General features: G+C 43.2%; 1 protein-coding gene across 1 annotated transcript; it reads left to right on the top strand.

The window, feature by feature from the left end:
• Positions 1–28,508: 28,508 nt before the first annotated feature.
• Positions 28,509–94,071, top strand: LOC126234777 (chymotrypsin-like elastase family member 1). Its single transcript, XM_049943526.1, has 7 exons — positions 28,509–28,583; positions 28,673–28,771; positions 46,527–46,657; positions 60,464–60,555; positions 73,578–73,693; positions 80,837–81,036; positions 93,694–94,071. The coding sequence occupies exons 1-7, from the start codon at positions 28,523–28,525 to the stop codon at positions 93,835–93,837; spliced, it is 843 nt and encodes a 280-aa protein (XP_049799483.1). The 5' UTR covers positions 28,509–28,522; the 3' UTR covers positions 93,838–94,071.
• Positions 94,072–143,707: the final 49,636 nt, after the last annotated feature.

The raw sequence follows: 143,707 nt of genomic DNA, 5'->3' as shown, positions 1-143,707 counted from the left end.
CGAGGTTTGGTGCACAATTATCAGCCACTTAACACGACGCAAGGTCAATGTACGTAAAGAGATCTTAACTGACAGGGACAGGAGGTGACAACCACATTCAATAACGACAGGAACTGCTCCTCGCAGTAAATGCAGGTTCATCTCATCCAGCTCCCTACTGAACTTTGAGAAGGGAACAGGATACAAGGTTGGAGTGTGGTACACTGCAAAATATCGACTGGTTATAACTACAGTGCAGGTATTCATGGGGGTACTGTGTGGGCTGCTTTTATCATATGACACTTCAGCTTGGTAGATATTGTTATGTGTTAATGTGAGACCCATTTACGCTGGAAAAATAATTAGTTCCAGTTGTGGCAACCACGTACAAATGTCTGTTGATTCATCGTGGATATGCAACAGCGGCCGGTCACATATTTACCAGCGAAAAATACCCAATCAGTCGTATGATTTCAGAAGTTATTCTACACCCCTGGAAATTGAAATAAGAACACCGTGAATTCATTGTCCCAGGAAGGGGAAACTTTATTGACACATTCCTGGGGTCAGATACATCACATGATCACACTGACAGAACCACAGGCACATAGACACAGGCAACAGAGCATGCACATGTCGGCACTAGTACAGTGTATATCCACCTTTCGCAGGAATGCAGGCTGATATTTTCCCATGGAGACGATCGTAGAGATGCTGGATGTAGTCCTGTGGAACGGCTTGCCATGCCATTTCCACCTGGCGCCTCAGTTGGACCAGCGTTCGTGCTGGACGTGCAGACCGCGTGAGACGACGCTTCATCCAGTCCCAAACATGCTCAATGGGGCACAGATCCGGAGATCTTGCTGGCCAGGGTAGTTGACTTATACCTTCTAGAGCACGTTGGGTGGCACGGGATACATGCGGACGTGCATTGTCCTGTTGGAACAGCAAGTTCCCTTGCCGGTCTAGGAATGGTAGAACGATGGGTTCGATGACGGTTTGGATGTACCGAGCACTATTCAGTGTCCCCTCGACGATCACCAGTGGTGTACGGCCAGTGTAGGAGATCGCTCCCCACACCATGATGCCAGGTGTTGGCCCTGTGTGCCTCGGTCGTATGCAGTCCTGATTGTGGCGCTCACCTGCACGGCGCCAAACACGCATACGACCATCATTGGCACCAAGGCAGAAGCGACTCTCATCGCTGAAGACGACACGTCTCCATTCGTCCCTCCATTCACGCCTGTCACGACACCACTGGAGGCGATGTTGGGGCGTGAGCGGAAGACGGCCTAACGGTGTGCGGGACCGTAGCCCAGCTTCATGGAGACGGTTGCGAATGGTCCTCGCCGATACCCCAGGAGCAACAGCGTTCCTAATTTGCTGGGAAGTGGCGGTGCGATCCCCTACGGCACTGCGTAGGATCTACGGTCTTGGCGTGCATCCGTGCGTCGCTGCGGTCCGGTCCCAGGTCGACGGGCACGTGCACCTTCCGCCGACCACTGGCGACAACATCGATGTACTGTGGAGACCTCACGCCCCACGTGTTGAGCAATTCGGCGGTACGTCCACCCGGCCTCCCGCATGCCCACTATACGCCCTCGCTCAAAGTCCGTCAACTGCACATACGGTTCACGTCCAAACTGTCGCGGAATGCTACCAGTGTTAAAGACTGCGATGGAGCTCCGTATGCCACGGCAAACTGGCTGACACTGACGGCGGCGGTGCACAAATGATGCGCAGCTAGCGCCATTCGACGGCCAACACCGCGGTTCCTGGTGTGTCCGCTGTGCCGTGCGTGTGATCATTGCTTGTACAGCCCTCTCGCAGTGTCCGGAGCAAGTATGGTGGGTCTGACACACCGGTATCAATGTGTTCTTTTTTCCATTTCCAGGAGTGTATTTAGACGACCAGTTTCGCATCTGAATAAAGTAACTTCTTAAAACGAACGGCCATTTGAGGATTTTTCTTTGGTAAAAGGTGTAAATGTGGTGCAGTAAACTGTTTGTATGACAATTTAATATCCATGCCGTCATTTGACAATCCATAACCTGAGTGAACAATATGACTATCGAGAAACGAGGCCGTGCGCTGTTAGTGAATCTGTTTTACACTCAAGCGCCAAAGAAATTCGTATAGCCATGCGTATTCAAATACAGAGATACAGTATGTAAACAGGCAGAATACAGCGCTGCGGTCGGCAACATCTATATAAGGCTACAAGTGTCTGGCACAGTTGTTAGACTGTTTACTGCTGCTACGATGGCTGGTTTCAAGATTTAAGTGAGTTTAAACGTGGTTTTATAGTCGGCGCACGAGCGATGGGACCCAGAATCTCCGAGTTAGCGATGAAGTTGTAGTTTTCCCCATACGACCATTTCACGAGTGTACCATCGGTGTCAGGAATCCCGTAAAACATAAAGTCTCCGGTAACACTGCGGCCGGAAAGAGATCCTGCAAGAACTAAACCAATGACGATTGTTGAGAATCGTTCAAGGTGACAGAAGTACAACACTTCCGCAAAATGCTACAGATCTCAGTGCTGGGCCATCAACAAGTGTCAGCGTGCGAACCATTCAATAAACATCATCGATATGGGCTTTCGGAGCCAAAGGCCCACTCATGCATCCTTTATGATTGTGCGACACAAAGCTTTACACCTCGCCTGGGCCCGTCAAAACCGACATTGGATTGTAGACTGGAAACGTGTTTCCTACTCGGACGAATCTCATTTCAAATTCTATCTAGCGGATGGCCGTGTACGGGTACGGAGACCACCTCATTAATCCATGTACTGTGCATGTCAGCAGGGAACTGGAGGGTCTTAAAGCGGCGCGTGGTGTGTGCAGTTGTAGTGCTATGTGGACTCCTGATCCGTCAAGATACGGCTCTGACAGATGACACGTACTAAGCATCCTGTCTGACCACCTGCATCCATTCATGCCCATTGTGCATTCCGACGGACTTTGGCAATTCCAGTAGGACAACGCGACACCCTAGACTTCTAGAATTGCTACAGCGTGGCTCCAGGAACACTTCTGATTTTAAACACCTCTGCTGATCAGCAAACTCCTCAGACATGAACATTATTGAGCATATCTGGGATGCCTTGCAACGTTCTGTTCAGGAGAGATCTCCAACGCCTCGTACTCTTACGGATTTATGGACAGCCCTGCAGGTTTCATGATGACAGTTCCCTCTAGCACTACTTTTGACATTAGTCGAGAACATGCTACGTCATGTTGCGGCACTTCTGCGTGCTCTCGGGGGTCCTACACGATGTTAGGCAGGTGTACCAGTTTCTTTGGCTCTTCAGTGCACGTGAACGGCAATAATTACACTGATGCATTGAGAGGGAGGACCGCTGACTAAAAGGTTTGAGGAAAGGCCCGATCTCATTAAGTGGCTTAAAGAAGACGACAATGAAATTCTAAAAAGTGGGTGAGTTTGGTGTTGCGCCTGAAAGAGGAACGCGTCCTTTCTCAGTGGATGTTACTGAAGAGAATGTTGTTGCTGTAACATGTAGCACGTGCACCGGGCAGTGTTTAGCGCTTGTGCAGTGTCACGACAATTGTCCGTCCCATGGTCAACAGCACAGAAAGTTTTGGGTTCTATTTAATACTGATACCTGTACAAAATCCAAACTCTTCAGCAACTGATATCTCATGATCACAAGTTCTGAATTTGTTCTTCGATTTCTGGTACGCATCGACGTTGATTTTACACTACAGGGTGCTGTGAATACACAGACCTGACGAATTTATGGCACTGTTAAACTGCCTGCTGGCATGAAGAGCCATTTCCGTCGCCGTAATCGTCTGTGTGGTGTCGATTGACAAACACCTCTGTCCTCGTTTCTTTCTTGTTTGAAGAGGATAGGCCGAGAGGGCCATGACCTGTCAGGTGCACCGTATAGAACTCCTTGTACAGCATGCGATTCGTGTTTATTAAGAGCGCAGCTGTGTGGAAACCAATGTTTCCATGCAACATGGGGCTCGTCCAATCAAAGATCTGCTTATTGCATCCTTCCAGTAACTTGTTACCGGCAGATGTTTTACAGTTGCATGGCCTGCAAGATCACCTGAGCCGAGTCGATGTGATTTTTGGCTCGTGGTATATAAAAGGACACTTTTACCGGGGACACAGTCGCTCTCTACCTGATCGGAAAGCCAATGTACAGGAACGCGTTGCTCAGGTTCCACCGGACTGGCTGCAAGCATCTGTTGATTAAGTCGTTTTACGGATGCAGCACGTCACCGATGTCTCCGGTGCTCTTATTCAACAAATTGTATAAGCATCTGTTAATGACAAAATCAGATTTTCTCACTTCACCGTTTGTATGAACGTTCATTTCTAATCCATTACAGGTGGAAACATTTATATACGTCTCTCTTGCATTCAAAACGCCGGATTTGCACCTGCTGGACAAACCTGGACACATTTTTTCCAGTGTATGATTGGCTCAACGTTAATAAATTATATAATCTACCAGGTTTCACTGACATACGATAATTACAGCCCACACTAGAGCTTTATGACTAACTACACATTAATTATAACCACCTGGTACCATTTCTCACAGCAGCAAGTAAAACAGCACTGAAAATGGACAGTATTTGAATGGAGGCAAGTAGTGTGGTACAATGGGCGTGATTTTGCCTCTTTTCAAAATAAACGGGGCGTGGAGCGCCCCGACACTCTACGAGGTGCTTAATATATTTCATGTTGAATGCGTAGTTGCGTCCAGAGGTGCTTCCCTTATGTTCTGGGAATATTTTTCGTACTGTGACTTGGGGCCACTCATTAGCGTTACCCAAATTACGAGCCTGGACTCTTATTCCAACATTCTCAGTGACCAAGTGTTGTACTTTCCCTCCATGATGAGCATTAGATGGACACTACAGACTTCCGTGATGTCGGCAACCGCGTTCACAGGCCTGCGCGCCTATGCCCTTTGTTGGACGAACGCTTCGGCGCCATACTGCACCTCAAATGGCCTGCTAAATCAGCGTCACCCGTCTTCTGACTGGTTGTGTGCGGTCCATGACGAATTCCTCTCCGTGTCAAGCTCTTCATGCGACAAGGTAAACGTATGATCTTCCATACACCGATTTGATTGTTGTTAACCTGGTGTTAAGTGCATGACTAGGACTTATACGTATGTGAACAGAAAGGTGTAATTCTCAACCGTTTTCGAGAAAATAAAGTTCAAAAACTTTTAGGAGTGCTTATAAACTCTGTCTGATCTCTAGTACTCAAGGGGTTCGTAGCGGAGGGTGTAAGAGCTTACTTTCATAAGCGCCAGGTCTCTGGGCCGAATCTCGCTGCAAATTTTTTTTTAAATTCCCACGTAATTCTAAAGATTTGTTATCAGTGAGAAAATTATTAGTATTTTAAGATTGATACTCTTCATCCTGAACAATAGGAGAAGTGTTTTTTAAGGATGTTGTAAATAAAAGGAAAAGATACAAGAGAACTTTCAATCAAATCAGTACGGTCTATTTACATTATTCCCTACAAGCGTAATGTGTAACCTATGAAGGACATTCAGTTTACAACATAGCTGACTTGCAGGAACCGTATGTAAATCTCGACAGCGAAGTAACACAACCAGCCGATCGCAAATAATTGTTTAGTTGACTGACCTGGGTTTCGACACCTTTAAGGATGTCTACATCACAAAGAAATTCTAAAAATCCTGCAAAAGCACACAGAAAAATACGTTTGACAGAAACGTTAACAAAAATGAAAAAAATCGTAACATAGCAAGGTTACTTAATCGTACGTAAAGTTACATTGCGAAAGGCACTAGTCAAAGTTTAGAGAAGACGTGGTCAAGTCACAATTTAAAACGTTCCAGCCCTTGGTACGTATGCCTTGCAAGCAACAGCATCAAACTGATCGGCCCATTGGGTTACATGGCTGCTACAAAATCAAGACACAAGTTACGCCTTCTATCGGGGGCGGACGGTGATAATGCTGCATATTACAACGAAAAAAACGAACTAACTAACAGTTAATTATAACCACAGAATTAAAAATATGAGATCTTAATTTATTTTTGAAAAAAATACAAAGTAGTCAAATGAAGTTCAATTAACAGCCATCTATTATGCTTCACAGAAATGCCCATTACGCACAGTACAAAATATTCTAGAGTACTTACACAAACAGCTGAAACAGTCAAAAAAATATAACCACGAAGGAAACTTTACTAGTACACATCTGTATGAAATTTTAAGAAAAAGATGTTTCGGAACAAGAGGTAGGAAAAACGTAGTAAAAATAAAGGAATTAAAATACAATTAGTAGTGGATTAAAATCATTGAAAAAATTTTTGTTACGTAATTGCAATTGTTCGCTGAGGCTGCTGCCACTGTTATCAGAAACCTGCTTAGAAATCACCAGCTTTTCGAGCACGTCTAGCCTGTAACATTTCTTTTCCCTGCATAATGTGGATATTTCTTCAATACTTTTAGATTTGTGGCCGGAAATTAACAGATGATCACGAGAAGTGGAATTATGTACATTAGAGCCACTTTCTCCCAATAAACGTTCGTTGTAGCTGATGCTGACAGTTACTCCTATGTTATAAATAGAACATGTATCACAAGTGACTTTATAAACTCCTGAACTGTGTAATGGAGCAACTGCAGATTGTGAATAAGATATTTTTGCACGTTATTGTTTGTAAAAAAAGGCAAGTTTGCACCTATATTTTGTAACTAGAAGACGACGAATTCTATAGCAAACAGGCCCTAAATATTCAGTCAAAAAACTCTTTTACACTCGTTACGTTACTGCCAGAAACAGCACTGATACCTGAAGTAGTCATTTTAGCGCCAGTTTTAAATTTGAAGACGTTTTCAACTAACGAGGGATCATAAACGTTATTAACTGCAATATGGAGTTCTGCACGAATCAGTGCGATACTGATCATAGAAAAACAGAAAAAAATTATTGCAATATTGCACGTGTAATTACGGTTATAATGGGAATATACTTCCAAACATTTATAGACAAATCCGATTTTTCAGGGTAAAGATTACGAAAATAATAAATGATACATTTGTAGGTCTTAACTGTTTGCACAGTCGTAATATACTGCTGTTAGAATTACACGAACATGTGCACCTAAAATTTCAAAATACCATTTTCTCGAAAACGCTTGAGTTACATTTTCGAGTTTACATATATTTAAGTCTTACACACCGTGTCTCAATGAATCAAATAGGCGAGGGTACGTTCCTACGATCTCCTTGCCAGAGTAGCACTTCACCTAACGCTCTCAATTATTTATTGGATGTATACCAATATCTGTCTTACATTACAGTTTGTGCCCTCTGGTGCCGCGGAAGATATTTGCAGATGCCTTAATAAATGTGCCTTCAGAACCACTGCGCGATCTATAGCTCGCGCCATGTCTCCGGCAACACGATCTTTGGCGTGATGGGGGTGTGCGCTAATGTCGTTGAGGCCGTTTTTCCTTGAGAGGCAGTGAGTGAAGCGGTACGGACAGAGCGGGTCTGCGGGCCAACGTGCTGGCTGTCTGTTCCGCAACCCGAGTGTCTTCTAAGTCTGTCTGGCTGAACATCTTCCGTACACGAGGAATGTGCACCGGAAACGGAATTGGACACATTATTCTTTTGGCCAACCAGATTTGGAAGCGGACGTTGGGTCGTCGTCACCCACGCATCTCCTGGAGGCTCCAAGTTTTTCCATTGTTTGCAGAACACAGTGGCTTTGTATGCTCGGTGAGCTACTTTTAGTTCGGCACTTCGGTGTCGAGACCACGCGGTATTCATAAAGACTGATCTTGTTCCCCGCTGTGGGCTGATAATTGTGACTGGTTCGGTTCCTGGTCGTCTTTGAGTCTTGCTGTTCCTCTATCGGATTCGGTTCATCTCTTGTTGTTCCCTACTCCTGTGTCTGGCCAAGCGATTTGAGGGGCGTGTCGCTCGTTTCAGAACGTAATACTTTCCATTTGGTAAGTGTCATAGAGATGTGATTTGATTGTTAGTTTTAAATTATTGACACTGTAATTACTTTTTATGTTCAGTGTCATAAATTTTGACGTCCAAAACATTTTTCTAGCCTAGAATTTTGGGTACTAAATCGCCAAGTCTGTTTGTTTAATTAGGACCTGCAAGCTTTTGCGCCTCACCAGGGCGAATCTTGTTCCTTGTGTTTTGTCGGGTTACACTCCCAAGCCAACCTGCGTTTACGTAGGTAAGGTTCATCAGCCGATCGTCCGCATTTTTTTTCACGTCTATACTTTCCGTCCCACGTGACGGTCAAATACTTATCTGTTTCCGCCTCGTGGTGTGATATGAAGCTTAATATCGGCTGGCCGCTGAGGTTCTTTACAGTCAGGTGTAAGTGGGGATGGTTGCCTTGGCCAGTTACCTCATTATCTTTTACCTACTTAAAACAACTGTTTTGTCTACTCTGCCAGAATGTAATATGATGACTTAAGTTTTCACTCGCAACAGGACCTATTCCTCCGGGCATGCACGCATGTCCAAGAGAGCATTGCATCGTAATTCGGAACAACACAGGCACTGTAATATTGTTTTTATACGCCTACACTGGGCTAGTAACTTTCAAGTGAAATGAAACTTCCTGGCGGATTAAAACTCTGTGCCGGACCGAGACTCGAAGTCGGGATCTTGCTTTTCGTGGGCAAGTGCTCTACCAACTGAGCTACCCATGCACGACTCACGCCCCGTCCTCACAGCTTTACTTCTACCAGTATCTCGTCTCCTATGTTCCAAACTTTACAGAAGCTCTCCTGCGAACCTTGCAGAACTAGCACTCCTGAAAGAAAGGATATTGCGGAGACATGGCTTAGCCACAGCGTGGGGGATGTTTCCAGAATGAGATTTTCACCCTGCAGCGGAGTGTGCGCTGATGTGAAACTTCCTGGCAGATTCAAACTGTGTGCCGGACCGAGACTCGAACTAGGGACCTTTGCCTTTTGCATACAAAATCTCATACTGGAAACATCCCCCAGGTTGTGGCTAAGCCATATCTCCGCAGTATCCGTTCTTTCAGGAGTGCTAGTTCTGCAAGGTTCGCAGGAAAGCTTCTGTAAAGCGTGGAAGGTAGGAGACGAGGTACTGGCAGAAGTAAAGCTGTGAGGACGGGGCCTACGTCGTACTTCGGTAACTCAGTTGGTAGAGCACTTGCCCGGGAAAGGCAAAGGTCCCGAGTTCGAGCCTCGGTCCGACACACAGCTCTAATTTGCTAGGAAGTTTCATATCAGCGCACACTTCGCTGCATGTGAAAATCTCATTCTGGTTTCAAGTGAAATGTCCGTTGATCCGTACTTTTGATACTACCATAAAGGAGATGTTACTTTTTGTCACCCTCAACTGTTTATAAGTGCAGAGGGAAACTATGTGACGCTATGAGAGGAGAACGAGGAGAACACTGAAACACTGATAATAATTAGTGACAAGAACAAACACATTAACTAACGAATACTCAATTTTGTACAAATACGCTGAGGCAGCAGTTGAACCACTACTCCAGCTAAGGCTGGATAGTAGATAGTCTTTGTAACGCGGCAAGCTATTACGAGATGACATTCGTTGCAGTACGGCACGCAGCTGTCTAGTATTGTGGCTGCAGGATGCCTTTTTTTTTTCGCGTTCCTTACAGCACAGCTGTTGCTGCCTGCCTTGAAAACTGCATAGTGTAATATTCAATAGATACGAACATTCATACCCTCTACGAATCTAAGTAATCGATACTAGTTATTATCCGATTTTGTTCAAATGTAGTACACATCCTTCTGTTATTACTGGAATGATGCTGTCAAAAGGGCCGGCCGAAGTGGCCGTGCGGTTAAAGGCGCTGCAGTCTGGAACCGCAAGACCGCTACGGTCGCAGGTTCGAATCCTGCCTCGGGCATGGATGTTTGTGATGTCCTTAGGTTAGTTAGGTTTAACTAGTTCTAAGTTCTAGGGGACTAATGACCTCAGCAGTTGAGTCCCATAGTGCTCAGAGCCATTTGAACCATTTTTTGCTGTCAAAATTTCAGATTTGTATCTATTACAGTTCGGGAGATAAAGAGAATTACCTAAAAGTCCTAAAACCCAAGATTGTTTTTTTAAAACCAAGATAGGAACAATAATAGATTGACTTTCATTACCGTTTGAAGTCATTCCAAAGTTATCAGTGCATAAAAACCAATTAATTTTTTCTTTTTGAAACTTTAGTCACTGTGCATTACGTGATGCAAAAATTGGTCAAAATTCTTATTGGGTTATATTTTGCCGTGTGAGTGCATGAGAATGATTGAGAGTGTGTTTGTGGGACATACGTTAAAATTTAATGTTTCATTTTGCGTAAAACCTTGTACAAACGAACCGTGGGAAAGTTATGTTCCAACCACGATTCAGGTGACGTATGTCGGTGTGACCTTGCTTTTGAATAAAAGTAGCCAGAATGGAAGTTAGAGGCGGAATAAGTTTATTTATCAGTTTGAAGAATATTTCGCACTTCGTTTATTTTGATTAAACAAAATACAAGAATTTGAAGTTTTGCTGACAATAATTACTATCAAATTAGTATTGGATAAGGCAAGATTCGCCGCGAGACTGATCTGGAAGGAACGTTCTGATTGGTCGTCTAGATCAACAGCCAATGAGAATTAAGCTGTTCCCGCACGAGAAGAGGAGCGGGCATATAGGAGAGTACCTCGAGAGGAGTACCTTGCTAGCCGGTCTACGGATAGCACGATGTCAGATCATTCCATAAAAATACTCTGTAAGATGAGGAAATAGTGAGCTAATTTCGGTTAGAACCTATCCTGAGCGAAGCGACTGGAGTTACGAACATTTTAATGAAAGTTTGGTGTTTCTAAATTAAATAGCTTGAGAGACATGAGCGTGTGAACTTTCTGCTAGTAGTAACAAATCCGCGTGGCGTGTTTCGTGCTCTGTACGGAATATTTTGGCGAGGACCTCTTTTGAAGAAGACCACTGAAACGATGCAATGTTTAACTCGCGAATTGTTGTGGGTCTACGACTGGTAGAACGTGAAAATTAGTCGGGTAGGACTTACAAAAATTCTGGCTGTTTTTCGAGTGAATATTTGTTATGCACTATGTGATTTTTGAATAATAACGTTTTACCATATTAAATACGGACTGCCGGCCGGGGTGGCCGAGCGGTTCTAGGCGCTACAGTCAGGAACCGCGCGACCGCTACGGTCGCAGGTTCGAATCCTGCCTCGGGCATGGATGTGTGTGATGTCCTTAGGTTAGTTAGGTTTAAGTTCTAGGGGACTCATGACGTCAGAAGTTAAGTCCCATAGTGCTCAGAGCCATTTGAACCAAATACGGACTTGATAGCCATTCCATGTGTTTAAGTACGAATAAACAGCAGAGTTAATCTAATTATAATCGCTTTTCTGCAATTAGACGGACGATCCCGAACGCCCGATTTTTTTATCATGAACTTTCAGTAACTGATTTTCAACTAGAGATACGCGGCCTCTGTGTGCTAGGTATCAGATGACGGTTTCCATCAACGCTGCTTTGCACTGCCTAGCACGTGTCTGCTGCCACAGAGTGAAGGGACTTCGTCAAGAATCCTATCGAGGTTGATGGACTGAATAATAGCGTGAACTAAAACGCAGACGACCGACCCCGTCCGGCTGCATCTTGTCCCAGTACAGTGTACACTGAAGATGGGATCGTCTGTACTCGCTAGAAGCAAACGATCCGGCCGCGAAGTACACAACTAGAAGGCTGTCTGCTCGATATCCGAGCTGACTTGCAACTGCTCGCTCTGTTGTCGCGTCGGCGTATGTCATTTCTTTGGAGGCACAACCGCTGCGACTTATTATTCCGGCAACCGCTGGGCTATAGGCCTTCTCTGAAGGGCTTATCGACCTATAGACGCCTGTGGTGTTGCCTGAATGTGCGTGCGGTGATAACGACACCGCTCTCCTCCCCCCCTCCCCTCACCCAAAATTTCCTGGTCGTGGTCGCCTATGGTTGTGGTGCGAACCGATGGCGGGGGGAAGGGGGGGGGGAGGTCTGGGTTCAGGCGCAGCGGATGGGATTGGGAACTGGGACTGAAGAAGGCAACAGGCTTCCGTCCACGAACCGAAATTTGCCCAGAGACGCCACAGGAACGCCTCACAAACCACAGGAAGGGGGCACGGACACATCCAGGGCTGGAGTCTCGAACGCTGGAGGACCTTCATCGGAGAAGAAGGCGGCAGGCGCAGAGGCGTCGTCCACGGCGAGAGAGGCTGTTGTGATGGTGGCATCGGGGATGAGGGAGCGTCCAGCTCACAGGAAGCGCCTAGCACCGTGACCCTGGATGTTGCCTGCGTGCTGAATCTACAAAACGAAACGCAGCCGCAGGATCATCGAATGTCAGGAAGGAAGCTGGTTCTGGTGTCTTTTGAGAAGTAGCCTTGTAGGGGAAGAAACCAAGAATACGCGAAACGATCGCCTGTTGCCATTGCTGTCCAGGCTTCAATGGCCTGAAGAGTATTGTGTCCTGGATGTGAAGATGAGAACTGACCAGTACTTCCCGTTGGTGGGCAGCAGATGATGCAGGGCGTAATGCCGGCGGCAGTGAGGGAATTCGGCGGGGAAGGCGTATCTCGATACATCGCACGGTAGGTGCAAGGCCTACTACCGTGAATGAGTTCCACGGAATTTGACCCATCTGCACCTTGCATGTTCGCACGTAACGCTCGGCTTCACCATTTTATTGCGGGTGGAACGGCGCTGTGGTCACACGTTCAGTACCTTCGGCCGTACAAAATTGTTCAAATTCCTATGAGGAGAACACTTCTGGCAAGCTCTCGATGAATAAAGATTGAAATAAGTTTCTGACAGCACTGGAGGATGTTTTAGAGTTCATTGGAAACACAAAGGGAAACGACTGAAGACATGCATTACAATAAGCCATAGTATGTTCCCGAAAGGTCTAGCAAAATCACTGTGGATGCGTTTCCACAGACTGCTGGGGCCTGGCCAGTCAGAAAAGTGTTGAGATGGGGCCCCTGTTGCTGCATGCAAGCAGTCAAGCGTGGCGTCAGGTCTTCAATCTGGTCATCCATCCCTGTCCAAGAACAATGGCGTCTAGCAAGCTCCTTTGTCTTCACCATACCTCAGTGTCCCTGATGCAACAGCATTAGAACATTCTGCTGAAGGGTGCATGCGGTGATGACCTGGTCCTGGTCATTCTCAGTGTGTAACAGTGAAAGACCATGCCCTACTGACAAGGCTTAACGATGAGAGAAGAATCGACGTACTTCCGGCCGAACAATGTCTTTCACTCTCCCCGGCCACCCTTTGCGCATGTAATTCAATACAATGCTTAAATCTGATCATCCTTGCTCACCGGTAACCTTCACAACATATCGGCGTTGGAATGTTGAGCTGCAAGGCGGTACAAGATTTCGTTGTTGTTGTTCGACAGCAATAGAGCCCATTGTTGCAATTTCTGCGTCGTGTGTGGCAGAACAGGCCTGGTTGGATGGAAGAGTGAAGTGAGTGGCTTATGATCCTTCACCAAGTGGAACTTCCTTCCATAGAGGTGCTGATGAAACTTCATTACACCATAAATGATGTTCAATGCTTCATTTTCAATATGACGTTAATTTGCCTGAGTCTTCGTCAGAAGTTCAGAGGCAAACGCTATTGGCCGATCCGCTGATCCAACGCGATATGACAGAGCGGCGCCATGGCCAACAGAACAAACAACAACTGCTAGTACCCCTGGTTTAGCTGGAAAAAAATGCATGAGGCACATGTTACTAAGTAGCTCAAGTTTCAGTTGATCAAATGCCAAGTGAAATTTCTTAGTCCATGCAAACGGAATACCCTTACGCAGTAACTTGTGAAGCAGAGCTACAACTGCTTACAGTTCCTTTAGATTTTCCGGAGCCGGCAAATCTTTAATGGTTCGCAAGTGAGTCTGTGTGCAAAACATACCCTGCACGTTAATGACGTGTGCCAGATATTCTCTTACCGTCTGGAAAAAAATAACACCCCTCTTTGCGACACTTGAAGCCTGCCGATAACAACACTTGAGAAAGGCACTCCAGATTGGCTAAATGTTCTTCTGCAGAACGTCCAGACAGAACAATGTCATCCAGATAATTTGAGCAAGAAGGCACCGTGGCAGCTACTTGTTCTAAAAAGGGTTGAGAGATTGCCGGTGCTGAGGCACTACCGAAGGGCAGGCATTGAAATTCAAATAACTCTAGATGAGTGTTAATAACCAGAAATTTCTTTGAATAGTCATCCAAACGCAACTGGAAGTAAGCATCTGCCAAATCTATCTTCGAAAAATAGCGACCGTCTCCTCTTGACGGGGCAAAGGGTATATGCCGGTCACTGTCTGAGACTTAAAATAAACAGTGTAAGGCGTCCTGAACATTTGCGAAAGATGACTAACGTGGAAACCACTGACTTGTACTGATATGCTTGATGATCCAATAACGTGCCAATCCCGTAAATGTTACGCTATCCGTTCCCTAATGGCAACGAGTACTTGCCTAGTTCGACAAAACTTTGGTTGTGCAATCTCTTTTAGTGACACACGAGCTAAAATTGTTATCACAACCAAAGCCGTCGCTAAACAGTTCACTACATTTGTCACACAGAGCTTGAAGCTTGTCTGTAGGCAAATCTGTCGAAATTTCCAACCTGACTTGTGATTTGGCAATCCGAAAATTTCAAAAGAATCTAAGCCAAACATATTCTTTCAAGGTTTGGCAGAAAGCGCCATGAATACAACTGTCTTCATTATACCTTGGAAACTAGCTGGCGTACTGAAAGTTACTAAAACTGGAAGTTCCTGTGCGCTATACGTTGACAACAGATACGTAGCAGGACTCATTATAGGTGAACCTAACGGTTCATGAGTAAGTTTGTTCAGAGTGTAACTAAAGCACCAGTGTCCAGTTGCAATTTGCCATCTTTCTTAGCTACTGACAAAGTAACAGACACCTTGTCCCGACTACGGGAGACTACGTACCACATCTGAGAGAGAACTATCACTTTTTGCCTCTTGCTGTGAGCTACTACAATGCGTGACAGGTGAAGTGGTCCACGATTTAGTACTGCACTTGGGTTTGGGTCGGCGTGACTTGTTTGTCTCATCAAAACCACCCGACTAGTGTTTTTAAGTTTTGTACTAGAGCGACGTTCCACATTTGCTACAGCTAACGTGACGCACTGTTCCGCGGCTGGCTGTGCCGTGACAACAGTAACGATTTGAACTGGTTAAGTGACATGTTGCTTGGCAGTTTGCTGTACACCCAGCTTTTTCATGCACGCTGAGTGAACATGACCTTTTGTGTTTCAAAAATAACAAAAAGTGTCGCGACTTGGCATTTAACACGCTTATGGCGATTAAATCACTTTGGGCAGGACTTTGCTTTTTTTTCTGTCTACCGGCACTCCGCCTACGCGGCATGACATTGTTTGTCACTTTACATGACGTCACACGCTGTGTTACACGGTCCTTGCGGGCACGGAACTGTTTTCGTACTACAGCACTACCAACACTGTCATTATGCAAATCGTTATTATTTGACACTTACCTCTCAGCTAAATCATAAGTGACTTGAGCCTTAACCCGCGCCCGGCCATTTTCATTTAGAATTTACGTGATTTCTCTAAAACGGTTCAGGCAAATGGCGGGATGGTTCCTTTGAAAGGTCACCGCCGATTTCCTTCCCCATCCATCCTTAACCCGAAGGGACCGCTGACCTCACTTTTTGGTCTCCTCCCGCTAAACAACCAATTAACTGTAACACTATCTGAAAAAGATTCAGCTTGTTTCAAAATAACAGCACGAAAACTATCGTCAAAATTAAGTTGAGCTATAGCGTCACGCAGGGTGACATCACAGTATGATTGTCCACGACGACACAAAAATTTGCAGTGCCTAGTTAAACCTTGAAATTCAGTGAGCCACTGTTTATGAGTTTGACCTGCTACCCGCTGAAGGCGGAAAAATTTGAACCTTCCAGCAGCCAGCAGTATTTGTTCATTAAATGAAGAGGTTGACTTGCTAACTAAAACCTCAAACTGTAACTGTTCTGGTTGTTTGGCGGGAAACAATTTCACTATGAGCCTGTAAACTTTCGTGGCCACTACGAAAAGGAAAAATGCTTTGCTCTTCGTACCTTAAAATTAATGTGCCTCCATATGATACATCAATGAGTAAGTATTCCGACCAGTCCTCATACTGTATGCAGATTGGTGGAATACCTGATGGAGGCTGCAGGAGGGTGCTGTGCTGCTCTGCTGTTGTTGTGTTAGCTGCGTCATGCCTTGTAGGAACTCCTGGATTTGCTCGCCCTGTAACTGAATAAGATGTATTAGAAGACCGTCTTGTGACGCAGAAGCCACACCTGTAAGGAATTTGGCGAGCCACTGCACACAAAATAACACACTCGTCTCTGTATTAGTGCCAAAAGTCCACACAATAACGCAGTAGACATATAAAAAGAAAAAAGCGGGAAATAAATAACAAGTAACGTGGGTTGGTGGGCAGGAACAAAAATTAATCCTATAACTTGCACAGGTCCTATCCTTCCCCGGCTTCGGCTGTTGCATCGAACTTTTGAAACAACCACAAAAGGAGATAGACATATTACTCGTCGCCACCCTCAACTACTTACAGTGAATAACCTTAATATTCGGACACTAAGAGATTTTTACTTTGCTGCATCGTAACTGTATTCTGAATAAAAGAAAAATATATCGACGTATTATACGAAGGTAGATGGCTAGTAAATAACAGTATGAATGATGTTTATACAACGTATACCACTTGTTAAATAACACAGTTGAAATAAAGCACTCTTCGATGGTCATGTTACTTTAATACCCGGACAGATGGCAGTGCCGCACTTGTTATCACCGTTCACACCGGGGTAAAAACTTCGAGTCAGAAGGCAAGTGTGTATTTACAGGCGCGGTCGATTGTCCAGACTGTACGATGCCACGCAAAACTAATACTAGTTTTGAGATACGACAGCTTCTGATTTTTCACAGCGTGAAAGGTAAATGATATTGACAAATTGCTGCCACCTTCAAGATAAGTAAGAGTACTGTGGCAGATATCGTCAGACGATTCAGAAATCAGGACCGTATCGAATCTATACCGCAAAAGGGCCAGCCACAGAAGCTGGGTGCTACACTCAGTGCACCGAGATTAGCACGTGAGCTGCTATACGAGACTGGCAAGAAGGTACGTCCTGAAACGATTCGCAGAGCACTGAATGTAAGTGGCTACATTGGAAGAGTGGCCAGGAAGAAACCATATGTGAAAGAACAGAATCGAAAGAGGAGATTGTACTTTTCTAGGGAGTTTATTGTAAAGAATGAAATATGGTGGAACAACGTCATTTTTTCCTACGATAGTAAATTTAACTTTTTGGATCGGATGGACGAAGAAGCATGGTGTGGCGGAAGAAGAACGAAGAATTTACAGTGACAAATATTAAACCGACTGTAAAGCATGGGCGTGGCATCGTTATTGTCTGGGGCTATATATCGATATTAGGACCGGGCGAATTGGTATTCATCGACAGTATTATGGACAAATATGTCTATTTGAACATATCAAAGAACAATTCACGGAAAAGTCCGGAAACCATGGGGATATCAAACGCGTTCAAGTTTTACAAGGAGAATGACCCGAAACATTATGCTCGTATTGTGCAGTAATATTTGTGGTACAACTACCCCAAAGTCTTACAGCCACCAACTCAATCACCAGATCTCAACCCCATTGAGAACGTGTGGGGAGAGCTGGAGCGACGTATTAGGACACCACCGTCCAAGGAAAGTCTGAAGCGTCGATTGAAAGAAGGACATTCTACATGCGGACTATTCAATAAAGATCATCTGCAGTATGCCGAAGCGTTTGAAAGAAGGGATAAAACAGAATGGCTACCCGACAAGATATTGAAACATTTATATTGAAACATTTAATGTTCCACAAAATCTTCTCTTGAAGTAATTAGTTTTGCAAAGTGTTCGAATATTTAAGTAACGTGAATATAGGACTGAGTTGTATTTGAATAGTATTATAAAAGAACTTATGTGCGTTATCTTAATATGGTTTATGCTATTATTTACGAGACACATCACGGAATATAATACTTGGTTATATGTTTTGTTACGAATAAAGTAATGATGCTACAAGGTTAACGTATTATACAATCCGAATATTAAAGCGATTCACTGTATATGCGCGGAGGGAAACATTGTGGGAGGAGAACTAGGAGAACACTGAAACACTGATAATGATTAATGACAAGAACATACACATTAATTGACGAATACTCGACTTCGTACACATCGGCTCATGCAGTACTTCAGATACTATTGCTGGATATTAAACAATTCTTGTCCCACTAGAATGTTCACTGAAGACGGGCTGGTGGAGACTCGCTATATGCAGACGGTGCAACGCGAAGCACCCAAGTAGAGAGCGGTCTCCTCCACAGACGAGCTGACTTGGAACTGGCCGAGCTGCTGTAGCGCCAGCGCGTATCACTTCTCTAGCGGCACCACTGCTGCGATATCTTGGTGCGGCAATCTATGGTCTATATGCCATCACTGGAGAGGGTTGCCGACCTGTCGACGACTCAGGTGCTGTCTGGTGGGGCGTGCTAGGGTTACGACCCAAGCATGTCTCCCCTGTACGGGAATATAGGTACGTAATGGATGTACGAGTGCAGCCTGTAGACACATGGTTGATGACATATTGAAGTTTGGGCCTGGCCGTGTGCCGTACTCGAGTAGCCAGATAGTAAGGTGACCCCTCGCGATAACCGGGAAATCTGGTTTCGAGTCCCGGTCCGGCGAAAATTTTCATTGTCTTCATTCCCGCTGATGGTTGACATATTCCCAAGTGCGAGGACGTTCCACAACGTTTTCAGGATGTTTATTGCTTGCCTGTTTCAAAGACTGTTTTCCTAATATGCTATACTTGTAATAAAACACTGCTATTTGGACCATTCTTCTAACAAAGCAAAGGAAACTTTTAAGAGACTGTTTTACAGATCCTCATTATTTGTTCTTAAATCGTTTTATCTAATAGGATGGTTTTGTCTTAGTATGTCGAGGTCCTGTTGATATAATTTGTAAAGTTACTTCTCCTGAGGAATGTTGATAAAAATCTTGACATTAATGACGTTAGAACCTTATTTTGCTTTGTCTTTCCACTCCTAGACAACATCAACCAGTAGAGCGTACCACTTTATTGTCAGTGTTTTCCCGGATGGCTGGTTCAAATGGCTCTGAGCACTATGGGACTCAACTGCTGAGGTCATTAGTCCCCTAGAACTTAGAACTAGTTAAACCTAACTAACCTAAGGACATCACAAACATCCATGCCCGAGGCAGGATTCGAACCTGCGACCGTAGCGGTCTTGCGGTTCCAGACTGCAGCGCCTTTAACCGCACGGCCACTTCAGCCGGCTTTTCCCGGATGTTCCTTTCTTCACTGCTTCTACGAAGTTGCTCCACACTCCCTCCCTTATCAGTCCACCTAAGTTTCAACATTCTGTAGCAACACATTCGAAATGGTTAGATTCTCATCTAGTCTGATTTTCCCACAATCCTAGATTCGGTACGATCCCACATATGAGACTACTTGGTACTGCGGGTGAAACGTACCCACATCCCGCAGTCCGGTAGTTGTGCGGGATATAAAAAGCAATGAATGGTCCCAAATGGATATGGTACATCTCAAGAAGCTCAAGGAACTTCTTCCCCACTAATTGAGGCCGTTATCATAGAGACCGCGGGTCAGTAATTCTAGTTCAGTGTGCTTTGTTTCACTTTAGTCTGTAGCTACAAACTTTATTACATGATTTCAAAAACTAAAAAATAAGGAAATATTCCATTGAAATGAGTATTTGCTAAGAGTTTGTAAGAAAGCATGTAAATGGGATTCAGTAATTAGCCGTTTTGCTACTTTCTAGGTCAAACATCTTATCGTTTCGTCGCTCTAAATATGGTAGTTCCTGATTCGAATCTTTTCCATCGGAGAAGAATCTGATATGGAAGCCGTGTAAACACAGCCTTAACTTTGGCTTAATTGCTACGATTGAAAGAGCGCGTGCCTATGTCTTTGAAGTAGGGCATCCGATTTTAGACAGACCTCTGCTCTCTTTTCCCAGCAATTGTATGCAGCATAAAAACATGAGATTTTCATTTACACTAACTGAAAAGTTTGCACACTGAAAGCTAGTCGTTGTTTTGTATTTTACTTAAATGCTCATTTGAAATTACGAAATAGCTCTAAACAGACGCTATAGCTTTTTTCAGGCAAAGCCATATGATAAAGCTATTTGACTCAAAATACTTAGCGATAAAAGGTTAAAGTTTAGCAAGTGCAGCGCATTTGCGAATATTGGTAAAGAGCTCTCCATAACTAATGAATGCTTCTTGTATTGAGTCCTGTCTTACAGAACAAGTTCAATGCCAATGTATTTGCCATTCGTACTGAAACTGAGTATCCAACAGTATGAAGTTTTAAATCCTGAATGATTATTATGTACCAAATTACATACAAGACAGATAAGAGGTCGTTGCTGCCGGTGGAAAAAGGAATTCAAGGAGATATTGCAACACCAGGACTTACCGTGTTGCTGAAAATATTACATAAGACAAAAGAATAATCTTCGGAGATGTAGAGAGTGTGCATTTCTTGCAGCGAAACAGCCGTTAAATAGGAAAAGCGTCATGAAAATTTTAATATAATGTGAAGACGAATGCTGATATTTCAAGAGAAAGAACTGGGTGACATTGTTGCCTGGGAAACCTGAGAAACCGTGAAGGACCGGTTTAGCCGTAAAACTGGAAAGGTTTCTCGATTCCTTTCTCGATTGCTTTGCGCACACTGGCACTTCCTTCTCGAATTGTGGGAGCCTTGCATTTTAATTGTACCAGATAAACGTAGCTGACTGTAAGACCTGTTTCACACGTGTGCGGTTCCATTCGGTTCGGTTCAATCCGATTCGTCTTCAGTTGCAACCGAAAACGAATGAAACGCTTCCACACAAACTCTGTTCTCACACGGTTCATATTGGGTTTTGTGTTTTCTTCCTACACAGTCTCAGTAGTGATCATGGAGAGAAGCCAAGCTGTTGCCATGTTGTTTGTCTATGAAAAAATAAAGAAACGAAGGAGGAATGGTAGAATTCATTGGGAGGACCCTCTCATTACTTTATAGCAGGAATTTGGAGCATTGTACACCATTTTCCTGAAGCTGCGAGAGCCTGAAGACAAATTTTTTAATTCCTTCAGGATGTCAATGAAATCATTTGATGAATTACATGTGAAAGTAAAGGACCGTCTTCAACACCAAGATAAATTTATGAGGGAATGTATTCAACCGATTCAGATGCTGGCCATAACTTTGAGGTAAGACAGTATATTTAACACATTTTTTTGAAAGAGTATCTTTTTTTATTTAGGTTTTAATATAAAACTGAAATAACATAAGTTTACAAATAATACATCAGAGTAAATACAAGGAAAAGCGAAGTTAAATGACGATTTACAAATTGTGAAACGCATATTCTGAGCTGTCATCGAAAGAAGAACGGTGACGACAGTTCAGGCCAAGGTTGTGTGAGTCCTCGTAGAACTGAACAGCGGACACTCGTGAATGAATTGGCTATAGGTAGGCTGACGTATTGTGCTGCGGGTTTGGCTGGCTCTGTATATACTGATTGGGGACCATCTGTGGGGTAGCAGATGAAGAGGCCATCGGTAGAGTACTACACTCCTGGAAATTGAAATAAGAACACCGTGAATTCATTGTCCCAGGAAGGGGAAACTTTATTGACACATTCCTGGGGTCAGATACATCACATGATCACACTGACAGATCCACAGGCACATAGACACAGGCAACAGAGCATGCACAATGTCGGCACTAGTACAGTGTATATCCACCTTTCGCAGCAATGCAGGCTGCTATTCTCCCATGGAGACGATCGTAGAGATGCTGGATGTAGTCCTGTGGAACGGCTTGCCATGCCATTTCCACCTGGCGCCTCAGTTGGACCAGCGTTCGTGCTGGACGTGCAGACCGCGTGAGACGACGCTTCATCCAGTCCCAAACATGCTCAATGGGGGACAGATCCGGAGATCTTGCTGGCCAGGGTAGTTGACTTACACCTTCTAGAGCACGTTGGGTGGCACGGGATACATGCGGACGTGCATTGTCCTGTTGGAACAGCAAGTTCCCTTGCCGGTCTAGGAATTGTAGAACGATGGGTTCGATGACGGTTTGGATGTACCGTGCACTATTCAGTGTCCCCTCGACGATCACCAGTGGTGTACGGCCAGTGTAGGAGATCGCTCCCCACACCATGATGCCGGGTGTTGGCCCTGTGTGCCTCGGTCGTATGCAGTCCTGATTGTGGCGCTCACCTGCACGGCGCCAAACACGCATACGACCATCATTGGCACCAAGGCAGAAGCGACTCTCATCGCTGAAGACGACACGTCTCCATTCGTCCCTCCATTCACGCCTGTCGCGACACCACTGGAGGCGGGCTGCCCGATGTTGGGGCGTGAGCGGAAGACGGCCTAACGGTGTGCGGCACCGTAGCCCAGCTTCATGGAGACGGTTGCGAATGGTCCTCGCCGATACCCCAGGAGCAACAGTATCCCTAATTTGCTGGGAAGTGGCGGTGCGGTCCCCTACGGCACTGCGTAGGATCCTACGGTCTTGGCGTGCATCCGTGCGTCGCTGCGGTCCGGTCCCAGGTCGACGGGCACGTGCACCTTCCGCCGACCACTGACGACAACATCGATGTACTGTGGAGACCCCACGCCCCACGTGTTGAGCAATTCGGCGGTACGTCCACCCGGCCTCCCGCATGCCCACTATACGCTCTCGCTCAAAGTCCGTCAACTGCACATACGGTTCACGTCCACGCTGTCGCGGCATGCTACCAGTGTTAAAGACTGCGATGGAGCTCCGTATGCCACGGCAAACTGGCTGACACTGACGGCGGCGGTGCACAAATCCTGCGCAGCTAGTGCCATTCGACGGCCAACACCGCGGTTCCTGGTGTGTCCGCTGTGCCGTGCGTGTGATCATTGCTTGTACAGCCCTCTCGCAGTGTCCGGAGCAAGTATGGTGGGTCTGACACACCGGTGTCAATGTGTTCTTTTTTCCATTTCCAGGAGTGTAGATGGAGAGGCAAGTGGTGTACCGCATATACACAGGAGAGGATGTTTCCGCTGCCTGATTTTCTTTACTAGTTGCAGCACCTCCATTTGAAAATCTGGAGTATCGAATTCATCGAAGTCATCAAGAGAAACGAGTAATCCTTTAAAAAAGAAAGGTACCGATTTGTACCGATTTGGTGTTTTCTTCAGGGCTGCAATCATTTCCGATTCAACAGAATCCATTTTCCGTTTTCTTTTTATGCAGGTTTTTTTTGAAAGACGATTCAGGTTTTACAGCTGCTGCAGCACAACGTGGTACGCTTGGAACTCACTATAAAGGATTCTCATCATTTTCAACAGTTATATCCGCAACACCACCATCATTATCATCAATATTTTGTGAGAGAGTGTCCTCTGTTTCCCTTTCTTTAAATATTTTGTACAGGAACTGCGGCTGAGATGCATAAATGTACGCTTTTGCATTTGACGCCCGTGCTCCTGATTTGTCCTTAGTTTTGCTAACTGATTTTCGGTGCGGATCTCTCTGTTGCGTCCACTTCTTCAGAACGTGTTTACCTGAAAAAAATTTATTTCATTAATCACAAGACCTGTCAATCTCCCGTTCGTGGTTTCATATATCAACTTGCCTTACAATATTTTAAATAATTTTAATCTAATGGTTTTTCTTTTGTTTTAGGTATTTGGCGAGTGGTTGCACTTCCTCAGATTTGCTTTACACCTATCTCCTGGAGATTTCGTCTATAAGCAAGATCGTCAGTTACGTTTGTTGTGCAATCTGGACGGTATTACGATTGGAATGCATTACTGCTCTAGATAAGAAGAAATGGGAATCAATTGCCCAGAAATTTGAAACTATCGCTACTTTCCCGAACTGGGAAACATATAAGGATCGTCCACCCTCTCAACTCGATGCGTATCAACTATAAAGGATATTCGTCTACAGTTCTGAAGGCAGTAGCTGATGCAGAATACAGATTTGTTTACGCTAATGTTTGAGCACATGGAAAGGACTGCGACTCTAACATCTTTCAAAACTGTCAACTGTGGAGATCTATCATTAACGGCACCATAGACCTACCTGAGGACAAATGTCTTCCAGGCACAAATAACCGAAAAATTCCTCACTAACTCATTGGAGATGATGCTTTTGGCTTACATAATCATCTCCTCAAACCGTACTGTGGAAATAGTTTGACGGTAGAGAAAAAGATCTACAACTATCGTGTGTGCTGAGTTCGCAGGTACATGGAATGCACTTTTGGAATACTTAGCAACAAATGGAGGATCTTCCATCGCGCACTTAACTTGGATCTTGACTATGCTACAGACATAGTGAAAGCTTGTGTAGCTCTGCACAATTTCGTACGAGACCGAGGTGGTTTTCAAATGGAAAACACGTTGTCCATCTCGGGTTTTGAAGATGTCCTCTCGGGTGAAATAACGAGAAATCAGGCAACTACGTTGGCAAAAAATGTTAGAGATGTGTTGAAAGATCATTACCGAAGTGGGTTCAGTGAGTTGGCGATTTTCTAAAATCTGATTTACCTAGATACTTATGACAAAAATGGTGTTCTGTATTATAGTATGATATGTGTTTTAAATAAATGTCACTGATTATTTTCTTAGTTTTCAAATCATTTCCTTTTAAATGTTCTCAGATTCGCCGTGAGTTTACCAACTGCCATATTGTACTATGTGTCTTATTCGACAAAAATGAATTCCTTTCTTACCCAATTCTATATTTTTAGAGACGTCAGATTCCTCAAAATCTTTAAAAAATTTAACACAAATATCTTTCCATGCTTCCTGCGTCTTAAATTTGTCCTTATATTTTTAACAAGTTTTGTCCCAAAGCACTGGTTTAGATTGCACTGCAGAAATCATCCGATCCACATCAACATCTGGTAAATCGCTCATTTTATCAGAAAAACTGCGACAACAAATAATGGTAACAAGAGATAATGTTTAAAGACATCCACTCGCTATCAGGTTAAAACAGAAACTGAACCGTGCGTGTGTGAACGCCTTGATTGTTTTCTGTTCCTTGGACGTGAGTTCTAACCTTATAGAAACCTAATGAAACCTATTCGGGTGCAGCAACTATTCGGTCCTATACTGTTTCTATTAGGTACCGAATAGAAACCGAAGCACCGTTTCACACTTGCCGGTAGCGACCCAAAAGGAACCGAAAACTAACCGAACAGAATGGAATTGCGTACGTGTGAAACAGGCCTAACGCATGTGTGTAATGTGGCGTCATCTTTGTATTCGTTGATGATGAGAGAAGGGATAGGGTGAATCCTGGTGTACTCCTCTTGAACGAGGCACCAAGAGGGCCATCGAGTTTAACGCCCCCATCTGGTGGACGTCTTGCCATTGACGGTGTCACATGTCCTCACTTAATGAGGATACCGGAGAGACTTTTGTAATTGAATCTATGACACTGGCGCAAAGATTACGCCACCACCCCTCCTGACCTTTGCCACAAAGACAGCCGCTGACGTACCCATCCAATTACTGGCCACGCTCAACGTTGCTTATCTTCGGTGATCTTACAAGCCAAGAATGTTGGCATACTTTTAGTAAATGTATTATAAGATTTAAGTATTTTAATTACAGAACTTGCAGACCTATAGTTATGACTAAAAATCGCCTCAAACACTGCATAAAAACCTTTAAATCCCTAGATTTACAACAACAGTATAAAGAAAAGAAGACCAAAACATCCAGAAGCATTTCGGAGCTCATATTGTAGCAGACACGAGGATCCGCTGAGTCCCTGGTAAGAATCCAGCAAGTGCGTACGTTTTGAACAGATGATGGCTCAGAGCGCTATGGGACTTAACTTCTGAGGTCATCAGTCCCCTAGAACTTAAAACTACTTAAACCTAACTAACCTAAGGACATCACACACATCCATGCCCCAGGCAGGATTCGAACCTGCGACCTTAGCGGTTGCGCGGCTCCAGACTGCAGCGCCTAGAACCGCTCGGCCACTCGGCCGGCTTACGTTTTGAACACAAAATGATCAGTAATGCTAACCGGAGACCTCTGGTGTGAGGAATCACACTATTTTTGCTAACAGCGTTGTCAGGATGGACGAGCGGATAGAGTTTCAGGAAAACATCTGGTTTTGGGTGTAATCTGTACCTGAAAGTCAAAAGCATCTGTAGTGTTCAACGTCATGAGATTATAGAGGGCAATGCAAGACACTCCATAGAGCCACATAATTTATACCTACAGGACATGTGCGTTGTCCTGGTGACGTCTCCATTGGCAACATAACACGGGTTAGCAGCTGAAAACGGTATAAAGGCAGCAGGATTCGTTACGAATAGGAGGGAAGCGTATAGAATCTGTTAGTGTGAACGGTTCAGCTGTGTAGCTGGTCTCATCAGTTGGGACAACAAACCAACGCCAACAAGAATATTTCAAGTATACATGCCGACGTCACAAGCAGAAAATACAGAAGAAGACATAGAACTAAGTGGAAAATTCAGTATGAGAAAAGAAAAGACTCACGGCCGACTGGAACCACGAAATAGGGGAAGGGATAGAAATTTTGTGCTTGGTAGCAGTAATGAGAGAGGAGATAGGCTAATTGAATGCTCCATTACCTTTCAGCTGTTAACAAAAAATACACCGTTCAGAAGTCACAAATGGAGGAGGTGTTTAGGGAGAAGGTCCCGAGACACAGGAATACTCTAGGTGAATTACGTCATGGCCAAATAGCGATTCGAAAATGAGATATGGGACCGCAAGGCGCACTGAGTAGCGGATGTAGACACAAAACACAATATAAAGGTCATGAAGCGTAGACTGAAAGAGTCAGTATGGAAATAATTAGGTTACTGAAGTGCTGAGCAATGATGAAATGCGTTCGAAGTTTGTCGATATTGTGATAAGGAATAACACAGTAAGCAGTTCACTTAAAAATGAGTGTACACAGGCAACGAAGGAATTCTTGGCCAAAAGAAGTTTACTCATTCCAACATAGACCTTAATCTGAGAAAGAACTTTCCGAAAGTGAAGTCTTGAAGCGGAGCATTGTACGGTAGTGAATCATGGACTGTGGTGAAACCGGAGTCCGCAGCTCGTGGTCGTGCGGTAGCGTTCTCGCTTCCCACGCCCGGGTTCCCGGGTTCGATTCCCGGCGGGGCCAGGGATTTTCTCTGCCTCGTGATGACTGGGTGTTGTGTGCTGTCCTTAGGTTAGTTAGGTTTAAGTAGTTCTAAGTTCTAGGGGACTGATGACCATAGATGTTAAGTTCCATAGTGCTCAGAGCCATTTGAACCATTTTTTTGAAACCGGAAATGTAGATAATGGAAGCGTTTAGGGTACACCACTGTAGGAGGATGCTGAAAATTAGGTGGACTGATAAGGAATGAGGAGGCTCCCCTCACAATCAGTGCAGAAAGAAACGTACGGAAAACACTAGAGAATGGAACAGGGTGATAGAACATGAGTTAAGGCGTCAGAGGATAACGTTTAGTGCACTAGGGAATGGTAAAAGCTGCAAGGGAAGGCAGGGAGTTGAATACATCCATAATTACGGACGTTAAAGTTCAAGTTCTACGCTGAATGAGAAGGTTGGCGCAAGAGAGGAATTCATAGCCAAACAAGTTACCAGACCTATACCTAACAAAGGAAGGTAACGGTCACTAGTTCTCCGATGATTAGAATATGACAGACTTCCCTTTACAGCAACTCTACTAGTAATTATTTCACGTAACAGTATTTAAAATGTGATTCGAGTATTTTCTTTATTGCCAATCGAAAGTAAGCTCCTAATTGCCCCTACAGTGTGGTACTGAATAGACTTACATCCCTTTTGTGCCCATAATTTAACACAGCGTGCAGCCATTCAAGCAATACGTTGAGTACATCCAGCGATACGCGAAAACAGATCTCTCGAAAGTGTCTCTGTCTTCTGTAGCCTGCGAGAACTCGCCTTATATCGCCTCAAAATCGAAGATTTCATATCCGTCAATAAGACACTTAGCTTCAAGATTAGACGTAATGATTCTAAATGGTGAAATAAATGGCGAATTCATGTAGTTCCACGCATCATTGCAAATATTTGCTTATCACAATCACATTAAGTGGTCAACAGTCACATTCTAACGTCCCAGAATTGAGCCACATTGAAAACAGCTCATTAAAATCTTAACTGAAATAACAATAACATCTGGCATTTAATAAGACATCATTTTACACTTCTTTACCCACTTTCAAAGAGCGAAGATTGGTATCTGAACTGTTGATAACATTAGCTAATGCCACTTGACGTTCTATATAAACTGGAGCACACACTTTGACGTCATCACGATGCCGGTCAGTATGCTACGAGATACGTTAGCGCTATTAGCTCTCGCTGCGTGTGTGCTTGGTGGGTTTGTTGCAAATGTACTTCAGCTACTTTGCATTCCCGACAGCTTTAGTGGTACTTTCGTCACACTCAGACGTTTCCGTTTCCAGGGGCAACGCTATTCCCAAGTCGCAAGCTGGATGAAGATCTTTTTAGCGGCAAGGAGTTATACAGCGAGCGTATCTATGGGGGAGAGGACGCCGTCCCAGGCGAGTATCATTGGCGTCGACGACTGATGTCAGATACGACTAAACCCAACCGTATAACATGAAAATAACAGTCGATAGGGTGATATTCATTGGGATATTCGCGGAGAATGGTACCGATTATATTTGTTTCGGAATACTTTTGTACTATTTCTCTTTATCAGAAACACGGCTAAGAGAAGAGAAAGACACAATGTTCAACACAAAAGCATTAGTAGTGTTGGTTTTTTTGCAGTTCTCGGTGTTGTATAAAAATAATTTTCTTCAAACTCTTCTACGAACATAGGAGTGAACATAGGAGAGAAGGTGTTTTCTGGATGTTTGATTCTTCTACGGATTTGTTTACATTAAAGTAGAAGACGCTGAATCAAAATGGCTCTGAGCACTATGGGACTCAACTGCTGTGGTTATTAGTCCCCTAGAACTTAGAACTACTTAAACCTAACTAACCTAAGGACATCACACACATCCATGCCCGAGGCAGAATTCGAACCTGCGACCGTAGCAGTCGCACGGTTCCGGACTGCGCGCCTAGAACCGCGAGACCACCGAGGCCGGCAGACGCTGAAACAGTCCGACTGAAAATAACGAAATTAACGCTCTTGAAATTCACAGAATGTAGAGGAGCCCTGTAAGATACAGCATTAGCAATGACCTTCACAATAAATATAGAGAAATTAAGTACCTTGGCTAATGCAATAACGTGATGTGAAATGGGAAAGGAAGAAGTGCTGCAGATACGTAATATACTTCGCTACCGTGCGTTGCTGTGTATTTCTATGAATCGTTCTATTTTAGACGTCGGTCCGATGTGTTTCGGAGGACTGCAGTGGTGGAGATTTTGACTGACCAGGAAAGTACTTGGGCTCGAACAAAGAGATCTGTATGAACTTTTGGTTACAGGACCATTATGTACCTCTGAATGTGCTGATGGGTGCCGTTTTTCTGCAAAACTCTGCAGTCATGCTCTACATATCACTGTAGATGTAATTGTAGACGCCATACGCAATACAGCAATCTTAGCTATAAATGTAAATGCGGAATGTCAATAAAATGCTCCGAGCAATACGAATTACTGCAAAACGCACAGTGAAGAAATGCAAGTTGATCGTATGGCGTATTTGCACATTCTACAATATCAGTGTCGAACGCCACGTCAGTGACACTTTTGAAGTTGTTCTCTGGTTCACCAATATCGTAGCCAGCGTTCTGCCACGCGTAGCGAAGCATTGGTCTGTATACTCCCGCAGATAACTGATTGTAAACGACAGAATGCATATTCATGGTAAAAAATCTGTCGTGCAATTTCGGCTGCATATTACTGGAACGTAGTTTAATGAAGTCTGTTATTCTCTTGGCATGTATTTTATATTGCCTGAAGAAATACACATCCAGAGGTTGTGCATATTTTGTACTCGTAGTTTTAGGCGGAATGATTTTTAAATCTACATGTTTTCCGCCAGATGCTTCCAGTAGTACTCGTTCATCCTTATGTCCAGACCAGAAGTCACAAAGTACTAATGACTTTCTCGACAAATGTGGATTCGAAATTGACAGAAAAAACGTCTTCAGATGTTGTTTCGTCATCTTCCCACTCACACTTGCATCGACGACGACATTTGGAGGGCACCGCGTTTCTATTTCCCTTGACACGCGGGGTCCAAACTTTCCACTGGATTCTTTGAAGCAAATATAGAGTTTGTCTGCCAATCGTCCGTCCATTGATATAGTAACATCGATCGTGTAAGTATGTGTTGCACAGTTAACTGATTTGCAACATCGCGATACTTTCATGGATAGTGTTCTGTCACAAGAAAGTTCATAGTTGAACTGACTCTGATCACAGTTCCATACAGAACTAATATCGATGTTTTCTCTCGTGATATGCTCATTGACGTCAGCGACAAACGTTTGAGCTCTTTCAGTCAGCTCTTCTTCGTCATCCTTATCTTTTCGTGCTTGGAGCATAGTGATACGGCGTGATGTTATCCTAAACTCCTTTAAAAATTAGTAATAAATCCTAGCGAAGCTGTAAAGTTAGTACACCCGAGATTTCTGGCTACGTCCATTGCCCAATGTTGTAAATTCCAATAATGAACGGCGGAACCGCATTCTCGCGCTTCATCGAATTTCGCCATTACACGCTCCTTGATGGTCTTGAACAGCAGTGTACGATTTCCTTTTAAAACTGCATTTCCTTCTCTTTTCTTTGCCACGCAATCCAGTATGTTTTTAATATTGCTTTTAGACTTCAGTTTAGGGTATCTTTTCAGAAGCTTGCCGTATGTGTCGAAACCTCTTATGTAATAATCATCGTACATGTTCTCCAGTGTGTTGTCATCAAACGCCGTGGTGATACTTCTTGGTTGGTGTTCACTATTACTGCTTCCATCGCCTCTTCCCGCACTTGCCGTAGCACTAGCGTTTGCAATTAGTTGTTCGTCATTATCATACCTATCATCATCATTAAGTGTTAGTGTTACAACAGTATCTGTTTCTAACGTATGATCATTTTTCTGCACTATAATAGATACCAGAAAATATGCGAATGATTCGTCTTCTACACCGATACCATCTTCACGAAGAGGGGTTCTTCGTAACCTCATCTCAACCAATCGCAATACATTTGCAGGACTGAGTACCAATCGCCGAGCCATCTGACGCTTCAATACACAAATAATGTCACAAAACGCAACTTCAGAGGCACACTGCACCGTCCCTACTGGTCCCGACTGGCGTACCGGCAGGTCAGTGTGCAATGCGGCATGGCATAGGCAGAGGCCTCTAACGGACGACTGCAAAGTTTTGCAGATGCGGGAGTATCACTAGTGCAATAAGAGACCTTTACATTATTTCTCAAACGATTTTGGTGTATTTGTGTTTGTTCGAGCACAAGTACTTTCCTGGTGAGATCTTTCCAACTACTTTTGATGTGAAGGTCACCAGGTAGCGTGCTTGTGATTTCAGTCGCGTCACGTAAATATTTGAATGAACATTTTGTAATCAGAGCAGAACTTGCAGTGTCTTGTAACGTACTGTGATATTTATGCGCGTGGCGTCACAAAGATTCAGCTCGCCCGTTTTCGTAAACTAGAAACTAATTTTTGGGATCGAGTTTATGTGTTCAATCCATTGTCTTCTGTTTCCAATCCTACCAGCCTCTTCTGCATTATGAGTAGTTTATTGCCCTTCTCGAAAACGTGCCTATGGAAGTTGTAACTTTTACTAGAACTTCAAATTACGTCTACTGATAAAGTTTTTGTTATCTATTTGCACAGTCTGAGTACAATATACTAACTGTATTTAGTAGTCCTGTTTATTGCTTTGTTCTTCCTTATCCATTAATTTATTCTCTGATACAAGATAGCTTCACGCCGACGTGCCGCCATGTTGTCGACACCTGTTGCTAAAATCTTTGTCTCATAAATGGTAAGTCAGTTTGCGAGTATTCAGATTTTTCATTCGTACACAACTATTTCGGTTCATTAATAATAAATAATAAGTAATACACAGATACATTAACGTGAATTTAGACGCTATTCCGGAATGCCGGCCAGGGTGGCCGAGCGGTTCTAGGCGCTACAGTCTGGAACCGCGCGACCGCTACGGTCGCAGGTTCGAATTCTGCATCGGGCATGGATGTGTGTGATGTCATTAGGTTAGTTAGGTTTAAGTAGTTCTAAGTTCTAGGCGACTGATGACCTCAGAAGTTAAGTCTCATAGTGCTCAGAGCCATTTGAACCATCTTCCGGTATTGAGACCCCTGTGAGAAACTAAATAGTTTGTTTCTTCGTATAGCAGTGAAGCATTTTGTAGAGTACATGGTATTAACGCGTATCCCATTTTCAATAATGTGTGCAGGACTTGCTTTCGAATTACGTCATGTTCAAACTGACTTGCCGAAGTATTTCAGTGATAAACGTTTTTGAGTCAATGTTCAGTAATTACAGTCACGAGGAAACATATTCAGAGCACTACTTTTGGCTGTAAGCCGGAAGTATCCACATTATATGATTTTTGGGTAGGACTTTATCAGCATTTGCCAAATTCGTTTACCATTGCGCACTGCGGAAGTGTATGTGTTGCTCTTACGATTTCTTTGATTTCTTGTGATCAGATCCCGTTTTTAATTGAATACAAGGGCATTATAATTGATATTTTAGATCATAGCTTTATAGATCAGAGCTTTGTCTATCTACTGAAGACTGTAGTTCAGTTTCATAACACAACTCACAAATCTGCCACTTTGCAATAAGGAGCTGCCGTATTCGAACAAAAACAATGTAATAAAAGACTGTTTTTTAATAAACCACTTTCTGAGACTAGATAATTTGCTCTTGAGATGTAATTTTTAGCAGAGTCCTACGCTCGAAGAAGTAGGTTACCAGTCATCCAGAATATAAGAGGCTGCAGAGCTATTAAAATTAAAACGTCTAATTTCCTCGAAGCAGTTACCACTAAAAATTCAGCTACTGCTCAGTATACTCACCAATAGAACTGAGGTGCTTGAACCGATAGAACCACTTTATATTCCTGTGTAACAGAAATGTGCCTATTGTAATCGGAACCAATATGTGACACCCGTCTGAGAGCATTCGTCAGTACGGAAACGTTAGAAGTGACGATAGATGAAAGGAAAAATATAAAGTAGTCGGGTGGATGTCTGCACTGTATGAAGGAAGGTCAAAACACTATACAGCGGAACTGTGTCACAAAATATGATGCCTTTGTGTGTGACCATTGTCGAAGATTAGTACAACTACGCTGATTGACGCGGAAGCCCCCGTCGGAGGTTCGAGTCCTCCCTTTGGTCATGGGTGTGTGTGCCGTCCTTAGCGTAAGTTACTTTAAGTTAGATTAAATAGCGTGTAAGCTGAGGTACCGACGACCTCAGCAGTTTGGTCCCATAAGACCTTACTAAATTTTTACGCTGATTGTAAAGCACATTTAGTTCGAAACACTTCGTCACAATTTCAAGAGGTGTGCCAAATGATTGTTGTGTTTAAAATAATCCAGAAGTGACGGTTCTCGACAATGGAATGCTGCACCTACTCAATAAGGTCGACAGACGGCCTTGCCGCCCTTTCTTTTCGGTACAGAAGTTTGCAAGACTTTGGCAAACTACATGCACCAACAACATATCATCATGAAGTCCAGTCCGTACACAAGTCAGAGCAGAATGCAAACATTTCGACCGCCTCTAATTCGTGTGTGATCGGAAGCTTCCGTGTTGGCCAGAATAAAACTAAATGTTGTGGATTGGCAGGAGAGCCAACCCACGAAGTTTAGAGGAAGCCGAAAGGCACGCGTTTAAGCTAACGCAGGCTGGAGTGAGGTCTGGAACAGGACAAGAAAATTAGAACTTAGAAAAACGGAAGCAGATGGTGGAATACTTAACTTTAATCCATAATGTTGAACGTAGCTCTTGTCTGTACATTATTTACAATATCAATAGCAACTGATAATGGCGCCTTGCTAGGTCGTAGCAAATGACATAGCTGAAGGCTATTCTAAATATTGTCTCGGCAAATGAGAGCGTATTTTGTCAGTGAACCATCGCTAGCAAAGTCGGCTGTACAACTGGGGCGAGTGCTAGGAAGACTCTCTAGACCTGCCGTGTGGCGGCGCTCGGTCTGCAATCACTGATAGTGGCGACACGCGGGTCCGACGTATACTAACGGACCGCGGCCGATTTAAAGACTACCACCTAGAAAGTGTGGTGTCTGGCGGTGACACCACACTAAAAGCCCCACTTATCATCCGCTGAAACGGTGATATTGTGAGCAATTGGGAAGCACAGTTTGTAGCACAGCTACATGTTGGATGTTTCACACATTCTCTTCATTAGCATCGCACGGCATACTATAATACGCCTGCGTAAGGAACTTACTGTAAGAACTGCTGTTGACAAGTGTCCATATCGGAAAATTGAAATATTTTTAAGATGACGTCCTTAAATTACTGTAATACCTTGCCCGAAACTACTTGCACTCTGACAGCATTACTAATATAAATCCTTTAACTATGATTTCCAGAGCATCGTAATTTGCTTCCTATACCTAGCAACACCTCATCGAAGTTATTTAAATTATTTTTCAACAGTCGTCACATTTCAGAATAATTAGATACTCGTTTACAGCACTGACCGTCGGTTTGCAGTATTTCATTCTCGAAAACAGAAACAATGACGCACAGAGCCCGCTGAATGTGTGATCTGTAAGTAGGTCTCAGGTACCTTTCTTTCACATTGCCACTTTTCCCTATGACAGATTAGCTAGGGCATGTATCAGCAAGACGTCCTTTCTTCCGAAACTGGTATTGCTTCAATTCTTTCCCTTCGTTTAAATGCTGAGACATCATTTGCCTGCAGTTTACTTATTCAATAAACGCTGCAAACTGTAACCGCTGGGACAATATCGGATTTTATAAACATACTGTTCCATGTTCCTAGGCTGTAAGACAAACTTTAAGAGCAGCGAATTTCGTTCCCTGAGAAAAGATATACTGTTTTCCCTATGTTCCTTTTCACACATTTCTATTTTAGACTGTCCCATGTTGTCTTATTCGTGGAATTCTTCTGATTTTATTAGGCAGTAGTGATGCGAAGAAAAATAGCAACCGCGGTCGCAGTCTCTGATAAATCGTCTCAGTTGTGTTACTTTTCTGCCGTTGTTTTCAATTCTTTATTGGGTAATCACCGTCAGACAAGTGAGAAATGCCCCTTAATGTCGCGAATGGGGATTCGATGACAGTTTTCGGGAGGTGTATGTTCTTCATTGCTGTGCTGTTTATACGTAGTTAACGAATAACAAATACAAACGTTTTCGTCTGTTAAAGTCCGCAAGTTGTCACGATTCCCGTCACGATGCACTGTACATATTTTGCTTCTTGAATTTTTATTGTAGGTAGTATTGGCTGAGGCAACGGGTTTGCCGCAGTGGATACACCGGTTCCCGTCAGATCACCGAAGTTAAGCGCTGTCGGGCGTGGCCGGCACTTGGATGGGTGACTATCCGTGCGGCAATGTGCTGCTGCCATTTTTCGGGGTGCACTCAGATTCGTGATGCCAAGTGAGGAGCTACTCGACCGAATTGTAGCGGCTCCGGTCAAACATCGTAACGACCGGGAGAGCGGTGTGCTGACCACACGCCCCTCCTATCCGCATCCTCAGTGAGGATGACACGGCGGTCGGATGGTCCCGATGGGCCACTTGTGGCCTAATGACGGAGTGCTATAGTATTGGCTGAGAAGTGGATTGTAAAGTATGAGTGCTATACTCCGTACATCACAAGAATAAACCTCATGTAAAGATTACTGTACGTATTCTTCCGCGTCAGCTGAAACCTAATAGGATGTCGTTCCACGTGGAGTGGAAATCAAGCTTTCTCTAGTACAGTCAAGTACGATAATGAGGATACATATTATGCTGTGCGTTATCGCGTACATCGACTCAGTGACAATACGGGGCAACAGCCTTACTGGCGCATTTACGTGGACAGTACTGGCCAGGCAAGCGATATAGGTAAGCTGCAGTGATGTGAATAGTTGCAGTAAAGTAAGAAGAAAAGAGACGAGGGAAGAACAATTTAGCTTTGAATACCTTTTAATTTTGAAACAGAAGGAAATTATGTATGGCAAAACTCAGGACATAAACTACGTATGTGACCTGATGGAAAACATAACATACCCTCGACCTTAGCCAACGTAGGTTTGCAATTAAAAACAAGACTGATGAAAATTTCTGACTTTAACGAGGGTAATTTTTCTGCATGAGCTACGCGTGGCGTAATAACGCACTGCTGATTTCCCATGTAGTTAAATATTTAAGACACAGAGCGTGTTACAATCAGTCGTGTGGTAATCTCCGAACTCCACCCATGTCGGACTCCGAGGAATACATTTCAGTACTGCTATGTAGATAACGGATAGCAGTGTTACGGTGGGTGACAACTGTAAAAATTTAGCATTTCTACAGTGTGCTCGACGCCGTGAAAATTGTTTTCCAGGTCATCATTCTGGCTCGCAAGAGGCCACATCTGTCCTAGAAAACAATGGACATAATCAAATAAAAATTGTTTGATTTTTCATTTTATCTCCAAAAAATTGTTTGTATAACGTTTTCTTAACTTCAGCAATCTTTAACAATCTTTTATAAAATATCGATACTTAAGAATTTATATTTGCAACGAAAACCTGAGTTCTGCGAGCGATATGTAATTTAGAAGACATGAGTTTTCTTGAAAAATGATGTTTATGTATAAGTTAATTAACATATATTTGATGAATTTCATATTTAAATGGTCTACGAATTCAAACCGAAAAAAATTGTATACTTCAACAAGCTTCGAACTGCCGCCCCAAAGCATAAATGAGGAATATGCTACGACGCTAACGATTACGCCACGCATATAATTTACTCAGCAAACATTATTTAACACATAGTGTTTCTCGGAAAACGCTAGAGCTGATTTTTCCCTGAAAGCTTGTGATAAACATTAAGAACAACTTGAAGCTCGTCATTAACGGTCTTCCGCACGCATGTTTCACTACGAAGCAGGAGGTAGTGTCATTCATTTTCACAATATATTTTAACAGCGATTCAATCAGAGCACTAGTAGCGTTAAGGAGACTATGACCGTACAGATTTTCAGATTTTTTAAATAGGAATTACGTAGCTCAAGCATGATTTAAAAAAACATTGATAACTGTTAATATATCAGAATGTCCAAAGGTTTCATTTACAATGACATAGTAATAAGACATCTAATACATGGACTATGTGATCAAAAATATCCTAACATCCCCAAACACATATGTTTTTCATAATAAGTGCATTACTGGTAGGTACTCGATATCAGCAACCTCAGGAGTCATTAGACATCGTGAGACCAGAATGGGGCGCTCCGCGGAACTCACGGACTTCGAACGTGGTCAGGTGATTGTGTGTCACTTGTGCGATACGTCTGTACGCGAGGTTTCCACACTCCTAAACATCCTTAGGTCCACTGTTTCCGACGTGATAGTGAAGTGTAAACTTGAAGGGGCACATAAAGGACAAAAGCGTACAGGCTGACCCCGTCTGTTGACTGACAGAGACCGCCGACAGTCGAAGAGGGTCGTAATGTGTAATAGGCAGACATCTATCCAGACCATCATACAAGAAATCCAGACTGCATCAGGATCCACTGCAATAACTATGACAGTTAGGTGGGAGGTCAGCAATCTTGGATATCTAGTCGAGCGGTTGCTCCTAAGTCACACATCACGCCGGTAAATGGCAAACGACGCCTCGCTTGGTGTAAGGAGGGTAAACATTGGTCGACTGAACAGAGGAAAAACGTTGTTTGGAGTGACGAATCACAGTGCTCCATGTGGAGATCCGATAGCAGAGGGTGGGTATGGCGAATGCCCGGTGATCGTCATTTGCCAGCGTGTGTAGTGTAAAATTCGGAGGCGGTGGTGTTATGGTATGGTCGTGTTTTTCAAGAAGGGGGCCTGCACAGAGTCCTGACCTGAATCCTATAAAACACGCTTGGGATGTTTAGGAACGCAGACTTCGTGTCAGGCCTCACCGTCCGACATCGATACCTCCTCAGTACAGCACTCCGTGAAGAATGGTCTGTCATTCCCCAAGAAACCTTCCACCACCTGATTGAACGTATGCCTGCGAAGCGGAAGCTATCATCAAGGCTAAGAGTGCACAAATCCCATACTGAATTCCAGCATTGCCGGTGGATGGCGTCACGAATTTGTAAGTCATTTTTAGCCAGGTGTCCAGTACAGATACGTTCGATCATATAGGGTAAGTTGAACCTACTTCCAATAGCGGAACGACACCAGTATACGAGAGTTACGGATGCTGACCAATCATAGAACTTGTGTTTTTGTACATCAGGTGTATTTTTATAATGAACGAAATACAGGGGATTTAAGCCAGGCGTCAGTTAAGGGACACTGGCCAGATGTTTTCAAAGGCAGGAGAACACAGGCGTCATGTGTTGCAACAGATGGGCCTGTAAAGGAGAGCTGTGAAATGAGGATTAGTCAATTTCATGTGGAGGACTTATGAAGCTATAGTCCAAATAAAATTGATTAACGGTTAACATTTGTCACTTGCCTCTGCAGTGTTGCCACATCAGCTGCCGATTACCGGTCGATTATAGGCGGCACACCGTAAGAGGGTGAGTCACATTACAAATTATTTTAATGTTTAACGCGGAGCAATGTTGCAAGCGGCGGCCGCGGAGTGTGTTGGAAATACGAGCTCTGTTGACAGCTGCTTTTTGGTGACCAATGACTGAACTGCGGCTGATAACGCTTTTTGTAGCCCTGAATTTTAAACTCATGTCCTAACTTAACTGCAACCTCGTGATATTCAATGTATGCAAGATAACGGTGGTCAGCAATATGTGGCAGAAATAAAATCACTATCACTTTCAAGGCTATTAAAACAAACCTTTATGAGAAAACTGAAGACATAAAAATTTCTGTTTCAGCGCTAAAAGCAAACTGTAATTTCTCGCTGTCATTGTTTACCTGAAAGTATCCATATAGTGGTTTCACTTGCTGCTGGGTTACCAATGTTACCAACCAATGAGCAATCATGGTTGGCACTTGGTTGACGATTATAGGCGGCACAGTCACATTCATAGGTGACAGGAGAAAAATAAGAGCAAACAAAAAAGTAAATGATGCCAACCAATGAGCAATCATGGTTGGCACTTGGTTGACGATTATAGGCGGCACAGTCACATTCATAGGTGACAGGAGAAAAATAAGAGCAAACAAAAAAGTAAATGATGCGGCAAAGTATTAGAAATAAAAAACACACCTAACAAATTCATTGAATAAAAATACCCGTAATAATCAAACTATTTTCAGTAGATTCAGAATTAAAAAGTTTATGTACATTTGATGATATTCAGACTTATGACCTTCTACACCTCGTATTTATACGCTACCACTGCACTACATCACTAAATGTACATCTACATCATTAAACTACAATTCACAATTAAATACCTGACAGAGGTTTTATCGAACCTCGTATTTATACGCCAACCACTGCACTACATCACTAGATATACATCTACATGATTAATCTACATTTCACAATTAAGTTCCTGGCAGAGGGTTTACCGACCGATCATCAAGCTGTTTCTCTGTTGTTCTCCTCCCGGATAGCACGGGAGAAACGATCAATTAAATCTTTCTGTGTGAACTCTGATTTCTCTTTCTTATTATAATGGTCATTTCTCATTATTTAGGTGAGCGCAAACAAATTATTTTCACTGTCGGAGAAGATTCTGCGGCAACAGAAAACATCTGTGCTTTAATGACTACCACCATAGTTCTCGTATTATCCATGGTGCTCTCACCCGTATTTCGCGACAATACAAAGCGAGCTGCCCTTATTTTTCCTATGTATCCCGCCAGTACCGTCTGATGAGGATTCCATACCGTACAGCAGTACTCCAGAAGAGGATGGACAAGCAATTTCTGTGTGATCTTCCAATAAACTGCAGTCTTTGCTTTTCTTTACCCATAACATTATCTATGAGATCGTTCCAGTTTAAGTTATTCGTAACTGTTATCACTAAGAATCTAGTTGAATTTATGTCCTTCAGATTTGTGTGATCAATCGTGTAACCTAAACGTAGCGAATTTTTCGTATTACTCATATGTATGACTCCACACTGTTCATTTTTTATAGTGAACTGTCGCGTTTCGCACCACACAGGTATCTTGTCTGAATCACTTTGCGAATGATTTTGATTATTTGGTGACTTCACAAGACGGTAAATGTCAGCATCATCTGCTAACATACTAAGAGTGCCGTTAACATTGTCTGGTTATGTAGATTAGGAACAGCAGAGGGCAAACCAGACATCTTTGGGGTACTTCTGTTTCACTCGATGACTTTCCGCCAACTATTACAACCTGTGATCTTTCTGAAGGAAATCACGAATCCAGTCGCTCAAGTGAGTCAATAGTCCATAAGCACGCAGTCTGATTAGAATTAGCTTGAGAGGAGCAGTATCGAAAATCTTCTGGAAATCTAAAAACATGGAATCAGTCTGACATTCCCTGTACATTGCATTAATTACTTCGAGAGAATAAACAGCTAGTAGTGTTACACAGGAATGGTATTTTCTAAATCCGTGTTTCTCAATAAATCGTTTTCTTAGAGATAATTCATAATGATTATCACAATACTTATTTCAAAATTCTACCGCAAATCGAAGTTAGTTATATGGGTCAGTAAATCAGTGGATTACCGCTATTAACATTTCTTGAGTATTGGCGTGAACTTTGGAGCCTTCCAGTCTTTAGATATGTATCTTTCGACGTGCGATGGCTGTATATGACTGTTAAGTATGGAGCTATGGTATCAGCATAATCTGAAAGGAATCTGACTGGTACACGATTTGAACCGGAGGCCTTGCCTTTCTTAAGTGATTTAGACTTTTGCCCTACGCCTAGGAAAGCTACTGAGTTATTGATGTTTACTTCGTTTTCTTTGTTAAATGAACTCCGGAGAACCATGTTCAGTAGCTCTGCTTTGTGACGCTGTCATTAGTAACATCACTATTGTTATCGCGCACTGAAGGTATTGATTGTCTCTTACCGCTGATGCTATTTACATACGACCAGAATCTCTCTGGGTTTTCTGTAAGATTTCGAGACACGATTTCCATGTGTAAACTATTAAAAGCGTCTCGAATTGAAGTTCGCGCTAATTTCGAGCTTCTGTAAAGCTTTGCCGATCTTGTGACTTTTGTGTTCCTTCAAATTTGGCACGCTTCATTTGTTGATTCTGCAACGGTGTTCGGGACTGTGTTGTGTACCATGGGGGATCAGTACCATCTCTTGTTAATTTAGATGGTACATATCTCCAAATTGCCTTCGATACTATTCCTTTGAATTTAACGCACGGCTGGTCTACGCTTACATAGATTCGAAGGAGTGGAGAATGTTTTTAGGTGTCATGCGAATTTTTACCAGCTTTTTTAAATAGAAGAATTTTATTTTAATTTTGATGGGTCTAGATGTTAAGGTTTTCAGTCTCACTATAACAATCTCGTAGTCACTAATGCTTCCTGTTGCTTCCTATTTGCTCAGGATTATTTGTCGCTAAGAGGTCAAGTATGTTTCCGCAACCATTTACACCTCGAGTGCACTCCTGGATTAATAGCTCAAAATAAGTTTCCGAGAAAGCATTCAGTACCATTTCGGATTAAGTATTATGTCTATGATGGGCTTTGAACATGTACACTGCGTAACGCTGTAATATTTATGACTCTGGTGACCCACTCGAAACGGTGAATTGCAGTCTTCTGAAATTCGGCTTCACGCAATGTCGTGCGAATCTTTCTGATGTAAGCCGATCTCTGTGATTACAATAACTGTATACGTGACGCTCACTTGTGCGGTGCTGTGTGGTTAGTGCTGTGTATGAAACGCTTGTAAATCATCAGCACCATAGTGTGTGTGTGTGTGTGTGTGTGTGTGTGTGTGTGTGTGTGAGTGTGTGTGTGTGTGTGTGTGCGCGCGCGCGCTTGTGTGTGTGGGGGGGGGGGGGAGGGGGAAGTGGTGGGTGAGTGTTGTTTTTGGTGTGGTTATCATGTGCGATGAAATAAGAAATAAAAGTGCTAGCCTCAGGATTCTGGATCCAAACACATTGCAAAAGAAGGAGGGCAAGGAGAAGTGAACTGACCAATTATTATGGCAGCTTGGCAACGGCGAACGGTCACGGCATTCACATTGAGCGCTCTGATTACAGCTGCGATGTTCCGCTTTTTCCAGGTCGACAACACATTACCAAGTAATTTATTAACTTTTACTTTTAAGGTAATTTACAGCAATAGAAATTAATAAGAAGACTAATCGCCGTCCGAAACCTGAACCGGGAATTCGACAGTCTGCAACGCATAACTTGAGGAGCATGTCGCAAGACTCGATTTAGTGCGTCGCTAGGCCGGTTCGCGCTAGAGTTAGAGAATAGCAACATTGACATTGTATCACATCACGACTAATTTTTGTACAATACACACTGCCTGACAAAAAAAATGTTAAGCACCCAGATGCGAAAGAGGAAATTACTGAAACTTTACAGGTTGAAGGGATATGTGATTTTATTTGTTATTATAAAAGCGAGTCAGATTTACAAACGACATGGCAGTATGGACCCCCGTTTCAGAAAGATATTGCATTCCTCTGGAATGTATGCATGCACTGATTCGGTTGCGAATGGTGTCATGTAGGCATTGTATCCTTTGCTGAGACAGATGGCCCCCGACTGTTGTCAGTGGTCTTTGATATCGTGGATGCTGGCACTAGAAGGGACCTTATGTCCGAGCCGGTTCCACAAATGTTCTGTTGGCGACAGTTCTGGAGCTCTTGCTGATCACGAGGGTATCGCAACATAACGGACACAGTTCAGAGAGACTCGTGCCATGTGCCATGTGCCCCACTTGAAAATGGCACCGCGATAATGTGGCATGAGGTGACACCTGAGGAAGCAGGATGTCGGTGACGTACCTTTGAGTCGTCAGAGTTCCCTCAATCACAACCAGACGTCTCTACACCATGTCACCTCTCTAATACAGGGTGTTTCAAAACTAATGATCTGATTTTGGATGAGAATAATTACGAAATATGTGATGTGACACCAAAATAATGAGTGCTGTCGAAACAGGCGTGGCCTAGAGCTTTAGAAAATCGCCGTTATATGTCAGTCAATGCGTCTCCTCAGTTAGCAGTCAGTTAGAAGCAAGACGGTGTCCGCTCAACCGTAGGCGTTTTGTGTACTGCAGCTTGCAAAGAGTGAGTCAGTGATTTCGGTCCGGAGTGTTTTCCGTCGGTGTTTTGCCGCTGATCCGCCTGTATCCAAAAACATCCGTCGTTGGTATCACCAATTTGAATAGACAGGATGCTTGTAGAAGCTAAGAGTCTAAGTCGATCTTGCACTTATGATGACATGGTGGAAGGAATTCGGCGAAGGTTTGAGCGGAGTCCACGAAAGTCTACTCGACGTGCAAGCAGCGAACTGCCAATGCCTCATATGACTTTTTGGCAAGTATTAAGGCGTCGTCTGGTTTATAAATCATAGAGACTAAAACTTTCTGTCGGCGATTAAAGGAAAGGGGTTGACTTCAGCAATACTCTATTAGATGGCATGAAATTCAACACGTTTGTATCATATTTAATTTTCAGTGATGAAGCAGCATTTCATGTTGGCCGTAAAATAAATGAACATAATGTGCACATATGGGGATTCCACAGCTCTCATGACATTATTGAGCACGAAAGAGACACAGCTAAAGCGAACATTTTGGTGACATTTCTCGTGAAAAAGTGTATGGTCCCTTCTGTTTTGAAGCAAATGCAGTGACTGGAATGATCTGTCTTCAAAGGCTGCAGAATTGGCTTTTTCTGAAACTTCAGGAAGACTCCAATGACTTAATTTTCCGTTCTGAAGCGCCTTGTCACTGTTGGCGCGGCTCCCCACGTCGGGTGTCCGAGTCCTCCCTCGGCTGTGGGTGTGTGTGTTGTCCTTAGCGTGAGTTAGTTTAAGTTACATTAAGTAGTGAGTAAGCCTAGGGACCGATGACCTCAGCAGTTTGGTCCAATAGGAACTTACCACCAACACCAAACTTAATCGTCCAACATAATGGAGCTCCACCACACTGCCACAACGACGTACGTCAGTTTCTCAACGACATTCTACCTCAGCAGCACGGGACCCGAGACACTGCCCTGCATTCGTGGTCTACAAGATCGCCATGCAATTTTTTCGCCCGGGGATATGAGAAGGAAAGTGTATTCATCTCCCATTTACCTGTTGGCAGGGTGAAGAGCAGAGTAGCAGCTGCCATAACTTTTATAAAAGTATATACCTATAGTGTGTAAAGTTTATGACAGATTTAGGTATCGTCTAGATGTTGTTCGTGCTGCTGCTGGTGGACACATAGGGCATTTGTAATAGCTTATATATAACCTTAAGAATTTTCGAGTATTTTACAATTCACTCCACGTCTGTACAATGTTTTTATCAATAAATATGTAGCTTTGAAATCGACTCGTTGTTTTTAAACACCCTGTATATTATTAGACTGTTGCCCATCCCTAGATTCCAGCAATGCTCTCCGACCGCGATTCTGTGCCCTGAAAGCAATGCTGCACCATTCAACAGCAGTCCACGCTTCCCAGCCATGGCATCACTCCATACTCAGCCGTCTGTGTTGTGGTATTAACGGCAGTGTAGGTTCAAATGGCTCTGAGGACTATGGGACTTAACTTCTGTCATCAGTCCCCTAGAACTTAGAACTACTTAAACCTAACTGACCTAAGGACATCACGCACACCAATGCCCGAGGCAGGATTCGAACCTGCGACCGTAGCGGTCACGCGGTTTCAGACTGAAGCGCCCAGAACCGCACGGCCACCCCGGCCGGTCCCAGTGTAGGCATGGGACGTTAATCCAAAGTGTGGCTGCTGATGGTCTCTGACCAATAGTTGAGGATGACACAGAATGTATAAAACATTCTCGGAATTCTCGCCATGTCAGTTCAAGATAAAGCATCGAGCTTTCGACGATTTCCACCATCGTCATCGACAGGAGCAACTGACTGTCAAAATCGCTGTTGTGCTGGCCTTATATAGTCCAAAGAGGACGTGATTGGTCGGCAGTTACGTCATACTGTCACAGATGGTACCACAGACGTTGACACCATCTGCGACAGTATGACGTAACTACTGATCAATCAGAGGCCCTGTTTGCGCTATAGAGGGCCACCACAGCAGCGGTTTTGACAGTTGCCTCACAAATCTGAATACTGCATAATAGGACCAGGATGGAAAAAAAGGTGCAAACAGGCCTTGAAGGCCCAACGGTACAGACTGGAGGCCGTGACATCCTCAGCTTGAGGTATCACAGTATACGGATACAGAGGGGCGTGGTCGTTTTCAGTTTTAGTAACCAGTGCTACTACTTCTCAATCAAGTAGCTCCTGAGCTGGCATCACAAGGGCTGGGTGCACCCCGCTTGCCAACAGCACTCGGCAGACCTGGATGGGGTCCCATCCAAGTGCTAGCCAAGCCCGATACCACTTAACTTCGGTAATCTGACAGGAAACGGTGTTACCACTGCGGTAGCACCGTTGGCTGGCAAAATGAATACACACAATGAAATCCCTTTCAAACTCTTTCAGAAACTGGCCAGCACTGTTTCACACGAGTATGTGGCATCTCTATGTACTTCCCAGTGATCATCCAACGTCTGACTATACTCGTACCTCTTATATGCTTTACCAGGCCTGGTAACAACATTAAGTAAAAACAACACTAATGTACTCTGGCGGCTGCTCGACTTGTCACGTAGAATTGTAACTCTCACAATTTCCATAGCCGCCGATGGTGTGTACGTGTACTAAGCTACACTGACAACCGACCATGTCGTCTGGGTGCTTCACTTTCTTTGTCAGGCAATGGATACAACAGGCGCGATGATCACCGTCGGAAAAGGAGAGCTTCGTACATGTTTCCCAGTTCAGTAGTTGGCTGGCTAAAATGGTTAAAAATTAATGGCATCCCATTTCATTATTTAAGACGGTAAAGTCATAAACCCCAGCCAGTCAACACGTCCATGATGGGTACGTTCCTGCTGTAGCCTCCAAATTTGGGCAGCACCTCTAAATGACACTGTAACTACTTGCTTCTGTAAACAATGAGAATTAAAAATTCTTATAAATTTCAGGGGAGGCTCCATTCATCGTGTCGCTGCAGCTACTGCTGGGCGAACGCCTCTACCACAACTGCGGCGGCAGCATCATCACAACCACAGCCGTGCTCACGGCCGCCCACTGCACCTCCGACCTGCAGGTTGTGGTATGTCACGTGTCACGTGATTGTCTTAAGTGTACCAGATCAAAACGCGAGACTAGCGGGACTGCTCGCCTGCATACTGCAGGGGACATTTTCTTTGGATACAAAAATGAATGATTACATGAGACACAGTTGTCGATAAAGCATGTGGCAGATTTTGGTTCATTTCTTTGACGCTGGGAAAATGGAGTCTAGAAAGGAGATTCCGTATAGTAACCTCACGTAACCCATACTAAAACAGTACTCAGGTATACCAATATCTATTAATACAAACGGGAAGTAGTGAAAGAACACCGTCTGAACTCAAGTATCTGGAAGCCCCTATGTAACTTGCCACTTTACATCACAAGAGGCGGACCCGCCGATGTAAGAAGACACGGCAAATATTGTTAGCAGATTGGGTCAAGTCAGGAGACCTCAGTGACTGAACGTAGGCTAGGCATTGTGTGTCACCTGAGCCACAAATCTATTAGTAACATACCAATCCTTCTGAAGCTCCTCAAGGTGACTGTTAGTCGTGTGATTTTGCAACGGAAATGCGAAAGTGAAGCCGTAGCTAAATGAAGATCAGGCGGTAAACGTCGTCTACTGACAGGTAGGAACCGTCGAGCGTTAGAGAGGGTGCATTAGAGAGGGCTGTTGGAAAATATCGCATCAAATCAGCGGAAGGGGTTATTCACTAGTTTCAAAGTCCTGCGAGCAAGTCAGCTAGCAGAAACACTGTGCGTAAGGAGAAAAAAATAGTGGGTTACAATAGTCGAGCAGTTCCATGAAAGCAACACATGTCTAGAGTCAGTGCTAAGCGACGTTTGGATTGGTCTAAATAGTCACGCCACTGGACAGTGATTGAAAAAGAATGGTTTGGTGTCATTTTTCATGCTGTACTGTGTGTTAATCCGATGGAAGAGTTTTGCTGCATAGTGTAACCGCGCGGTTTGAGGCTCCATGTCACGGTCTGCGCGGCTCCTCCCGCCGGAGATTCGAGTCGTCCGTCGGTCATGGGTGTGTGTGTTGTCCTTAGCATAAGTTAGTTTAAGTTACATTAAGTAGTATGTAAGCATAGGGACCGATGACCTCAGATGTTTGGTCCCTTAGGAATTCACACGCATATGAACATTTGAAGAGTTTGGGTTTGGCGTATGTCTGACAAAAAGTTACCTGCCATTCTATGTAGTGCGAAGAGTTACATACACAACTAAATCTACATGGATACTCTGCACATCGCACTTAAGTGCCTGGCAGAGGGTTCATCGAACCACTTTCACAATAACTCTCTATTGTCCCAGACTCGAACAGTTCGCGGAAAGAAGGGGCACTTATATCTTTCCGTGCAAGCTCTGATCTCCGATTTTTTTTATTATGATTACGTTTCTCCCTCTGTAGGTCGATGTCAACAAAATATTTACGTATTAGGAGGAGAAAGTTGGAAATTCAAATTTCGTGAGAAGATTCCGCCGTAACGAAGAACGCCTTTCTTTTAAAGATATCCACCCCAAATCCCGTATCATGTCAGTGATACTCTCTCCCCTATATCTCGATAATATGAAAGTGCTGCTCTTCTTTGAACTTTCTCTATGTACTGCGTTAATCCTATCTCATTATGATCCCATATAGCGCAGTAGTACTCCAAACGAGGACGGACAAGTGTAATGCAGGCAGTCTCTTTAGCAGGTCTGTTGCCTCTTCTGAGTGCTTTGCCAATGAAATGCAGTATTTGGTTCGCCTTCCCCACAACGTTTTCTACGTGTTCCTTCCAATTCCTAGGTATTTAGTTGCTCTTACGGCTTGCAAAAAATGGTTCAAATGGCTCTGAGCACTATGGGACTCAACTTCTGAGGTCATTAGTCCCCTAGGACTTAGAACTAGTTAAACCTAACTAACCTAAGGACATCACAAACATCCATGCCCGAGGCAGGATTCGAACCTGCGACCGTAGCGGTCTTGCGGTTCCAGACTGCAGCGCAGCGCCTTTACGGCTTGCACTTACAGCCGTTAGATTTAACTTATTTATCATGTAACAGAAGTTTAAAGGATACCTTTTAGCGCTCTTGTGGCTGACCTCAAACTTTTAATTTTTAGGTTCAACTGTCAGTTTTCAGACGATACAGCTACAGTTTCTAAACCGTTTCGTAATTTGTTTTGAGCTTCTGATGAATTTACTAGGCGATACAAAACAGCACCATTTGCAAACAACCTAAGACGTCTCCTTACATTGTCACCTACATCGTTTATACAGTTAGTAACAACAGAGGGCCTATGTAAATAGCTTGGGGAATGCCATAAATCACCTTTAATTTACTCAACGTTTCCGGTCACACAACTGAGACGATATTCCATTAGCAAGCAATTTGCTACAAGCCGCTTGTGAGATACAGTGTAAAAAGTCTTCTGAAAATCTAGAAATACGGAAACAATTTGAAATCCCTTGTCAACAGCACTAATACATGGTGCGAGTGAAGAGCTAGTTGTGTTTCACAAGAACGATGTTTTCTAAATCCGTGTTGAGTGTTTGTCAATGGACCGTTCTCTTCGCGGTAATTCTTAATGTTCTAACACAATACATGTTCCAAAATTCTGCTGCATATTGTCGTTCTTCCGTGGATTAGTTACACTTTCTTAAGATTTTTTCCTATGAATCACAGTCCAGCACGTGATTTTCCTACCATTTGTTTTATGTGGTCGTTCTACTTAATGTGTCTCAGGATAGTTACTCCTAGATATCTTACGGTAGACAATGTTTTTGGTAGTATGTTATCACCGCTGTAGGTGTACAGTAGTGAATTTCTTCTCCCATGTAAGCGCACCGTGTTACATATTATATTTACGTTCAGGGTCAACTGCAAGTCCGTGGACCAATTGTCAATCGTCTGAAGGGCATCACAGTCCCCTTGTGTTTCTACCTTCCTGCAGACAACTGCCTAATCTGTGAGTACCCTTACGGGCCTTCGGAATCCAACGCTAGTTTGCTGCATAATGAGCTTTGCTTTCATTAGAAAGTTTGCTTTACCACTGCAATTTTCCACTCGCCCGGATGTCATCATGCTCACCAAATATCTAAACTGTGCAACCTGTTCACTTTCACTTTCATTCGGTTTCATTTTCATATCTTCTTTGCCACATAATCTCATCATCTTAGTTTTCTTTGTGTTTATTTTCATTCCGCACTCTTTCAGTCCTTCTTCAAGTATGGACAATATTCACTAAAGAGATTTTGCTAAGTCCAAAAGTAAGCTTGAGGACGGATTTCAGCTAAATAATGAAAGTCAATTTACAAATTTTGCAACCCCCCCAATTCGTACCAAACCTCCACAAAATCATTGTTTAGCCGGTGAATCCGTAGACGGTGGCATAAGTGGCGTACAGTATAACTGCCTACGCTTTCCCAAGCAAGTTTTGCGATTATTAAGCCAGCACGTCCTTCAACTGACTTAGTCAGCCACCGCTTAGGAATTGTTCCTACCTGTAGTGTGGAAACGCTCTTCGAAGTTTTATGTCTCCTTGTAAACCCGTAGCAGCGCCGTTGGATTATGAAAGAGCAATAGTACTGTGAATGTTTTACGTAATAAAGCGGGAAGAAGTTTATTTTTTGTGAAAATAGTTTCAACACTTGATGACGTTACGGTGCGTTTGTTTAACAAACGCCGTAAAATGAACTTGTTCACACTGATCAGAAACCAACTATTAACGGAACGAAACCATGGTCTACCGCATGACAAGATCAAATGGCATCGCATTGACGGGTCAGGACTATGGCGTCCAGTGCATAACTTGAGCGTACAGACTGTGTAGTTCGTATAAGATCGTACATCCTCGGTTGTGCCGAAGTTATTAGTTTCTTTATTAATATTAGCGTTTCCTGGCATTGTAAAATAACTTAAAGATAGTATTTATGGCTCGTAGCCTCCTCCTAACGCCTGAGTGACGAAAGACAACTTTTGTTAGCAAACATTTCTTAATAATCACAATCAGTGTCAGTGACGGCTAGTGAGTATGCATTTTCAGTGTTGACAAATTTTTAGATTCAGATAGATTTGAGAGCCGGCCGCGGTGGTCTAGCGGTTCTAGGCGCTCAGTCCGGAACCGCGCAACTGCTACGGTCGCAGGTTCGAATCCTGCCTCGGACATGGATGTGTGTGATGTCCTTAGGTTAGTTAGGTTTAAGTAGTTCTAAGTTCTAGGGGACTGATGACCTAAGATGTTAAGTCCCATAGTGCTCAGAGCCATTTTTTATGAGATTTGAGAGTGTGAAATTAATAGCATCTGCGTATAACAGTTATACTTATCAACAATCTTATACAACTACAGCGACTGCGAATAATACTAACATTAATGGTGATAATAATAATAATAATAAGATGCATAACTTATCTGTCAAAACAAACAATAGTTTTTATGGAATTTTGTTGCTTTGTGCATAACTAAGTACAGTTAAGGGTTGGTTGGTTGTTTTGGGGAAGGAGACCAGACAGTGAGGTCATCGGTCTCATCGGATTAGGGAAGAACGGGGAAGGAAGTCGGCAGTGCCCTTTGAAAAGACCCATCCCGGCATTTGCCTGGAGCGATTTAGGGAAATCAAGGAGAACCTAAATCAGGATGGCCGGACGCGAGATTGAACCGTCGTCCTCCCGAATGCGAGTCCAGTGTCTAACCACTGCGCCACCTCGCTCGGTCTACAGTTTAGGGCAATAGCGAAATAATGTGTAGGCTTTCGCAACTCCCCATTTCGCATTTTTGTGTAAGTGAAAGTTTTGGTGTTTTTCCATTTTTTTCAGACGAATGTACACGATCCCGAAGAGATATTAGTCCACTAATTTACTTCGGGGATGAAAATCAAATATTCTTACGCCGCACCCACACAGCAAGTTGTGCCGTCTGTAGACTTTTTTTGTTAAATGCTCGCTTGTGGTCACGCTTATTTGATTTCGTCAGTGTCTCAATCAAAGGAACTATTTTTGCGGCTAACTTTCCCTTGTGAGCTAATTTTCTGTTCCCAGAATGAAATTTTCACTCTTCAGTGGAGTGTGCGCTAGTATGAAACTTCCTGGCAAATTAAAACTGTGTGCCGGACCGAGATTCGAACTCCGGACCTTTGTCGTTCGCGGGTAAGTTCTCTGGCGACTGTTTAGTACAATTTATTCCTGTTTTCATGCGTGAACAGCGTTCAGTTTTTGACGGGCAAGCACGACTCGCGATCTGTCCTCAGAGGTTTACTTTCCTGTTAGCATTTAAAATAGACTCAACGTAGGAACAATGAGAGGTCCAAGATTAACAAGTGCAATATATAGCGAATGTGAACAGCCGTGCTGTCGTGGGTAAGTGGTCACTGTGACATCAACAAATAAGCGGGTGTGAACTATGTTACAACAAAGGAATTCGAGAGTCGGAACTTCCAAAACGGAACGCAACTTCAAAAACGTTAGAAACATTTATTTTGACTGAGTACAGAGAAACTGTGTGATTGAGAAACTGTTGTGTTCATTTGTTGCAGCTTTTGTGACCAACTATTATGTTTCCATCATTTTCTTGTGAATGATTGCATTCACATTCATACGAACACCCAAATCGGGCAAGGAGGCATGTCTCACTCACTTACCAGGTGTGTCGGTAACAGATTGGTATCACAGGATAGACGTATTGTCACTAATGCCATGTATGACGCACCAGACGTGTTTCCCGGTGGAGGATACGATTGACTTGTCGCCTTGTTATCAATCGTTTGCGGTTCCCATTTGAAATCCACTTAATTTCTGCTGCTAATAGAGTAGTTGTGCAGAATCAGCGGTCATTATGTCTTACACCCTGCCGTTGCAGACGGACGTTACATCACCGCACAGAAACAAATTTCATTACAGTGAAAAACAAAAATGGGTCAATGCAGTTTCGAACTCGGCTTGCAGCCATGGAAGTTCAACGTCATAATCACTGAACTACGATGATATTCGCCTGTGAGGTTGCTCTATACTGCACACGTTGTTGGACTGTTCACTGTTCCTTATTATTCTTCATTTTTCATAGTTCAGTACACCTTCTTCCTATTTTCATGCTTCATTTGACCTGTGTTCCTGTGTTCCGTTTCAGGAGGGCTGTTCTCTAGGGCTATTCACTGGGTTGTTCACTGGACCCTTTTACCACTAAATCTGGAAATCTGGAAATCTGGGGGGGGGGGGGGGGGGCAGAGGTGTCATGGGAGTTCACCTTGTCAGCGCCTCAAGTGGATTACTGTATGATGAAAAGCATAACTTACTATACTACAGCTCATTCAGAAACCTACAAAATAACTTTACTATGAGTAGAACTTGAACATGTACTGACATCCTATCTAATTTTACTACAGTATATAGTGATTAAATTAGCATGTCTGAGGAGTGCGCTATCATGTAGCAGTATTTATGTCTAGCGAACAGGGATGAAATTCTGACGCAGTGTGCTACCATCTGGTGTCACTGATGTAAACTTCTAGTTGTGTGTCAAGGTCTAACTGTGCACAACGTGGACCGCGTACGTTTTTGATCAAATTCGTATGCATTTGGCCCATAAGGCGATTACGTCAAGCGAGTTGCGAATGCACAAAAGCTCCTTAAAACGTAAGTAACTGAAGGTGTGCTCAAGTCCCTGTTGCCACGTTTCACGTAGTCTAGAGGAGCAGTAGCGCGGTAGTGAGGTATCTTTCACATTGTGGCATGTATGTTACGTTTAACAGAGGTTTTTTTCTTACACAGCAGACACCACTGATCAATGTACTTTCCCTACGTATCTCTTCGCTGACGTCACGAGTGATTTTCGCTGTGGCATCTCATCCCACTGTCTCGGAAAACAACAGGTGGCCAACCACCTCTGCTAGCCAGCGTGGGAACTTGCTGCTCAATCCTTGATACGTACATACTGCAGTGCTGATACGCCCACTTCACATATTATGTGAAATAACAAAACTGGAAATAAAATGCGCTCTTACGTGCAGATAAGGGATTCCTTACAAGTTCGTAGAACCGCAACCAACCACGGATCTTAGGAATCGCAAAAACTATATCAGACTATGTACAGAGCGCATAGCGGAATGTAAGTTCTTTTGTAGCATTCGATTCGCGAATGGAGTGGGAAGAAACACTAACATGTGATACAATGAAAAATACTCTGCGTCATAGTCTTCATAATGGTTTCTAGATCAGAACAGAATCGATACATTATATATCTTATTGAAAGGATAGTTTTAATTTGATAGGGACGCTAAGATTGGGTAGCGTACATAGGAAACCAACCCAACATCGGCATACTTCAGTGGTTTGTAGAGATAGTCTAGAGGAACAGACTGAGGATAGGAACGTCGTCCAAAGACTGAACAGAGGCCAACGCCTCCCGTTGCGACTCCCTGCCGTCAGGAAACCCTTACGGCAATAAAGTTTAGTTTTTTTACGGTGGCGGACCATACGCTTAACCTCCAGCAATGGACCAGACAGTATTCTGAGCGCTGGACGGCGTCGAACGCGTCTGCACCAGTCACAACAACATTTTATAGGCTGGTAAGCGCAATGGCAACAGTTTTCAACGTAACAGATGGCATTTGCCGCAGCAAGAATAGAATCTTGGCAAGGGTTTCCCTCAACCCTCTCTAGGTTCGCAGGATGAAGTTTCTCAACAGGTGTAACTATGCTCAGTTTTTTCCTCGAGATGCCTTTCACAACTCCTTGACGTTCGTCGTTTACATTTTTTTATTCCCCGAGTAGTTTGAAAGCCATACAATACAATCTTCAGTATAAGTCTTGATTCATTGATGGTTACCTTTTACTGTGACGCATCTGGAGTAATATGACGTTCTTCCTGGCAAACAAAACGGATTCCACAAAGAGGAACCGCTCTTCACACAGGAAACGCTCTTCACACAGGAACTTCTAAGCATCAAAGGTAGCAAACCTGAATCATTTTTCCACCCCCTTCAATCCCAAAGCCCTTAGATTCTGAACCATCCTGACGCCCACTAAAATAAGTAATGGGATATGGTAAAACCAAGCCTATCTTGTGACACTATTCTAACCTTCTTGATCGGCGAACACAGTACATCACTGTGCATAGAGAGTCATCCGCAGATGCACGGATAATTTTCATTGTCTCTCGCGGAAGTATAACGTTAGTCATTTATAACGTTTTGCAGGTAATGTATCAAAGTGTTGTTGTAATGTATTAAAGTGTTCTTCAACAATAACTGTAATAATCTTAAGTCGAAATTTGAGAAAAAGAAATCAACAACAAAATGGAAACGTAGATTTATATGACGCTCTGTACTTCACAAAATGTAAAAATGTATTAGTCAGTAATTACATGATCAGAGATTCGCAATTGAATATATAATGATCCGCAAAGTAGACAGGTAGTTACTTAATTAGTTAGTTAGTTACATGTTCCATACATCATTTCAATGATTCTATTATCCAGATGAAAGGAGTCAATTTACAGGATGTGTATTTGAGATTAGTCATAACATTGCCGAACACATTATTTTTAAAAGAATTAATCACTCTTGATCGCAAAATATATTTTTTTAAATATTTTATTTTAATGGTTATCAGTTTCAATCTCCAAGTTGATCATCAGACCTTTACATGTCTCAGTAGGCGGTGCGCTAGCAAACCGAGCGGTGCACGAACGTATATCAAGAGACTCACTCATCGAATGTCCCTCCGATCAACTTCTCTATATACAACCGAGGGAGACATATAATGGTCTAACGATCGTCGAGATTGAAACAGATAACCATTAAAATACAGTATTTAAAAATATTTTTTTGCGATCAAGACTGATTGTTTCTTTTGAATTTCAATACTGGTCGCTGGGTTTCCAATAACGTCATTAAAAATCGTATTTTATTAGAGCAACTGTTAGACGTTTTATGTTATTGGGGAAATGATCCAAAATTTTTGTTGCTTTATACTGAACTCCTTTTTGAGCCACTGACACCTCTAATAATGGGTAATAAAGGTAACTTTCCTCTAGTGTTGTAGGTAGGAACATCAATATTCATTTAAAATTGTGATGGATTACTTATTACGAATTTGTTAGTGACTATAGAACAGCGTGCTGAAAATTAATGTCACCGAATGTTTTACGTGAAACCTATTAACGCTTTTTAATAAAACAAACGTGATTAACATTCTACATGCTTATTATTCCTATTTATATATTTATTTCTCAATATAGTTACCATGGCGACGAACACGAGATACCAATTTGTTCATACCGTCACTCCTGGATGCCTGACTTTGTTGACGAATCCACACTATCACTTATGCTTGCATCGCATTATCAGCCTCAAATTGAAGTAGTGGAAGGTGTTCTTTAAGTTCTGGGAACAGATGAAAATTAGATGAGGGCATGTCGGAGCTGTACGGAGGGTGATCGGTGACAGTTAACCCAAAGCATCGGATTGTTGCAGCTGTCGCAGCCTTTGTATGTGACCTGGAGTTGTCATGTCGAGGGAGAGAGCGCTCCATATGTGGACGAACTCTTCTAATTGGAAATCAGCTTACAGCACGCTGTTTCTCACGCAACGTCATTGTAAGGTTGCACCCCAGCAAGTTACACGCTACTGTTCGAACTCCTCTAGCGGCAGCAGGCTGTAATTATGCGGAAATGAAGAATAAAGATGTAGAACGCTAGTTTGTTTAAAAATTTCGGATGTAAATTTAGCTATCCCTTCTGCTTTATATGCTCTTGTCTTCCAAAGCTCTTTTACATTCCAGTTCCAATATTGGAGTCTATCTCTTCCCTATCGACTCTTGTTTCTTCTCGCACGTCATGAGAGACGTCCTCCCCTCACAGAGGCCTTCAGCCTACTCTTTCCACCTATCCGCTCTCTATATTTAACAGTGGAATTCCCACTGCAGTCTTAACGTTATCGCCCATGCTTTTAATTTCACCGAGCGTTTTTTCGACTTTTCTACACACTAAACCAGTCCTTCCTACGATCATTTCTTTTCCGATTTCGTCAAATATTTTATGGAGCCATTTCGCCTTAGGTTCGTTGGATTTCCTATTTTTTTCATTCCTGACTTGTATTCCTGCATCTTCCTGAAATTTTTTTTGTGCGTCCTTCATTTGTCCCTCAGCTGAAATATTTCTTCGGTTACCAACGGTTTCCTCATAGTTACCTGGCTAGTACCTACGTTTTCGTTTCCGGCTTCTGTGATTGCTCTTTTCAGAGATGTCCATTCCCCTTGAACTGATCTGCCTACGGTGCTATTCATTATCGCAATATCTGCAACCTCAGAGAACTTCACAGATATTCACTCATTCCTTACTATTTCAGTATTCCACTTATTTATGGATTCATTTTTCCTCACTAGCACTTTTTTACTTCAGCCTACTCTTCAAATTACTAAATTGTGACTTGAGTCAGCCTCTGCTCCTGGGTACGCCTTACAATCCATTATCTCATTTCGAAATCTCTGTCTGACCATGATGTAATCTAACTGAAACCTTCTGTATTTCCGGCCCTTTTGCAAGTATATCTCCTCATGTTGCGATTCTTGAACAGAGTATTCGCTAATATTAGCTGAAATTTTTTGCAGAATACAATTAGTCTTTCTCCTTTTCCTTTCCTACTGTAAACCCACAATCTCTCGTAACCGTTTCCTCTGCTCCTTCCTCAACAACTGCGTTCCAGTGACCTATAACTATTAGATTTTCGTCTCATTTTTCGTACTGTATTATCCTTTCAATATCCTCATACACTTTCTCTGTCTCTTCATCTTCAGCTTGCGACGTCGGCATGCATACCTGAACTATCCTCAGCGGTGTTGGTTTGCTGTCGATTCTGATAAGAACAAGCCTATCACTGAACTGTCCAAATTAACATACTCTCTGCCCTACCTTTCACTCATAACGACTCGTACCACTGTTAGATACACCATTTTCTGCTGCTGTTGATATTGCCCCTTAGTCATCGGACCAGAAATCCTTGTCTTCTTTCCATTTCATTTCGCTGACCTCTGCTGTATCCAGGTTGAGCCTTACCATTTCCCTTTTCAGATTTCCTAGCTTCCCTACCACTTCAAGCTTCTGACATTCCACGCCCCGACACGTAGAAGGTTATCCTTTCGTTGGTTGTTCCATCTTTTTCTCATGGTTCCTTCGCCTTGGCAGTCCCCTCCCCGAGATCCGAGTGAGGGACTATTTCGGAATCTGTTCCCAGTGGAGAGATCATCGTGGCACTTTTTCAATTACATCCTACATGTCATGCGGATACACATCATGTGTCTTTTACGCTCTGGTATCTATTGCCTCCTGCATCCTCATGCCGTTGACCATTGCTGATTCTTCTGCCTTTCAGGGGCAGTTCCCCGACACAAGGGTAAGACAGTGCCCTGAAACTCTGCCCGCTCCTTCATCCGAGACCGAAGACGTTTTAATTTCTACTCAAAGACGTTATTCTTAGACCATGGTAGCGATATAAGCGTTGAAATGTCACTGATAGATCTGTACTCCGATGACTTCGAATGAGTAATACACGTTAGGAGTCAATGGGCTCTGCTGACCGACCCGTTCACCTGTTACTGCTTTAATGCAGACAGCACAATACTCTTTTCTATTCATGTGGGTCGCCTCTCGTGAAGTTTAGTGTTCAGTTGTACATTACACAGGTGTGTCAGCTACTTTTGATAAGACGCCGATGGGTCCCTGTGTCTATCCACCACCTATCGCCAACACAAAGCAGTGAGTTCCCCGGTGCAACTACTCTTTTCGGCTACTTTCTCCTACCTTTTCTGACCCTGAACGGATTCCAGTTCTCTGTCCTAGTAACAAATTCTTCGACGTTGATTACTGCCTAAAGCTAACGCTAAACAACAAGTAAATGAATTTTCGTTTAAAAACTATTTCTAGTTATTGCAAACAATATTTCCGTGCGCATCAAAATGTCGCTTCGTACATGTAATGAAAAAGGAAGTCCTCCGTTATGTGTGGAAAACTATCGTGAACGCCGCAACTGAAGAACAGAAATCGAGAATCGTGGCAACGAGATTAAACATATATTGTGACAGCTCCAACGGCATTCGAACGCAAGCATCGGTGACCTTTAGCAAACTATACGAGTTTCTCCAAGTTCACGAAATATTAAACACAATCAAGTCATCGACTGAATACCTTCGGCAGCAGCCTGTGGCTGAAGAAGTCGGGTTGAGGGGTACACTTAGCATGCGAGGTAAAGGCCCCTATAATGTCACTCCTTAAAAACAACAACTACCAAAACAAAAAATTTACAATTTATTCAAGACAACATTCATAAAACAGCTAAGAGAGAATCAACACGTGGCCATATTTAAGACAATACCAAAATCACACATAGCTTGCTTCTTAAGCAAGGCGTCACATTATAATCACCAAGACTGACTTAAAGAGATGAGCCACAAAGAGATCACAATAGCGACAAAGATCCTAGTACACCCGGGTAGTCGATAGTATCGTGCCAAGGAGCTGGTGTCCAGAAAAGGTGCACCGCGGCTCACAGTCAGTTTACTGAAGAAAGCACACAGTGCATAGAAGAAAGCTCTGTTTACATAATGTGTGTCGACAACAAGTGTAATTTATGTTTGTTGGAAAACCAAATAAAGAACATGAAACACAAATAGATAATTTTGATACTGAACCTGTTAACTGATTGCGGCCAGAGTATGTAATTATAAGATGAAGGAGAACTTAGCCAAAAGCTTACGGGTGTTTAACAGGGCAACACGGTCACCTAGTTACCACATACAGCCTGCTGATCTACAATGTATTCTAAATAAAATAACTTAGCTGCCCCGCCTTCGCTCTCCCTCCGTCTGTTGCGTCTCGAGAAAGCACTATCGCTTACCTAAAGTCTATTTACGTGACAAGACATCTACTATGGAATAACCTCTCCCGTTACATAACAGAATAATTACTTGGAGAAGAAAGTTGCTGCTTCCTTTATATACAAAATTTCATAAAAACACGGTGCCTTAATCCCTACTCAGTCTCCTGTAACTACCGTCGTAATATATTACTTTACTTCAAGACAAATTTTCCGATACTTTCCTGTCTCAATTTCACTTTTCGCAGGATTATATACTTTAATGTAATATTTTTAAAGTACACTTTTTTCGTTAGACGATGACAATTATTAAAATAGCTTATAGTTCCGTCCACAATCACATTCTGCATTTGTTTTTAGGATTAGTGGTTTGGACCATATCAGTCATCTTCAGGGCAAAGTATGGTCTTCTTCTCTAAAATTTTTTCTGAAGAGGATAAGAACTGTAAATTTATGAACTTTAATGTCACAGTGTTTGGAAGTACAAATTATTATTCTTTTCACCTTACAACTATTGTATAAACTCCTATTCTTTTTTGGATGCAAAGTACATGTTGATCTTACAAAGCAGTGTACAAATTACCCTTAAAATTCTTATGTGGGAACCATAAATTCTCCACTCTCACTGAATATTTATTTACAATTTTGACGTTACTATTTCCACTGTTGACTTTCAACTTTTGTACATATTGAACAGCAATGTCTAAAAAGCAAAACCATTGTCCTGCAGTTTTGTCATTATTCAACTATTCCAAATTTTTCAATATTTATTATGAAGAGATATTTCGAAAGTAAGACAAGTTTGTCAGACTGTGAAAGCAGTTCATACGTCTGAAACACTTCCGTACAAATTCTTCAGAAATGAGATGACAGTGTCATGATTTCCTATAAGAAATATTTTCTAACCATGTCTGTGAATACTCTACGATATTTTTGTAGGTGGCTGTAAGATTCGCAATACTAATCTCATGTACCTGTTGTGTTGACAGGCAGTGGCTGGAGCATACAACATCAGCAGTAATTCAAGCACAGAGCAATACGTTCCGGTAATAGAACAGATCCCATATCCTGAGTACAATGAGTAAGTATATTCCACTGCAAGTCTCTGCATTAGAAGTATATGTCATCATTCCACAAAATAATTTAGCTGAACTACGACTTCACCATTGCAACACGTCCTTGCTGACTAAGGTCTTTCCTTTTATTTTATTAAAAAAAAGAAACCACTAAATCTGGATCCCTCAACGCAAACTGAACATGGTGCCAGGTAAGACAATCTCATGAAGAAACGATGGTGACGTGCTGAAAAACTATACTTTGTCTTAATGGAAAATGTTTTAAAGTCATTATACAGTGCATACTGGAATACTTGTAGTGCGTACTTGTGTGTGTGTGTGTGTGTGTGTGTGTGTGTGTGTGTGTGTGTGTGTGTGTGTGTGTGTGTGTGTACATGGATACCTCATACTACGTCTTTTCAAACGTATATACAGCTCTGTTCGTCCTCTGTACCTCCTTGGTAATAATATACTGACACTGTTCCAATGTACTCTTTACTTCCCATTTGAACATTCATAAAACTTTTCTCATGTCTATTTATTCGATATACTGCTATCTTAAAACCTCTGTTACTTCTCTTTCTCTCCCTTTACGCATTGACAGTGCCAGTATGAACATACACAATCACAAATTCATGCCATACAACAAAACATAAATATATAATAATTGCAAGTTGTCGTAATTTGCCAGCTTCTGTTCTCTCTTACTCTCGAGCAACATACGCTTTGAACGAAACATTTTGCTGAACGACCTTTTGCACGTCGTCAACATTTATCCATCGTGACATTCTTTCCTCTGCAGTGTTCAGTCCATGTTACAGCTCGCTGTGAAAACATAAACTCTCCAGGTGTACAGAGCAAGGAGACTTTAGGACGATACGTCTTGTTTTGTTTATCATTCTGGTACGGACAGTTTCTTTAGTTTCTAAGTCAGTCCAAATTTCTTGAAGTAGTTGATAATGTCATCCCATGTGAGCTGAGTTGGTGATACTTTGCTGTCAGCTCCTGGCTTTGTTGTCTTCGGTTACACAACTTGAGGCCGCAGTGAATGGGCCGACCTTAGGGATCCAACGGATGTCCAGCACGACCCAGCAAGTCCGCTGACCAGTCTAGTTATCGCTCGCATTGAGGTTGACCCATCACCCGTGGTGGCGTGAAAGGTCACCTCGGTGCGTGACAGGGTGCGAGAGAATTGCCTCAGTGGGGGAGGGAGGGGGTGGGGCGGCGAACGTAAAGCCTCCCTAGTTAGTCTCACAAACAGATTCCAGGTGCTACCTGTGGCTGACAATGTTCCACAGTTAGATGCAGTCACTTGTCCAGTTGGCAGATGAGAGATCCAATGTTAGGCCCATTATGGATGCTGTTGGGGCTATGTCTGCCAAAGAGGTGAAGAAACCAGTGTGCATTGCGTATGCATACTGGCTGGAGTGATTCCAGATTAGAACGATTCGTTCCGGATGAACAGCACTTCGTGCAGCATACTGCGGGTGGTGGCTTACGTCGGTAGCAGTTATGTATATTGCTTTGGATCAGAAGAGCTTCTCTCTAGTTTCGACTGGTTATCTGAAGCGTTAAAAAGTGTCATTTTCGATTGCAACATAAAAGCAGAGCTTACCATTTGCAGCATATCGACAGGACCGATTGGGAACCTGTGGTACAGAGGCGACTGGAGAGTTTGAATCAGAAGGTCAGACGGTTTTACGACCGTGAAACTGTAGCTTCATCGACTTGCGCCATATGGTGGTGGGACTAAATAGATCAGACCGTTACACGCAGTAGTCCGCTTCACAGGTAGCGGGGACGATGTGGCGTGGACTGTGCGGTTATTTAGGTTAGAAGGTTTCAGAGAAACACAAAGAGGGCATCAGTCACAAAGCGTGCAATTCAAACACAGGAACAACATAGATCTACAAACAGTCACTATAGCACCTGTAGAATGTCGTAATTGTGTCAGAAAAATACCAGAGCTCCAAGTGGTAATGGAAAGCACTGAGGTCCAAATCGTTTTAGACACCGAAAGTTGGCTGAAGCTGGATATAAACTCAGGTGAAATATTTTCGGAGGAATTAACGGTGTTGGGAAAAGAAAGGGTAAATACAGTTGGAAGTGGCGTATTTGTGCCTGTTACAATTAGTTTATCATGTGGGGAAATTTAAGTAGATAGATCCTGTCAGTCAGTATGGTTAGAGATCATTCTTGGCAACCGGCATAAAATAATAACTGGATCATTTTACCGACACCGACACCACCTCCCCCCCCCCCCCCCCCCACACACACCCCATTCGCCCAACTCAGGTGATACTATAGCCGATAGGTCTAAAGAAAACTTGAGTCCAATTTCAAACACGCTTCATACCGACACAATTATAGTTGGTGGTGTCTTCAATTTACCCTCGATATGTTGGCGAAAATACACGTTTAAATCCGGAGGTACGCATAAAACATCATACTAAATGCCTGCACTACACTTTTCCGTCCTGTTGTGGAGTACTGCAGCGCGGTGTGGGATCCTTACCAGACAGGATTAGCGGAGTATATTAAGAAAGTTCAAACAAGGGAAGCGCGTTTTGTATTATCGAGTAACAGGGGAGACAGTGTCACGGACGTGTTACAGGATTTGGGGTGAACATCACTGAAACAAAGGCGTTTCTCGTTGCGGTGGAATCTTATCGCGAAAATTCAGTCACAAACTTTCTCCTCCGAATGCGCAAATATTTCTTTGACGCCGACCTACATATGAATAAACGATTACCATAATAAAATAGGGCAAATCAGAGCTCACTCTGAAAGATATAGGTGTTCATTTTTCCGCTCGCTGTTCGAGATTGGAATAATAGAGAAACAGTGTGAAGATGGTTCGATGAACCCTCTGCCAGGCGCTTAAGCATGATTTATAGAACAGTCATTTAGATGTAGATGTTCATTTAGACGATGCAGATGTTGATGTATCGTAATGCCGTCATCTCAAAACATGTTTTCACTCAGCTAACTTCCGTCATTTACTGAACATAAATAATTATGAAGATCTAACAGACACATTAATCGATTATGGTGAAACGTCCCCTTTTGAACAATTATACACGACTGTCCTTAACCTGACACACAATATTTTTTTTGCGCAACGCAATCTGACTTTCAAAAATCCCTACAAAACAATGGCCCTGACTAACATTGAACTATACGTTTCACAAATCACTTACCTCACAAAAATCTTGGTTTCTCCCACTACTGCAATACAGCCAGCGCCACTACTGCCAGCTAAATAAAAGATTCAGACTATGGAAGGCTCTAACTACTGATAGGGATAGTTAGCAAATGAAAGATATTAATAGAGAACAAACAATGTATTTACCTTGATATCATATATATATATATATATATATATATATATATATATATATATATATATATATATATAGAGGAGTTCATGACGAATTTCAAAACTCCGCCATCTCTCTCCCCACATCCACCACTGCTGGCGGCTCACCTCCAACTGCGCAACGCTACGCGCTGTTAACAGCCAGCTGCCTAACACTACAATGGCGAGTATTACAACAATGCAAAGCAGCCACAGACTGCACACAGCACAGCCAGTGATTTTCATACAGAGGTGGCGTTACCAAAAAAAAAAAAAACCTAAACAGCCTACTTACATAGCCCCCATGCTCCCCACAAAAAATTTTGCAAATTGGTTTGGGCAGTGGCCAATACAGATTTGAAAACATTTTTCATAAGTACAATAACAAAGAAATCAAATGCACACACTTATTGATACAATGTTGGTCAAAAGCTAAAATTTTCTCACAGTCCATAAAGACAGTCCTGATCATTCATCACATTGCAGTGTTTTTCTCAAAGTCTGAGCAGTAAAAGAAAATGCACACGGAAGTATTGGATTTCCATGCCATCTTGAAGAAGTAGCGTTGTCCTTCCAATGGAAAGACAGTACTGACTCTCGACATGCAGACAGGTCATGTGCCACAACAGAGCAAACCCACAGCAGAGTCAATCGAAGTTTTGAAGAATATCGTTTGGTAGGTCATCACAGAGCAGACCCACTGTAGTCCTGTTAGAGATTGTGGTATTGGTGGGCCACCAGTGGTGCAGACCCAGTGCAGTCCTTGTAGAAATAATGGTATTGATGGATCATCAAAGATGTAGACCCACTGTAGTCCTTGTAGAGATGGCCAGCAGCCATCTGTTGTGACTGTGCAGGTGCACAATCACCATTGAAGAGTTTTGCGGCTAATATAGCAAGTCCGTAACCACCACTTGTGCACTCACAAAGTTTTTCAAATTGTCCTTAGAACCAGCAATGCTGTTATCCAGTCCCTTGCTGAATTATTAACACACGTGAAAACACTAACAGTCCCTACTTCTCACATATTGTCCATATACTATGACCAACAGAAATGTGTGCAGTGAAATGAATGCTTACAAGTTACTTAGTTTGATAAACTGGTGTCAATTACAATTTTATAACATGAGAACACAATAACAAAGGTACAAAACACATCAGTAAAGAACATAACAATACAGATAACATTTGTGGTAATAGGGGCTTTACAAAAGAATAGAAATAGACATGCATCAGTGTTACAAAAATAATGACATAAGTACATACATAAAGATCAGAATAAATTTTGAAACGTCAACTTCACACATGAGCATTAAAACAAAACAGAATAAATAATGTCTAAACATCTTTACAAAGAAAATAACATATTATTAATGCAAATTATATTTGAGGATAACAGTATTCCTCATCATAGTGAATGTAGCTTAGTATTAGAAGAGAAAAAAAATTCTATGAAACAGTACACAGAGACAGGAAGAAAACAAATACACGTGGGTACACAAACACATAGTGGGATAACACAAGGAAAGGACAGGGTTTCTTTTACTGCAGTGTTTTCAAGTTCGACCGTGTCGTTTTTGCGATGCTCTCTACAAAAGAACGTCAATAGCGAGGATAATGGCCTCCCTTTTTTTTTCTACCTGTGCCGCTGAAAAGGGCTCGCAATAATGGCTTTTTCTCCAGGCGTCTGACACACCTGGCCGCTCACAACGAATTATTTCACGGTCACTTACCTTTCTTAACGAAATATTTACGACAGCAGTTTTCGCTACAGCGACAGTCTCATATAAAAATTTCATAGGTCAAGAATTTGCGATACAAATCTGTAGAAACAAAATCGTATGAATATAACAGTGTCCAAATAAATTTTCGCCGGCATTGTGATACATTCACGCATTTACACACTTTTCATAACTCTTAAAGTACGATTCTCGGTTTACAACATCCTTTTTCACCAGTCAGAGTCCCTACCTTCTATTCATTATTCATATACATATAAACACATAATCACATTCCTTATATAGCATCATCTTATTGATCATAAACATATCTCAACAGCATAGTACACATCGTCATCGTAAAAATGACATCATAACACCTCAGTCAAATCTCAAAATCGTCGTAGCTTCCTCCAATAATTTCAAAACCTAAAAAAATTCTCTGCTCATGTCAAAAGTGTCATCTGCCTCAAACATACTTTAAAATCATGATCCCTTACCAAATACATCATTCAAAGCTCTCATAGTACCACAATGGTTCCGAAAAAATATGAAGAGTTCACAAAGTACTGACAAAATACAATTTCATAAGTGTGAAATTATTCAACTGTGTAATTACGTAAACATCTGTCACTAATATAGTAAAAAAATGTTTGTTTCTCTCAGGTAAATAATCAGATAGCTGTGTAATTTGTGTGTTAGAGAAATATGGTACCGATGTGTAAAGTTGTATAAGCAAATACCACATTAGCTAGGGTTCCTTGTGGTTGCCACACACATGGTACACAAAGTAAGCGTGTACCCCCCTGAGGATTAATGTAATTATACCCTCAGGTGTTACAGATTACAGCAATGGAATGAAATGTATCACGGAAAACCTTTGTATCATTGTACTCCAAATATCTTTAAAAATAAATATTTTAAGTACAAAATCAATCACTCAAATACGTGTCCTGTAGCGCTAAATGTGCGTCTTGTTGCAACATAATCTCTGTGGAAGTGTCGTAGTTATCGTCCTCCAAAAGCTAAGTTCTGCAGAAGTCAATGTACTTACCTCATGATACACAAAAGTGAAATGCTTTGCGTATAGATATCGTAGTTATTATGCTTATTGGGGTGATGAAGAAAGTACTGTACTGTAACGTATTGTTGTGCTATGGAAAACCCTGTCGCGTTGTAGCTATACTACAAAAGTTACTACTAAAACCTGTTTTACTTTCCAGAAGATTTCAGAAAAACTGTGCAGATATAAAACAGATACACCGCAAAAGCAACATTGTAAATTGTCACTCATTAGTAGCGTCGTGATAAAATCGTGTAGCTGTCACATAAACTAACCTCTGTGTCATCTGGTATCTCTCAGAAAGCACTTTAATTTCAGAATGTATTTTCAAATAAACCAAAATGTTGCATTAAAATCTCATTAGCAGTACCAGTATGTGTCCTAAGTATGTAAGCCTGATAGTCGTTCCGTAATCGTGTAACTAACAAGCAAGAATGTACAAATAACAACACTGTGTCGTCTGTTCACAATAACAATGCATTCGTAATTTCTGTTTAAAAATGTTCCCTAGGTTCTAGACTGGATATTTAACTTCAAACATTGTTGCATGTTAAGAGTTTCTTAAGTCTGACAAAGCATACTAGAAATGTGAAGTGAAAAGTTTTATGGCAAAGACAAAGTTAAAAAGCAGATTATCATTCAATAAATGGTTTTACATGTGAAATGTGGTGTAAACCTTTACTCTTCCTAGTACACAGACTTTCAACTGAAAAGCAATTGTCATGTTTTATACGTCGGTAAAGAATGCTAAAATTTTTCTCAAGGCTAGCGTCTTATGTTATTTTTCTCGGAGCTAGCGGGCGCACGCGGCTACCTGCGGTGCGAGTCATTGTCTGTTCCTTTGTTGGCGCGCGTCGTTATTGGGATTAGGAGAAGGCCCTGCCCTGTTTGAAGCTCGCCAGTTCTGATGGAATTCAGGTCTGTCATTTTGTTGGTAGTTTACATAGTTTCTTGTTTGTCGGTCATATGGTGGAGAATTTCTCCCGTTATCGTAACTGCGCGCTGAACGGTTGCGTCTGAAGTTATTTTGACTCCCTTGATAATAATTGTTTTGGTTTCCATATTGTCTGTTTCTACGGTTATCTGTGTCATATTCATAATTGCGGAAGCGCGATCTTTCTCTGTAACTATTACTCTGCCAGTGGTTGTCATAAGGGTGGTGTCTGTTTTGGTCACGATTTGTGTTGTGAGAGTAGCCTTGTCGTGTCCATTTATTATTTCTGTCGTCACGGAATTGTGACGGATGTGACCTGTAGTGATTGTTTTCCTGTTTTGGCATCCCGCGACTGTCTGTGTCAATTTCTAATTCTTGTAAGAGTCCCTGAAAAGCTTCAGTGTCGTCTTTGCAACGTCCTGCTAAAATAATATTTCTTAAATGTTCAGGCAATTTCATTAAGCAAATGCGGATGAGTTCTGAAGGGCTGTATGGGTTTGACAGGTACTGATTCTTGTGCAACATGTCTTCAAAATATTTCACAAGACTGGAGAATTCAGATTGTTCGAAATGTTTCATCATTATGATGCTATGTTTTACTCAGTCTTGTGTAGCTTGAGACCAAAATGCTGAGAGGAAGGCATGGTAAAATTCTCCTTCACTGTGACAATCGTGAATGACCGATCGCATTCTTACAGCTGGTTCATTCTCTAAATAGCCACACATAAATTCTAATCTGTGTTCTAACGACCAGCTGGGAGGAAAACAATGAGAGAATTGATGGAGCCACGCTTGTGGATGAATGTAGTTGCCGGAATTCTTAAATGTTTTGAATTTACGTGTAGTAATGAACAGCTTATAGTCAAAATCATCGTGTCGGCGAGTAGAATATCGGTCATTGTTACGTCGTGTCGGCGGTTCCATCTCAAAATTCGGTGTGCCTTGCCAATTTCTTTCATAATTTCCGAAGTGTCCTGTGTTATTATTTTGTGGTTGTTCCGTATTTCTATGTCCCTCTTCCCGTATTGGGGCGCGAGTGTCCTCTGAAATACGTAATTCTTGTATTACCTGCGTCAACTGATCTTGTACTTCCCGGATTTATCTTTTGTACTGTGTATTGATTTGATTTTGATTTTGTTTGAATTTTCTAATTTGTTCATACTCTTCTGTGTCAGTGAAGGCTACAGGTCTTGTGTCATTCAGATCATCATCTACCTTCGTAGATAAGTTAGTGAACTGATCTGAAAGTTCGGCTACTTTATCCGATAGTGTACTTATTTCCTCAGTGTGTTTTTCTGAACCAAATTTCAGAGTATCTACTGTGTCCTTTAAGTTTTCCTGAGTTTTTGCAAGTTGCGTAACCGAATCGGTAGATGCAACTGAGTCAAATTTACCTTGCAAGGTCTCATGATTTTCATGAACAGTAGTTTGCAGTTCTTTTATGGCTGCTTCATGATTCTGTAATGCATTTTCATGCCGCGAAAAAATAGGTTGAAAATGCTGACAAATTTGAGTTTTTACGTCATTACAGACTTTTTGACATTTCGATTCAATGTTATGTAACTCAGTAGTTAAATCTTCAAGTGTTTGTTCAAGAGTTTTTTCCAGTGGTCTAACTTTTGAAGCTGTTGCTGTGTTTGTCTCTGATTTTGTTCCACTGTGTCTAACTTTCGAAGATTTTGTCCCATTTGTTGCATTAATTGCAATAATAATGTATTAGCGTCTGGAATCTGTTTCTCTATGCTTTTTTCCAGTGCATTTTCACCGGCAACATTCACATTTTGACAAGCAGAAAATGTGTCTTGACTCATTTGAGAAAACGGTGAGGACCCAAAACCTGAGTCTGCAATATTTGCAAAATGATGTCCTGTCATTCCCGATTCCTGAGGCGAGCAGTTGCCGACTGATCGATCGATAATGCTTCCCTCTTCACTAATTGTTTCAATGTCCACGCCATTGTTTGCCACCCGCTCCATTTCCCTATGCACAGTTACCAAATTACTACTTTGAATATTAGTTAATTCATTACACGGTGGCGCTAACACACTGCTTTCGTCTTCGCTGTCATTTCTCAATTTACTTTGGAGCCTAGTGTTACGTTTTTCACACGCCATTATTGTCACAATATTTCACACGACAACACAGAAAAACACAACTTGAAGAGCAAAAATAGGGGAACACATTAACATAGCACTGAAAATAATATCTAGTTAATTGCAAGCGCAGCTGCGAAATACTTGCTGCAAATCTACATGCATGCCACAACTGCTTAACTGTACAACAATGAAAGACTGCAACTACAAAGGAGATTCTCTCTACAATTACGCACTAGCAATAAACAAAATCTACACTAATTACACAAACTACAAGAAAAAAATCAGAAGATTCCAGTGAGGTATCCTGGCAGGGTCGCCATATGAAACGTCCCCTTTTGAACAATTATACACGACTGTCCTTAACCTGACACACAATATTTTTTTTGCGCAACGCAATCTGACTTTCAAAAATCCCTACAAAAGAATGGCCCTGACTAACATTGAACTATACGTTTCACAAATCACTTACCTCACAAAAATCTTGGTTTCTCCCACTACTGCAATATAGCCAGCGCCACTACTGCCAGATAAATAAAAGATTCAAACTATGGAAGGCTCTAACTACTGATAGGGATAGTTAGCAAATGAAAGATATTAATAGAGAACAAACAAAGTATTTACCTTGATATCATATATATATATATATATATATATATATATATATATATATATATATATATATATATAGAGTTCATGACAAATTTCAAAACCCCGCCATCTCTCTTCCCACATCCACCACTGCTGGCGGCTCACCTCCAACTGCGCAACACTACGCGCTGTTAACAGCCAGCTGCCTAACACTACAATGGCGAGTATTACAACAATGCAAAGCAGCCACAGACTGCACACAGCACAGCCAGTGATTTTCATACAGAGGTGGCGTTACCAAAAAAAACCTGAACAGCCTACTTACTATGGAAACCACAAAAATTCAACTTGATCCATTCATTATACTACCTCATAAATAAGCGGAATTCATTAAATAAATGAAATTTGCTACATTTTTTTTACATTGATGCTTATCATTTGCGTTAATGAAAAATCGTTAATAAAATATGAAATAACGTTGAGAACAATACAGACCGACAAAGCAGATAACACTGTCGAATAAACGCATAACATTTACATAGGGCATCCAGATAAAATTATGCTAGTAATATATTGCACAGAGACTTATTAATGGTTTTTTCCCTGAATAAGTGTATGGGGTACGAACCCAAACACTTAATACAATAAAAGTTGCTTCGTACCTTAGTGGAATCATCACAGAGAAAATTTAGGTATCGATCGCTGTCTCGTAGTTAACGCCGTTACTTCGGGTAATTAGTTTAGAAAATATGTTACTTCACATATTACTGTTCTAATAGTGGACAGTAAGAAGTATGGAGGTTTTTGTTGGTCCCGTGCTCATGCGCGGCTAGCCAAAGGGTGAAGGCAACCAACCGCTTGACATAAACGGGAAATTCTGCTGCAGGTCTTGGTCCGGCACAAGTTTTAATATGTTATTGATAGGTGAAAAGGTACAGTACATCACGAGTTTTTTTCGTGGTGAAGTTATATAATTGTGTCCAGAGTCGCAGTTTATTTTATTTGCGGAGTGGCTACCGGTTTCGGTCCACTCTACCATCCTCAGGCCATTGGCATACATGCTCGGGAAACTAGCGTGACGACTGCGTACTAGATGATGCTCCGAGGATAGTAATGTGTACCGAAACAGGTAGCCAGGTGGAAAAATAAATAAACTGCGACTCTAGACATCGACATAGACTTTTTCAGTTTCGTATCCTTGGATAACAGAAGAGATATTGAACTGAATTGATGGAAGGCGAAAATATGAAAACGCCGTAAATGAAGAAGGTGAAAAGGAGTACAAATGTCTGAAAGCCGACAGGAAGTGCAAAGTGGCTAATCAGGGAAGGCTAGAGGACAAATGGAAGGATGTAGAAGCATATATCACTACAGGAAAGAGAGATGCCGTCTACAGGAAAATTAAAGAGGCTTTAGGAGAAAAGAAAACCACCTGGATGAATATTAAGAGCTCAGATGGAAAACCAGTCCTAAGCAAAGGAAGAAGGCAGAAAGGTGGAAGGGGTATATAGAGGGTCAATATAAGGGAGATATAGCGATTTTATGGAAATGGAAGACGACGTAGACGAGGGTAAAATGGGAGATATGATACTGCGTGAAGAATCTGACAGAGCTCTGAGAGACCTAAGTCGATACAAGGCCCCGTGTGTAGATAACATTCCATTAGAATTACTGATAGCCTTGATGGAGCCAGCCATGAGAGAACTCTACCTTCTGGTGAGCAAGATATATCAGACAGGCGAAATACCCTCAGACTTCAAGAAGAATAAAATAATTCATACTTTAATATGAAAATTAGCGAACTATCAGTTTAATAAGTCACGGCTGCAGAATATTAACACGAATTCTTTATAGACGAATGGAAAAACTGATATAAGCCGACCTCGGGGAAGATCAGTTTGGATTCCGTAAAAATGATGGAACGCGCGAAGCAATACTGACCCTACGACGTGTGTTAGAAGTTAGATTAAGTAAAGGCAAACCTACATTTCTACCATTTGTAGACTTAGAGAAGGCTTTTGACGATGTTGACTGGAATACTCTCTTGAAAATTCTGAAGGTGGCAGGGGTAAAATACAGGGAGCGAAAGGCTATTTACGGTTTTTACAGAAACCAGAGGGCAGTAATAAGAGTCGAGGTGCATGAAAGGGATGCAGTGGTCGAGAAGGGAGTGAGACAGGGGTATAGCCTGTCCCCATTGTTACTGAAGCTGTACACTGAGAAAACAGTAAAGGAAAGAAAAGAAAAAAATTGAAGTAGGAATTAAAATCCATGGAGAAGAAATAAAAAAAAAAAAAGACTGAAGTTTGCGGACGACATTGTAATTCTATCAGAGACAGCAAAGAACCTGGAAGAGGAGGTGAACGGAATGGACAGTGTCTTGAAAAGAGGGTATTAGATGAATACCAATAAAAGCAAAACGAGGATAATGGAATGTAGTCTAAGTACATCACGTGATGCTGAGAGATTTAGATGAAGAAGTGAGACACTTAAAAGTAGTACACGAGTCTTGCTGTTTGGGGAGCAAAATAACTGATGAAGATCGAATTAGAGAGGATATAAAATGCAGACTGGCGATGGCAAGGAAAGCGTTTATGAAGAAGAGAAATTTGTTAACACCGAGTATAGATTTAAGCGTCACGAAGTTTTCTTCTGAAAGTATTTGTATGGAGCGTAGCCACGTACCGAAGTGAAACATGGACGATAAATAGTGTAGACAAGAAGAGAGAAGAAGCTTCCGAATTGTTGTGCTACAGAAGAATGCAGTAGATTAGGTGGATGGATCATATAACTAATGAGGAGGTACTGAATAGAATAATTGTGGAGAAGAGGAATTTGGGGCACAATTTGACTAGAAGAGGGGATAGTTTGGTAGGACACATTCTGAGGCATCAAGGGATCACCGATTTAGTACTGGAGGGAAGCCTGGAGTGTAAAAATTGTGGAGAGAGACCGAGAGATGAATGGAATAAGTCTCAGGATAGATAGCATGGAGATCTGCGTCAAAGCAGTCTCTGGACTGAAGACCACAACTACAACTACAAAGGTAATACATCCGTACCTAATACAGCTGACGTCACTGAATTCTCAACCAGCGAATAATACACATACGTCCAATATATTCCCATCTGAACTTAAATAACACGCTTAACGAGTTCTTTAACAACGATAACGACTTCATTATTTGTCAATGATTTTTCTTCTCAATATTTCCAAACAACCGCTTTGTTACTCACTGTTAGTGCTTACACTTATTGCAGGCATGTAGTTTGCTTTCCTTCTGTCCATCAGCACTAGTAGCCTCGTCGGGCCTTACGATATCGCCGTCTTCAGGCTGCAGTACGCCCTGACGCTGGACTCTTTCGTGCAGGTTATTGGCTTACCCAGCGCTGAATCCATCCCTGAAGGTATGTGATCGACTACAATTTCATATATATTTACGCCATAACATGTAAAGCTAAGAAGGGACCATCAGACCTGTTCAACGCGGATTTCGGTGAGTTCTAAATACACTCCTGGAAATTGAAATAAGAACACCGTGAATTCATTGTACCAGGAAGGGGAAACTTTATTGACACATTCCTGGGGTCAGATACATCACATGATCACACTGACAGAACCACAGGCACATAGACACTGGCAACAGAGCATGCACAATGTTGGCACTAGTACAGTGTATATCCACCTTTCGCAGCAATGCAGGCTGCTATTCTCCCATGGAGACGATCGTAGAGATGCTGGATGTAGTCCTGTGGAACGGCTTGCCATGCCATTTCCACCTGGCGCCTCAGTTGGACCAGCGTTCGTGCTGGACGTGCAGATCGCGTGAGACGACGCTTCATCCAGTCCCAAACATGCTCAATGGGGGACAGATCCGGAGATCTTGCTGGCCAGGGTAGTTGACTTACACCTTCTAGAGCACGTTGGGTGGCACGGGATACATGCGGACGTGCATTGTCCTGTTGGAACAGCAAGTTCCCTTGCCGGTCTAGGAATGGTAGAACGATGGGTTCGATGACGGTTTGGATGTACCGTGCACTATTCAGTGTACCCTCGACGATCACCAGTGGTGTACGGCCAGTGTAGGAGATCGCTCCCCACACCATGATGCTGGGTGTTGGCCCTGTGTGCCTCGGTCGTATGCAGTCCTGATTGTGGCGCTCACCTGCACGGCGCCAAACACGCATACGACCATCATTGGCACCAAGGCAGAAGCGACTCTCATCGCTGCAGACGACACGTCTCCATTCGTTCCTCCATTCACGCCTGTCGCGACACCACTGGAGGCGGGCTGCACGATGTTGGGGCGTGAGCGGAAGACGGCCTAACGGTGTGCGGGACCGTAGCCCAGCTTCATGGAGACGGTTGCGAATGGTCCTCGCCGATACCCCAGGAGCAACAGTGTCCCTAATTTGCTGGGAAGTGGCGGTGCGGTCCCCTACGGCACTGCGTAGGATCCTACGGCCTTGGCGTGCATCCGTGCGACGCTGCGGTCCGGTCCCAGGTCGACGGGCACGTGCACCTTCCGCCGACCACTGGCGACAACATCGATGTACTGTGGAGACCTCACGCCCCACGTGTTGAGCAATTCGGCGGTACGTCCACCCGGCCTCCCGCATGCCCACTATACGCCCTTGCTCAAAGTCCGTCAACTGCACATACGGTTCACGTCCACGCTGTCGCGGCATGCTACCAGTGTTAAAGACTGCGATGGAGCTCCGTATGCCACGGCAAACTGGCTGACACTGACGGCGGCGGTGCACAAATGCTGCGCAGCTAGCACCATTCGACGGCCAACACCGCGGTTCCTGGTGTGTCCGCTGTGCCGTGCGTGTGATCATTGCTTGTACAGCCCTCTCGCAGTGTCCGGAGCAAGTATGGTGGGTCTGACACACCGGTGTCAATGTGTTCTTTTTTCCATTTCCAGGAGTGTATGTTGTAGAGTGACCTTTCTTGAATACCTGGCTTGCGGATTTTCATGCTACGACTCCTATTTTCTGAGAAGATCGATGCTGAAATTTTTTGTGTACCGCCTATACCTGTAACTTTGGTCCTGCTGCGACGTAGCGTAGCGCTGCGGCTAAGGTTCACGGCTACATTGCTGGCAGGATGGGTTCAAATCCTGCCAGTGCATTTTTCCATACATTCTTGATTCGTGGGAAAGACAGACTAATTAGAGTCCTTACGTCCACATCTTTGTATACGAAAGAGAAACATTCAGTAACACTGTAAAAATTCTCACCCATATGTAGTCCACCTCATTTTCACAGGTGAACTGTCTGCGCTAACAGAATAGAAATATAATAAATGTGGTGTCACCGCCAGACACCACACTTGCTAGGTGGTAGCCTTTAAATCGACAGTGGTCCGTTAGTATACGTCGGACCCGCGTGTCGCCACTATCAGTGATTGCAGACCGAGCGCCGCCACACGGCAAGTCTAGTCTAGAGAGACTCCCCAGCACTCTCCCCAGTTGTACAACCGACTTTGCTAGCGATGGTTCACTGCCTACTTACGTTCTCATTTGCCGAGACGATAGTTTAGCATAGCCTTCAGCTACGTCATTTGCTACGACCTAGCAAGGCGCCGTTATCAGTTACTATTGATATTGTGAATCCTGTACCGTCAAGACCGACGTTCATCATTAATGGATTAAAGTTAAGTATTCCACCTGCTACGACCGCTTTCTAAATTCTAATTTCCTTGTCCTGTTCCAGACCTCACGCCAGCCTGCGTGAGCTAAAACGCGTGCCTTTCGGCCTCCTTTAGTAAAACGGTGTTGGCTCTCTTGCCAACCACAACAGAAACCAAGTCCAAAAACATTTTATTGGACTCACCAAAACGAAACAATAATACAATCTCCAAAAGAATAACATATTCGATCACAACTGCGGATCGTCACCAATATACAATAACAAATAATAACAGATAAACCCATCTCGTCACGGGAAGAAATCACAATCCAACAATTCTGCAATGTCAAGAAGTTTGTCGACCATACCACGTCCATCTGCAAGATATGGGCCAGCTGGAAGAGGTGTCTGTCTGTGAGTGCCGGGGTGGCAGTTCTGTATGCTTACAAGCAGTACCTCGAACTGCACGTTCTCTGTGGTGCAGGCATCCCGTGTTGGTTGGACGTGAAGTGGGATGCTTGTGGAGTAGGCTCTACGATGTCTGAATGGGCGGCCACAGCAACAGGCAAGCTAATATTATCACGAAAGAATTGAAAATGCTCTCGACTTGATATAGAGTAATAGAGAAACCGTTTGATGGGTTGGTTGCACAAAAATACATTATTTAATTCTGAATCAGTGTGGTGCACCTCCTTTCACAGGACTGATCAAATACGCATGGTTCACATCGAAGTTGGTCGAAGTGAGAGAACCATTTTTTTGAGTATAAATGAAATTGGTTTTCGGTATCGATGTTGGAAATCTGTGTTTCTCCAAAGCAATAGTGTTCGTAAAATGTGCATGGTGCTACACAAAGTTGCGTTTCAGTTGCTTCTGCATCAAGTACCATTCGGAATTCCGTTCTACCACAGAAAGTGATGGCGAGAATGACGATTTTGTAATCTACACCTACATGGATACTCTGAAAATCACATTTAAGTGCCTGTGAGAGGGTTCATCGAACCACTTCACAATTCTCTATTATTCCAATCTCGTATAGCACGCGGAGAGAAGGAACAAATGTATCTTTACGTACGAGCTCTGATCTCCCTTATGTTATCGTGGTGATCGTTCCGCCCTATGTAGGTCGGTGTCAACAAAATATTTTCGCATTCCGAGGAGAAAGTTGGTGATTGGAATTTCGTGAGAAGATACCGTCGCAACGAAAAACGCCTTTCTTTTAATGATTTCCGTCCCAAATTCTACGTCATTTCTGTGGCACTCTCTCCCATATTTCGCCATAATACAATACGTGCTGCCTTTCTTTGAACTTTTTCGATGCACTCCGTCAGTCCTACCTGGTAAGGATCCCACACAGCGCAGCACTTTTCTAAAAGAGGACGGACAAGCGTAGTATAGGCAGTCTCCTTAGTAGGTCTGTTAACATTTTCTAAGTGTCCTGCCAATAAAACGCAGCCTTTGGTTAGCCTTCCCCATAACATTTTCTATGTGTTCTTTCCAATTTAAGTTCATCGTAATTGTAATACCTAGGTATTTAGTTGAATTTGCGGCTCTTAGATTAGACTGATTTATCGTGTAACCGAAGTTGAACGAGTTCCTTTTAGCACTCATGTGCATGACCTCACACGTTTCGTTATTTAGGGTTACCTGCCACTTTTCGCACCATTCACACATTTTTTTTCTAAAACGTTTAGCAGTTTGTTTTGATCTTCTGATGACTTTATTAGTCGATAAATGACAGCGTCATCTGCAAACAACCAAAGACGGCTGCTCAGATTGTCTCCCAAATCGTTTACATAGATAAGGAACAACAAAGGGCCTGTAACACTATCTTGGGGAACGCCTGAAATCACTTCTGTTTTACTCGATGACTTTCCATCAGTTACTACGAACTGTGACCTCTCTGACAGGAAATCGCAAATCCAGTCACATAAATGGGACGATATTCCATAAGCACGCAATTTTACTACCAGCCGCTTGTACGGTACAGAGTCAAAAGCCTTCCGGAAATCCAGGAATACGGTATCGATCTGAAATCCCTTGTCAATAGCATTCAGCACTTCATGTGAATAAAGAGCTAGTTGTGTTTAGCAGAAACTATGTTTTCTAAACCCATTTTGACTGTGTGTCAATTATGTAACAAACGGAATACACATTTGAAGAAAGATGACTGCAATGATCGACCTATTAATGAAATTAATACCACAAAAAAGACTATTTTTAGTTTGTTTGCATGGCATATACTACTTAGTGATATTCTGACCAATGAAACTGAAAAAATATAAACATACCGACAGAATTCTAATCCCTACCACCAGCGCTGAAGGCGTGAACGCTGGCCGCTGCGCTACGCTCGCTTGGTCGAAACATGAGTAGCGTTAAATTAATGGCTGGTACCATGAAACTAGTTTATCGGAAACTAGAGGTTCTCACATGAAAAGCCGTTATCCCCGTATTAAGGACACTTTCCTTAACAACATACTCAACAGTTATCAAAACCCGTGTTTAACAGGTCTGATTGTTCCTTTGTAAGTTGATACTTACATGTGATTAAAACTTCCCTGGTACAGGACGGTGTGGCCAGATTGTCAGCTTATTATCTGCCGGACTAAGTTTCGTAATGGGCAGTAATATTATAGTAAACAGAAAGTATTCTAACAAAACCCTTACATTGTCTAGAAAAATCGAATTGAATGGAGGTAATTATTATAGTTTATTCACAACAATTTCTTGTCGTTGGGCCCCTCAGAGACAATACTGAAACTGAAAACAGTACGTCTTCAACTTTTTCTTTTGCCTTTTGCCCTTTACCGCTGGGGACATAGTGTGTGAACCGCAACTGTCTGTGTGTAGTATTATTTATGTGGAAGCGTGTGAGAGATCCCTAAATGTTTCCAAATCGTGTACATGATGCGGGACTGTAATACCAGTCAAATATTCACCCAGTCGGATCTGGAAAACCGTTTAAAAATTACATTATGGCTGGTCAGGGCACCATCTTCATCATTAGACCGCCGGACGGATTCAATGCGAAGGCGGCTCCTCTCCCTGTCCGGGAAGTAACTCTTTAACAGGCACTGCTACCCAGGCTGGTTGTAACCAGAAACGGAAACCAAATCGGAAGAAAGAAAATTAAAGTAAATGTATGAAATAGCTACTACAGGAATTGTGGCAACAAGTACCAAGATCCAATGTGAGCATAAGGTCTTTGATAGGCTCCAGTAATAAAGATGGATGGTAAACATTAGATGAGTGTTGCTTGTTGGCTGTACAGCCTGCCAGCCAGTTGAGAAGTACCGTTGGTAGTATGGAACAACAATAATACACATTACATTAAAGCTTCGAACCAAACATAAACAGTGGCGGTTGTGTGAACTTCCCGAAAGAATTAAACGTGGAGGATATGTAAAACAACGCACGAGCAGTAACTGTCAAAGATAACAAAGGGACAGAGATGACTATTACCACAGTCTCGTTCAGTGAAGTGCCGGCTTTCGCCTGGAAAGCTGGCGTGACGACTGGATGACAGGGTGTCGCCTGAGGATGGTACTGTGTGCCAAAAATGGTAGCCAACATGCAAAATAAATAAATTGCGACTGCGAACCAAAACATACACTTCGTATCTCCATAATTGAAATGGACGATTTGGGACGCCAGCTAGTATAATATGTTAAAAAATGACGAAATTCCTCCAGCTGTATTAAGGTCTTGGTTTTATTGGCAACTAGTTTCGATGTTGTTACAATATCATCTTCACGCCCATACCTGTTGACAGCAACTGTATGTGTCTAACACTAGTAGTCAGTGGTGAGATAAATGGTTCAAATGGCTCTGAGCACTATGGGACTTAACATCTGAGGTCATCAGTCCCCTAGAACTTTGAACTACTTAAACTTAACTAACCTAAGGACATCACACACATCCATGCCCGAGGCAGGATTCGAACCTGCGACCGTAGCGGTCGCGCGGTTCCAGACTGAAGCGCCTAGAACCGCTCAGCCACACCTGCCGGCAGTGGTGAGATAACCGTGTTCCATGCGTAAGGCAGGTAGTAGCTCTAACCTGCCTTCCGCGTTCCGCATGGAACACGCCTATCACACCACTGACTACCTGTGTTAGACACATACAGTTGCTGTCAACAAGTATGGGCCTGAAGATGATGTTGCAACAACACCGATACTAGTCGCCAATAAAACCAACACCTTAATACAGCTGGAGGAATTTCGTCATTTTTTAACATAAATCTAAAACATACAGTTTTTCAGAATATCAGATCAAGTGTCAGTATTTCGGGCCTCTGTATCACGTTGGGGAATCAAAGCATACTCAGTTCTCAGAGTTAGATATTGTTTATAGTTTAGCAACTTTAGTCATTTGTATATTGTTGTTTATCTAGTTCACGATATAAAGTTAATTACATCAATCAAGAATTCCTGTTAGGTGCTAGTGTTGTTATTTTCACAAATACTTAAAACTATGACTGCTTGTGTTGTTAGTATCACTGTTCCCCGATAGGTACCGAGGTAGTAATGATTTTTGCTAGTACTTAACTACAAACATTTTAATTTTGAGTAATAAAACATTTGTAAATTTAACAATTAACTAAATTTTTTCCCATAACCCCTCGGGGCAGAATCTGTGAGTTCCTCCTTGTTATTTCCAAATAATATTTGCATTGTAATTTCGTATCTGCATAAAGTTGCCACATGCGTACATGGCTCGATGTACGTATAATTTAATCAATAAATATTAATTAACTCTCATAATTTTATAAAATATTTATGGGTTTCCCTCTTATGCTTGCCTTTGCGTTAATATATCCATGTACTGTTGCCACACACATATTGTTTCGCGTCCTGTACATGGTAACAAACCATAAATTTAGATTGCCTCTGTATCCTCTTGTCCACATTTCAGGAGGGTCCGACGCAACCCTTTGGGGTTGGGGATACACGGAGACTGGTCGACCCACTGAGATATTACAGACTGTCACCGTCACTATCTATGACTATGGAACTTGCCTGGAATACCTTCAGTACATGAATGTGACATCGTTTGTGCTCACAGAAGCCATTTTGTGTACAGGACCTTTCGATGAAGGCATTTCCATGTGTGCGGTAAGTATATAGACCAAACAGCCTCCCTACGCTTGCTTAGGTCTAAGTGCTGCTGAGGCTACATTTCCAGAATACATATTGCGCTCTGCGCTTTTTTTTTTTTAAATTTGTGAGCCGATCACTTCTCATCACTTCTCATGTGATATTGCAGGTATTGATGTAAACTGATAAATACATATTATGCCCTGAAATTTACCTCCAGAAAGTTAATTTGATAGATGGAAGATTTGACCCTTTTACCAGCGATAGGTGGAAGTGTACGTTGAAGACTTGCGTGAAATTATTTATCACCTACGACAAATCTTACAAGTGTGGGAGTGGCAAAACGTGGGTCCAACTCATGCAGGATCAAATGTCTTTGCCAAACTGTTACCTACTATGGCTAATGACCTGTAACATATAACGTGTTGGTGAATGTAGTGATCCACAATCACGTAATATCAGCACTCGAAGTTATCTGAGTAGCAAAATCAGCTACTTATTTACCTTGATTGCTGAAACTTGTTAATCACATATAAGTTAAACAGAGAACGTATGTGGAACGTAGCCCTGAATACAAGTTCAAGCGTAAGCAAGAAGCTTACCACACCATGAAAATATATAAAATTTTCAGTATGCATTCAAATACGTATGGTTGAAATTGGTAAAAGCTGGGATAGGTAGAAGTTAATGAATACACAAGATTTAATGTAATAGAATAATCATATAGTTCGCCAGTAAGCCAACTATACAGTTTTTTTCCAGAGTGATTTTGGATAAACATCGAAAAAGAACACTTAACTCTTCTTTCGAAACAGTATCAAAGGTTAACAAAAGATGCCCAGACATATCACTAAAGTTGATGTATGTATATTTCGCATCTCCTCTTAAACCACTGGACCGGTTTCAGACAAATTTGATAAACGTATCCCTTACTCTCGAGCAACAACTGCCGACGGTCAAGAACCACCTTACTACCAAAGCTAGGAGCTATAACGTAATAAACAATGAGATGCGTGTAAAACTGCTACAACATGCATGGCGCTTAAATTAATACTTCTGCGCTGCTAACTCTATTCGCAATAAAGTTCACCGACAGAACCCATATACACTGCTAAATGCACTTACAAACTTGTATCATGGTACCGCAGATAGTGCAGCAGATATGGCGTCATAAACAGCTGCGTGAAAAACTGCAGCCTTATGCAAGACGATTAAATTTATTACTTCTTTCTTACTAACTCTACTCGCAATATATTTCGCATACACTGTTCCCATATGCCGCTGAATGTACCTACAAAGTTATATCGTTTTATGACCCATAGATCAGGAAATATGTTGTCATAAATATAGAAATGGTTGAACAACTGTTGCATCACGCATGAAGTTTAAATAGATTTTTTTACAAGTAAGACACACTATAGTCAAATCAACTTAGAGAAATTCCTGTCACCTAGCGGCGCTTTTGACAGATTTCACGTACGAAGTGCAAACGGCTTTGGGCGAAAGCAGTAGACATCTATTGAGCTATGAAGAGCCACTGCCATAGAGACATTCACGAAATTGAGTTGTAGTTACGCGAAGGAGTTGCGCCCAGCCTACATACAGAAACTGTCAGGGATCATCTCACACCGGGTGTACTGCAGGAGTATATACACTGATGCGCCACAGAAACTGGTACAGACATGCGTATTCAAATACAGAGATATGTAAACAGGCAGAATATGGCTCTGCGGTCGGCAACGCATATATAAGACAAGTGTCTGGCTCTGTTGTTAGATCGGTTACTGCTGATACAATGGCAGGTTATCAAGATTTAAGCGAGTTTGAACGAGACACGCCCCTTGTTCAGAATTGCTACAGAATGGTTCCAGGAACAGTCGGCGCACGAACGATTGGACACAGCATCTCCGAGGTAGCGATGAAGTGGGGATTTTCCCGTACGACCATTTCACGAGTCTCCCGTGAATATCAGGAATCCGGTAAAATATCGAAGCTCCGACTTGTCTGCGGCCGGAAAAAGATCCTGCAAACACGGGACCAACAACAACTGAAGAGAATCGTTCAACGTGACAGAAGTGCAACTCTTCCGCGAATTGCTGCAGATTTCAATGCTGGACCATCAACAAAGTGTTCGAACCATTCAACGAAACATCAGCGATATGAGCTTTAGGAGCCGAAGGCCCACTCATGTATCCTTGATGACTGCACGACACAAAGCTTTACGCCTCGCCTGGGCCCGTCAACACCGACATTGGACTGTTGATGACTGAAAACATGTTGCTGGTCGGACGAGTCTCGTTTGTATCGATCCGATGGACGTATATGGATATGGGAACAACTTCATAAATCCATGGATCCTGCATGTCAGTAAGGAACTGTTCAAGCTGGTGGAGGCTTTGTAATGGTGTGGGAGGTGTGCAGTTGGAGTGATATGGGACGCGTGATGCTTCTAGATACGTCTCTGACAGGTGTCACGTACGTAAGCATCCTGTCTGAGCACCTGCATTCGTTGATGTCTATTGTGCATTCCGACTGACTTGAGCAATTCCAGTAGGTCAATGCGACACGCCCCTTGTTCAGAATTGCTACAGAATGGTTCCAGGAACACTCTTTTATGTTTAAACACTTTGTGTTGTGTTGGCAGAAGAGCCAACACCGTGTTACCAATGGAGGCTGAAATGCCCGCGTTTTAGCTCACGCAGGCTGGCGTGAAGAGGGAAGAATTATACTGACGTGAGGTCTGGAACATGACAAGGAATGAGAATTCAGAAGGCGGACATAATTAGTTTGATACTTATCTTTATCTATTAATGATGAACGTCGCTCTTGACAGTACATGATTCACAATATTATCTGTTCACAATACATTACTGAATATGGCGCCTTACTAGGTCTTGGAAATGACGTAGCTGAAAGCTAGGCTAAACTGTCGTCTCTGCAAATGAGAGCGTATGTAGACAGTGAACCATCGCTAGCAAAGTCGGCTGTACAACTGGGCCGAGTGCTAGGGAGTCTCTAGACTAGACCTGACGTGTGGCGGCGCTCGGTCTGCAATCACTGATAGTGGCGACACGCGGGTCCGACGCATATTAACGGACCGCGGCCGATTTAAAGGCTACCCACCTAGCAAGTGTGGTGTCTGGCGGTGACACCACTGTCTGGCCATCAGATCTCCCAAACATGAACATTACTGAACATATCTGGGATGCCTTGCAACGTGCTGTTCAGAAGAGATCTCCACTCCCTCGTACTCTTACAGATTTATGGACAGCCTTGCAGGATTCATGGTGTCAGTTCTCTCCACCACTACTTCAGACATTAGTGGAGTCCGTGCTACGTCGTATTGTGGCACTTCTGGGAGCACGCGGGGGGCCTACACCATATTAAGCAGATGTCCCGGTTTCTTTGGCTCTTCATTGTATTATGCTACTAGTAGGTCACTTAAGTTTACGGATGCGTCTTCTGGAGATGTATTAAGACCAACACTTGTTCGGAATCAGAATTTGAATAAAGACACGTGCCTACATCTGCGATTTGTCCTTAAAAACTCCCGAAAACGGAACAACACAGCTCCCGATTATGTGAGGCGAGCGCAAGGCTGGCTGAAAACTGCGATCTTACCAAAGTTGCAATCCTTGCTGGTCAGATGCCCTCGTATTCACTCTAGACAAAATGTATGCAAGAGTGTTTGCTGTATCATGCTGCTGCGGGCGACGACGAGGAGGAAGAAGCTCTGAATCAGGCGGTGCCGAAGCACGCTGCGTCTCGCGAAACGTGGCGGAAACAGAGCGAAACTTGCCGCGTTCCGTTTGGCAAAGCCGGACGAAGCCCGTTAGTTCGTGCTAACGGACTCTTGTATTTACTCGCTTTTGGCATCAGTACCTAGCGAGGAAAGTGATTTCCTTGACCACACATTCACATTTAGAAGCATTCTTGCCAGCTCTGAGACCGCAGTGCGTATTTGTCGAGGTTTGGAACTAATCACGTGTCTCGCCCAAAAATTGTACCCTGACATGGAGTGATTTATATGACTATTTATCGGGGGCATTACCGTCAAGTGCGGGAGGGATCTTGGAGCATCGTTTTGGTGCCCCAGGTGAGCGAGTATCGATAACAGGCGGGCTGGGGCCACTAGGAAAACAGCTCCAGGACACGAGGAAGGCCCACAAGTCACAGATAGCCAACCGCGCGACGCTTGTTTACAGCGAGGCACGGGACAGAATGCACGCGAGGCCTCTTCGTCATATCACAGTTGTGAACCTGGAAGAGTGAAGGTGTCCAGCACGAGTCTTATGGAAGTCAATCGCAAAGAGTTGTTTTCCCTCATTAGGCTGACGCGGATCTCGTGGATACATATAGTGATTCTTCCATCGTTAATGCGACGAATGAAATACGTTTTGTGAATGAATATAGTGTTCTTCCGTAAGTAACATATGACGAGAACTGTATGTAGTTTGTAGTAATAATTGAGGATGTGCACCCTTCGAATAGCGCTGTAATATATAGTTGGGAGCCTGTCACAGACGAGATGGCACGCGGGAAGTTACCGCACGTTACTAAATACGTCCCTCATATGGAGGTACAAAATATAGAGGATATGAAGAAAGTGACATCTCTTTTCAGCACGCAAACGGCGTCACTGATGACCAGTTTTAATCGTGATTACGTGTTCAACACCGATCAAACAGAATGCGAGTATCGGGAGAATATTCGACGCACGTTACCGCATAAGGGAGAAAACGAACCCTTGTCGCAGTTGGTAGTAAAAACAAGCTAACACATTCGTACACGGCGCAATATGACATCACAGCCTCTGGAAAAGTTTTGCCTAAGGTTTACCTGTGTTTACAAGAAACTAATGTTACATTGCTCCTCGGCTTATAGAAGAGGTCAATCGTTTAACCGACTCGTTGAAAAATGTTTGCATTACCTGCTCCAAATCCGGGAAACTGACGAATGCGATTTACAGAACATTTCTTGAGACTGTTTTAAAACCATACTCTTCTGATAACACGTTTTGTCTAATATTGGGTTTCTGGAGTGGACAAATTAACACTACAATGTACGACACAATGTTTATAGATGGCGAGGGTCAGCAGACGTGCACAGCAAACGTAATACCGCCAAGCTGCACACCTGTGTGCCAGCCGTGTGATGTTTATTTCTATGGCCAGGTTAAAATCTTTATTTCTAGGCTTCAGAACTGCAGTGTGCTTCTGGAAACCCAATGGGAATTGCACAACCGCAAGGATTTTTCAAAATGGTTCAAATGGCTCTGAGCACTATGGGACTCAACTGCTGAGGTCATTAGTCCCCTAGAACTTAGAACTAGTTAAACCTAACTAACCTAAGGACATCACACACATCCATGCCCGAGGCAGGATTCGAACCTGCGACCGTAGCGGTCTCGCGGTTCCAGACTGCAGCGCCAGAACCGCGCGGCCACTTCGGCCGGCTAAGGATTTTTCAGGCAATGATATCGAATGCGTGGTAAGCATCAAAATTAATTCCCAAAAAAGACATATTTTAAAATGTAAACCAAGTTTGTTTTTCGCGCACTCTTCGGAAGGTACAGTGTAGCTGTCGAAAGAATGCATTCATTAGATGTTCTTGGTGCCGTGAGTATATTTGTTTCGAATGTTTATATGACAAGTACCATCCACCTAGTTGTTTGAAGAAAAGTGAGGACACGTAACAATGACTGGAAGAGCCATTGTAAAGTGACCTGGAGTAGCAATTTAGTTGTTTACTATCCCAAAAGGTTTGACAAATTTATTTGCCTACCTTATTATTATCATTCTTTATTGATTTACTTACCTTATTAACCCTCCTATCCCTATCAATTGAGATATGGAAAAATACAAACGAAAAAAAAAGAACATCCGCTAGGTTTCTTAGAGATTCGAATCCGTGTTCTCCGATTCTCAGCCAGTTACTTTGGCCGTTGCGCTATCGGTGCTGGAGGCGAAAAGTGTTTACCAGGTGGGTACAGAAACGGCAGTTGAAAAAATTTCTTACCACGATTTCTGGAAAAGTATGCGTTTGCGGACCCCATACCTGATGAGGAAAAATGCTCTATTTACAATTCTCTATCGATGCCTCCAATTTTGAGTCGATTGCTCGTCATAACCTTTAGGGGTGATTTTCTCAAAATTGCGGGGGTGTTGACCAAAAATATCTTAGATTCCTTCGTTTTAGGTTGTGCACAAGCGACCTGCCAAATTTGAGCCGAATCGGTTGGCCGTGTCTGAGGCCTTACCCTTGTCAGTAGACAACGGTACGAACTTCACCAACCCAATTTGCTCTATTACTATTTGCTAAAGAGCTACGAATTGCGGAACGTTAGGATTCGAAGACTTGTTCGTAGAGTTTGAAGAGGGATTAAATAACACGTGATGAAGGTGACAGAATAAGAGCCAAAATACACACTTATCGTGACTAGACTCCACACACATTGTCATTTAAGTCGACATATGGAGAAGTAGAGAACAAACTGTACAAGTATGTAAAGATTTCTTCAAATAAATGTAAAGTTAAGAGATAAATCAAACAAATTTCGAAAATGTTGCTTCAAACCTAGCGCCATATAAGGTTTTTAATGAAGGTTGAGTTAAAAAATCTCCAGGTGCTTCTGTGAAATTGACTAAAACAAAAATAAACTGCAAATTTTTCTACATAATGTTAAGGAAGGAAGACAGCTCTCCAAAACTGCAATTTTTGTACCTTACGAAGATTGAGAACAGACGTAAAAAGCTACACCAATCTGTCGCCTGAGAAGGAGTGAAAATACTAATTTCATTTATTGCCAACGTATAGAGAATTACATTTTAGTCAGCAAAGGTGGTGCCAGAAAATGAAGAAGAACTCAAAACGAAAGCGCAGTTTGGCAACAAAAATTAGAATCTTAGAATTTAGCTTTTGCCGACCACCATGCAGTACTGGCAGGAGACATAGCAGTGCCAATAAAATAGAAAACAACACTATGAAAATAATTGTAGATAAAAGAGATCTTAAAATATAGTATACGAAAACAGAATATAAATAACGGGTATGTATAAAAAGTGCCACGATTTCCTCCTGGAGCTAGAGTTACCGAAAAAGGAAGACAGGTAATAAACATCACTTTTTGCAGTAATTTCCATCTGTCTGTTACAAGTGGACACTATAATCAGTGTCGGTGCTGCTGGTGGCTACCACGCATCCTGACATTTTTCAGTTATTACTCGCAATAAATCACGCACACTTTCTAATACACCTAGCTCCATTCGCTTGAGATCACATGCTAATCTTTTTGACCCTACGAGTATGCCACCGTCAGTTCCTGCCCATACAATGACAGTGAAGCGATACAGCTACGTCCGTGATTGCTCGAGGATTTTCAACGCCTCACACGGGGGTGTTGTGGTAATTTACTATGGCATCTGCTATGAATCATCTATAAATAATTGTTTGAAAGAAATTTCCGCCATTTGACTGTTACTTGTTGATTTATTAACAGTTAAATGGCTGAAATTACTTTCAAATAATTCTATGTGACTGTTGTCCCCCAAGAAGGAAAGATCATTATCTACCAATAAAATGCAGGCATAAACTGAGATCTTTGACGGCTCATACCTAAACAATTATTAGTTTTCGGTCATATCACTACAGTAACTTTTCTTCTAGTTTTCACCGATACTACAGCCTGTAGGACTATGAGACTGGTCTTTTTTTTTCTTTTAGATACCATGTATAAACGTGCACCAGACATCATACACATATCTCAAGGAGGATGAAAATAGCCTTTAATTTGACAAAAGATGTGTACAAAAACAAATATATCTACACTCAATTAGAGTTTCAGTATGTTACAGTAATAGAAACAGAATGATTATATGCAGCTGACAGTCTGAATTTGACTGAGAGCGAAAACAGGAAACGTGTAGAAGAAGTAGAGGAAAATTGTAATAAAATACTGGTGTCAACAAAACAAAATCGTAAATACAGGAAAAGAAGTAATGAAGATATGTTCGAGAACACAGAGAAACTAAAAATAACGAGAAGAAAACTTAGAACGAGAATTTATGGCCATCTGATTCGGATGAATGCAAACAGATTATGCAAGAGAATTCAACCGGGAAAAGTCGCTCTGCTGCAAGATGCCCCAAGATGTGAAAGAGATCGAGATTGAAGAACATGAAATTGTGAACATAGGTATTTTCCAAAACAAGGTTTTACATTGCCTTCTCCAGGGAAAACCAGAAAAAGAAAATTGGAGAAAATTATCTAGAAATTCGGAAACTTATTGGGAGAACCTGGAGAACAAGATGTAGATATATACAGTTTCCGCAGGAGAATCAAATCAATATTTTTAAAAGTTTTTCTTGTTAACGCACGTTTCCGTTTGGAGATCTAATAGTACGAACATTTACGTTCGGTAAATTTTCATTCGTGTGGGAAATTTCTCACAAAATGCGGAACAATTAATAAAGATCGACTGCAAGAGGATGCAGAAGACAATGGAAACCACAGCATTAAAGATAATGACCTCTCCATTGGCTAAGTATCTAAGACTAGCCTCTCATTAGTATCTCCGTTAGGGGACTGCAAAGGGGGAAGAAACCATGAAAAAATTATTGAATGAATAACCAAAGGATAACATTCTCGGTGTTAGAACGTGGAATGTCAGGAACGCGAACCCGGTAGAACATCTGAAAAGGAAAATGCAAATGCTTTGTCCAGATACTGTTGGGATTAGTGAAGTGAAAATGAAAGAAGATTAAGATATCATGTGGGGAGCGTAGAGAGTTGCATCAACAGCAGCAGAAAATGGTATCACCGAATTCGGATTCGTTATTAATGGGAAGTTGCGTTAGGAAGTGAATTTATTTGAACAAATTGATGTTAGGATTGTTCTCATCGAATCGATAGAAAACCAGCACCAAGAACCGTGTTTTAGGTATACACGCCAAAGGAACAAGGAGCAGATGATAACTTAGAGAAAATATATGACGCCAGTGAACAGGTAACTCAGTATGTAAAGAAGATGATAATGGCATGGGGACGAGGGACTGTAACGTGCGACCTGTGGAAGATATAACTAGGGTAGAGTAGGTTGGAATATGTCCATCAAGTAACTGAGGTCGTTGGGTGGAAGTGGTTCTCTGGGGCGAGGAAGTCGTGGCGGGCCGCATCAAAACTGTCATAAGACTGATGACCTGGAAAAGAAAAAACAAATAATAATAATAATTTGTACATTGTGTGAGATCGAGAGGCAAGCATGAACACTGCACTCGTACATAATTTGTGTTTTGATAAGAGTAAAAGTAAAAGCTACTGGTGTCACTCAGTTGAAACTGATGGAAGATAAAGATTTCTGATCGGACGAATAAACTAATTTTTATCTGCGTAACAAATGCAGACCATGAAACAACAGCTGAACTGCACAGAGTTGTAGTATTCTCCGTCAAATTGATGCTGTTTTCGATAATAGGAGACTTTTCTTCAAGGAAAGTGAAGCCAAAACAGACTTAACCCTAATCCTGTGAACCATCCTTCACATTAACGTTCTAACCAAGACATCTAGTAACTTCTGAGTGAAATGTTTCAAGGTTATGCCTGAGACTGGTCATTTAATGATGGCTTTTAGTAAGTATCTATAAGAGATAACTACCAAAAAGTATAAGACTTTCCGTCATTTTATCTTTGCACTATTGTTTCTTCAAATTTTTTATGGTTAATTAGTTCTGTAGAGTTCCTCATAATTGAATGGGACAGTCTTCAACAGCGCGACCGCTACAGTCGCAGGTTCGAATCCTGCCTCGGGCATGGATGTGTGTGATGTCCTTAGTTAGGTTAAAGTAGTTCTAAGGTCTAGGGGATTGATGACCTAAGAAGTTCCATAGTGCTTAGAGCCATTTGAACCATTTAGAACTGAATGGGACGCGGGGAGATTTTATTTTGTGGTGTCAATATGATAAATCTGTCACACATCCGGAGAGCTTTACTAGGCTGTTGGAGGCAGTACGCCTTATTCCAATCTTTTAACTAACTGACTTATCGAGCCGATTATAGGCGAACCTACAGATTAACGAGGATTCGGAATCACGATACAGATCGCCATTTTTCACGTTATCAAATATTTATCAAGGTGAAAGATATAGTAAGTAACAGACAAAAATGCAGGGACTGATCGTGAAACGGAGGCAGGACTTTTGGATCCATAGTCGAACACTTTACAATATTTTTAGCAAACACTGTATTGACATTTTATTTTGCTTAGAAATACTTTTCATGAAACAGTATTAATTCCATGTAAGAAACTTTTTACAATACAACGAATGGAAAAGTAATTTCACTGTCATAAATCTAGGAGCAGTAGATTCCATATGTTACTTTCGTCTTCTGATTTTTTATGAATAAAAAATTCTTCTGTCTTATTAGGATAATGATACTTTTTTAAAAACTGTTCTTACATTCTTCAGTCTCTTCTAAAGCAATGTTCATAGATCGGCACTCACAAATCATATGTGTCGAATAGAGTACAAATGAAGTCATTTAGCGCACGGTGCTCATCAGTGTTCAATAGTTATGGTGTAATATTGTTCTTCCACGTAAGATACATTAATTTTATGCTATAAGTTGCTTATGAAATATTATTTTCTACTTCCTGCCAAATTTTCTGTTGCGATCTCGCCTAGTCTATTCGTTAGAAAATCCAATTTTTGCGTAGGGTTTGTAATTCTCCGTTGAGCCCAATTCTGTTTCACACAACACATAGAGCCACCGAGCCACATACCAGTTTTACATTAACAAGAGAGGTCTGCAAAAACACTTGTATGCGTCGTGCTGCGTGCTACGAGTATCCATCACTCTTACTCGGTACATAAATACGAGAAGCCTGTAGTTTCCGTTATTTACAGTGGAACTGCTATTTCTGTCGTTATTTTGTATATATAAGACTAAAGCTAATGCTTATTTCAGCCACCAAAATAATAAGCCAATAACTAATTTGAAACTAAATAAAAATAAACGCATAGCTACGAGTCCTTGCAAATTACAAAAAGTATGAAGAAGTTTTAATATTTTTGTGGGATCTAAAATTTAAAAACCTCTCCCACACCGGCCTGATTTAGCTTCACTGATCAGGATAGTAAAAAAGATGCGTATATAAGGGGAATTTTCATTCACAAAGCAGGCTTATCACATTCACACAGTTCAATACTGTTCTATCCTGATTAAACTGAGCTTAACTTAAATTCCATAAGGCAGTGAAGCAATTTCGAAGTCTCGGTGCGACGAAAATTGTCAGTCGATTTCCTAAAAACATTTGTAATAATTATTAACTTTCAGTGATGACATAGGGAAGACCGGAGATCTGCTGGTAAGACCGTGTTAGCCGATTTATTGGAAGTAAATCAGACGTTCCCCACTGATTCCGTGCAACACAGCGTAGTAAGCAGACACTGTCAATAATAATCAGTTAAATAATACGCGAACACACTTACTTTAGTTTAGTTCATGTATTAAATTCCTTCTCATACAGAATCTCATCAAGATGGCGACTAGCTCAACAATACATACATAGACATCTTCGTTCTTTCACGGCTAATCGGCAAGATCCTTCATTCTTTTCATAAGAGAAAACATAGATAGCATAGAAGCTATTCCATGGAGTAAACGCACGCTCCAAGGAATAACAGGGCTTGAAACTGCTTTGCATTGATAGTCATAGTATATTAAACTTTAGGAATCGGTAAGATAAGAAGAGATATTTCCAGATATGTACTGAGTTATATAATTCATAAAAATTTCTGAAAATATCGCGGAGAGACCGCTGCAAGAGACATTACAAAGTGACAATAACGCTGAATGATATACTTACTTTTCTAGTGACAGACGGTTATCCCCAGGAGAGACATGAGATATATAGGGCAGTGATGATGTCTTAATGACCAGACAGTACCTAAGACATTTGCTATAAACGTTGCTGCCTGTCTATGACAATTAACCCTCACAGTACCAGAAAGGTATGGTGGAGAGCTTATTATGTCCACATTTTGAAAATGTTGCGCTCTAATCAGTAACTTTACCTTTCAAAATTTAGGAAAATTATTCATTGTTTTTAAGGAATTCTTCTACCGATTACCACATATGTTTTAAAATATTCAGTTAAGCTTAACCTAAAACTATAAATCTCAGTAGTAGATGCCATTTTCCCCAGCGAATGTCGTATTCAATAATTCTAGATGCGGAGCAACTATTACAGATCAGAATCTCTTTGGAGAGTACATTGAGAGTAAAAGTCTACGACAATGAACCAAATTTTCATTTTAAAAATTTTTTGTGGTGGTCATAATGTCCGTAGTAGACGTTAATGAAAGTGCGTTGATTTTGCTAAAAGTGTGTTAAAACTTATTTTCAGGTTCCGGACACTGCTTACACCCCAGTACCTCTTTAAAAATTATGTTGCTAATAGAATTAAACAACAATCACAAATTTTGTTTCTTTTTTCAATTTTTGAAGGGTGGGCATAAAGTACCACCACCCTCCCTTGGTAATGCACATTGTGGAAAATGCCTTGGTATTGCTAGGGTTAATAACTTGCATAGCAAGTGGCAGTGGTGACTACCACTATGCATTTCTTCTGTTTACCAACGCGGTGGTCTCACAAAACTCTGTGTGTGCTGCGTACAGGGCGACGATGGAGGCCCACTGGAGCAGGACGGAGTGCTTGTCGGAATCGTCTCCTTCTCGCCGACGTCGTGCTCCACGAAAGGGGGAGCAGCAGTCTACACGAGGGTCTCCGCCTACATGGACTTCATCACCGAAAATATTTAAATGATCACTACGCCTGTGTACAAGAGGCTACTAGTGACGATGTCTGAGGATTTCAGTTTTCTCCCACACTACGAATTCTTACCAAGTACATAATCATATATGGAGCATAAAATTGTATAACTTGTAATTTTCATTGGGAAAGAAGACACTGCACACCTTGAAATCAACATATTGAGATGTACTATACTAAGAGGGAATTGTATTTTATATCTATACAATAAAAATAATAATTTCTGTGAGTAAATGTCTAACGTATAGACCATTACACCTTACCGCCGTCATTGGAGCAGACTAACCATCCAACATTCAGTTGGGATAATTACAGTTTTGTAAGTGGTGAGTGTGAGATGACACCCTGTGAAACATTACTAAATGCCTTCCCTGAAAAATTCCTAGAACACATAGTTGGGGAGTCCACTCATGATTATAACGTACTGAATCCAATAGCAACTAACAGACTAGTCGATTTAGGGCGAGTACACATAGATACTGGGATCAGCATATGTGAGACAGATTTAACAACAATGATTACCGAAGTATAAAGAGCCACTATAACAAGTCGAAGGATTTATGTCTTCAGAAAATTAGATTTCTGAATGAGGAACTCGGAACATTTAGTTGTGGAGAGAAGCTTCTAGAAGATCTGCTGTTCAGGTGTGTAACAGCAGGTGACCACCCACTTCTACCTAGTAGAACAAATCGTTTCGAGAGGGAACCTCCGCGTTATACAGTCTCTTTAAGAACATTTCCGCAGAACAGAACAGGTAGTTGGAATTGTGGGAGGTGGCCAAAATGAGCTGCTGTCAGTTACACTCGAACATATATAACTTTATTTACTTGCCCAAACATTACAGCGCAAAAATTCCAAGCTTGACTATCGACTGAATGTGTCACAAAATCTTATGGATTAAGGGCACAACCTCTTTAATTTTTATAACGGCCGAAGGCCCATGATTTAAAACATAAATACAATAAATTTTCAGAAGGCAGAAACTGCAAGATTTTATTTTTAAGTAATATTTTAAATGAGGCTGAAGGCCCAAATAATGAAAAACATGACAAGTAAGGAACCTTCAATCTTAAAACGGCTGAAGGCCCACTATTTAAAACCCAAAAACTAAAAACATACTAATTTAAACCATGGGCTATGAGCCATTAAAATAGACAATCAAACACCAATAAGAAAAGGCAGTACAGCCACCGGCATTCAGAAGTTTCCGGGGGTCAGCACTTGAAATATTAACGTTCTCTTAAGGGAGACAGGTAATCGGCACAACTACATCCGATCCGCCGGCAACCCAACCAAGAAATAGTCAACGGACCCACCGACAAGACGACTTGCTTCCCACCCGACCAGTACACAAGGAACTCCAATGCCAAAACGTAAAATATGTATCCGCCCAGCCGGCCGGTGTGGCCGTGCGGTTCTAGGCGCTTCAGTCTGGAACCGCGTGACCGCTACGGTCGCAGGTTCGAATCCTGCCTCTGGCATGGATGTGTGTGATGTCCTTAGTTAGGTATAAGTAGTCCTAAGTTCTAGGGGACTGATGACCGTAGATGTTAAGTCCTTAGTTAGGTTTAAGTAGTTCTAAGTTCTAGGGGACTGATGACCGTAGATGTTAAGTCCCATAGTGGTCAGAGCCATTTTTGTAGCCGCCCACAAGTATGTATAAGCTGTCAAAACTACACACACGTGTTGGACAGTGACAACACGGTGAGAAAAAGACATTGCCTGAATTTTACATCAGCGGCCAGGTCAGGTAACCGGAACGCTAATGGCCACAAAGTAGAAAATTCCGCTGGTGCACTTGGACTTCAAATAACCAAAATACACTTAATCTCCACCGGATGGTGGCCAAACTTTCGCCAACTCGAACACTCGCTGTTGCTCACGGGAATACGTCCAACAGCCAACCATAAAAACCAACGGCAGAATGTGAGCAGACTGGCTTCGGCAATTAAATCTCCACTGAACTCTGATGTCCTGGGTCGGTGAGCCATGAAGCTCACAGCAATCTGAACAGCTCCCACACACTCCGACACTGCGTAGAGACCGCCAGCTGGCCCGGCCTCCTGTGCCACGCGGAGATTTCCTAGCTGATCCACACCTACCGACCGACTACCCCACACCGGCTAGCGGGAAACTATAACCACCAGACCTAAGATAGCACAAGGTGCGAATATCGATACACACCGCTGCTGCCACACGTAGAAAGAGAAAGAACCACGGCATAACCGCAATAACTGCGAGAAACCAAACGCAGAGTAACAGTCAAAGTTTAAACCAATGCATAAGCCGGGGCCAACCACGGCTCACGCTGCACAACAAGTGTATAACTCACAATGGGACAATAAAAGTACATGGAGAGATTGTGAATTGAACACTTTTGGTTGCCAAGAGGACAATGATTGGAACTTACAGTAATTACTGTAACGGATTCTTATCGAAAGACGCTCACAAAGCAAAAGGAAATGATGATGATATTTAAAAGGCGTTAGTATCATAGAAGTTACTGTGCAGACATGGTTGACACAGGAAAGGAAACTGAGACCAGTAAACTAAAAGCAGAAATGCTTGACGCTGTTTAAAATGCTCCTCAAGAATTTAAAATCCACGAATATTGCCTGAACACTCCAAACATAAACGGTATTTTTTGTTTATTTGCTATTTCCTTTTAGCTTGTTATCCATAAACGTGGGGCATTCAGTAAGTAATGTAACACTCTTTTCTTCTGAAAGCATGTTGGTTTGATCCAGGACTCCAATAAACCATATTATTCCCCACTGTTGTGTCTACATAATCCTATTATTCAACGTAATGTCCGTCCAACGCGACGGCCTTACGCCGCATTCCAGGGAGGGCATGTCTGCCCAACCAATGTCTTGCTCCATCAATGAACGCCAGTCGTAACGCGCAAACAATTCCTCACAGATGGTCCTTCGTTGTTCTTCATGGTCTTCTGCTAGGTGGCTAGGAACCAGGTGGCCACATACCTTCGAGTACACCAAGTTGTAGAAGAGCGTGTCAGCACTACCCACACAGACGTCCAGTTGCGGGAGACGTGTTTCATTGTGATCGGTCGATCACCTCGACTGATGGCGCCCGCACGTTCCGACGCTGCAGTGTGCGGCCGGCCAGTGAACGGGAGATCGGACGGTTTGCGTGACCTTGTTTCGATGGTGGCAGATGCCGCGTCCAACGACTCACCGTGCTTTCGTTCACTGCCAAGTTTGCGTAGACATTCACCAAGCGCCTATGAATACCTGCGATTCTCTGGCTGTTCCGGCATAAGAAACTCAATGACTGCTTGGGACGTACCATCGTTTACAGGTACCATTTATAGGTCTACCTGTAGCGCCGCCAACTATCGAAACTTCATGATACTGTAGGAGTTGAAGCGGAAAACTCCACAAGAAGTTCCACATTTTTTCAACCAAACTTGGCCGAGAAAAAAATGTGTTGTGATACTTATTGTATGATCCTCGTACCAAAATAGAACGAATGTTGCAAATGAATTGGCACAAATATAGCATATAATATTTTAACTTAATTTCAAATGTTTTACCACTAACTAAGCATTATGCCGTTTAAGTAATGAGGCGGCGGGGGGGTGGGGGGGGGTGGTGGGGGGAGGGGAGATCTACACAGATTTTCTACATAAAAAGGAAAATAATGGTAACATGTAAAAATAAGTCTAAGTACTACCATTTTGCCATCTGATGCACGTATATCTGTTCGTCTGTAACGCACAAGGCAGACGCTACTGGTCTATTACACTATGCAGCCTCGCTATACAACATTGCACTACACTGCACAACGCTACATTGCATTACTGTAGCTGGTTTCAGAACCAGGCTGCATATCTTATTACACTACTCGCCATTAAAATTGCTACACCACGAAGACATGTGCTACAGACGCGAAATTTAACCGACAGGAAGAAGATGCTGTGAAGTGCAAATGACTAGCTTTTCAGAACATTCAAACAAGGTTGGCGCCGGTGGCTACACCTACAACGTGCTGACATGAGGGAAGTTTCCAACCGATTTCTCATACACAAACAGCAGTTGACCGGCGTTGCCTGGTGAAACGTTGCTGTGTTGCCTTGTGTAAGGAGGAAAAATGCGTGCCATCACGTTTCCGACTTTGATAAAAGTCGTATTGTAGCCTATCGCGATTGCGGTTTATCGTATCGCGACATTGGTTCTCGCGTTGGTCGAGATCCAATGACTGTTAGCAGAATATGGAATCGGTGGGTTCAGGAGGGTAATACGGAACGCCATGCTGAATCCCAATGGCCTGTATCACTGGCAGTGGAGATGACAGGCAACTTATCCGCATGGCTGTAACGGATCGTGCAGCCACATCTCGATCCCTGAGTCAACAGATGGGGACGTTTGCAAGACAACAACCATCTGCACGAACAGTTCGTCGACGTTTGCAGCAGCAGGGGCTATCAGCTCGGAGACTATGGCTGCGATTACCCTTGACCCTGCATCACAGACAGGAGCCCCTGCGATGGTGTACTCAACGACGAACCTGGGTGCAAGAATGGCAAAACGTCATTTTTTTCGGATGAATCCAGGTTCTGTTAACAGCATCATGATGGTCGCGTTTTGTTTGGCGACATCGGGGTGACCGCACGTTGGAAGCGTATATTCGACATCTCCATACTGGCGTATCAACCGGCGTGATGGTATGGGGTGCCATTGGTTACACGTCTCGGTCACCTCTTGTTCGCATTGACGGAACTTTGAACAGTGAACGTTCCATTTCAGATGTGTACGACCCGTGACTGTACCCTACAAATGGTTCAAATGGCTCTGAGCACTATGCGACTTAACTTCTGAGGTCATCAGTCGCCTAGAACTTAGAACTAATTAAACCTAACTAACCTAAGGACATCACACACATCCATGCCCGAGGCAGGATTCGAACCTGCGACCGTAGCGGTCACGCGGTTCCAGACTGAACCGCCTTTAACCGCACGGTCACACCGGCCGGCGACTGTACCCTTCATTCTATCCCTGCGAAACACTACATTTCACCAGGATAATGCTCGACTGCATGTTGCAGGTCCTGTATGGGCCTTTCTGGGTACACAAAATGTTCGACTGCTGCCCTGGCCATCACATTCTCCAGATCTCTCACCAATTGAAAACGTCTGGTCAATGGTGGCCGAGCAACTGGCTCGTCACAATACGCCAGTCACTACTCTCGATGAACTGTGGTATCGTGTTGAACCTGCTTGGGCAGCTGTACCTGTACACGCCATCCAAGCTCTGTTTGACTCAATGCCTAGGCGTTTCAAGGCCGTTATTACGGCCAGAGGTGGTTACTCTGGGTACTGATTTCTCAGGATCTATGTACCCAAATTGCGTGAAAATGTAATGACATGTCAGTTCTAGTATAATATGTTTGTCCAATGAATACCCGTTTATTAACTGCATTTCTTCTTGGTTTAGCCATTTTAATGGCCAGTAGTGTAGTCTGGACGGTTATTCGTCAGCGCGCTGAGGTGCAGCTTCAGATTCTACGTGACTGCGCTGCTGTGCCGCCCAGGGCGTAAAGAGTGTGAGATGGCTGTCAGGAAATCCTTCCTGGTCCTCCTCGAGACCCATCTGCATCCGGAAGGTTGTTGTAGGTGAATTTTCTGTCGTGACGCATCTCGTTATCAGGATGTAAGGCCTGTTCTTGGTTGGTTCTCAGCCTCGTAGGCTTGCAGCAGTTTGTAAGCCGATACCTTAGATGTTAGCTGTTAGCGAGTTCAGCTTGTGCCACTGTTCCTCAGTCCTTATTACATTTCAGACTATTGCTATCCAAATGCGTTCCTGTCCTGGCCTGTAGCATCCTGTCTTCCCCGACGATGTGAACCGGGTGCAGGTTGCACCACATTTAGAAGTATCTGTGGTGCGCTGTTTTGTTCTTAGTACCTTGGATGTGGACCAAGTGCCGCAGGTAGTGTAGAGTTTCTTTGGTCGAAAATGAAGAACGCCATTCTTGTTCTTTCTTTTATTTTAGGAGGTTCTCTGCCCAGTTTCTGCCTGTCCCAGATTTCTTGTCGTTCTCTATCAGTGCATGCCTTTATTTCCTTATTCGATACGGCTCATTTGCCCAATGTCAGCTTCACATTATTATATTCGCACTTATTGAGCTATTATTGTGCATCTCCCTTTCTAACAGCTAGTTCCACAGGTAGCTAGCCTAATTTCAGCAGCAGCGCCTCAGCCTATGTTGTTTCATACGCACCTGTCAGGCGCAGGAATACACTTTTCTGTGCTCTCCTTAGAGCCTGTCAGGTCCTTTTTCTGTCTCTATGAGCCCAAATGCTTGACCCGTAGTACACAATAGCGAGTAATATTGCGTTGTGGTACGTTCGCACTGGACTTAGTAATAATTGAGAAGTTCTTTGGCCAATTGTTGCTATTTTTTTTATGATTCTGATGCCTCCCTGGCAGACGATTTCTACCAGAGCATGAAAGTTTTGCTTTTCGTCGATGTTAATTCCAAGACACCTACATAATTATTTTCTTTTCACTGTAGCAATCTTTTTTTCTGATTGTGAAATTTCTCGTTCTCGTTGCTGTTCTTTTGTCTACACTGTAAGCATAATTATACACTTCAAGTTACGTTTCATCACTAACTGCTAATTTAGACACTGAGTATAAAGTGCCTTCTGCCTTCTCTTATAGACAACGTCAGGTAGACTCTGCAGTTCCTTTGGAATTGTAGGCAAGTTTTTACACTGAGCTGTATATGGTCAACTTCCTCCACGACAGGAAAGTTCGCACTGACTTGACAAAAGTCATGGGATATCTATTTACACATATACAGATGGTGATAGTAACATGTTCTATGTGTGTAGAACGTTATCATAGGAACATATACATCTCCGTAAATTCTCAATTCAGGCTCTACGATTTAATGTTACGTATCGTACCTTGTGCGTTAGAATTAATAAACATTGGACATAGTGGACAGCTTAGAAACCAGGAACTCAGGAAAAAAAATCTGATGAGGGAGGAGAGAGGTACAGAATTACCCACAAAAGGAAATTCTACATTTCCAAAGACAGCAGGGCAACACATATGCGATAAAGGAGAGTTGCCACTTAGTCAAAATCTCGCTGCAAAGATCTCCTACACTCCAGAATGGGAATTCCACTCTGCAGTGGAGTGTGCGCTGATATGAAACTACCTGGCAGATTAAAACTGTGTGCCGGACCGAGTTCGAGTCTCGGTTCGGCACACAGTTTTAATCTTTCAGGAAGTTTCATCTCCTACACTGTTCTAGAGGCAATATAAATAATGATAAATGGATGAAAGTAGAGAAGATGTAAAATAATATGGTTTCAGATACATGTAGATCAGATATATATGCAGAACTTTGATCCGTGTACACACCCCAGATAATGCACAGTGCAGTAGAAATGGAAGGGAAAGTAGAAAATAAAATTCATTATTAGCTCTAACAAGAAACAATAACGTAATAGGATGAATGTTCAAATATAGTCGTTAACTGCTGCATTTTGTATCAGGGCGGCTATAGAATACTTAAAGCGGTGTTTAGTAGCATTCAGATTTTTAGGAATTATATTATTCCTTTTGACATCGAGACATTTTCCCACTATTCTGTTTACCCCGTAGATAAGATTAACTTTTAATCAGACTGCAAAATTATAGTTTTATTCTTATTGTTAAGCAAATATACCGACGGAAAAGAAACCACAACACCGAGAAGGAGTTGTACGACATGAATGAAAGTTGGTAGGCGGGTTTCTACATCTGAAAGATAACGCCTATTGAAAGTTCGATCCAGCCCTTAACTGTGACGCTAGTAGCTCCCCATGAAGACGCAAATCAGATCTGCTTTAAATACACCCGGTAACGGCAGCGAGCGTTGGTTTCCTTTGTGATAGGACGTGGTGAGTTGACGTTAGTCGCGGATCTCTTTAAAGCGACAAAGACGACACTGTCAGCGCCTCGCTGAGTTTAAACAAGGATAGAGCTACAAGGAGCTGGATGTTCCTTCTCCGATACGGTAGAAAGAACTGTCAAGAATATGGCCGCTACTTGCTTGTTGGCAGCCTTGTTCACGAGAATCTCTGGTCGCAAGAAGACAGGGCTCCGGACAGCCACCGAGAGGGAAGACCTTCGTGTTCGGCGTACACCTCTGCCACATCGCACTGCATATGCAGCCCCGATCTGAGCTGCAGTTGGTAGCACAGTGACGCAATGAAGTGTCGGAAATCGGTTGGCTCAAGGACAGCTCCGAGACAGACGGAGTGTAGTGTGCATCCCACTGGTACCAAATAACCGCCATTTGCGATTTCAGTGGTGTCAGGCGAGAGCTCACTGGCAGGCAAGGCGTAGGTCTGTTGCTTTTTCTGATGATGGCTGGCTCTGATGATGGCTGGCTCTGTCTCGGTACCACCGACGGCCGTGTGCTGGTTAGGAGAGACCTGGTGAGCGTCTGTTACCAACACGTCTGCTGCCTAGACACACGGGATTTATACCTCGAGTTATGGTCTGAGATGACCGAGCGAGGTGGCACAGTGGTTAGACACTGGACTCGCATTCGGCAGGACGACGGTTCAATCCCGCGTCCGGCCGTCCTGATTTCGGTTTTCCGTGATTTCCCTAAATCGCTCCAGGCAAATGCCGGGATGGTTCCTTTGAAAGGGCACGGCCGACTTCCTTCCCCGTCCTTCTCTAATCCGATGAGACCGATGACCTCGCTGTCTGGTCTCCTACCCCAAACAACCCAACCCAACCCTTGGTCTGAGATGCAATTTTGGTCTGAAATGCGATTTCGTATGACAGCAGCTAGTAATAGCGAATACTCTGTTCAGGAATCACAAGAGGAGGAGGAATACTTGGAAAAGGCCGGGTGATCGGGAAGGTTACATCATGGTCAGACAGAAATTCCGAAATCAAATACTAGACTGTAAGGCGTACCTAGGTGCAGATATAGACTCAGATCACATGACATAGCGATGAAGAATAGGCAGAAGTTTAAGACGTTAGTCAGGAAGAACCTGTACGCAAAGAAGTGGGATACGGAAGTACTAAGGAGTGACGAGATGCGCTTGAAGGTCTCTAAGGCGACATATGCAGCAATTGCAATACAAAGTGCAACATTTTTGCTCCACCCTGCCTTTCTCTTGATATAGTGGGATTCAAACACTTTATAAATTATCAAAAATGGGTCAAATGGCTCTGAGCACTATGGGACTCAACTGCTGAGGTCATTAGTCCCCTAGAACTTAGAACTAGTTAAACCTAACTAACCTAAGGACATCACAAACATCCATGCCCGAGGCAGGATTCGAACCTGCGACCGTAGCGGTCTTGCGGTTCCAGACTGCAGCGCCTTTAACCGCACGGCCACTTCGGCCAGCTATAAATTATCATTATGCTGCTAGTTACCATGTGAACTTGCCTATATTCACTGCAAATGGACTGGATGCTTTAGAAAACCTAGTGTGCAGCATTTAGGATTTCCTTCATACACATTTATTTTCTGAAGAATGGAGAATATAATTCAAATCGCTTTAATGTGACGCATAAGGAATTAATATATAGCACCCAGAGGAGTACATGGCAACTTAAGTAATGTGCACATTTTTTACATGTTCTCGTCGATGAAGTCACATGCGAACGGAAGGCTATCTGTATGATCAGCAGAGCCAATTCCCTCCGGGACTCTAAAGCACAGAGGTGGCTGTTCTTCCCACTGGAGTCGCACTCCACAACATCGACTCTAAAGGAATTTATGGGGCAAAACTAGGTGTGAGCGACACCATACTTTACAAAATAGTTGGATGCTATGCTAGAGCAGGTACAGGGTGACACTTATTGAACTGCATGAAAAAAACGTAAATTAGTTATGAACTACAACTCGTACACGTCACTACAGATATTCGGAATTGAGTTATGACAAGTTCGATATGCCTGCCATCATTGGCAATGAATTGGTGCAGACGAATAGCGAAATTGAAGGGTTTAGTGCAAGAAGGAGGCAGCTCCACGTTTCCAAATTCGTGGCAAATAAAAAAACGTTTTAAAAATTCAATTTTCACCAAAACGAAAAACTTTTCGGCCTTGTTTTAGGCTATGGGGTATTTAATACTACTGACGAGAATACACACAAATGCATGCATTCAGGTACGTGCAATAGAGTTTTGAATTTTGGAGCTGCCTCCGTTTTGCTCCAAAGTGAATGAAAAACTCTTTGTAGGACCATTTTCTTCATAATTAATCATATTTCAGTTTAAAAAAAACATTTATTAGTAAACAAAATACAACATTATTGGCATGATACATTAATTCTACAGTTCTTCTTCAGTTTTCTAGCTCCCCTTCAGTCACCTCAGGATCGTTCGAAGCATCTGACGTCAACTGGTCGTAAAACCACATTTCGTTTTGCTCAACATACTTTCTGGCCAGCTCTTTGACCTATTTAAACTTTTGGCCTTTAAGCGGGAGGAGACAATCATAAGCTTGATGAAGGTGGTCCATTGTTATGAGACTCGCAGGCCCTCGGTTGCAAATTTGCGCATTATCGAAGACAGTCATCCCTACGGTCGCACTGCATTGAATAATCCCTTTACCGATGTATGGCTGTTCATAGACGAATATTTTGTACTTAGTGATTAAATATTTTCCTCTTTTCTAGTTCGATAATGATACGTAAGGGTTCTCTACAAAAAATTTCTTCACGTGTCAACAAAGTGGAAAATAAATATCTGATCCACTTCAGTGACATGAAATTTGGGACTGGTTCTTCTGATAAAGCGAGCATAGTCCACTGGAAGAAAAACTCTTTCCATTTTCCTCAAACACTTTTCTATATTACCGAACGCTCTGTCGCATGGCATAAAGCTGCGGCCCGGTTCTGGGAATCGATGAACGATCGGAATTGAAAAACAACTGCTATCACTTAGTAGCGGAAAAGCATCCGGACCAGACGAGATACCCGTAAGATTCTACAGTGATTATGCTAAAGAACTTGCCCCCTTTCTATCAGCAATTTATCGTAGATCTCTGGAAGAACGTAAAGTACCTAGCGACTGGAAGAAAGCGCAGGTCGTTCCCATTTTCAAGAAGGGTCATAAATCAGATGCGAATAATTATAGGCCTATTTCGCTTACGTCAATCTGTTGTAGAATAATGGAACATGTTTTATGTTCTCGTATTATGACGTTCTTAGATAATACAAATCTCCTTCATCATAACCAACATGGATTCCGCAAACAGAGATCATGTGAAACTCAGCTCGCCCTATTTGTCCAAGAAATTCACAGTGCCGTAGACACTGGCGAGCAGATTGATGCCGTATTCCTGGACTTCAGGAAGGCATTTGATACGGTTCCGCACTTACGTTTAGTGAAAAAAATACGAGCTTACGGAATATCGGACCAGGTTTGTGATTGGATTCAGGATTTCCTAGAAGAAAGAACACAACATGTCATTCTTAACGGTTCAAAATCTGCAGATGTAGAGGTAATTTCGGGAGTACCGCAAGGAAGCGTGATAGGACCTTTATTGTTTACAATATACATAAATGACTTAGTTGACAACATCGGTAGCTCCGTGAGGCTATTTGCAGATGACACGGTTGTCTACAAGAAAGTAGCAACATCAGAAGACTCGTACGTACTCCAGGAAGACCTGCAGAGGATTAATGAATGGTGCGACAGCTGGCAGCTTTCCCTAAACGTAGATAAATGTAATATAATGCGCATACATAGGGGCAGAAATCCATTCCAGTACGATTATGCCATAGGTGGTAAATCATTGGAAGCGGTAACGACCGTAAAATACTTAGGAGTTACTATCCGGAGCGATCTGAAGTGGAATGATCACATAAAACAAATAGTGGGAAAAGCAGGCGCCAGGTTGAGATTCATAGGAAGAATTCTAAGAAAATGTGACTCATCGACGAAAGAAGTAGCTTACAAAACGCTTGTTCGTCCGATTCTTGAGTATTGCTCATCAGTATGGGACCCTTACCAGGTTGGATTAATAGAAGAGATAGACATGATCCAGCGAAAAGCAGCGCGATTCGTCATGGGGACATTTAGTCAGCGCGAGAGCGTTACGGAGATGCTGAACAAGCTCCAGTGGCGGACACTTCAAGAAAGGCGTTACGCAATACGGAGAGGTTTATTATCGAAATTACGAGAGAGCACATTCCGGGAAGAGATGGGCAACATATTACTACCGCCCACATATATCTCGCGTAATGATCACAACGAAAAGATCCGAGAAATTAGAGCAAATACGGAGACTTACAAGCAGTCGTTCTTCCCACGCACAATTCGTGAATGGAACAGGGAAGGGGGGATCAGATAGTGGTACAATAAGTACCCTCCGCCACACACCGTAAGGTGGCTCGCGGAGTATAGATGTAGATGTAGATCTTTGTAAAGCAGCCAGTTTGCACAAGGTAAAAGAGGTACTGCGTTAACGAATGATTTTTATTTTGTGAGACACAGTTATCGGAAAACATGTAAAGTATTTTGATATCATCTGTTGGAACGTGGTTGATGTAATGGTGTATAAAACTTTTTGGCTCATTGGGCGTCTTTTTTCCGATGTTTTCATCATAGAGATAAAAATGATGCTTCCCAGTCTTGCGAGACGAAATCGCAAAGTTATAGACCGACAATTGGCGTTTATAAAATGTGTCCCCAGAAGGAACTTTGGGGACAGGCATGTATTGTTGGTAGTCCAAGCACAACATCTTGTTGTTATTATTACATTGTGCAAGTGCCATCTTGTCTTTAATATCTTGATAAATTTATTAATAATTATAATACAGAGTTACATCACCAGTTACAGTTACATTCTGAGCAAGTACACCAAGTCTTTTAATCCATACATGTATTATTTCACCATTACTAACTTTACGACAGGAGCGGGTATACAATGAAAATGGCATATTACTATATACATAACTAGGTCTAGATTGGGTCTTAGTATCTATTCCACAATGCCAGGTCCTGTAAGCGATTAGATCTCGGTCGGCGAATGATTCCAATCCAGGTAGAGAGGTATTCTCACATCGGACGATAGCGAGAATGAACCATCCACTTCCAATGCTCCCTGTGGCTACGTCAAGACTGAAATTAACTCGACATCCACGGAAAAAATCGGTCCATTCACTATGACACTGTGTGCAGTTCCATTGGTGCCCAGTTTATTCTCCAGGCTTATTATACACTCCTGGAAATTGAAATAAGAACACCGTGAATTCATTGTCCCAGGAAGGGGAAACTTTATTGACACATTCCTGGGGTCAGATACATCACATGATCACACTGACAGAACCACAGGCACATAGACACAGGCAACAGAGCATGCACAATGTCGGCACTAGTACAGTGTATATCCACCTTTCGCAGCAATGTAGGCTGCTATTCTCCCATGGAGACGATCGTAGAGATGCTGGATGTAGTCCTGTGGAACGGCTTGCCATGCCATTTCCACCTGGCGCCTCAGTTGGACCAGCGTTCGTGCTGGACGTGCAGACCGCGTGAGACGACGCTTCATGCAGTCCCAAACATGCTCAATGGGGGACAGATCCGGAGATCTTGCTGGCCAGGGTAGTTGACTTACACCTTCTAGAGCACGTTGGGTGGCACGGGATACATGCGGACGTGCATTGTCCTGTTGGAACAGCAAGTTCCCTTGCCGGTCTACGAATGGTAGAACGATGGGGGTTCGATGACGGTTTGGATGTACCGTGCACTATTCAGTGTCCCCTCGACGATCACCAGTGGTGTACGGCCAGTGTAGGAGATCGCTCCCCACACCATGATGCCGGGTGTTGGCCCTGTGTGCCTCGGTCGTATGCAGTCCTGATTGTGGCGCTCACCTGCACGGCGCCAAACACGCATACGACCATCATTGGCACCAAGGCAGAAGCGTCTCTCATCGCTGAAGACGACACGTCTCCATTCGCCCCTCCATTCACGCCTGTCGCGACACCACTGGAGGCGGGCTACACGATGTTGGGGCGTGAGCGGAAGACGGCCTAACGGTGTGCGGGACCGTAGCCCAGCTTCATGGAGACGGTTGCGAATGGTCCTCGCCGATACCCCAGGAGCAACAGTGTCCCTAATTTGCTGGGAAGTGACGATGCGGTCCCCTACGGCACTGCGTAGGATCCTACGGTCTTGGCGTGCATCCGTGCGTCGCTGCGGTCCGGTCCCAGGTCGACGGGCACGTGCACCTTCCGCCGACCACTGGCGACAACATCGATGTACTGTGGAGACCTCACGCCCCACGTGTTGAGCAATTCGGCGGTACGTCCACCCGGCCTCCCGCATGCCCACTATACGCCCTCGCTCAAAGTCCGTCAACTGCACATACGGTTCACGTGCACGCTGTCGCAGCATGCTACCAGTGTTAAAGACTGCGCTGGAGCTCCGTATGCCACGGCAAACTGGCTGACACTGACGGCGGCGGTGCACAAATGCTGCGCAGCTAGCGCCATTCGACGGCCAACACCGCGGTTCCTGGTGTGTCCGCTGTGCCGTGCGTGTGATCATTGCTTGTACAGCCCTCTCGCAGTGTCCGGAGCAAGTATGGTGGGTCTGACACACCGGTGTCAATGTGTTCTTTTTTCCATTTCCAGAAGTGTATGTTTGTAGACTGGCATGCGATGGCGACGTTGACGATACACACGTCGACGTGGTATAGTGTTTCAATGCTGTTGCAGATAAGCTCACAGCGGAATGATTCCGCTGGTCTGCGTTCGCCGCTTTTATACTGTAACACTGTATTATAATTATTAATAAATTGTGATCTGTAGAGTCAGCCACCAATCGCTAGACGTACATGTGGTGAACGGGGGCTCAAGGAAGCAACAATTTGAAAAAAATCGAAAACATAGTGCCGCGTTGGCGCTCCTAAAGCGACTAGAGCACGCGTACGGGATGACGCTCCCGCTCCGGCCCACGCAGCGGCTAAGTCCGTTATCAGCGCTCTTATGTAATCAAGGTCATGCGCTCAGTATAAAAGCGGCCAACCCAGACCAGCGGAGTCATTCCGCTGTGAGCTATATCTGCAACAGCACTGAAGCACTATGCCTCGTCGACGTGTGTATCTTCAACGTTGCCATCGCATGCCAGTCTACAAACATATAATAAGCTTGGAGAATAAACTTGGCAAAAATGGAACTGCACAAAGTGTCATACTGAATGGACCGATTTTTTCCGTGGATGTCGAGTTAATTTCAGTCTTGACGTTGCCACAGGGAGTATTGGAAGTGGATGGTTTACTCTCGCTTCCTCTCTACCTGGACTGGAATCATTCTCCGACCGAGATATCGCCTATAAGACTTTGATGGAGTACCTCGGCATCCTGGAGCTCTTTACGTCTCTCATCTGAGATAGGAGAGGCACTGAGTTCATTTTATATGTTGTCACACTTTTGACACGTGTCCGATCTTGGGTCCCGAATCGGATGTTAAATTGTGTCTTGAACAGTATAAACATTTGAAAACGCCCTGGGCTTTCCTGTTCCACTTTTTGGCCTATTTCTTTTAACACGTAAAATTTTAATGCAACCAGCCAAATACATATCTTGGGTATGCTTAGTCGTTAGGCCATTGAAAGCATTAATAATACGGTGCCTTGCTTCAACGTCAAATTTAGTAAAACACTTATATTTGCAACTGCAATCATTACCTGTAGTCCGGCGAGGCATGTTTTTCCCACTCGTGCTCCTGCACTTCTTTCTGTCAACCTTCCGCTGTTTTCTTATGTTCCGTTCCCATCGTTCCTTGTGCGATCCGTTTTCTCCTTTTCAGTGGTCCAACAACTGCGTCTCTGCCTCTTTAATCTTCTTCTGAATCAGTGGAAGTCTCGTCTCCACGAGTCTCGTAGTTTTCTGAATAGTCACAATTAAACGCTCCTTCCTCTTATGATTCACTCATATTGACAGAAACCGTGAAAGCAAATGACGATGAAGTCACAAAACAGATCGTGAACCTGATAAAAATATGCCTCACAGAGAACGCGCGATGTTTACACTGGTCTGCTGAACAATACGTAAAACAACCTCCTTCCTGCTATTGTTCTGGGGAAGAACGAGGCAGCTCCCGGAGCTGCCTCTGTTTTCACGCAAACTCGGAGTACAGGCTGCTCCATCTGTTGGATTTCTCTGAAACTAGTGGGTGGAGCTTCCTCTTTCTTGCACCAAACGAAGGCGATTTTTTTTTTTATGTGATAGAATGTTCAACTCAATAGAGCCACAAAGTGGAGCTGCCTCCTTGTTGCGCCAAACCCCTCAATTCTGTACGACCCGCTGAACTGTCGGAACATCGATGATGTCGATGACCCCCTGAATGGCTCTTTTCAGCTCAGCAGTGGTTTTGGGGTTATTGCATACACTTTGTCTTTAATATGGCCCCACAGAAAGGAATCGGATGTGTTCAGACCCAGAGAATATGGCGCCCAATCTCTGGGTACCTCAGAGCCAGAATGCTGTCCCCAAGTGCTCCTCCAGGACATCATTCTCCTCCTTCGATGGGGTCGAGCTCCGTCCTGCATGAGCCACATTTTGTCGAAGTCAGACTCACTTTGGGTACTGGAGATGAAATCGTCTTCCAAAACATTTACCGTTCGGTACCCATCGTGCCAGCAAGGAGTATCGCACGGATTATTCCGTAACTGGACATTGCACACCACACAGACACCCGTTGAGGATGAAGAGACTTCTCTATAGCGACATGCGAATTCTCAGTCCCCCAAATACGCCAATTTTGCTTATTGACGAAGCCATCCAAATGAAAGTGGGCTTCCTCGCTAAATCAAACCATATTCCCATCAGGGTTCTGTTCTTCAATTCTTGGTCTATAGTTTTGGCGAAAGACAACCACTCTTCCATGGCTCTGGGGCTTAATGGCTGAAGGGTTTGAATTTCGAATGGGAAGAGATACAGGTCTTCAACAACAAATTGCTGCAGTGTCTTCTGGTTTATTCTCACCAGTTGTGCAGCTCGTCTGATCTATTTCCGGGGGCCTTTTCACCCTTTCTGGACAACCGACATTGCCAACAACACTATGCGTTCTCTCAAACTCGCGAATCAGATTCTTGATTGTTAGCACACTTGGACAGGTTGTCTTCAGCTTGGACTAGGTCGCATACTTCCTTTGAGCCGCAGTTAGGGTGTTATTGCTCGCGTAGTAGGCCATCACCAGAGATATATGCTGAGGCACGCTGTACCGTGACGTTTTCACGTGCAAATGGCCGACAACAAGAAGCCGCGTGACCATGCGCATACTAATTCCCATCATGCCCCGCGGCCAGCCGTGCAGTTTGAACGTCCTAACGCAAACCGTTCAGAAGCTACGACGATGTTATTTCATATAGTTCAATAATTGTCACTCGGCACTTTGTAGTTAATTATAGAGAGACAAATTTAAAAATCATAAATCTAATCACAAGGCATGTTTTGTACCTCAAGTAGCCTATACACACTAAATAATGGGAAGATTAGAGAAGAAGTACACTTGTAACAAATGAAAATTAAATCACCTGCAGCCGTCTCTTTCGCATTTTATTTACTTACGCAACTAGTTTCCATGTTCCATTACATAATCTTTAGGCCCATTGGCCACTTTAAATTGAGATGAATGTAAACTCCTCTGCAGTCATAACAGGAGCCAATACTAAATAAACGATGTCCGTAGAAACCTGATTTACACTACAGTATCCTTTCGTTCGTTTGGTCGTCGGTTGAAGAACGAAGCGATAGTGTCATGTAAGCCAGAGGTCTACGGATACTGGGTGTTTAGTATTAGTTCCTGATAAGACTGCACACGAGGTTGGATTCCCCCCAGGGGTCTGACGATTGTGCAATTGGACACGGAAGCTAGTTGCGTAAATAAATGAAATGCATACGAAATGGCTACAGGTGTTTTAATTTCGTTTCATACTGAGCACCATATACTACAAATATGTACTTAGAAAGACACCAGTAATATGTTCTTCACTGGAAGAAAAAGAAAATGGTTCAAATGGCTCTGAGCACTATGGGACTTAACATCTATGGTCATCAGTCCCCTAGAACTTAGAACTACTTAAACCTAACTAACCTAAGGACATCACACAACACACAGTCATTACGAGGCAGAGAAAATCCCTGACCCCGCCGGCAATCGAAGCCGGGAATCCGGGCGCGGGAAGCGAGAACGCTACCGCACGTCTTCACTGTATTCCACAGCATATACACTGCTACTGGTTACTTAGCACTGGCTCCTGTTATGAATGCACACGACACTTGATTCCTCTCAATTTATGCTGATCAAGGGGCTTGAGGATATTGTAAAGGAACACGGAAACTTTTTGTGTAAATAAACTAAATACAAATAAGACGGCTTCAGGTATTTTAATTTTCGTATCGTATGAAATACAGACACACCACAAATATGTTATTGACTCCATACCACACCACATATACTGCTGGAAAGCAAAATTAGAACACCTGAAATGGCGATTTTGTCTGATGAGAGAATATTCCACCTGGAAAATGATAGAAGTACTGATTATGATTTTACCATCGTCTGCCAGCAGGTGGCATAGTGGTGTAGCTACTAGGGCGCCATTTGCGCCTATCCATTGAAAGGAATGGCCATATATAAGGCCCAATGTGCTGCAGACGTATAGAGTAAGCTGACACTGTGCCACGGAGACGCATTCCTGCCTATTGTGGACAACTTGGCGAGTCTGAGAAGGGTCAAAACGAGGCCTTTCGAGTTGATGGACGGTCGCTTCGGAGAACTGTCACGCAAGTTGGACGTGTTACTTCAGTTGTGCAGCGATGCTAGCAGCAATGGAAATGTGGTCATTTTCAGGGCTTGTAGACGAGTTTTCTAGCGTCTACGCAGCACGTGCCCACGCCAAGACAACCATAATGTAGAAGCTTCAGTATCAAATGTGACCCCATAAGAGTCAACACCTACATCTACATGATTACTCTGCAATTTACAATTAAATGCCTGCAGAGGGTTGTTGGAACCAGCTTAATGCTATTTATCTACCAGTTCAACTACAGAACAGCCTGCTGGAGAAACGAACACTTAAATTGTTCGATGAAAACTTTGATTTCTCGTAATTATTATGACCTCTCCCCCCATGTAGGTGGGGGCCAACATTATACACACATCAAAAGAAGTCTTACATCACCTGGGCTCCGAGAGTTCCGGAACCTGTACAGAAAATTGGGATGGAGATCAACATAAACATCATTTCCACCCTTTTTATTGCTCATGAAAACCACACATTACATGTTGTACCACCACACCATGAGGCCTTCGGAGACGGTGGTCCAGATTGCTGTACACACCGGTACCTCTAATACCCAGTAGCCCGTCCGTTTGCATTAATCCATGCCTGTATTCGTCGAGGGATACTATCCACAAGTTCATCAAGGCAGTGTTGGACTATATTGTCCTACTCCTCAAAGGTAATTCGCCGTAGATCCCTCAGAGTGGTTAGTGGGTCACGTCGTCCATAAACAGCCTTTTTCAATCTATCCCAGGCATGTTCCATAGAGTTCATTTCAGGAGAACATGCTGTCCACTCTAGTCGAGTGATTTCGTTATCCTGAAGGATGTCATTCACAAGATGTGCACGATTGGAGCGAGAATTGTCGTCCATGACGACGAATGCCGCGCCAATATGCTGCCGATGTGGGTGCACTATCGGTCGGAGGATGACGTATCGTACAGCCGTTACGGAGCTTTCGATGACCATCACCGGCGCACTTCGGCCCAAAATAATGCCACCCAAAAACAGCACGGGACCTCCACCTTGCTGCACTCACTGGACAGTGTGTCTTAAGGCGTTCAACCTGACCAGGTAGCCTCCAAACAAGTCTCCGACGATCGTTTGGTTCAAGGTATATGCGACACTCAACGGTGAAGAGATCGTGCTGCCAATCCTGAGCGGTCCATTCGGCTTGTTGTTGGGCCCATCTGTAACGCGCTGCATGGTGTCGTGAATGCAAAGATGGATCTCGCCATGGACGTCGGGAGTGAAGTAGCGCATCATCCACCTTATTGTGCACAATTTGAGTCGTAGTCCCGTGGCTGCACGATAAGCATTATTCAACATGGTGGCGTTGCTGTCAGGGTTCCTCCGAGCCATAATCCATAAGTAGCGGTCATCACTGCAGTAGTAGCCCTTGCTGGACCTGAGAGAGGCATGTCATAGAGAGTCCCTGTCTCTCCGTATCTCCTCCATGTCCGAAGAACATCGCTTTGCTTCACTCCGAGACGCCTGAACACATTGCTTGTTGAGAGCCCTTCCTCGCACAAAGTAACAATGCGGACGCGATCGAACCACGGTATTGACGGCCTAGGCGTTGTTGAACTACAGACAACACGAACCGTGTACCTCCTTTCTGGTGGAATGACTGAAAATGATCGGCTGCCATACCCCCTCCGTCTAATAGAAGCTGCTCATGCATGGTTGTTTACATCTTTGGGCGGGTATAGAGATATCTCTGAACACTCAAAGGGACTGCCTCTGTGATACAATATCCACAGTTAACGTCTATCTTCAGGAATTCTGGGAACCGGGGTGAAGCAAATCTTTTATTGATCTGTGCGTTTTCAAAATCTGAGGACAATGTTGTGACTAAAATTCCATGAGAAAATTCAACCGCAACGGAAAATGCCTTCGTTTTAATTATTGCCATCACATTTTGCGTATCATATCCGTGGCACTCTCTTCCCTACGTCGCGATAATGCAAATCTAGCTGTCGTTCTTTGTACTTTTTCGATGTCCATCGTCAATCCGATCTGATGCGGATTCCACACCGCACAACAATACGGACAAGCGTAGTATATGCAGTCTCTTTAGTAGACCTGTTGCATTTTCAACAAATCGCCGTTCTTGGTTTTATTTTCCCACAACATTATCTGTTTTCATTCCAGTTTAAGTTATTCATAATTGTAATCACCAAGTGTTTAAGTTGACTTTGCAGCCTTCGGGCGTGTGCGGTTTGTCCTGTGACCAAATTTAGAGGATTACTTTAAGTACTCGTGTCGACGAATTCACACCTTTCATTATTTAAAGTCCATCAACACTTTCGCATCATACGGTTATCTTGTTGAAATCGTTTTGCAATTTGTTTTGATCATCTGATGACTTTATAAAAAGGTAAATGACCGCATAATCTGCCAGAAATCTAAGAGGGTTTCTTAGATCACTTCCTAAATGGTTTATGTAGATCTCTGGCAGTAGAGACCCAGTAACGCTTCCTTAGGGAACCCCAGATATTACTCTCGTGTTACTCGCTGACTTTCCGTCAGTTTCTACGAACTATGTTCTTTCTGACAGGAAATCAATAATTCAGTCGCAGAGTTAAGTCCATAGGCATGAAACTTGATTAAAATTCGCTTTTAGGAACGGCGACAAAAGTCTTCCGTAAATTAAAAATTATGGAACCAGTTTGACATCCCTTGTCGATATCACTCATTAGTCCGTGAGAATAAGGAGCTAGTTGTTTCACGAGAATGATATTTTCTGAATGTGTGTTAACTGTTCGTCAATAAACAGTTTTCTTCGTGGTAGCTCCTATGTTAGATCGCAGTATATGGATTATTTCCATTTTCTTTCTTGGATATTGGTGTTAACTGTGCAACATTCCAGTCTTTAGGTACTGATCTTCCGACGAGCGTACGATTGTGTATGATTGCTAATTATTGGGCTGTTGCATCAGCATACTCTGATAGGAACCGAATTGGTGTTCAGTCTGGCGGGAAGACTTGCTTTTATTAAGTGATTTCAATTGCTTCACTACTACGAGGATGTCTGCTTCTAAGTTACTCATGTTGGCAGTTGTTGCTGATTCGAATCCTGGATTATTTACTTCGTCTTCTTTGGTGTAGGGGTTTCGTAAAACTGCGTTTAGTAACTGCTTTAATGGGACTGTCATACGTAATGTCATCATTGTATTGACTGTGTTTTTCTGTTGGTGTACTTCACACACGATTAAAATCTCTTTGAATTTTCTGGTCAGTACTGAGCCGTGCTCACTCCCAACTATGTGTTTTCGTGAACTTCGCTGTCTATCTGTGTTTGGATTCGCGCCCTTGTTGCAGTTACGTCGTGATTCTTCTTCCTTCTACGTGTGACAGCAGTGATGTGTATCGATATTTGCGCCGTGTACCATGTTTGGTTTTGAACATATAGTTTCTGGCTAGAGGAGGGACTCTGCAGGGAGTCGGTCGGTTGCTGCGGACCATGGAAATTACGAGTATCTCCGCGTGGTGCAGTCGGTTGGGTCCGCTGGCGGTACCTGCGCAGTGTCGGAGCGTGTGTGGAGCTTCGTGGTTCACAGAACTAGGACGTCAAAGTTGAGTAGTGGTTTCAACTACCCAAGGCACGTCCATTTATGTTTCGGTGGTTCGTTGCGGTGTTTCGCTGTTGGGGAGGTTTTCCTGTGAGCAACACCGAGTGTTTCTATTGATGAAATTTAGCCGCCATGCGGTGCAATTAACTATATTGGTTAACTACAATTCGAGTGCACCGGGGGAATTTTCTGCCTTGTGGCCGTTAGTGTTCCGGTTACCTACTCTGGGCACTAACGTAATTTCAGGCAGCGTCCTTTCCTCACCTGTTGTTGCTGTCCAACATGGTGTGAAATTTCGACAGCTAACACATACTTCATTGTGGATTATCATGTTCGTAAACCTTTTGTTTGAGTTCTCATGTACTGATTGATGGCAAGCAAGTCGTTCTGTCGGTCGGTCCGTGGCTGTCCCCTGGATAGGTTCCGACAGATCTAGCGTAGTTGGGCTCACCACCTGTCCACCTAAGTGAACGAGGGCAGACCGACCTCCTGGAGGCTTCTGAGTGCCGTTGTCTTTATAGTCTTTTTCTCCGGTGTTTAGTTATCTGTTTCAGCTACTTAAAATTTAAAGCTTATGGTTATATTTTTTAAGAATTTTGGAAAATTAATTGTGGGCTTTCAGCCTTACAACTTTATTCTTAAAATTATCTTTCAAGCTTAAACATTGCGGCCTTCTGCCTCTAAAAGATTGTAGTAATATATTTTAAAATTTTGAAACTTAATTGTGGCCTTCAGCCTTTTGCATTGCACGTTGCATATGTTTGTTCCATCTATCTTGCCTTGAGGCTTTAGATCTAGCTGTGATACATGTTTTTTTAATTATTTTATTTGCTATTTTAACTGCATTTTAATCTTGTTGATATTTAAGACTTCTTGTCTGGAGGCCTTCAGCCGTGAAAGAGTTGCATTTGGTAAAGGTTCGGCTTGTGCCGCTTTGAGTGTAAATGTGTTATTAAATTGCAATAAATTACAATTAGAAGGTGAAACTGACCCCAACCTTATTTGGCCCTTTCCACAATCCTAATTACCTCTTCTGCCTGTGGGTTTAGCGGGCGTCTCAGGCAAAGCATTACCACAAAGCTTTCAGGCAGGCCAGACTACCGTTACACGACACTCTTGAGTCACAGTCCGAAGCTACCACTCCTGACTACCCGGGACTATCAGCAGCCGAGGCTCGTGAATGTTGCTCCCGGGATGGCAGATCCCTGCAATTCCGAGCGGCGTGCAGAATTGCCTTTTGGCCGACGGTGCGCCCGCTTATAACGCCGCTTGGTGGACTATTTTCGATCATGTGAGTCATGTAGGAAAATAGTCCGCTTGTTGATCGCGAACACTGGCGCTGATGTCGATCCGTGGTTCTGTGGTAACGACCCGTAGCTGTGTTTTCGTCTGAGGCAGCAGCCTCGATCGTACCGTAAACATCTACTTTGCTTTCACCTGCTGTGATGAAGGCATCTCCCCATCTCTGTTCTGTCATGCAGGATGCCGATGTTGCAGGCGGACAGGATGGACGTTGTACTTGCATTCTTCGAAATTTGGCATACTTTTTCCGCTGCTCCTGAAACAGTGTTCTGACCTGTTTCGTACCGTTGGGGATCAGTAGTATCTCTTACTAGTATATATGATACACATCTCTCTCTGCAGTCGGTAATATTTCATTCAATACTAACCACATCTGGTCGACACATACATAGTCAGATTGGAAGGAGTGGAGACTGCCTCTTAGGAACCCGTCGAACGATTTATCTACTTTTTTAGACAGATATGTTATGCGTTTATTTTGGTTGATATAGATGTTGCAGTAGTCTGTTTCTCTACAACGAACTTGTGGTCACTAATCCCTGTATCCGTCATAATGCTCCTTATTTGAGATGTGTTGATGTCGAGTTCCCTCGTGGTCTAGCAGCAGCGTCTCTGACTAGTAACTAAATGCTCATCAGTCCTCGGTTCGATCCTAGCCACTCCTCAAAACTCATCAGCAACGGTTGCTGAAAACTTCTGGCATAAGAAGTCACCCTTGCTGTGTCAACAGTCTTGTCAAAGAAGGCTCGGGAACGGATAGAGGTTCGTGGTACTGTTGTCCTTGGGAGAGGGCTCTGTGCCCTAGTGTGGACAAAATCAGTACTCATTTCCGGCATGAGGCTGCAGAAGGCGTCAAACGGTTTTTATCTCATTTTTTTTTTAAATTAATTTATTTTACGTCTATTTTTGATAGGTTTTACATCTCTTTAGATCAATTTTGTGGTCACTAACCCCTATATCCACCATGATGCTTCCTATTTTCTATGGATTATTTGTTGCGGGGATGTCAAGTACGTTTTCGCAACCATTTACACTTCGAGGGGCTCCTGAAATAATGCTTCAAACTAATTTTCTGAGAACACATTCAGAATGATTTCGGACGTTGTTTTACTCCTATCACAGACCTTAAAGATGTATTTTTACCAACATATTTAAAATACTCAAATTTTCTGTGAACTGTTTACCAACTATATAATCTGAGTATGGGGTCGGTAAAAGGAAGCAGTTATTAATTTCTTCTGTTGCAGAGTATAACCTCAACTTATACAGCAACTATCTTCAATAATTTCACTAGACGATAAACTAATTCAGACAGCAATAAACACTCCAACACAAACGCTGTATTTAATCTATCCTTCTTATCACAGTAAGGTCCTTTGTAAAAATTTCGGATGAACTTATATCCGGCTTTATCCAGCTTTCCATACAAATAATTAATTGAGCTTCAGTGTTTTCTCTTAAGGCTTGGAAACATGGTTCTTTTCCAACAGAGCTACAACAGTTTACAGTTACAACACCTATTGCACGTGCACTTTCTTTGTTTGCCCTGCATCGTTTTAGACTGACTCTAATCTAAATAATCACTCAGTCCCTCTACACATCCCCTGCTACCCGTGTAGCCGCTTCATGTGTGTAGTGGAAGCCGACCCATTAACATGTGGCGCTCGTCAAATTCTCCACACGCTCTGTAACAAAGGATCACATTCGGTTCTGTCGACGATGATACAGATGGTGAGCTCCACCGTCATTTCGCAAGCAGGGTTGGCAGTCTTTTACACTTCAGCTAGCCAGCCCACTGAAGCCAGACAAACTCATTCAATCCAAAGGTACACACACCGATTGTTTTCTCCATCTGCAGCTGCTTGCACCTGTGTTCTTCATGGCATCAAGAAGCAGCATTTCCACATCCAGAATGACTCCTCCCGTATGCACACAGAGTGCACACTGTATTTATTCCTCTCCTTGGCACCCGTTCCCTAAGGGGCACGAATACAAGCCTACCGTTGGAGATCCCAACTGCCAGTATTCCCGCCCTCTGTGTCTCTGTAAGTAACCAGGCTTTGCAGGCCGAGAGGCTTCCTCTGGAACAGGAAGAGCGACTGTTTTTGCTCAGATACTTTGCCAACCACAGAGAGCCTCAGAAATACGTTCGAAGGTTAAACTAGAGGCGCTGTGATAGGCCTCCCATAAAGTCTTTTGCTGCCTGCCACGCCTTGGAGCCACCTCCCACTCAACCACAGGGGGCATAAAGTTCAGTGTGGGTAGTAGACCGACTAGGAGAAACGTGGGACGTTCTGGACGGCCCACAGATCACCAAAGCTGGCTTCCAACAAGTGACGATCGTTGGCAACAGCCTCAAGTTGTCTGACTGCAGCCAGCTCTGCCTGGAGCTGTGCGTGAGGAGTCATCAACTCGCATCTGAACACAGCAATCGGACTCCCTGTTCATGCCAAAGACTCCGAAACTGTACACTTCATAGTTTTTAAGAACGCTAGACCGTCACAAAAACTCACTATAAATGCAAAACTAAGTTAATAACCACACAGAAAACTGAAAATAAGTCGCTCCTGTCTGAAGCTCGTAATTATAATTCCCAGACAAACGATGCACTCGTTTTTATTTGCAGCAGGTCCTTCCTCACCGATATAGTTGATAACAGGCTAGCGAATACAGGCACGCACGAATTAGCTCGTCTTTCACTCTCGGCACAGATTCGACTTGCACTGTCAGCTGGGCAGTGGTGTTCAGTGATACTAACAGAGTGTGCTCAGAAGCAAGTGATGGTTCTTCGTACTTACGTTGTAGAACCAGCGAGTGCTGTCTCGAACAGCGCACTCATGCGAGGTACGTATGTTCCACTGCAAAAACGAAATTGAAGATATCTGCCGAAACTCGAGAAAAATGGGGCTGAGGACCCACCCATAGGCGAGACACACGGTACATGTGTGTGTGTGTGTGTGTGTGTGTGTGTGTGTGTGTGTGTGTGTGTGTCCGTCCTACCGTTCGGTAGTGTTCACAAGCAGGTGTGCTGTGTACTTCATTTGCAGCTGGATGCTTCTAAATAAATTTTTCGTTATCATCTGTTATCTGTTAAGTATTTTAAAAAACGTAAACTACATGTCCTGTATCTGCGATAGCACACACAAAAAACAAACGATATTCCTCTATCTCTTTGTACGAGGGGCGTTCAGAAAGTAAGCTCCGATCGGTCGCGAAATGGAAACGACTATGAAAATCCGATAAAGCTTTGCACAGATGTGTTGGGTAGTGCCTCTAGTATAACCCCAGTTAGCATCACGTCGCTCTTCTCATTTCTGAGCTCGCAGTGAGTGCGTAAAGATGTCTAGAAAATAGTGCCTGCCGCCAAGTACGAGGGCCTGGTGAGAAATTTCGCCTGAAGCTATGCAGCTAACATTACATAACTGTCGTGCTGTTTCTTCTCCAAGACAATTCTCAGCCGCATTCTGCAGGGGCAAAGAAGATGCTCCTGCATCGTTTTCAAATGGAAATGTGAGATTACCCACAATACAGTCCGCAATTGTCTCCCCCTGAGTTTCATCTCTGGTCACATGAACCGCTGTCTTTGAAGACAACATTTTGACACAGACAACGAGGTGTCGGCCAGCGTGGAGAATTGGCGGAAAGCACTGGCGGCTGCCTTCTATGATGAGGCTATTGAAAAGTTGGTACAACGCTATGACAAAAGTCTAAGTCAGAACGGCGACTACGTAGAGAAGTAGCTGAAAGGTGTAGCTAATTGTTACAAGTAAAACATTTGTGATGTTCACTGTGGTTTCAATTTGGCAATCAATCGGAGCTTACTTTCTGAACAGGCCTCGTACTGGGCAAAACCAATAAACAAGAACATCGCTGATGTCGACACAGTAGTCGAAACAAAATTTAAGCAAAAATTTAAGTATGGATCACACTTAGGAATAATAAAATAAAATGTTTTCCTCACAAGTCTCTCGCTCGAGAAAGTCGGCCAGCGAAAAGAGGGAAACAAAACTACTAGAGAGTGGTCGGCAAAGCATTATCTCCAAGCTGTCCACGGAGGCCAAACCACTGTTACACGACTCTTTTGAGTCACAGTCCGAAGCTGACACTCCTGACGAACCGGGAGTACCAGCAGGCGAGAAGCGTGGATGTTGCGGCCGGGATGGAAGGTGCCCACAAGTCTGGGCGACATGTCGAACTGCCTTCTGGATGGTGGTGCGCCGGCTTACAAGGCCGGTAGGCGTAGGGAAATAGTGCGCTTGTTGATCGGGAACTCTGGCATTGCTGTCGATTCGCGGTGCGTGGATAGCCGACCCTGGTGCAATTGGCTGAGACACGAGGCTGTGTTTTCGTCTCCGGCAGCGGCCTCGGCCGTACCGTAAACATCTCTTTCGGCTTCACTCGCTGTGATGAAGGCATCTCGTATCTCTGTTCTGTTATGCGGGATGCCGATGTCGCAGGCAGAAGGGACGGACGCTGCAGTTTGGTGATATGCTGTGTAGATTTTGAGATTGTCGTATTAACAGATGGGAAAAATGTATTCCCACACAATGCGTTAGTGGCATGAGAGTAGCATGAAAATATGTAGGTGTTCAGAGTGCATGACCTGCCAAGACAGTTATTGTACTGGAAGCACGTAACATTAATTCGTGGTGTATACGCAGCTTAGCATATGTAAAATTTGTATCCTGTTGTATTGACAGAGAGGACTGTTTTTGTAAATAATTGTGTACATATTTCTTTTGTCATATTTTTGTGGTTTTTGAGTGTGAGATTAGTAGGTACATCAAGCTTAATAACCCACTAATTAATCAGTTGTGGGAATGGGTGTGGAAAGTGAGAAAGTTGATCACAAATCCAAATTTTAGACGGTGTAAAGCATCTAATAATATATTACCACGTAACATTGTTCTTATTTACAAACCAAGCCTTGGTTTCAAAGCCCTGTCACAATAAATCATTGACTTGAATAAACTGAGGAGTATATGTATCTGCTGCACCTAATGGAAGAAGGGGTGGGAAAATTAAAGAAGTTGAAACTTGCAGAGAGCTAATTTAACTGAGCCAGCAGAGGAGTAGTTGTGGGAGAGGGTGAAAAAGTTGAGACCTGTAGAGAGAGTGTTCAAAGTAATCTACATGTAAGTAGAAAACTGCTCAGGACACCAGCCATTAGCAGTAGCAGGACATGGGAGATTTATGCAGTGTTGTCACTGCTATCACAACTCAGTCAAGAGGCGTCTTTCCCAGTGCACCTGATAGCAGACACAGCCTGCTCCAGCACTGAACGTATGCCTGAAATAGTGGGAGCTGTCATCAAGGCTAAGTGTGGGCCAACACCAAATTGAATTCCATCATTACCGAAGGAGGGCGCCACGAACTTGTGAGTCATTTTTAGCCAGATGTCCGGATACTTTATCTGTATTTAGTTCTGGGGTTTTGATGTAATCATTCGAAATGTTACACAAGTGTTGTGTGCTACGTTGCAGAGGAAATTATGAACATTAGCCAAGAGTAGCGGTTTTCTTTTCTTAAGAGCACAGAACTCGAAGGTAAGCTCATTGGCTTTACAATTCTCTTAGATTGCCTTGGGCTGTGTGTGCTTTAATATAGAGAGCATGAGAAACTTACCGTGTGTTTAAGTTAGCATGGTTCTAGTTGTTCAGTAACAATGTGATTACGGTTAACCTGTTGCCATTCAATGGCGGAACGCGTACTCTGTATACAATAATGAATCGTTGGCAGGCTGTGATTTCCTTACGCAAGAATATCTTCAGCTTTATAACTTAATATACTGAGTCAATATTAATCGATCTGTTCTGAAAGCAACCAACAATAATTCCATGTTTGCGTTAGTACTTGCAAGGAAAATTCAGATTTAGGTTTATGATGGCTCAGTGGATAGCGCGTCAAAAACTGAAAATAGATCAAGTATGAAAACAGTAAGATGGTGTCCTATACTGAAAAAAAGCAAAAGAGAGGCAGTTAACGGCCCAAGAACAAGAACTGCAACAAAAAGGCGTATGACGTCGGTAAATGGTCATGGTGTTGCAGTGCCTCATTCGAAGCACATCTAAATATTTTTCACAACATTATGAACTGTCCGTCCAGTCATTGAAACGTTTGTTCTCCTTGTGTAGTCTTGGCAGCTGTCATACTGTACATTGGTTATAGAATATGAGTCATGTGGTAAGAATACGTTGCCATCACAAGTAAACGTGATGAATAGTAAGAGCAGACCAGATACCACACAGACGTCTCACAGAAATGAAAACACCAATTAAACAGGTGTGAACTATGCTACAACAAAGCAATTCAATGGTAAAGGCTTCCAAAACGCAACGCAACTTCGAAAACGTTAAAAACATGTTTTGACAGAGCACAGAGAAACTGTATGATAGTGAAACTGTTGCGTTCATTTGTGGCAGCTTATGTGAAAAATTATTACGTTTCCATCATTTCCTTGGGAGAGATCACATTCACATTCATACGAACACCTGTATCGGGCAAGGAGGTAGACTAAGTGATCAAAAGTATCCGGACACTTGGCTGATAATTACTTACAAGTTTGTGGCACCCTCCATCAGTAATGCTGGAGTTCAGTATGGTGTTGGCCCAGCATTAGCCTTGATGACAGCTCCCACTCTCGCAGGCATACGTTCAATCAAGTGGAGGAAAATTTCTTGGCGAATGGCAACCCATTCTTCACGGAGTGCTGCACTGAGGAAAGGTGTCGATGTCGGTTGGTGAGGCCTGGAACGAAGTCGGCGTTCCAGAACATCTCAAAGGTGTTCTACATGATTCAGGTCAGGACTCTGTGCAGGCCAGTCCATTACAGGAATGTTATTGTCGTGTGACAACTCCGCTACAGGCCGTGCATTATGAACAGGTGCTCGATCGTATAGAAAGATGCAGTCGTCATCCCCGAATTGCTCTTCAACAATGGAAGCAAGAAGGTGCTTAAAACATCAATGTAGGCCTGTGCTGTGATAGGGTGCAACCCCCTCCATGGAAAACATGGCCACACTGTAACATCACCACCTCCGAATTTTACTGTTGGCACTATACACGCTGGCAGATGCTGTTCACCGGCCATTCACCATACCCGCACCATTATGAGCAAATTAATGGTGTTGCCATGGGAAGCCCCCTTTCCCCTCTGGTAGCTAATTTATTCATGGAAGACTTCGAGAACAAGGCACTGGACTCAGCAAGTTTTAAACCAACGGTCTTCTGGAGGTACATGGAAGACTCGTTCGTGGTATGGCCCAATGGGATGGATGAATTACATCGATTTCTTGAGCATTTGAATGTCATCTATGCTAGCATTAAATTTACTATGGAAATAGAAAAAGACCGCTGCCTCCCCCTTTTTGGATGTAGTCGTTCGCCGTAAAGGTGATGGCACATTAGGACATGCCGTACATCGGAAACCAACACACACAAATCTATATCTTTATGCCAGTAGCTGCTATCACCCTTCACAGACCATAGGTGTCCTTAAGACCTTAGTGCATCGGGCGCACAGTATTCCGATAAAAACAATTTGGCAGAAGAGCTCACATACCTCAAGAGCATTTTTAAATCGAATAGATTTTCTCTGCAACAAATTTGTAGAGCATTCAACGCAAAACCTAAGACGCAGGTATGTGATGGGGAAGAAGATAGTAATTCCTTCATATCTAGTGCGGTTTTGCCCTATGTGGGTGCTCTTTCCTCGAAAACAGGCCGTATTCTTGAGAAATACTGTGTTAAGGTGATCTTTCGCCCCTCCACGAAGATTGCAGCTTTACTCGGCTCTGTGAAGGACGATTTACAGCTTCGTAAAGCGGGTGTGTATCAGATTCCTTGCGGAAATTGTGAGAAGTCGTACATAGATCAAACAACACGCACCGTTCATGAGAGGTGTGTGGAGCATCGAAGATACACCCATCTATTATAGTTAGACAAGTTAGCTGTGGCTGAACATTGTATTTATACAGGACATTCCATGAATTACAGTGATGTGAAGATTTTAACATCCACCTCTTCTTTTTGGGAATCTGTTTTCAAGGAAGCTATAGAGATTAGATTAGCTAATAATTTAATAAATAGAGGTAATGGTGTAAATTTGGACAAAGCATTGAATCCGACTCTTGGGGTAATTAAACTGCAGAGAAGTCGTCATGGTGTCACCACAGCCGATCATACATCGATCGATAAGCGAATCGAATGTCTGTACGCCTTCACCACAGGCGGCGCATTTGTAAGCGTATTTCTCTACCGCCGACCAGCATCTGTGACCCGCATGCGCAGTACCGCCGCGGTGGGAGTGTATGTGGCCGCGGTTGGCATCTTGTCCTGTCTTGTGAATCACTCTGAGAATGGCCGGACCATACGCGGCCGAAATATCACTGGAGGAAATTTTATTTACGCGGCTGCATGCCCGAACGTTAATGGACTATTCATTACGCCGCGAGAAGTTGAAAATGCACATCAAGAACACTACTGTTTATGGCCAAGTTCTCTGCAGTTAAAAAGCTACCTCACGTAATGTGTACACAGATAACAAATTTTGTCAAGAAATCTATTTAAAGCCTTTTTATCCCAGCAACTTGGAGCGATGAAATGTCAAACGTTTGCCTAATGTTTTCAATGACATGACTGTCCAAAGTTTATTAGCCTCGGGGGAACATCATTTCACTTAAAGTTTTGAGACCACTGTTAATTCTAAATTTATGAAATTAATTTGGGCATGGTGGAACATTTTAAATGTTAGTCCACCTGTTTGAGGTAATCATTTCTAGGATATACTGCAGAAACCGCTCCCCAGCACAAATGATGGAAATATCACATACTTACAGAGATTTTTATCCTGGCAGGATGTATGGAAACATTTTTCTGATCGTACAATTGGACTATCCAGTGACACATAGTTGGCCATATAAAATACCACTAATGGTCTTCTAGAAATGACCAAGAATTGCAATGAGGACATGAATTTTAAATATCTTTTGCTAGGAAAGTTTCAGACATACACTCTAGAAGCAAGATTTGGAACATACTGAACAATGGCAGGATCTTTGAGATAGGTATTTGAAATTGAATCCAAACTAATAATTCAGACCCTGCTAGCCTTGATGATTTCGTCATCTAATCTTGGAGAAGCTGACACAGATATAGAATCTTTCGAAACTGACTGTGTCGGTGATGTCACCTCACCGCCACCACCAAACTTTGACAGTTTAGTGGATTTCAGTGAGGAAAGCTGAGATGTTAAGCATATATAACATATTCAGTTCCTCGATCAAACGTTATCAGACAGAAAATGATGAAGGCTATGACCATATAAGAAAGGTTGACACAGGTCGATTTCATTGTCCTGATAATGAGGTTATTGATTCTGTTATTTTTACCTAATTACTTGTTAAAAACTTGATGTCTGAAGAAGATGAACACAGCTTCATGAGATGCTCATCCCAGAGATATTTAGTTATAAGATTAGCTCTTTATGTAATTAAAAAGGAAGATTTCTTTCTAAGTGAGTCTTTTTCTAATTAGACAAATCACACAGACGACAGAATTCTTCAGTGTGTAGTAAAAGTAGTGTGTAATATGGTTCTCAATACTTATGCTAATGCCATTATGGCAGTAACAGAAAAAAGAGAAAACTGTCACCTGTAAAGGAGTTTCGAATAAATTTTGTGACAGGTTAACAAACATTTACATTTGTCATTTTCCCCTCATTCCTATTTTCCTCTTCTCGATATGTGTAACTGCATTGTTAACACCAAATGGCCGGCCGAAGTGGCCGTGCGGTTAAAGGCGCTGCAGTCTGGAACCGCAAGACCGCTACGGTCGCAGGTTCGCATCCTGCCTCGGGCATGGATGTTTGTGATGTCCTTAGGTTAGTTAGGTTTAACTAGTTCTAAGTTCTAGGGGACTAATGACCTCATCAGTTGAGTCCCATAGTGCTCAGAGCCATTTGAACCATTTTGAACACCAAATGTGCATAAAACTAGGCCTATATTATATTTACAAAGATTTCATTTAATTAACAGCAGTATTCCGATACATATTTGACAATTCTGTTACCACACAGATAAAAAGATGTCTTTTGCGTTTTTATGGTTAAAAATTGGTGACATGAGCATTTATAATTATCGATGCAATCTTTGGTGAGTCAATTATGTCTCAGTAAGTTACATTTTTATCGAAGTAATTAAATTTACGATCACCAGAACAAATATGTTGTCCTAACTTTTGCTGTAAGTATCTTTATCACAGTATCTCTATTAGTGTAATTTGTGGGCTGTGGGGTATGTAGGTTTCTGTCACTACGTTATCATTACAAGTAGTAAAATGTTGCTGTAATCTCAAACACAAGAGAAGGAAATCACAGTATTGTAAACAGCGTAAAAAGCGTTCTGCCCTGTAGCATACAGGAACGGCACTTTTTCTTTCCTTTTTTTCGTTTTGTAAATGCCACATGCCACACAGATTGATAGTTGAGAACTAGGTAGTGAGATTTTGTTATGCTGTCACGAAAGAAGTACACGTTCTTGTTCTGATGCTTGTTTGCAGCAACAGCCTCGCAGCGATGACGTCACAGTTGCATCTTGAGGCCTGTGTATCAAAAGGCGTTGTGGCGACTTGGACCTGGGGTGAGCTGCCCCTTCCGTGCGCACGTCGTTTTGGCTGTCTCTGGTTGGTAGCACAGGGCACAATCTTGGCTATATAAGCGGAAAACCGTGCCAGCTCGGACGTCTACCATATCCGCCTTCTGTCCCCCATGTGCATCCTCTACGACCTCATCTGCCCCTTCCGTGCACACGTCGTTTTGGCTGTCTCTGGTTGGTACCAGAGGCCGCAATCTTGACTATATAAGCGGAAAACCGTGCCAGCTCGGACGTCTACCATATCCGCCTTCTGTCCCCCATGTGCATCCTCTGCGACCTCATCCTCTTCCCCCACCTTCTCTTTTCCTTGAACACATCCACACCCTGTACATCTTCCACTGACTCGATCCCCCTCATCCCCTGGTGTCTCCCTTCGTCTCCACCTCCCACTCGTTGCCGCCCCTTTACTGTTGTGTCCTGCCCTCTCTCCATCCCCACACGTTCTGCCTCCTTTCCCAACACAACTTCCAGCACCTACCCCTCTCGGATGATGAGCTTTGACCTGAAATTTACCCCTCCTAGCAACTCTAACCCCACCTTCCTCCCCCCTACCTCTCAGGGCTTCCTCTCCCCTCCCCTTCCATTCCCCTGAGTGGTCTTCCCCCTCCACCACCACCTCCCTCTCCCATGCCACCCCCCTTCTGTGTCTCTGCGCTTCCTCCAGCCTTGTCTTCCCTATTTTTCTCCCAACCAACCATCTCCTGTCTCTTGGTGCGCCTCCTGCCCTACTTTTTTCCTCTTCCTCCAGCCCCCTCCTGTTCCTCCCCCCCCCCACAACACCTTTCTCCCTTCTGTTTGCCTCCTCTCCAGCCTCCAGTCCCTCTGCAGGCCCCTACAAGCGGTATTTATTCTTCATGCATGCTCTGTGGTTTCCCATAGTCATTTTAAGTATCTTAGTGTGATTTTTATCCTGTGGCCGACATTTAACATGTTTTTGTCTGCAGTGTTCTTTTAGCTTGCCAGCTCTGTTCTTTTAACTTTATGGCGACTTTTTAACTGTACGCCAGTGCATGTTCCCGTATTAGTGTATATTTTAACATCATCCCCTTTTACTGTGTTTCTTATGACCCCATTTTTATCCCCCCCTTTTTGTGTAAGGGTCCCCCTTCTGTATTTTTTGTAAGGCCATTTGGCTGAAGACCAGTGAACTATGCTGCTGCCAGCACTCCCCTGCCCATATGGAAGAAAGAAAGAAAAAAAAGAAAGAAAGAAAGAAAAGAAAACAGCTTCGGCAGTCAGCGGTTCTACTCCTTAAGATGGTGGAAGAGAGAGCCACCGAAAGCTCTAGAATTTTGTTCTGATTGACACAACTTGGAAACTGGAAAGATTTTACTCCAGCACTTTGATCCTGTGTCAGTATTTTTAAATATTTGTCGGGGAAACCGCAAAAGGTTTGCGTAAATTGCTACTACGCACATGTGAGCAATAAATTTCTGTAGGACATGAATTAAAAAAGTTCTCTGGGATTTCACTCGGAAAATGGATTCGTTTGTATATAAGGGCGTACTACACTGTTGCTAATATTCAGTTTGCAACCAGCCCGAATTTTAATTAATATTCCATGATAACTGTAATGTCGAATGTGGTAAGCTGAACGTGCTTGGTCTTATATGTCCAGTGGGACCATTGTTTATACAAAAAGCATTTACCCCCAACCTGGGATAAATGTTGAATAAACTTTTTCATAAGTAACTAGACTTAAAGAGCCATAGTTGACAAAAAATATTTAGGCCAAGCGCAACAGTGGCGAACAATAGAGGACAGAAGCTACGTAAAAGTATCTTAAATATCACAGGTGAGGGCAATATATTACAAATGAAAGAATTTTTTTATAATTAACAAATACACTACTGTGTTCTAAAAGTGCTTCAGTAAATAATTAATCAAATTACTGTTAACAGGCCTGTATTTTAAAAAGAGCTGTTACAGTCACGTCTGTCTAACACAGTGGTAATATTAAAGAAGATAGAGTCAGTGTTTGTTCCCTGGACATAAGAAGGAAAGAATAGTAATTATTAATGTCCTTTTTAGTCAGAATCAGAGATCATACAGTCATATGTAATTGTTCCTCAGGGTCGCTGATTACCTTTTATCACTCACTCACAAGATCTCTGTCGTTTTCTGTATTATTTCCAGATAATCACACAGATGAAAAATTATTCTGTCTGTTTTTCAGTAAATCCTAACAAGGAGACAGTGCGCTGGCGTGGTGGTCACTATTGCTGAGTTTTATGATTTTGAAATGATTGAAGATATAGGCAGTGAGGTGACTAATTCATTGATCTGTGCAAGGATTCTGAGATTTCCCTCAACATATAGACAATGAACACTACCAAATGGTTATAATTAAGTGTTCCTTATTTAACATGTTATAACATGTAAACTGAGTCCCAAACATTAATGTCCAGCGTGTGGGGTGCGTAATTTCCATGCCTCACAGCGCCACCATCCATTTCCAACTATGGCCACCAGGTGCCGTGATCAGTCATCGCGTTTCATAGTCTCACACACCTGACCAGTCGCAGAGCACTGGTGGATGTGCCAACATGAGCTTAGAAAAAAGGAGCAGGGCGTTATTGCTGAAGATCTATTACCAAAACAACAGTAATGCTGCAGCTACACTTCGAGAACGACGCCAGCTGAAAGGATTACGGAAGGGTCCTCCTTTTCCACCTGCTGTGCGGAGCATGACGAAGAAGCTTGAATCAACTGAAGAACTGGGCGTCGCTCTGGGAAGAGGCCGACGGCTGGTTGCACCACAGGTGGTTGATGAAATCACCGTTTCTATAGCAGACAACGCTGAGCGCAATTTCCGGTCGTCAGGCAGTGCGCATGCTGTGTCACGGTAGTTGAATGGTATCTGTACAATATCTGTATTGTACAGCAACTTGTACCACAGTACGCACAACTACTTTCTCACAAGGATTGAAGTTGATGAGGGCTGACGCTGTACCATGTAATGGGTGAGGTGAACACACAGAACTGGAGAGTGTGGGGATCTTCAACTCCAGCGACTGTGAACGAAGTTCCTCTGCATGGCGAACACCTCACTGTATGGTGTGGCTTCACAGCTACATTCATCACTGGCCCATTCTATTTTGAACAGTTTGGCGCTCAAGGATCGAAAACGTGCAGTGTGACTGGACAGCGCTACTGCGATATGCTTCCCCAGCATGTCATACCCGTCCTACAGGAAAGAGACACGCACTGAACTCGACTGTTGTCGCGCAAGATAGCGCACATCGCTCGTGAAGTTCACCTGCTTCTCCAAAACATATTTGGAAACGATCGAATTACCAGCCGATCGTTTCCAAATGCTTGACTGGCACAACCACCTAATCTCACTCCCTGTGATTTCTGATTGTGGGGCTACCTGAAGGACAGGATTTACCTGGGGAACACGCACACATGCGCTGATCTGAAGCACTGCATGTGAAGAGAGGTAATCAGCATATTCACGGACTTGCTTCACTCTGCTGTGCAGAATGCAATCATGTGCTTTCAGTCTCTTCTGGACATTAACGGGCGCCATATTTGTCCCTTTTGTAGAAGTAATGGTACCGATAGGTAATGGTATGACGTACCATATCAGCACATTAAAAGTGTTTCAGTTGAATTGATTCTGCATTATTTCTCTTCCCCATGTCCTTGACATTAATGCTACCATGTTTGGTCCTTGTATGGTATTTAGTGTCCGTTTGTATGTGTGTTTGGATATGATGGGCGCCCAATGGCTAGGTCATTAGCGAACTTACACTTCGAATAACAAACGAATTTGGAGATGAATTAAAAGTATTGTACACGTAAACGCATGCACTCGAAATTACCGTACAAACACTCTGCATCACATGCACTCTCAGATGCACTACAGCCATTTAGGATGGGAAGAGAGCTTATCAAGAAATTAAAACACGGAGAAAACAGAACACAGAACTAAAAGAAAAGCGCAGGTAAATGTGACTGGCTGACCACTTACAAAAATCTAGAATGAGCCAGCCACCCTTTGACACACTGAGAACATCTCCCTAAAATCTTGTTAAAAACGTTGGACAATTCACAAAACTTTGAAACCCTAACAACATTCGTTTGATCATTACAGAAGAGACGGCAGATCCGCCGGCAAAACTGACGCAGTCCAATAAAATGCGGCGCACCGTGATCTGCATGCCACAAACACCACACATTGGAGAGTCCTCTCAATAGAGTAAGAATCCATGCGTCATAGGGCAGTGGCCTCTGCGAAGACGAGTAAGAAGGACCTCGTCCCGCCGACGTGTCTGGAAGGAAGTACTCCACAGCTGAGTTGTGGGCCTGATGACACAGTCACTGCCAGCCACTCGTGTTCCCATCGACACATGACTTTGTCCCTCAATAGCGAGGTGACAGCATGCAGGGGGATAGCACAACGAAATACCAGAGGATCACGACATGCCTCCTTGGCTGCTCGATCCACCCTTTCATTCCCCGCTATGGCAAAGGAGGTAACACATAAAACACTGCTCTGAGGAACGCCATTCTCCTGCTCAATTCCATTAGACAGCGCGGTACCACCTCGGGTGTCCAGGTACCCAGCAAACAGATGCCTCCTTCCTCAGTCGTGGTAGTTGTAGGAGGGCATCCTGGATATTCTGGGTTACTATATCTGCTGGGTGCAAGCTTCGGAGAAAGTAAAGGGCGCTCAAAGAATCTGGTCAGACGAGAAATGTAACACTGGGAGCACGTCTCATCCGCTCGAGTGCTAGCAAGATAGCATATAATTCTGCGTCGAAGATGGTAAATTCTAGAGCCAGTCTGACCTTGAGGATATGTTCCGGGGAAACGACACAGCTACCAACAGTGCCCTTGCTTAGATCCATCCTTGGAAACAGCTACATGGTCGTGGTACTCAGATAAAATATCAGACAATATCTCATTACATACGGAAGCAGGAGTGCTATCTCTACTGTAACGCACCAAATCTAAAATAACTCTGGGCCCCTCCAATAACCAGGGCGGCAGGCGGTTAAAACCGTGGATTTGAAGTCATACTGGCTTCACGCCAAGTGACTCCAGCAAACACTGCACGCGCAACCCAAATGGCATCATGGTTAGTGGACGGTTGGAAAAAAGGTGTTCCAGAGGTGGACGAGCAACAGTATGGTGTGCGGGTGGAGCTGCAAGGAACTTACACGCCTGACGCACCACGAGGAGCTGGCGCCGGATGGTAAGTGGCGCCTCCCACGCCTCAGCACAGACGTTGGGTATGGGACTGGTCTGTTAAGCAACGGTGACCAGTCGAATTCCATCATGATGGACAGTGTCAAGTAAAAGGGTCTCTCTCACCCATACATCACGTAACCATAGTTCGGCCGCGAACGCACAAAAGCCCCATAAAACTGAAGGAGATGCGCACGCCCTGTCTGCTCCCCAAGACCTGTCGCTAAGGCACTTGATGTTCGGTGGCTTCAAGGTTCTGGCTTTCAGGTGTCGCAGGTGTGATAACCTTGACAATTTTGAGTAAAAAATGAGGCCCAGAAACAACACTGTGTTTAAAATGTAGGATGGTGTCCCCCATATTCAAGGCAGGCAAATTAAAAAGACGACGAGAACGATTCAAATGACCCCCCCCCCACACACACACACACACTTAACTGCGGAAAACTGAAAACCCGTCTTTGCAGCCCACTCCTCTAACGGCTGCAGACGGCCGGTATGGCCGAGCGGTTCTAGGTGCTTCAGTCTGGAACCGCGCGACCTCTATGGTCGCAGGTTCGAATCCTGTCTCTGGCATGGATGTGTGTGATGTCCTTAGGTTAGTTAGGTTTAAGTAGTTCTAAGTTCTAGGGGACTGATGACCTCAGATGTTAAGTCCCATAGTGCCCAGAGCCATTTGAACCGTTTTAACCGCCACACGGTAAGTTGCAACAGACTGCTCGCCGTTGCAAGACTGGAGGAGGAACAGAAAAGAGCAAAATCGTCTACAAGTAAGGAGCACTGTACAGGACTCCTTGCCATAGATGTGGTACTGTTGACGGCTATGGCAAAGGAGGTAACACTTAAAACACTGTCCTGAGGAACGCCATTCGCCTGCTCAATTCGATTAGACAGCGTGGTACCAACACTGGTTCTAAAAAACCGATGACACAGGAAAGATGAGGATGATGGGGAGGTGGCCATGAATGACACATAGGTGCAGTTGTGTGAGAACACAGTGTCTCCCTCTAGGAGGGTCAGATAGTCACCAGAGGATTGAAATCTTCGTACTCCGCTTAGTGAGCGGCTAAGGAGTCGTCTGGTCTCTAACAACCACACCAGATGATGGTTAACGATTCGCTCCAGGGTCTTCCCTACACGCTTCGTTAAGGCGATACTCCGCTAACTACTGGGACATGCGCAGTCCTTTCCTGGTTTGAGGAGAAGGATCTGAATTGCCTGCCTCCACTAGTTGAGGAGGTTGCTCGTCTGCCATATTAGATTAAAACATTCGAGGAGGATTTACTTTAACGCCGCTGTCAAATATCGAAGCATCCAGTACCGGATTTGGTCGTGAGCTGGTGCAGCGTCACGAATCTCAGTCAGTGCCGATTCGAGCTACCAAAAGGAGAAAGGGGAGTTGTAGGTTTAAGAACTGTTGGAATTAATGTCCAACGTTTCCCTCACTACAGTCGCAAGATACTGACGAAACGCCGGACCCTGTCTTGCATTGGCAGCAGTGTCTGGAAAATGTTCGGCCAGCGTCTGAGCAATGTCTCTGGGTGTTGTTTGGCGGCACTCCTGTTTCAGCACTGCTGCTATCGGTAAACGGCTGCGTTTACCGGAAATCTTCCGGTTGGCTTCCCATACTTTTACAGAAGAAATGGAACTATTGATGAAGTCCAGAAGCGCTTGCCATGACCTTTCCTTACTCTCCCCAATGTCGCGTCGAGCATTGGCCCCCGCGACTCGAAAGGCCCTAAGGTTGTCTGCTGTCGGTCGGAATTTAGAATGTCGAAGAGCCGCACGCCTTTCCCGGATCGCGGATTGGCACTCATCTATGCACAAAGGTACTGGTCGTCTCCTAAGACGACCTGAGGACTGTGGGATGGAGAGGTCAGTGGCACGATGGATCACTCAAGTGCTCCACCCATCCTTGGGAGCTGCTGCAGTGTTAGATCACAGCCAGCTGGCTGAAATGCTTCCAGTTAGCCCTGCTGACCATCCATTTTGGGCGCTTAACTTCCAGTTGTGAGCCGTTTAGTAGGTGAAGGTGGGTTGGGAAGTGGTGACTGGAATGAAGATCGTCAGTGACCTCCCACTGAAAACAGTCAGCGATGGTGGGAGAACAGAAAGACATGAGAATGGCTGATAATGACCCAGCAGCATTAAAGAAATATGAGTGAGTACCTGTGTTGAGGATGCACAGCTCGCGAGACGTCATGAGGCCCTCCAAAACCCGACCCCGAGGGCAAATATTGGTCGTGCCCCACAGGAAATGATGGGCATTGAAGTATCCCAGGTGGAGGAACGGTAGTGAGAGTTGTGCGATAAGATCCGTGAGAGCCTGATAGTCTAGTGCATCTTGCGCAGGTAAATGCAGTGAGCAAACAGTGATCCTTCGACACACATGAATTTGAACTGCTACTGCTTCAAGGTCAATAGGCAAGGGGAGGGCAGAAGAGTGGTGTGCATTAGTGACAAACACAGTGACACCTCCCTTGACCCTTTCCACCGAAACGCCATCCTTGCGGTATAACATGTATTCCTGTAACACAGGGACATCTCTATCTTTATAACGCGTTTCTTGTAAGCATAAGCGCAAGGGACGTGACTGTGCAAGGAGTTTCAGTTCCTCCACATGAGTCTTGAACCCATTGATATTCTAGTGCAGTATGGAAGTCATGTCATCGGTGCGGTTTTAATTTACCCCTATCTTTGCAGTGGGGAGGTGAAGCATTTGAAGAGCGAGGGGGAGTGGAGGGGCTGCCTGGATCCAAGGCATCTAACTCCACGATACCCTCCTCATCGATCAGGCAGGAAAGAATGACGTCTGACGGCGCTCGGGACAACTTTTGCCCCCATCGTCGTGTGCCTTTCCCTGCACCCTGTCCCCTCGATGATGAGACGGAAGGGGCTGTTGAGAGGCACTCTGCTTTTCTTGTACCTTCTGGGTGCTCGTTGGAGAACTGTTGTTGGTCGTTACTAGTGCAGCTGCCAGGGATGTTTTGTGCTTTCTCTTTCTCCCTTGACAAGTACACTTGCAAGTACAGGTGCTTGTCGTGGATACAGGCTCACTAGGCGTGGTTTCTCTCGAAGCGTCCACCTTGAGAATAAGTTCCTGCACCATGGAAGAATATGGGGTAGTAAAGACGAGGGTTCCGTCACCTTATACTCCTTTTTGGCTTCGGCATAGGGGATCCGGTTGGTCACTTTTGTCTCCTGTACTATGCGTTCTTCAGCAAAAACAGGACAGGCTCGGCTCCAGACTGCGTGGTTCCCAGAGTAGTTGATGCTGATTGGCAGAGATGGGCAGTCAGGGCCAGTGTCATCAGCGGCTTTTCTGCAGTTCCCGCAGATCGCTTCACCTCCACAACTCATGGTTGTACGGCCGAAACGCTGGCACTTACGACGTGCGATAATAAAGTAATGAGACTGATGTGAAGAAAAAAAATGTTACTTTCCGTTTTAGTCAAGTTTAGTGTTGTCTCCTTCAAAGTAGTTCTGATTGCACACACTTTTCCAGCGCTTCTGCCATGTATGGTAATATTTCTGGAACTCGTCTTCTGCAATATCCTCCAAAACCCATGTCGCAGCTTTTTGGACATCTTGTGTTCTTTGAAAATGGTGTCCAAGACCCTCGCCACAGCTTTTTGGACATCTTGTGGTGTTTGAAATGGTGTCCCTTGACCGCCGGTTTGACTCTTGGAAATAGAAAAAAGTCGCACGCAGCAATATCTGGTGAATAAGGTGACTGTGGTAGTACTGAAATTTGGTTTGAGGTTAAAAAATGTTAGCACGGGCACAAAGAACTCTTCTATGAAGTCATTCTAAAATTTCTTTGTAATAATACTGGTTAACTGTTTGTCCAGGAGGCACCCACTCTTTATGAATAATTTGCTTGGAATCAAAGAAGCACACAAGCATGCATTTCACTTTTGACTTTGACATGCGAGCATTTATTGGTCTTGGTGATCCCTTTGAGCAGCATTGTGAACTTTGGCGTTTTTCGTACTGAAAAAACCAACTTTCATCACCAATGATAACACAGCTCAACAATTCTGGATTGATTTCAGTTTGCTCTGACAGATCGGCTGCCACATTTTTCCGTGTTTCTAGCTGTTGTGGAGTGAGATATTAGGGGACCATTTTTGCACAAATCTCATACCAAAATCTTCAGTTATTTTTAGACGAACCGTTTCTCGTTTGATGTTCAGTTCTTCTGCAGTCATTGTCACGGATAATCTCCGATCAGATCGTAAGAGTTCACGCACCCTGGACAAGTTGACACCCGTCCGTGAGATTGATGGTCGTCCACTGCTATCTTCATCTTCAATATTCGTTCTGCCTTCAGTAAACATTTTATGTCAATGAAAAACTTGAGCTCTTGACATAAACCCCTCTCCAAAAGCCTCCTGAAGCTTACCGTAAGTTGTCGTCGCGTTTTCACCTAATTTAACGCAAAAAGAATTGGCATACATTTGCGCAATATTATGAGGTTCCATTTCCGTCACGAGAGACACAAACACGAGTTAACTTATTACAGCACAACTCACGACTGAGCAGTTGCATCGATGTGCCACTTGGACTTGAAGCAGCTTATAGACCAAGGTCAAAGATATTGTGCCTACTCAAGACTGCAGTGTTACCACATCCTGCAAAGAAAATCAGTCTCATTACTTTATTGTAGCACCTTGTATAGCACATCATAGCGTTTGGAATGTAAGGCCGTACATTAATTCGAAGAAACCCCGCCATAAGATGTTCAGGCAGTGTCGGAGAATTGAATGTAACAATGAAAGTCGCAGTCTTTTCAGTTGGTCCATTATTCCACTGAGTTCGTTGCTCCACGTCGACTATTACCTGGGATGACCATTCTGGCTTCAGTTCTGCTCTGTCCACGGTCGTGATATCTTGGCATGTGACAACGCCCTTACTTGAGTTGAGAGAAGCGTGTATCTCAACAGTGATATCATAGTCATCCAGTTTCTGCGGTTTCTTAAGAAGGTGTGTCTGCTTGGCCTTGTCCGTTTTGACCAACAATGAGCCATTACGCAATCGTTTCATAGATTGTAACGTTCCAGAAAAGCCTTCCAAACTCATATGGATATAAAAGGGGAGCACTTTTTCAAATGTTCCCTCCTTCCTCTTTCTCGCCAGAAACACATTGTGATTCATGCCTGCATGAGCCCTGTTACTGCAGTCCAGAGTATTCTTAGTGTCAGAAGAACTAGCCTATCTCATTCTTTTTGCTGAATGTGTGTGTAAAGTGCCAGGCGGTATACCCTTCCCATTGATGGAGAAAAAGGTGATTTCGAGGGTGAGTTTTTTTATATATATATATATATATATATATATATATATATATATATATATATATATAGAGAGAGAGAGAGAGAGAGAGAGAGAGAGAGAGAGAGAGACAGACAGACAGAGGTTTAACCTGTGCTCGCGTTCCGAGTGGTCAAGCCAAGATCTCCGTTTCCTAAGACACACAATGTTCCACCACCGCACCGCGTGATGGTCGCTGAAGCATACCCAGAGCTTATGGTGACTGGCGCCACTTAAGAGTCCGCAGCTCAGGAACCCCGTGGTCGCCAATCCCGTACCCAGCAAATCAATGCTGAGCCCCGAGGGGAATTAGTTTCCGTCTTATAACTTGTTAAATAGAGAAAATTCAATTATAACCACCCAGTATACCAAAGTATTAGTAACGAGATTTGGAACAAGTGGAAAATGTATCTTTAAATCATTGTAACTATGTATCACAACAGCAAGATGCCATTACCTGGCGCAAAGTAAAAGAAGGAACGTCAAATTCAGTTTCTATCCGGCTCATGTCCCACCTCTTTGTACTTTTTTGACAGAGCAATCTGAATGCCAAACATTGGTATTTTTGCATTATAAGAGGCACTGGAAAAAAAAACATGTATGTCAGGATGCAAAACCGTGAAGCCATGGTCACCAGGCTGAACTAAATCCTTTTTTTACCATCAGACCATTGCAAATTGTCGCAATAGGCATTAATGGAGCCCTTACCAGAGCTAAAGGTGAGATAAGCCACACAGTAGCGTTTTTCGATGTTTCTAGAAACTTATTGAGAGTGTATGCAGTGAAAAGTGTGACATGCACATCCATAATCAGATGCTTACTACCAGAACAGTTACAGAGGAAGGTAAGTGTGAAATGCTTCTGTCAGACAATGGCCTTCGGTTCACCAGCGACTAATCTAAACCAATCCTGATGAACGATAGAATTAAGAAGATACTAGTTTTGAAATACCATCCAGGAGCAAAAGCTCTGAGATAACATTTCCACTGGTTACCTTATCTCACGCAGACATACATATCCACACAAAGCGGATAGAATACCTGGAAACTTTTGAAAGACGAATTAAAAATTTACCTCATGCATCAAGAGAATACTAAATGATTTAACACATGCATCAACAAATTAATTCCATGTGAGCTAATATTTAAAAGTAAAGAAAATAATGAATGGTGTAAGCCTATTTCTTGAATCGAATGCGAAAGATCCGAGTGGGTAAAACTTATGTAAGCTTATGCTCAAAAGGCATGACAAAGAAAAACATATTTTTACAGAGGTTTATCTCAGCTGCAAGAATTTGAATGGCTGATTTTATTTTGGGTCGAAATTATCCAAAATTCTGTTTAATTGCGAAGAAAATGAAATGGATTGGGACATTGGAGACTGCTCATTCACCACACTCGAGAACATATTTGCTGTGCTCCCCATTGTGACAAGAATTAAAGGAATATATCATTTCCAAAATATAACCCACTTCTAGATACAGATAACTGATTGACAGATGAATTGTTTATTCCATAAAAATGGTTCAAATGGCTCTGAGCACTATGGGACTCAACTGCCGTGGTCATCAGTCCCCTAGAACTTAGAACTACTTAAACCTAACTAACCTAAGGACGTTACACACATCCATGCCCGAGGCAGGATTCGAACCTGCGACCGTAGCAGTCGCACGGTTCCGGACTGCGCGCCTAGAACCGCGAGACCACCGCGGCCGGCGTTTATTCCATAGTGAATTACATTTCCCTTATAAATATATATACTAACATAATCTCTGCATGGCATAAATATTTTTCAAGTTATGTATTACAATTTACGATGGTTTTCTTTTAGCATATAAGAATAAATCTGGGAGATAGTCAATGCACTTACAGTTGGATATTTTTATGGGTACTGTGTATTATTAAAATAACTGGACGCAGCATGGTGATTTTACACAAGTATAATGCTGATGAAGTGCACTTACGGATTATTTATCATTGAGCTTCTGTCTCGTATGTATAGGAGGTACCATTTTTTTTAAATTTAGATAAAAAGCTGAAGCAAGATATTTCTTCTGAAGGATTTGCTAGCTATAAAAAAATGGCTCTCAGCACTATGGGACTTAACATCTGTGGTCATCAGTCCTCTAGAACTTAGAACTACCTAAACCTAACTAACCTAAGGACATCACACACATCCATGCCTGATGCAGGATTCGAACCTGCGACCGTAGCAGTCGCGCGGTTCCGGACTGAGTGCGTAGAACCGCTAGACCACCGCGGCCGGCTGCTAGCTATAGCAGGATAAAAAGCCACAACAGCCCATGTCCGACTTGCCAGCATGTGATAGCAATTAAATGTGAGGTTTCATATTTTATAGATAACTACATCATAAAGCTAGATTTGGTTCAATTGTTTGATAGTTAGCTTGATAGAACCTTCTTATTTCATTTCTGTAATTCACTCTTGCTTGTTATATCAGATTAAGTTACAGTGGCATGTAATGAGTACTGCTTGGAATCAGAGGCAGAATGTTTGTTGAGAGAAATGAATGTCGGCATGATGGCATTTGTTGTCATGATATTTATTGTGGATCACACTACGTGGGTGTGTAAATGTCAGTTGTGCAGCCAGTATAAAGTGCTTGAAATGCACCTTGTATTGGAGGATTTTGAGACATCAGGCTAGGTTTACAGACTGAAGACATTCCGTGGAAGCACCTGCTGGTGATCATTTACAAATGTGTATGTTGAACCAGTTGTGGTGTGAACTTTTGCATGCATTCGGAAATGAACATTTTCATACTATTGTCCATTATGTCTTCCCAGAAGATAGTATTGATGATGCATTTTGACAAGGAATGTCTGTTAATGTCCTTTGCTCACTACTGTAATACTTTCGTAGTGTGGCTATTTGTGATTTTTTATTGATGCTTACCTCTTGTGTGTTGCATGCTATTTTTTGCAATTTGTACTTCAGTAAGCTATGTGCCCTTCTGAAATCCACAAACTGCTTAACTATAAATACAAAATTTTTATATTTTGAATATTGATGGAAATATTGCACAGAATTTAAGGCCACTATACTACAGAGATTATGAACAAAGTTTCCTGTGTGTTATGACATTTCCTTAGGTAACTGTTACTAAATTGACTTACTACACGTGAGCTTAGAACTACACACGTTTAATTTCTGTGCTGAAGCAATGAATGATTGATTATCCCATCGTTAGTAGTGAATGTATCTGTGAGGTACAAATCCTAATCCTAATTTTTCACCAATACTACAGAAATAAACACAATAGGTGCTTTCTGGCCCAGGATTTCTTGCATCACGAATTTTTTATTCTTTGGCAGAAGGCTCAACTTAATTTCTATAATGCTGAGGTCTCTAACGAGGCAAGCGTCAGTACCTGCAACATGTTATGTCTGTCAGATACATTGCGTCAACTCGCTGGCACAGCACTGTTTAGAGAGTGCTTGGGTTGGGTTATTTTCTGATAAATGAAGGTGAACTTCATTATTGCTATGGATCAAAGTTTTGAAAATGAGTGTATTATAAGGGGCGTTCAAAGAGAATCGATCTGGGGGAATAATTACAGAAATCACTACTTGTATGTTAGAAGTATTGACCCTGGCTGTTGAGACACTTGTCCCACTGTAACACAAGGTAGTGAATGGCTGTCTCATAAAATTCCTGGGACCGAGATGTTAACGATATCCACACGTGCAGCTGGACGTCGTTATTCGAGCGTTCGTAGAGAATCGTTTGCCCCTCAGAGCCTTCTTAAGGGGACAAAAAGTGGCGTATTCACAGGGAGACATCCGGACTGTATGGAGGGTGGCTGAGAACCTCCCATTTGAATTTCTGCAGGAGTGCCGCGACTGTGTTGGCCGTATGAGGCTTTGCATTGTCGTGGAGCAGAAAGACCCCATGGGTGAGATTGCCTAGTCGATTTAATTTGATCGCTTGGGGAAGGGTGTTAAAAGTTTGCTAGTAACGCTGGGTATTCACTGTTGCCCCGTGCTGCAGGAAGCGAATCACAAGGGGGCCATATTGGTCAAAGAAGAGCGTCAGTATAACCTTTCCTGCACTCGTGTGGATGGCCTTCGCTTTTTTTGGTGGTTGTGACCCTGTATGCTTCCACTGGAGGCTTTGTCGTTTTGATTGTGGTTCGAAGTGATTACACCATGACTCGTCTCCAGCCACCACTCGTGTCCTTCCCGAGCATAGCCCTGCAGATCAGAAAGACAGTGGGCCATTCGACGTGCTTCTGGTGTGGTTGAAGACTGTGGGGTACTCATAGGGCACACACTTTGCACTTGTGCAGTCCTTTCTTCATGATGTTGTGAACACTTCTGATGCTCAATCCGACCACAGTGGCTATGGCTTTCACTATCACTAGGCGGTCCTGGGTAATGAGTGCATCAACTAGGTAGACGATGTCATCGGCAATGCAATGCGGTTCTCCAGACTGTGCATCATCGTCTAACGACACTCTTCGTTCCCCAAGGCTCTTGTGCCACGCCTTCATCCAAGGGACGTGCAATGTTCGCCGTACACTTGTGACAGTCATCGATGAATGTCCGTTCCTCCTATTCCATCCGCTGTCAGAAAACGACCTCTTTGCTCTTCTGTTGACGCCTCTATGTCACTGTTTGCAATGGTGCTGGCAGCGTTGGACGATTGATGCATGCTGCTGCTGGCTCTGTATAGTCACGCGACGTGCACGCGTGCCCTCTAGCTACTGTCTGTGAGCTTCCACAGTCTGGTCGGAACCACACCACGTTACACACTACAAGATGTTACTCTCCTGTCAGCGGTTTGCGCGTTACAGACTCCGGCTCGTTTCTTCTTGAACGTCCCTTATATATGGTTCATAAAATCCTAAGAATTTGTAAGAGGTGTACTGCCTTCTTTTCGACGGCGAGGAACGTATTGAAGATTGTTTTGTTGAAAGTGATTCCGAAGCTGAAGACATAACTGAAACACGATCAGAATCGGATGCAGATCATGAAAATGATGGCGAGGAAAATAATTAAGCGCCGGAAAATGAAAAC

Source organism: Schistocerca nitens, chromosome 2 (genome assembly GCF_023898315.1).
Source record: "Schistocerca nitens isolate TAMUIC-IGC-003100 chromosome 2, iqSchNite1.1, whole genome shotgun sequence".
In the NCBI taxonomy this organism is placed as follows: Eukaryota; Metazoa; Arthropoda; class Insecta; order Orthoptera; family Acrididae; genus Schistocerca; species Schistocerca nitens.
Note: the sequence above shows the minus strand (reverse complement) of the source record. Positions and strands in the feature narration are given on the sequence as shown.

Excerpts from the sequence above, each read along its gene's own strand:
- LOC126234777 (XM_049943526.1), top strand. The coding sequence starts at position 28,523 with ATGCCGGTCAGTATGCTACGAGATACGTTAGCGCTATTAGCTCTCGCT. Across the intron at positions 46,658-60,463 it reads CCTCCGACCTGCAGGTTGTG|GCAGTGGCTGGAGCATACAA; the intron begins GTATGTCACGTG and ends TTGTGTTGACAG. Across the intron at positions 81,037-93,693 it reads AAGGCATTTCCATGTGTGCG|GGCGACGATGGAGGCCCACT; the intron begins GTAAGTATATAG and ends TGCTGCGTACAG.